Below are 123,333 nucleotides of genomic sequence, written 5' to 3'. Positions count from 1 at the left end.
TCGATTCTCTCTCGGCAAGATCAACCACTTCGGCACGTGGTCGATATGGAAAATTGATCGATCTCCGACATCAAGCGTCCCACCTGCCACAGGTCAAACAAACAAACAATTTTTCGAACTTCCATTGCATTCCGTTGCGTCTAGTAACTATTTTGAAAGCCGAAAGACCGATCGAACCAATCAATCCACGTTTAACAACAATAAACAGAACAAAAGAAGAAATGAAGCAAATCAAATCCGTGTTAATTAAGATCCTACGATATTTACACTGCGTTCCATTTAGTATTGCACAAGAGTGGCGATGCAACGTAGCGATTCATCGAGAACGGTATGTCGAGTGCAGGTGGCCGCCGACACCTCGCCTCCTTCTTTTACCTTCTCGACGTAAGCGTAAAAGTCGTTAGCGAGAATGCTGTTCATTTTGTACAACAATCGATGTATATTTCCTCGCGTAGAATAAATGGATGGTATCGCTAGCCGGCAAATGCGAACGAAACGAACGAGCGAAAAAACAAAAAAAAAAAAAAAAAAAAAAAAGAAACAACAACAAAAGAAAAATAAGAAAAAATAATGTTCCTTCGTGCTAGAACCTGCGTGCTTGCAAAAGGATGCCAACTGTTGAACTTGTCGCTCTGCCAAATTCACATGGCTCCACTCCGGCAAATCTTGCGTATTGCTATTAGTCGGATCGATCGCTGATCGTCGCTCGTCCAACCGTTCCTCTTCGCATCATCCGGCTTTGGCAACCGGCTGCTGGTGCTAGGAAAAATGTAAAAAGGCAGAGCGAGACTGAGAATGAATGACTGAGAGAGAAAGAGAGAGAGAGAGAGAGAGGGGCGAGAGAGACTCAGAAAGAAGTGAGACGAAAGTGTGAAGGGGCGTGAGTCGTGAGGAAGGAAGCGTGAAACAAGGAGGACGGGTGACTGAAACGATCGAGACAAAAGAGTCCAGCATGCATTCCAATCTAACTAACTGAGAATTAATCTAGAGAAAGAGAGAGAGAAAGAGCTAGTCCGCTATGAAGCTAGTTACCTATATTCCGCTGTCGCCGCGTCGTGCCGTAGAGAACGAACAATTTGTTATTACACTTAATGCTACTTAACGCGAGAAACACGAGATACGCGCACCGTCACGTTCACTTTTCGCAGCAAGAACGCCGAGTAAGCTGTGGTTTCGCAATCAGCCTGGGCTAAAGCTTACTAACTTAACGAAACACTTGTACGAATAATTAGCGATGACAGGTTCGTCGAGCATCCCCTGTTACGCTACATTTGTCATGGACAAATCTCCATCGCGTTTCCATTTGATATTCCTTGATAAAATTGCTCATGGTTACGCGACTAATCGGCGATAAGTTTAAAAGAGTTCCACAGTTTGTAAAAAGGAGCGTAGCTCGTGGGAGGAAAATTTGAAAGAAAACAGGGGATGGTCGAGTGATGATCGCATGGCATATGGCACGTATTATAGTTTAAAGAAGAAGAATATAGAAAGAAGAAGACCACTCGTAGATCGAGCAAATCACGTTTTCCAGTGGTATAGTTAGATATTACAATCGGCGCTAAACAAGGAAACTATCCGATACGCCGTGATAATTTTAGAAAATGAAAGATTAACGTTCGTTGTCAGCGACAGTTCCACTGACCTCAGCCAATTCGTGCGCTGAATTATTCCAACGATAACGCCGGATAGCAATTCGTTTCTGCGTTACACGCGCAATGTACGTCTATCCGTGTAGAATGAGAGGAAGGAACAAGTAAATAAGAATGATGTACACGTATATCTAAAATGTAAGTTGAACGGAGAAGGGAACGAATGCCGAACTAATTGAAGGAGAAATCTCGCTCGCGACTACATACGAGCGAACGAGAAATTGGTTTTTAACGAGAAAGTAATAAAGTAACGTTGCTACGTACGTTTACGAGCGTATACGTAAATACGTGGAGAGATGAACGGACGAAGAACAGACACAAATAGCAACACGAACAAACAGGAACACATACACACACACACGCACACACACGCAAAACATGTACACAGAATGGACACGAATGATACTTTGATTGAGCTATATTATAGTAGGCCACGCGAGAAGCGAAGAAAGCTGAACGGACAAGAAAGAAGGAAGAGAAAGAAAAGAGAAAAATAGACCATTGGAAACGAGGGCGGCAATGCGGTGGCGGCTGCCTCTGCCACTCTAATTGATCGGGATTCGTTTTATTAATTAATTAATTACTGAATTAATTAATTAATCGAAAACTCATTTATATAGTGTTGAGCACTGTTTTAGGTGCTTTTCATTTTTTGGCTGTGTGAAGCTTCAACTGAAGTAATTTAAAGGGGAGAGGAAGAAGAAGAAGAAAAAGAAAATGATGTAATTATCGTATTGGCTTTGCATAATCACACTCGACAATTTTTCTGACGCAAAGAAAATAAACTAAATAATGAATAACAATATTAATAATAATAGAAATAATAATAATAATAATAATAATAATAATAATAATAATAATAATAATAATAATAATAATAATAATAATGATAATGGTAATGATAAGGACTTCATAAGTAAAACCGTAAAATACTAGATATGAAAGCCGAATAAAAATATACCTATGCGCGCAGAGAGAGTTATTCAGCAAAGATGAAACCATGATTAATAATAATGAATAATAATAATAATAATAATAATAACAACAACAATAAATAAGAAGTAATGGAAAATAATAATAATAATAACAACAACAACAACAACAACAACATTAGTACTAATATGTAATAATAACGCTAATACTAATAATAGTAATAATTAATGTGTAATTGAATAACAAGTAATAATAACAATACTAATAATAATAATAAAAATAATAATAATCGATAAGTAATGAACGCTACATCTCCCTCGGTACGTTATACATATTATAATTCCGTATCTCCGTTTGTACGCATTTTAACAAATGAAAACAAGAATTACTACAGGATATATTTAAACGAGCAAAGAAAAAGATGTATAAATAACAAAATACTATACTCTTAACGGTACTAGTTCAGATAAACATCCTGCCGAGTTGCCCCGGGTTACGCTAAGAGCCACCTGGCCTGCATTAAAACAAAAAAAGAAAAAAAAAAAAAAAATAATACTACGTTTATAAGCGCTAAGAAAAGCTAAACCGATCGCCTTACAGAGTGGGACACGATAATAACAGACAACATAAGGAGGATATTTAAAAAAAAAAAAGTCGATTAAACGCGTAAATACTACCGTAAAGTCAGTACACAGCCGGCATACACGCGAACACGTACACACGCACACGTTCATACAGGATATAATATACACACACGTACACACGTACGAAACACAAACGCATATAAAAGTAACTCGTATACATACGCGGAAAGGGTATAATATGATAAAAAAGACAAAAAAGAAAAACCAAAAAAAAAAAAAAAAAAAAAAAAAACGAAGAGAAAGAAACACATAATAATCTATTTTTCGCCCGTGCAAAGTGATTCTATAACGTAAATTGTATTGTATCGTTAACGAGGAGGAAACGAAAGAAAGAATGGCTAATTTTTCTAACGAACATACCACAAGCCTCGACAGCAAAACGGTGTCTCTTTTTTTTTTCTTTTTTTTTTTCCTAATCGTCCTCCGCCGACGATAAGAGTTTTGTAAATCTAATCTACTATTTCTATACATTCAAGCGTTTTGTAAGGTGTCGCGCAATTGCAACTGCGAAAGGGTCAAAATACGATAGCACAGCAGAGACCGCGGTCGTCGGCCGATCTCCGCACGGACCTCGTGGCTCGCGTCGAGACCGAGTACATACCGAATCAAAAAGAAACGTGTTGTTGAAAGCTTGGCGACATTTCGTCGGCCGCGAACGCGAACTCAAAACACCACCTCTTCGCTTTCCCCCGCATCTAATCCGAATTTTTGTCCAGCGCGCGACAAGCGCGCCCACGCACACCCACGCGCCTCACACTCGCATCATTCTCGCACCGGAATTCGCTTCAACGAGCTGTCTGATTCGACTGCCACTTTTTACTCGCGAGTTGACAGTTTCTCCGCGAACGCGCTCGAGCGTCCAGCCGAACCGCATCCCGCTCGTTCATTCAAATCGCCAATCGACGATGCGCTTCCACGACGCATCCTCCTCTTTGTACAGTTTACAAATACACTTATTCGCGTTCACTTTTTCGCGTGTGGGAAGAAAGAGAAAGAAAAGGAAGGAGGAAAGAAAGAACGAGACATAGGCGTGGTTCAGCTCGACGATCGGATTTCAAATTGATTCCCGTCGATTAATCGCCGCGAACGAACGAAATGCCACGATTGTTCGATAGAGCGGCGGATGGCGCGAGATCGGCGGCCGATCGACGCGTTGCGACGCTTAACAATTTTCCTTTAGCTGCTTCTAAAGTGGGAAACAATGGCATAATCGAAACAGTGGACGACAGGAACGCGAGGAACCGGGAGGCGCGTTTACGCCAGAACGAACAAGATAGTGAGAATGGTTTGAGGTTCGTACGTGCTTAACGAGGCACGGAAACCGAGTTCCGTTCGCAAGCCGGGTACCAAGGCACTCAGGGCAACGATTAATATTGATCAACTTATTTGTACGATGATCTAGGCTATTTACGTTGTATGTCCATGATGCCGGAAAAGATATAAACGATGCATTTGTAGGCATTAAAAAAAAAAAGCAAAGTAAATAAATAAGGCGACGCGCGTCGCCTTCTCTAAACGAGATATAACATTTTGAATAAAAAAATAAGTATATAAATATATATATATGTGTGTATATGTATGTATATATATATATATACACAAATATAGAGATTACGGAGTACATAGGTGGAAATGGAAACTTATTTCCCCCGTGGCTGACTGCTGCGCGCGATTACGAAGCTAAAGCAGCATGATGTTCGGTTACTTTTCTACAAAGCAATTTTAATTTTAATTCGCGAAATTGCCTGTATCGTTGGAAATCTGGCGATGATATTTTCGTTCGAACGCAAACGAAACGCTTGGATCTCGTGACACGAGCTTTGCGTTATCGGTGAATCTTCTAAACCACGTACTTTCGATGCGACGCAATTTGTGTCTTGCAGCGTGTTCGCGTCCACTAGCCAGCCCTATCGTCGTTGCGTATACAAGTTTCTACCGTAGTAAATGGAAGCCCGTTTGTCACTGAAAGTAAAAATCACAATAATTGGTTTCTCTGGATAAAGCGACGAAGAAATGGGCCGGGGAAGCGAGAAGGTAATAGACGACGCGAACCGTGAAGAGGAGATAAAGGCGTGGTAAAAACGAGATGAGCAGACGCGAGGAGAGTCTTTTAGAAACGATCGAGATACCTACGAGTGCGACTCGTAAGCGAAGATTAATTATATCGGGTGCTCGAAACGAGAGAAGAAGAAGGAAAAGGCGATGATCACGCGTAATATTTTTAGAAACTCGCGCGAGATAGGAAGGGAAACGGCGTTACGGTAGTAGGAGGAAACGACAGGAGGGAAGATAGAAGAGAAATAGGCATTCAATGATAAACAGAATTTACTATCTATTTGTCGATTAAAATTCACCAGTCGAAAAGGGAAAAAAAAGCGGAAACAATATGAAGGAGAGAAAAAAATGATTACTACTTATCGATTAGCTATAAAACATTATTAAGGGCAGATATGTAGTACTCATATAGTCTATTTGTTAATGTTTCAGATATTTTATTAAATGTTGATATAATGTACTACGACATTCCTTGTTTGTGCCGGAATCCCCGCAATCTAGTATTTAAACGAAAAGTAAAAAAGCAAAAAAAAAAAAAAAGAAATGAAGAAGAAGAAGATGAACAGAGAAGAGAAAGAGATAGAAAGAGAGAGAGACGATACGTAAAAATGAAACTAAAACAGGAAGGCAAATACAAACGAATGCTCCACCCGTGTCAACCGATGTACTTAAACGTTACTCGAATATCGATCGATCGGTTAATCGTTCGTTAAGATGAAAGCAGAATGGAAGAATGCAAAGGAAAAAAAAAACATCATTGAAACTACGTATATAGACGTACGCATAATTATATTATACATCTCAATAGTTCCCTACACGATGCCTTCGTACAATCGAGTCGGCAATTCGCGTATACACGAGAGATGCAAAAATCGCGCCGATTTACGATAATGGAAGGATAGAAAAAAGAAGGTGAATAGGGAGGGGGGAGGGAGGATAGCGAGCGAACGAACTAATTTCCAAAAGAGCGGACAAGAAATATTTTATTACGTATATAATGTATACTAGCCATAACGCGCCCGTCAACGAGATCCCCTAACTACTTTTCTATTGGCATGCATTATCTTCGAAATCATCGAAACATTCCTTGAGAAAAATTGTAACACGCGACAACGTCCTTTATCCGTTCAATTTTTCACGCGATCGGTGCCAAAAGTTTAGCGGGTCGTCGAATATCGCACGTTGTTTAAACTTGATTCATCGGAAATTAAATTAAACTTTAAATCGTTACGGAATCGTTTGATTTCGATTTCTGTTCGAATCGCGCGTATACCTTTGCGTTACATCGATCTTGAACTAAATCTAATTTCGTTCATAACGTTTCTTATTTATTTAATTTTGAAATTGTAGTCTGCAGAAAAATGTGCAGTCATTTGTTGTTGCGATTTAAAATTAAGGAAATTCGCTATATTATGAACATCCGCTAAAACACCGACGAACTTTCCTATGCCTTACTCGATACACGTTGATATCGCTGAAGAAGTTCGTTGGATTGGCCGGTCGTGGAAACGCGATGCACAAAGTGAGACAAAGTTTCACGAGAAGTTTCGAGAGGAGAAGAAAATTGAACGGATGTACGCGTACGGAGCGTTTCTTTTCGCATGAGGAGTTGACTGGCGTTCGTAACGTTAAAATCGCGAACAAAGGCAGAGGGATGAAAGAAGAGAGAAAGGCGGAGAGAATGTGCGAGAGCGATGGAGTTGGAGAGAGCGTTGGAAAGATCATAGGAAGCTCGACAGAGGTACGAGAGATGTTTACGATAGAAAAATCTTGGTCCGTTGCGCAGCAAGAAGGCAACAGCGATTATGAATATATTTATAGGAACGCGAGACTTTCGTATATGTAGAATCGAAAGGTCACACAGCTGCGCTCACGAATAATTTTGTAACGTTTTATAAATAAATTGGCATATCGACTTTATCAATCGGAAACGAATGAAAGAGAGGAAACCTTCCCTCCGGAAATAAAAAGGAAGAAAAGTCGGAGAAGGAACGAAAGTGGGAGCGAATGCTAGCGAAAGGAAAAGGAAAAAAAGAAAGACGCGTAAATAAATTAATTATCACTTCTCCATCGATGAACGCTCTGCTGGTTTGGAGCTGTAGTCATATCGTTAGTGTATAAGTCTGTATGTGACGATGTTAATTATTGTAATATAAAGAAAAGAGCAAGATGAAAAAGAAAAAACCAAACCATTATTACTATGTAGGAGCATTTCAAATGAAAATTAATGGATGGTGTTTAAAGGAGAACAGAGAAACGGATAACGACGCTATTTGTCTGGTATTACCGGGCATGCCTCAAAATAGATTTTTTATAAATCGCAAAAATCTGTTTCCGACCTTTTTCATTGAATATTCTCATATTCGAGACTTGACTCTCTCCGTTTCTGTTTTTCGCAATGTGGACCGCATTTACTTGAGAAAACGAACGAACGAACGAAAGAGGGAGAGAAAGAGAGAGAGAGAGAGAGAGAGAGAGAGAAAGTGAGAGAAAGTAACAGAGAGAGAGAGAGAGAGAGAGAGAGAGAGAGAATGAACGAAACAGAAAGAGTGAAAGGCGGGGCGAATGAGAGAGAGAGAGAGAGAGAGAGAGAGAGAGAGAGAAAGAGAGAAAGAGAGCGTGATAAAATTGGTAATATATGAAAAAGAGAGCGTGAAAACAAATATGAGGAAAGATAAAGTGCATTAGTGCGATCAGAAGCAAAGATGAGGAAAAAATGAATACAGAAAGGAAATGAATGACAAACAGAATGTGTGTGAAAAATGATAAAACGAGAGAGAAGAAAGAAAACAAGAAAGAGATGAAGAAGCAATCGCACCTCGACCGAATTTAAACCTATAATTTCCTCTCACACCTTTGCGCAGTGTTTTGGGCCTTTCCGTCCAATACGCGATGTACCACTGTCATTATTTATTTAATTTTTGCAATCTACGTACAATAAAATTGTTGTTGCTGAAACGATAAGTGTAAATGTGTATACTGTACATTCAACCTTCGTTTTAAAGTCATCATTAAGATCTCACTGGACCAGGATTCCTGCCGTCCTGGCGTGTGTTGTAATTGTACATGTACATATACATGCGTATTTTTTAATATCAGACGGTAATTTACTCGATAATTAGGATCGCTTATTAGAGTATATATGTATGTATATATGCATACATACGTACGTACATAAGATATAAAATATATGTACACATATGCATCCGTACATGTGTGTATGTATATGTATACATATATGTACACATATATGAAAAAAAGAAAAATGAGAGCGGCATTCCCGACGCCGATGTCTGCGATGAACGATCTCCGAAAGGAATAAAGCACTTTCACGTAGTATCGTGTTTCTCTCACTGTTTCTCTCACTACCCTTGTATTCCTTAATCATTACAGAAATTGATTTCTTAAATGGTATCCGCAGAAATCCAGCTAACGACAAATTCTATTTTTACAAAGTATCGTCGGAAATTTCAACTTCTCGTTTAAAAGTTATAAACTACTCTAAAATCTTTGAACTTTGATACTCGTAACTATTACATTCTTCTTTCAATTACAATGTCTTCTTAATGCTTTGCGCCTTTTACGTTTTAAAGTTTTTATAATATTCGTGTAAATGAATCACATTTGATATCAAATAAAAGTATCGTAAGACAGACGAGATACATTAGTCAATGATCATACTCAGTAAAGCTTTGTATCGTTTCTACCGTTACCGATACAGTAGAAAATAATATTATGATGCCATCTATACTCAGAATTTAAACTATCTATGATTAATTCCTGTGAAATAAAATTCTGTTAGATTTCCTATATTTCTTATATTCGCCTACGATTATACCACAGATGAGGTATATATAGAATAAATGTGACCATTGACTTCCGTAGATGTGACTGGTAGACATGATCGATGGACGTAACCATTGGATGTGACATTGTGACATCATTGTCTACCTTGTCGGTTTGATGACATCACTAATTAAGGACAGAATAGACGTGACATTAAGTGGGACTTTGTATCTCAAATTCTGAAATACCAGTTTGGAAAAAATTTGAGTGTTTCCTACGCCCTCTGCAATTTGCTACAGCCAACACAGGAAATATCACAGATAACTTATTTTTAATTTCACAAGAAAATTTAGTTTCAATTTAAACCACTACCATAGACGAGATACAGAAATAGACATGATATTCAATGTTTCCTCGAGCCTCACGTTTTGGAGATCATCTGATCACCCATACCATTTTCGTATCGCAAGCGACTTTACCGATTCAGTATAGTGCTGGTTTGAATTAAAAATACATACTCTTGTACATATGAAATTATAAATAAAATATAGAATAGGATATCCTACAATCGCAATGGAGTATAGAATTCTATACTTCTACAATACTTCAAAAAGTATTACACACTATTAAAAAATAAAAGACTGTACACACATTACGTACACTACACATATGTATACGTTACACACTATCAAAATAATAATGGTTAAATGATTCGTTTAACTAGTTCCAAATTAAATTGTAACTTCATATATCTGAAACAAAAATGTGAATTTTTTAATCTTTTCTATTTTCATCTTCGTATTCTCAAATCAATTATTAATTACATATTATCAAGTGTAGGTACTGTGACTCATAAACTTGCAACACAATTTATCGATAACCTAAATAGACGAATTACGTCAAATGGAAAGAAGAAAAAACCAATAAAAGGAGTAAAAAAATCACCAAAATCTTGCTTCTGTGGATAAATACATATACAGTCTATATCAATCTGGTAGATCGGTCTTCCATATGGACCAGCAAGCGTAAACGAACGGAACAGCGAGTATGAGAGAATGTTTCTTTTTACCTAGCAACAAAACAATACTTCAACCTCCAGTAATAGTCATCCGTTCTATCATCCCTACAAATAACACTGTACCACTTACTACTGAGGAATCTGCCATTGACATTAAACATATGTAAGAAACTGTTAAATTTATCCTAAAAACTCTAGAATTTCAACGAAATATTCAGACACTTCCACCATATGTATAATGTACTTTTTTATATATATTTCATACAAAAATATTATACTCTATAAAAAGATAAACATTGCAGTAAATATAGTAAATATAGAACGATATTTACTAAATTTAATTGGATTTGGAATTTTATTGGAAATTGATATTTACTGATGTTGATATTATATCTATAATAATACTCGAGGATAGAATTTATAAGTTATATTTCCATCGCTATGTTGTGATGTCTTATCTTGACCCGAAATTGGTCAACGCTTAAATCTTTGATAGTCATTTATTCTCTTTTTTTAATTTTTATCTTCTTAATAAGAGTGCGATTCACTAACATTGATACATTTATTTAGTTGAACGTTTTTAAATTTATTTAGAACGTATATTTTGTGCATTAATTAATACAACATCATTATGACTTATCTAGCAAATTTTGGAATGATTTATGAAAAATTTCGGGCAGTAATCGCAAAAACAAGAAATCGTTAAGCCTATTTGCGAATGAACAAACTTGTAATCATTTCTTATTCTACGCAAAGTATAATCTTGTTTGTAAAATACTTTCGTTCGGTTATTCTATAGTTTCAGTTTTTATTCTCTTTGGCAATGCTTAAAATAAATTTGTCTTATTGTTAAATAAATATATGAAATTAACTGCTATTATTAAATTAATTAATTAACTGCTTTTAATAAAAATAATAACTAAAATGATACATTTGTTTTCATTAATATAATTATTAATATGAATCTTCTACATTAAAATGTGAAAATAAATTCTGAATATATATAGAACTCTAATAATCCTATACATGTATATATTATAAGTAACAATAAAAAAAAGAATATGTAATAATTTTCAATAGAAATACTTTCTAAAGAATAAATACTATTTTCGGATAAGATAAGACCATTTTTCTAATATTTTATCATTTTTTGATTGAATATAACAAACTTTCATTGACTGTATCTTATATTTCAAATTTTTCAAACAAGAACAGATTCATTTAATATTGAGCAAAGCTATTATACAATGAAAGATAACTCTTAGGCAACTCATAAATCACATAAGCCAATATTCATATACTTACCATTTTTCTCCATTTTTGTTAACTTCAATATCAGTATCATGGCACATTCATATGCATTATAACTTTAACAAATACTTTTACAAAGTTAAAGCAAACTTTAAACGAGAAACTTTTGTGTAATATTTAAAACGATACAGAGTTACATACATTATGTTTTACACAATTTAAGCTTAATAAACTTTTACAGTACGTTTTATCTTTATTTAATTGGGTTAGCAGCCTGTAATATGCACTTATTTTTGTTTAAATCGGAACAATTCAAGCCTACAAAAGATATATACACGTGGTTTCTCGCATGGAAACAGGATCTGCGCATGCGCGAGAAATCTTCAGAGGGGGCAAAGCCCTTCGTCTAATAAAACCGATAGACAGTAAGAATGGAAACATTATTTTGTAGTTCTCGTGTAACACATTTGTGCCAATTTCAATATTTTTACGTGGTGTCATGTTAATATAAAAGTAGAATTTTATGAAATATTGTATGTGACATTTATAATGCTACAAAGATCCAACCAAAAATTAATTTTTATGATATTTTACTTTAAAACATAAGAAAGTGATAGATTCGAATTCTATGTGATTTACATGAATGAGCACCGACAAGACTGATTATGAAACAAAATATATTACTATAATTTATGTAATTACTTCATTACTAAATACAAGGCAAGATTATTATTGAAATTAACAGTATTATTGTAAACAATTCTGTTATTTGCTACTAGTTTTGTAAGAGAGATTAAAGGACATAAGTGAAAGTAATTACAAGATTATACTAGCATGATCTATAAATAATGCAGAGGATATTTATAGAATTATGACTTATAATTGGGTCAATCATTAAGAAATTTAGAAAAGCCGAAAGATTAAAAAATTTGTAATACATTTTTGAGCAGAATCTTATTAATGAAATACATTAAAATAAATAGTGCAAGATCAAGATATAAGTTTATTTTATTTCTATATATACCAAAGTATTATTGCCAAGGTTTTTATATTATCTCATTTCACAATAACTTTAAAATACTGTGTATAATGCTGATGTTATATAATTTATTCATCTAATACGAATTATAAGTAAGAATTATTTAATAAAAAACAGATTATGAAATGATTGCTAAGTATGTTCTTTTAATATAAGTGAGTTTCAATGTGAATAAAAGTTTGTACATATGGGTTTTACAAAGATATTAAAACGTTTGCTATATGCAAATTTTGCATCGTGCAGTTCTAAAACATTAGGAATACTAGCACCATTAACAATCCCACCATTGCATATTGCATTTTTGTACTACTTTTGGCAAGAATATTCAAGAGACGTAGACAAACAGTATTGTTCTTGTTCATGTTGGGACACAGTATTTAAGGGTAAGTTAATCTTATTTATATATTTTATGTGACTAGTTATAGAACTATATTCAATTAGTTTTCAAAAGCTATTGATATATTATTGCAGGATCATATGAGTCTGGCATTGCCTCTTATAAACATATATATTTTAATGCCACATCGAATACATTAAAAATATGGATTACAATTGTAATTGGAGTTATTACTTTCTATGAAGTAGTGAAACATTTAACATGGTTAGCTTTTCATAATCGCCTTAGACTTTCTATGATGATCCTTTTTTTAACTGCTATTTTCTCACATTACTATACTTGGTGGGTTTATATGAATTATTGGAATGATGAGTTCTATTCGCAATGGTACCATCAATTGTTTTTCTCTGTCACTGAGCTGATTTCTACTTTCCTGGTTGTTCATCTGGCAGATAAAAAAAATCCAGTAACTCATAGAAAAGCATTTGGTATAGCTGCAATAGCTATTTTACATATTTTAGCAGGTGGTTGGGATCAATTTGTTGCCAATGTTTTCAGAGGAGAAGGACATGCGCATCAGGTAATAGTATTTAAGGAATCATGTATCATAATCATAATAACCATATGCAATTTACAACATAACATATTACAATCATTTGCATCAATTCATTTATATTTTCATTATGAATGAATATATATATATGTGTACAATATGCAATACATAATATGTATATACAAATTATAATGTTTAGTTAGTAATTTTTTATGTAATAGGTTGTACGTGATCTTGGATTTATGATCCCAGATATTCTTCATGTTGCTATTCCATTATGGACAGTTAAGTGGGAACATATATATAATCTTCCTGGTTCTGCCAAACGAGATCCTAGTATCAAAAGAGATCTAGCTTATATGTTGGGGATGATATGTATAGGATTATGCATTTGTGCCATATTGTAATTCAGTCATTATAATGCCTAAAAATAGTGTCTTAAAGATGAAATGATTGTTTAATTTAACTTATTTTCTTATACCAAGTTTTGAAAGATGTACATCTATAAATGAATATTAGTGAAAAAATATATATGTACGCATATACAGGAAGTGCAAAAGATTTGGGGAAAAACTTCAGGAGCATATAGTATTCATCAAAACAAGCAAAAAGGTCTTAATAAATGTAGGTCCAAAAACTATTATTATTATTATTATTATTATTTTTATTATTATTATTATTATTATTATTATTATTATTATTATTATTATTATTATTATTATTATTATTTATTAAACTATTGTTATTATTATTATTATTATTTTGGAGTTACGAGATATTTTTGTCAATAAGATATTAACTCTAAAGCATATGTTCAATATGCCACCTGTTTATTTACACATACAAACACACACACATTTGGGCACATCTTTTCCTAGCACATCAATTAGTGGCATTTTTCTTATCTCTTACATTGGTTTCTTATAAAACTGTATTATTATACACTAAACATCTCATAATTCCAAAACTAATGGTTTTTGGATCCATGTTTATTAAGACCTTTTTTACTTGTTTTGATGAGTACTGTATACATACTCCTAAAGTTTTCTCCAACTTTCTTGTACATCCTGTATTTATAAACCTTTATAATACTTTTTATGGTGCTGATAGTTTGGCTGGAAGAAAATTTGCTTACAATTAGTCAATTTAGTTTAATAGATTCCATTACAAAGTGGTTCTCATTATTGCTTAAACATTATTACATATTTGATGAGCTTTTATCTTTCTATATTCTGTTTCATTTTATATATTCTTAACATATTATATATGTATATGTATAGTTGAAAATGCCTACAAAGTACAAGTTGCTTACAATAGGAAGGCAATCCTTTCAGGTTGTTTGTGTCTTTTATGTTTGCAAAGTAATAAATTATTTATCTTATCTACTAAAACAAAATATATTTTAGGTATTAACAAAAAAGTAGTACATGTAAGTAGAGAAATTATGATTGATCACATATATCTTTTTAGCATTGAAATAAATATATTTGTAGTTATTCTTTTTCGATAATTAATAGTTAATTAGTGATATTGATTAACTATTAATCTTTGACATCAGTGGAATGTATATTGCAACGATAAGCGAACAACGATAGTTGTCTAAAGATGAAATTGTGCACATATTTTTGTCACAAAAATTGCTTTTTCTTGCTATATCGATAATAATTAATCAATTTAATAACGAATTATTTAGATCAGAATAAATTCCAAAGTAAATAGTAATATACATTACCATTCGAAAATTGCCTACTTTTTGATATTAACGAATGTGTTCTTAATTTAAATATATTAGTCATAATAGTTACAGAAGTTTAGTTTAGATACAAGGATAAGGTCACTTTCAAAATATTTATCAAAATATCTTTGTGATTATTGTTTATGTATATTGTGTATAACGGGTAATTACGAAATATTGTTATAGCTTTGCAGTGTTTTGCACATTTATTTAAATATCGTGATTAAATAAATGAGGAACATTCAAGATTATACATATAAATTATATCAGTGAAAGGAACATATCATACACAACGTTCGCGATACGTTTCTTAAAAATAAAAATAATTATAAAAGAAACAAGGAATGTATAATATAATTATTGGCAGTTTTGAAGAGCAGTGCTCTTGTTAAGGAACAAGGTCACAACAAAGTGCCTACATACAATGCGAATTATTTTCGTTAATATCTCATTGACTTAATGTTATTATAATATACGAATTGATTCGACAGGTGATAATAGATATTGTATAAGACTTTAAGAACCTTTTACGGATACCAATAATGAAGTAACTAATTTGAGAATTAGTTTATTTCAAAGTAAAAACTATCAATAGTTGGCACTATTCATTGTTTTACTCTATTAGAGAGAAGAAGAAATATTTCAGGATTATAGAAATATAATAACTTAATTTAGTCTAGTATCATCCTCTCTACTTGTATGTTCCATATTTCATATTTCAAAAACAAATTAATATTTGGATTACTTCAGAGACTTTTGTTTCATTTTATTTCTGTATAATGATAACATTGTACACAATAAACGTTTATTATCGTATTATCTAGAATTTAGTAGAACTCTTTTTGAATATATACAACTTTGACTTTGTTTCTGTAGTAATTGAAATATTCATTAGTTCATGGCTTTATACTAACTAACTAGAGTGATAACTGCTACACCGACAATTTTATATTTCTGCGTATATTATACAATTAAGGAAACAAATTGACTTTTTAATGTTTAAAAGTAACTCTTACTGAAAGTACTTACTGAAATTACCTGTTAATATTTATTTATTCTTGTCATATCAAACAATTGTGATCATATCTCGTAATATCATTGTTAATAATGCGGCCTATAATATAAAATTATATTTTTAATAGTTGCTAATTTATTGTATTAATTTTAAATGAGATTCTAATTTATTTTATTCTTGTGTACCTTTTGTAAAAATTAGATCGACCTAACATTTATATTGTATTCGAAACATATTAGGAATATTATGAACGAAATGTAATATCGTATTTGAAATTGTGGTTGATGGAACATGTATAAAGAAAATAAAATTTACACGAAAGTTTGTTGTATTTATATCGTTTTTTACTTCGATCTATGAAATAGTATTTTATTAAAACAAAGACATTATCATCGGTGTTGTTATTTATTATCACCTTTATCATCACCTTTTGTTATTCGTAATTTTCAGAATAAACATGATAACGTAATAACGGAAAGATTCAAAATACTTTTGACTTATATTTCAAATGACAAAGATGATTTCAACCGTAGAAGCATTTTACTCATATACATTTAAGTTCGTTTAAATTTATTAATTTAATATATATTATTAAAATTTAACTTTAAATGAAAAGGCATAAATAAGACTATAAAAAATATTATGATACGTTAATTATTTTCTACCAAAGTATTTTCTATAAAGACTAAAAACTAATAAAAGCATCTTAATAATTATAACATTGTTTCTTTAAACAAATTTTTAAATCCAAGGTGTATACCATTGGCATATTTTAATCAGTATAATTGGAGTTTCGTACAAGCTTTATAAATTGATATATTTAATTAATTAAAGACATATTTTTATACTGCAGGAAGATTTTATGTTCAAATCGATACCGTATTCTGAGGAACAGATTTATAACTTATTACATATTAGTTATTATGCCTTTCATTTTTAATTAGTAAATGTAACGTATGTAAAATGATGAACTCTATAATCATCGTCCCCTATTTAATAATATTTTGGCATCATTTTTGTGCAAAAAAGAGTTATGCCATAAACTAACATGAATTGTTTATTCCACTAATTACTTTCAGTAATGTGTAGAATTATCGAATTATAGATACATACATTAACGTTGAAAAGTATTTTGTAATTTTTAATTACAACGTTCGAACTGTAATGATTTTATTCTTTGTAATCGTCATAGCTACATATAGTAGAATATTCTGACACCTATTAATTTTTAAAAGCCAATACGCAATAATAAAATCAGTATCTACCTGTAATTTTCAAATCATATAGAATTACAATATTTTGGTACTTTGATTATTTTGATCAATTCTGATATTCATATTATTATCGTACTTTTATTTAACCCTATGTATACTACAGATGATAGTTTTACAGTACAGATTCATCTTTTTACCAGACTTCTTGCAGTATCCTATCTAATTAAATGAAATAATTAATATTACATTTTTTCAATAGGATTTAGATTAAACTAGAGGCATGAAGGTGCGTGTCAGCTTATAATTATTACAATTTACTATGTTACGGTGATTTTTTTAAATAGTTGTAACAAATTTCTGTTTTCTACGTATATTGGATCGCAATCTTACGTTACATTCAATCATTTCCTTGGTAGTTTAAATTTTAGATCGTTACATTTCCTACAAAACCATCGAGTGTCCTAATGTTTCCGAACAGGAATGTAGATATTATAGTTTCTTAAGTAAAAGTTCCTTACGGTAAGTGCTTAAGTTTCAATACTTTCGTTATTGCTATATTGTTAATTAATATTTATAATCTATAGGCTTCACTATAGCGTAGTCAGCCTCCATAGGAAATGTATATATAAAGTATTTCTCCTATAATTATTAATTTATCTAGGTTGTTAAGATTCACATATTGTTATAGATCGGTGAAAGTGCAGGGAGAAAAGATCTTTTTCAATCGTAGCGTAATATTGTACGCATTTTCCTTTGGGTCAAAGGTTGTCGCGCATGACCAACGTGAAGTTGCAATTGTGAGAGCAGCTTTAACCGCACGAAGAAAAGCGCAGGCTTCGAATCGATCCTCCACCCCCAAAGTATCCAAAGAACTACCGCCGGCCGACGACTCTCTTGTCAACTCAACAACAGTTCAGTTCAAAAGCAAACATGGCGCTTGATTTCGCAGCCACTTACAAGGTTCTGGTGCTAGGTGACTCGAACGTTGGGAAAACTTGCATCGTGCACCGTTATTGTGACGAACGTTACTACGATACTTATATATCAACGATAGGTGAGACGCATCGTCGAAATCCTCGCGTATTACGTTCGTGTTCGATATATGCTTCGACGGTTAAGAATTAATAAGCTGATGGATCGCTGTAAAACAAGCTGTTTACGATAGTTTTATGAAGCTATTGCGACTACCAATCGAATTGATAACACCGATGATAATGAAAATCCAGTGATTTCAAGTTAGAGGAAAGAACAGACCCCGTTGATGTTATATTTCGATCCTTCAGCTGTAGAGCTTGTTGACAAGTACATATTCTTACTTTCTAGACAATTTTGTTGCCGAAAAATCTATTTATGGTTACCTTTAGCAATATAATATGTTCCTACGTATAACGGTTCCATGGTGTTTTATTTCACATTCACATTCTATTTATATTTGCATAGATATTCAACATTCAAATTTAGATATTTATGTATTTATTTTCGCGTCTGCTTGCCTTTGCTTAAGGAAAGAAACGATAAGCGAAATAATTTTATTGGAAAAATTATCACGATAAAGCGATATTTTAGAAAATAACTGTTTAACGACATCAATCAGCTGATTGCAGGGAAACGAGTCTTCCCCAATAAGAATCTTTAATATATATATAATATGAATGAAGTTGTTTTATCACGTTTATTATAATGGGGTGAAATTTGTATGATTTATTAGAACATACAATATCAAATTAAAATTTTAAAATTGGTATCTTTTTTTTTGTCAATATTGCTAACGGGACATTTTCCTTATAGTTATGTAGATCATTTTTGTTATACGAATTTCATAAATAATGTTTGACTAATACATACTTAGTAAAGTAAAAGTCTGTTTTGTGGTTTTTAAGAATAATGAATCAACAGGTATCGATTTCAAGCAAAAAATAATTAACTTGGATGGAACGCCAATTAAACTTCAAATTTGGTGAGTTTCATATTTTTATTTATCCTATTTGTTATGTAAATATTATGTGAATTATATGAAAAGCGCGTATATTTATATTTTTCCGAAATATAAATATAACGTGTTTTCTATTAAAATCAATTGATAAAATTAATTCATCGATAAAAGTCAATGAATTTATGTGCTCCATTACATTATCGTGATATTTTTAATCCTTATAACATATAATATAAAGGTTAAATCTTTTATTATAAATGTATTACCCCTAGTCGTAAACATAGTATATAAATATAACTTTTAATTCTGTAAATATAAAATTATATATAAACATTAATATTATTAAGACCACTAATAATATAAAAGTGTTTGAATTATTGAAACAGCAGTAAAACAATGTAGTGCAAATTCGTATATCCCATTTTCTGCACATGTATGTACGTATATATATAATTTCATTTTGTTTCGAATTACGAAAGAATTTACACTGATATCATAATGAAATACGATATATATATCCATTCGAGAATTCTGCACACTTATATGTATTAAAACTGTTTAATTTTCTATTTTATTGTAATTTTATATTCTACAATAACACATATTAATAATTGATATTAATTGTAAGGGTAAGGGAAAAGAAAATCAAAGGATATTCTGTAAATAATATACAAGACTTTGCTTTGTTAATCTCCGTAAAATAGTATAGTTATGTTAAGTACGACAGTCGACTGTTAAGCAATACACACTCGTCTGTATCTCGAGAACGAAAGTTCTTCCGAAATGAAACAAAAAAGAAATGAAAGATGGAAAATGGAACAATTGATCAGCTACAAAATACCATATTTCCTTTTCAATATGATTGAAGGATCAAACGAACTTACCTGTTAGTGAAGTCCAATCGTAATTACATATCTGAAGAGTTTCGTTCAAAAAGATTACACGTCGTTCCGTTTCCGTTCTCTAGATGTCACAACATTGCCTAAACGAAAGTGACTCATTCTTGTTACATATATTACATAATAAGTTCGTTTGATCCTGTATGTCTCGTTCTCTAGATTATAGTTGTTCAAAAACAGTAACTTTAAGATATTTCTTTCTTTCTTTTTATTATCATTATTTATTTGATATGAGTTTTTTGCATTCCTCTTTGGTCATAGTCCTCATTTGAATATCACAGGTCTTACAAAAATAATTATATGTATATATATATATATATTTCTTCTTTGAGCTTCTCTTATCCTATTAAGCTTTCGAGATCGCCGTGTGGCGTGTCGAGTGCGCTGAGAAGATTTTTATATCAACTTCATCTTCCTCTCAGGCTTATCCAAAGAGGATAAAAGTTTGGATAAAGATTTGGATAAAGGTAGCAATTATTCTGTAAATGTTTGGTTTTCCCTAAATACTCGAATAAAGTAGACGCCACACATGGTTCTGACTTCTCTGCGAACATTGGAAGACTAAGTATTGGTTATTGAAACGATCTGATGCTGAGGATTTTATCAGTTCTAGAGACTGGAGTATTTTTTTCAGCAATCTGTCCGATTATATCCCCTATATTATTGACTTTGTGCTGCTTAACTATGGGCCGTGCATGATACTATTAGTATCGCTGTTTTCTACGCTAGTTTTTTCAACGTTAAGTCGTTTAATCAGTGCAGACTCTGCATATACTTCAATACGAGTGATGTATCCTTTGTAAAATTGTATTTCGACTAGATATCGTTTTTTCTTTTATCTATTTATTTTTAATTCACGAGTCTGTTGTCCTCTCTAATATTGTTTTGCGTAATTAGAGAGATCGGTGATCTGTGTGAATTCAGTATGCCGTATCGCCTCTTTCTCGTATCACATGTTTTGTCTTTGGTTTGAAGAGTTCTAGGTATTTTTCTTTTTACAGAATTTTTCCCACGGCCAGAATGACGCCTCGTATTGTCCCAACGAAGAGTTAGGTTAACATTGTTTTTATAGTTTGGTTCGGTATACCGTCGATTACGAAGGCTCGACCGATAATTCCCCTGCCATCGCGGTTACGTGAACCGCTTTCGAACATTTTACTGTTTTACACGGTCACAATAATAGTTTTGGATCGGATTCTTGAAAAGAATCAGATCTGCTATGAGAAGAGACTCGAAGGATACCACAAACGCTATCTTGTTTAATCTCTATCGTGGTTCTTAAAATTAGAGCAAATGGTGAAATTCACAAATCCTTCGTTGTATTGATGTAATGACACGATGAATGGCATGGCGATGAATTTCCATCGACGTAATGTTTTCCGCGGTTAAAAACTTCTCATCCTTGCGCGTTGATTGGATCTCGTTGATATCGTATCCATATTCAGTCTCGCTCTAAATGATACTGTGTCGAGTAAATTTATCGAGATATTTGGCATGTTTAATAAAGAATGTAGCTGCAAGATGAGTGCTCACACGGGGCTGTAACTCTTCTCGTTCTCGAGATACAGGGGAGCGTTTTTATCAGTGTTACTTATCAGTCGACTCTCGTTATTTACCTAACTATTATAGTATTTTGTGTCGATATGAAAGCATTCTTGTAGTGTAACATCGAAATTCGTATACGGAAATCTGTAAATTTAATAATCTCTAAATTGAAAATTTAATAATCTCTAAATTGAAAATTTAATAATCTCTAAATTGAAAATTTAATAATCTCTAAATTGAAAATTTAATAATCTCTAAATTGAAAATTTAATAATCTCTAAATTGAAAATTTAATAATCTCTAAATTGATAGATTGTTATGTTTTGTTATTATGCTTAAATAATATTAAATTATCTTTTATATACGTGTAAGGGTATTCTTCTCGAAAGAAATTTTATTAAATTATGTTGGACTATTTGCACGGTTTAAATTAAACTTTATAAATCGGAATTATACATATTTATTATTTTTATAAAAATGATATTAATTGGGTATTTTTAAATACCGACTGCTATAGCCATAACTTATCAACTATTATTTGTTATTGTTAATTAGCTTAAGTGACCCTACGTAAATTTTTCCATACCTGTGATTATCTTTTTCAAATATGTCATTTTCATTCAGAACGATAATAGATATTAAGGACCATCTTTTACGATCGACATTGCAAGTGGAAAAAGTAACGAACTCGACAGATCGTTATCACATTTTGATTTTCTACAATTTTTGAAAATTTCTTTAAGCAATATATTTGAAACTTCTATCTCGTACTACATATACACGCTAAAATATATACGTGAAAACATACACGTTAAAATGTATATCCGAGTTGGATATACATATATATAAATCAATCCAACTGCTAAATCTAGAGTAACATATCTAGAAATATATAGTCATTTTCAAGGACTGCAAGTTCAGGCAACCTGTAATTGATTGTAACACATTCACGGATACATCGAATACAGTACTCTATGGCATAACGTTAACACATTGTTGACCAGCTACTTTACTGACAAACTAACGCAATAATCGATGATTATGCTTTATCCCAAAATCAATGCATATCAGCGACAATTTTATTCAAAAAATTATGCGTGTCATCTGTTACCATCGTATTAAAATAAATTGATATACCAATAATAACAAGTTCCATTAACTTTATTTGTACACAATTTAATTATACTCATGTGGCCATACTCTGGCCGAGGCTGTGGAAGCGAATATTTTGCATTATAAATTTGCAAAGAGATGAACGATAATTTACATAATATGTGTTCGTACGATCTAATATTTTCTAACGTTTCCATACGACGATTACGTATAACCACCTTTACGTATGTTGGCATTGATTTTCACAAGATTTTATCAATGTAATCGCTTCTCATAATGTTTTACTTGCCTCGCGAACTTCATACCTATATTTTGCTACTTTTTACGTATTACTGTTTGCCATACTGCTCATCAATTTTCTATCGTTCATCGCTGCTTAACAATGTGTTAATAACAATGATAATCTACCGCAAAATATAAGCATTGCATACGCTAACTTATTATTATACGATTAATTGTTACTACACGATGTCTCTATCAATCACTATTATTAATATACTATCGACTTCTTAAGGGATACTGCTGGTCAAGAGCGATTTAGAGCGCTAACAACAGCTTATTATCGCGGTGCCATGGGTATCCTTCTGATGTATGACGTCACTAGCTTAGAAAGTTTCAATCATTTATCCTACTGGCTACGAAATATTCAAGAAGTAAGAATACGAGATAATATTTCGTTAATAATCCTGTTTGCTGGAATACAAAGTAAAAAAAGAAAAGATAAAAAAGAAAAAATAGAAAAGAAAAGAAAAGAATAGAAACCACACAGTTTTACTTGAATTTCGATAGACATTTGATAAAAATGGTGAAAACTCTTGAATGCTTTTTCTTTGCAGAACGCCTCGCCAGATGTAGTGAAGGTAGTTGCAGCAAACAAATGTGACGTTACCGCGCATAGAGCTGTTGATGCGGAAAGGGGGCAGAAAATAGCCGAGAATTTCGATATGCCTTTCTTCGAAGTGTCTTGTAAGGAAAATATAAACATCGAGGAAGCTTTCCTTACTTTAGCTAGAAGAATACGAGAGCAACGAGGACGTCGGGTATTGTTGTTCTTTTCAGATATATGCGTGCTTTTTGTCATATATATAAAATATATTCAATGTACGTAAGTTTCATCGTTTAATTGACGATGAGAGGATTGAACGTGTTCCGTTATCGACGATTCGTGGAACTTTGAAATGTCTGTCGTTTTACGTTATTTTAGTAGGATTCGTTACATAAAAAAAGGTAAAAAAGAGAGTGTGAAAATTATGCAATCGTTAGTTTCTTTGCCTAATCTTTTAAAATTCATACACAATCTCAGGACTATTTTATCTTGTTTACCTTTTTTTTTCTTAATTAAAATGTAAAAATTTTTATGATGCAAGTGATACCAAATAAGCGCATGTGGTCCTATTTATATCGTTTGAAATTATAATAAAGCTACGGAAACGGTAGAAAAATAAAGGAAAAAAACATGCGATAAAAACTAAATATCAATTCATTTACAAAAAACGAGCTGGGCACATTTGATGGGCTAGATAAATACGAATTAAATTCTCCCCTTAAATTTAATTTCTTCACATCGTACTACACGATGTACTGAAATTAAAAGTGAGTCGAATTTATTTTCCAAATTAGAGAAAAGTATAGTATACGTTTTATTATGATTGTGAGTCATAGCTTTTAAATACAGGAAACGCGATGATCCGAATGATAATAATTATCGTATCGTGGTAGGAATTCGCGTAAAATGCATCATACATGTACATATATATATATACGATTCGTTAATTTTTAATTGAAATAAAAGATATTTATGAACGAATTGTTGAATTTCAGGCTAGTTTGTTCGAAGCTTCCGAAAGGGAAGGAGCCAACAATATAGTTATGTCCGAAGAACGGTCTCACGTCTCGGTTTCGGTTTCCGTCCCTTCTGCTGAACCTTGGAGGTGCGCATGTTAGTTGCTATAATTATGGAGAATAATATCGAGACACGATATATTTCGAATATCGATAAATACGAAGTATCTGCTCCGGACAAGATTTTATCTTTTATGATTACGCACAAAAATAAAAGGAGGAGAAGTGCGTTATTTCAATATATGTAAGTGTAGGATAAACTCTGGTAAGTTCGTGATAACCTCAACATTTTTCTATTAGCTGTTAACATTCGCGTACGTTGTGGCCGAATCAAGGGCGTAACTGTCTACCAACTTAACCTATTAATAGCGTTTTTTGCAACTATTTCATTTTCTGTACAGTGTACATATTTATTTGAGCTTTATTGTCGTAACTAATAGCGTACATTACATAGGGAAAGATCGTTTGTTCCTTGATGTAGCGGTGCATTAAGAACGTGCTATCAACTAAAAGTAAGATTCATTTTACTGAAACTTATCGGTTTCGTGGTAATTAGAAAAGAAATAAAAACTTGGTTACTATTACGTTTCTAATATTTTAATTAGTTTCTAAAGCAGCAAATAAATGCTATATATATGTATAAACAAGTAGCATTAATTATATTAAAAGTTACACTAATATGCAATCCTTTTTTAGGACAAAGAAACACTCTGTTACCTCGTCACACTGGTTTCAGTCAATTGATCTTTAGCACGACATAAACTAGAACACTGACGCTATGTGTTAATTGTTTATTTTACTAAATTGAAATTTAATTAAATTTCGAACGAATTAAATTTTGTGCTAGCGGCGAGTGAAAAAATATCACGAACTAAGCAGAGCTTATTTTACTCACTATGAGATTTACAGCGATGTGAACGGATTTGTCGAGTAAAATTTTACGAAAGGCAGATGTCGCGAGCCTCGCAGAGGCAAGGCTAGAAGATGAGAAAGCAAGAGATAGAAAGAGATTTTTGTATCGAAGGCTAGATATTACATGTACGTCTACGGTGTAGCTAATGACTTGTCACTTGTCACAAATACTTCAAGCCATATTGCAAATATTATCGTGAATTTTGCACTATTCCTTTTCTAATGGTTTTAAAGCGCCGAACAAGTGATACAATTCGTTGAACGCATATATCGTTCGCGCTAATATTCGCGTTAATATACGATTGTACGTACTGCGTATTAACGAGTAGAGCAATGCAAATCGTATACATAACAAGAGCACAATTATATATGTACTATGCTAAGCGTTATTGTTATTACTGAAAAGAGAGAGAGACTCGTACTTTACATCAACTTATATATGCTCTGACGTTGTAAGAACTTTACGTGCCCTACTAAAAAGCCGATATGATTATTTCATTTTTGACAAATTATTGAAACAGCCACAAATTAACTTTGATATACACGTGCACGATAGAAGAACCCATTTGCAATGACAATGTTTCCAGCTGCAGTGAATAACGAACAGTTGTTCGCTGTTGTGAATCGTCAGGGCAACTTTGAAAATGGTTGATAATGAAATTCGCGTGTGACTGTTTAAATAAAAGACGAAATAACATTGTGACATCTATGGGTCGGTCACGATCATTTCTCACGGGAGGAAACGTAAGAAACACCCATCAAGCTTTTGTAATAATCAATAACGTTCATGTGAAATTAAAGAGGCTGAAGCACTTAATAAATTTGCGATAAAATATGTATGACGTTCGTTCATACTAACCAGTGAAACATACGGTGCAACTGTACAAGAAAAACGTTTTATAACATTTTAAACACAGTCCTATTATATTAAATATACTATGTTACAAATTGCTTCTTAGCAATAATTTTGCACAATTTTACTCGTAAGTTTTACTCAAACTAACTGCTGATCTTTTATGACATAATTGTAGTTTCAAAAGTTTCCAGAATTGTTTTTCTTCGTTCGTGCCACATTCAGTTGTGCGTTGTGCGGAAAATCGTGCGTGAAAACTTGTTATCGTCGTTGATTCTCTGATTTAACGATTGATTAACCCTCGGATGCCAAAGCACACGACACCACAGCCAGTCATTTTTCTCCCATACACATACGTACGTACATATATAGCTTCTGGCCCTCGTTTCTTTCGTTGTTTTATTGATAGCAAGATTATATATTTATATATTATTAAAGGTATTAATATTTAACATTATTTACATATACTTATATAAAATTAAATTATATAGTATTTGTAACGCAATTTTTTCAAGGAATTTCCTTACTAGATAAGAACAGGAAGACACAAATAACAGAGCGAATGTCATTCATAAATGTTTTGCATATTCATGAAAATTACGAAACTTACAAAACTATAAACCACGATATGCAACAACAATCGAGGACGCTATACAACTATCCAAACTATATCGAATAACGACAATTATAAATACGTATAATTGTTTGATTTCGTTCGCATTTCAAATCTGAAATGACTCGATCGCGATCGGCCGAGGGTTCAATCGAATTTATTTACAAATTACAAATAATACATTTGAAAGTCACATATATGCGCAACTATCGGATATTACAAGCTGCATGCAGTACATATGTATAATATGTACTTACGAACATTTGGATAAACTCGCTTAACGTTCACACAAGGCCTAAAGTAACAGATACCGATGTTATTGATACAGTATCTTCCTGTTGCTTCGAGCATTCGCACGATCTTATTCGCGTAAGACGTAAGACATACATAGATACTTTGTTTAAGCGTTTAATATCACAATCGCCACCATAAAACGGCACGCATACAAAAAAAATGTGGACATTGCCAACGCTATTAACCGAGGACCATTGCTTTTCCATTAATGAAGAGGCATGTGTGATTTGTAATTGCATCGAAATCGGACATACCGACATACAGACGTTCGATGTACTTAAGGATTTGATTTCAAGGAAAAAAGGTAGTCACTTTAAAATATATTAAGATTACGATCGAAAGGCTCATAACGATATCGGTTTACGATAAATAAATTGATGGAAATAAGTCATTTGTTTCTTTTTTTGTTTGTTGACAAAGCTAAACATTAATAACATATTCCAACAATGAAGTCGAACAGTTCAAAAGTTAAGAGATTTATGACAAAATATATGTTCCTCATTTTCCAGTTTGTCTATTTCCAGACAAGAAAAAATAATAGTCTTTAATGTTTCTTTAATACGTATCAATTTTTATATGACAAAATATGCGTTATATTACATAACCTTTATAAATGTATTTATAATTATACACCATAGAAGCATCATATTTAATTAAATCGCGGAATTGCGTACCTCGTGACAAGGACTTTTAACAACAGATTAATCTTCACTCGACACTGAGCATTTTTTATAATATCGCAATATATACCATTATCGTTGTAAGTTTCACTGCTAACTACTAGAATACGTTATTATTTAAAAGTTTGACAAGAGTCGTTTTTGTTAAGTCGCACAATTATTGCAAAAGGTGTGCCACTTTAAATCCTTTAAAAATTATTATCAATTATTATTTCTTGCATTTGTGAGACAATCTAAGATGAAAAATGCATCAGATGCATGTAACGTGCAACAATATATAAAAGTTAATATATTTAAAATGTATTATCTGTTATAATATCTATTAGGTGAAACAAATCTTTGTTTGGATTCCATTTGTTTGGTTGTATCCAGAAAATATGAATCTGCATAAATATATAAAATATTCACAAACTAATAATCACCTTATTCGTTTTAACGTAAAGTGTAAACATGGGAATTGTATTCGAAATACAATACCTTTCAACTATCTCCCTCAAAACTGTCTCTTTGAATCGCTGCTCTTTTACTGAAATTTCATATCACATTTTCTCGTGTCTCACCGCTGAATTGCCTTTTGATCTGAATCGTAAGAACAGTTGTATGTTATTAATTATTAACAACAGAATCAAATGTTTTTTCTCGAATGATTTGTGATGAAAGCTAAGATACGCTACTAAAATGCACTAAAATTTGAGAGGTTAGTTTTATTGGAAACAAATACAAATGTAATTTAGTTAATTAATAGTCAATTAATAACTTTAAAAAGTACGATGTACATATTATCGAGCATGAAAGGGGGTAAAGTTTGTCCGATCAAGTATTGATTTTTCGCATAGATTCTGCCCTTTACAATGTTCCGTAAGAAAAGATCTAGAAGCGTTAGGTTGCATCACGTTCGATCGATGTCGTTACGTTGAGGAATCTAAATACGGGAAAATATATTCGCAATATTCGTAAGCCGTCGTTTCTCTTTCTACTTACAAGATAACGTACCTCAAATGTTATTCCCATGTTTTGACTTCGCATCTATAAAGTGATTGACAAAATGCAAAATGTAAAGTACAGCTTTACTATGAAAACCGTGCCATTTATTTTCACGATTAATTAAAGAATGAATGCCCATTAGTTGAACATGCTTTTATTAACAGCATGTAAAGTTCACCTGTTTCTCAATTTTCTCAATTAATGCGACTTGATAATCACTATGAGAACAGCTGGCGGATTCGACTCGTAGAGTTAACAATGAAATAATGTACAGGAAGTAGAGAACGAAAAATACATGTGTACGTGTCATGTGTATGTATTGTAGCGCTTCGTTTGAACACGCGCAAGCAAAAATGCATTTTAGGTGGCGATTTTAATTGTTAAATTTATTCGCATAGGATCGTACAGATAACGAGAAGGATTAACACTGAATAACGTTAACACGATTTGTTCGAAATCGGCATTGTATTATTCTACGTGCAATAGCCAAGATATTCGTATGAACGATAGAATTATATAATATATATTTTAGAATAATGCATCAACTCATTGATATTTAATCGGTGTAGAAGCACGATAATAGCACGCGCAAGTATCGTATAATACTTCTATAGGTGCATAGATATACAGTCATTGTCTTGACTTAAGATCACTATATTCCCCGTTTATGCTGTTAAAAACAAAATAAAGCCTTCGTTACGCCTACAAGCAATTAGATATAAAAAAGAAGAAATGGAATAGAATATGTACACTCACGGAAACGAAGATTTGAAATCACGTGGAAACGAACGATGAAAACGATTAATGCGAAATTTAATAAATATTATGCCTTCAAAGCCCATGTACGATTATGGTTTGATATATTGTCAAATTCATCGTTAGATTTCCAAAGTTGCTAACAAATTTGCCGCGTATGTCGAAATCAATGTTTTTCATTGTACATACATACATACATACATGCATACATGCATACATACATACATACATACATACATACATACATACATACATACATACATACATACATACATACATACATGCATACATACATACATACATGCATACATACATGCATACATGCATACATACATACATACATACATACATACATACATGCATGCATACATACATACATACATACATGCATACATGCATACATACATACATACATACATACATACATACATGCTTACATATAAACAATAGAGAATGTAAAAGAATTCTTGTTGTAGATCGTTAAATTTGGTCATCGACCAATCAATCTTACACGTGTGCATGGTTTCTTCAGTTATGTAGAATATCGTTCTATTTTATTATTCTTGAAGAAGTCTGTTTTAATTAATCCAAAACATTGCCTTCTTTTCAAAACTTAATTCCTTATAAGCTACTCGTTGTTAACATTTCCTGTTCTACACCTCTTATAGTTCTTTTGTCGTATGTATAATATTGAAATTATAATACTCGCATTAATATTTGGAGTTACAATGGTATGCAAGTTCCTGAGATAGAATTTCCATTTTATATACCAAAAATAATATTTGAAACAATTTTAAGTAATATCATTTAACTATACAACAATGTTTGTTTGTTCTATTGCTTTTTTTTTCTTTTCTTGTACTTGCCATATGCCTATACAAGGTATATTAATTAAAATTCGTTTAGAAATCGCTTTTACGATATAGACTGAAAAATCTATTTGATTTGGAAACCTTTACCCGCGACTATATATTTTCATTGCTTTATAAAACAGAAATTGTTTAATTATCTCTCTCGTATTTGAAAGCGAGAGTATCATACATGTAATTGGTTTAAGCCCGATGCAGATAAATAATGCGATGTTATTACAATCTTATGGTGATGGGCGTGATACCGCGCTGTGCGCTTTGACAGATTTGTATTTTCGATAATGCAATACACACGAGTATATTATTGAGAAATATAAGGTGTTCCAAAAATTTCTCTCCTTCTTTATCTGCATGTAAATAATTTTTTAGTAAAATACAAAATCGCTGATTTCCATCCAAAGTTTGGTCAAAGTCAATATTTTACTTACGACAAATACACTCGCTTATATGTCCATATTTTGTTAGGAAATATATATTCCGAAAGAAAACCTTCCTCTCCGACTTCTTACAAAAATATCTTCCTTCTCAATTGGCCGAAATATTTGTTTAAGGAAGGAATAAAAACAAAAAAGACAATTTTTACTTGTCACATAAAAATTCTTCTTTCTAAGATAAACTTTCTTTTATTGATGTCCATTTTAAAATAGTAAACTTTTTTAGATACACTTATTTGATATTTACTATAAAGAAGTTTTCTTAAGATATCTAGGAACTAAAATAATAAAAAATAGAAGAACTGCTTTCAAAAAATATTTTGTCCATTCACCAAAAATATAATCAATGAGAACATTTATTACACGTTTCCTTTATCAGTACACACCTTATTATTAGCGATAAGAATATCTCGTATGTTTTGTTTGAACAGTTTGATCGATAATTTTGGTCTACGAATATATATATATATATATATATATATATGTACATTTATAATTTTTAAATTCATAGAAGCAACTGTGCAACTTAATATCTGATTCAATCATAAAATCGTATATATATACCCTTTATCTACGATTAAGAATTTCTTCAATACCTTTACCAAATATCGTTAATATTTCAGTTGAAATTAGCTTCTACGGTAAAGTTTAGCTTACGCGTCCAAGTTAAATTTGTTTTACCTATTGTATCAGATAACGTTACTATGTAACGTTTTATAAAATGACCTCGTTACATATGATTAAAACGTTAGATACATAGGAAACTTTGTATGCGCTCTGCGCATATCTGACTGATACGTGAGGATATTTATTGTCCAATGGTAACCGATTTATATGAATCAGTCGCTTAAAAATATACAGCAAGGTATATAACTTTCTAGACGAATGTTCTCTTTTAAACACATGTAAATACTCACGAGAAATGTGATAAGCATCGATAGATAACCTACATCTACAGAAAGTGAAATATCTAGATCAATGGTAAATACATATGAAGCAACGATCATAATTCAGTTAACAGCGTCTTTTATGAATTACCAACGTGTTCGTAAATCTTGAACATCTCTTGGAGTAATGGCCTACTCATTGATGGGCTTCACACATAGCGAAAATGAATCATAAATTGCTCGGCGCGTTCTTTGAGTCAGCGATAGGTTAGCATGCGCACCTTACACTACACATAAATTGCATCTTGAAGTTCACTTGAGCTTGGAGTCCAAGATGGCCGCGATGACAGATATATCGAACTGTTAACCGAATATGGGATACGCCTAAATTTTCAGTTTACATCGACACATCTCTTAGACACTATAATACAATGAATATAATAAATACGTGCAGTGATATGAAAGGTGGAGGATGCACGAAGAACAAATGACTTTTACGGACGTGCAGTTTGTCTTAACTCATACGTATGCTACGTTCTGTGTTCAGTCTGCTTTTTCACAACGAGTAATTTGTTCATTTGCAACAAGAACTCGTTACAAGGAGAACGACTAGAGATTTCACCCTTAACTGCCCACGTAAATAAATTAACCTATCAAACTTTTATTCGAGAAAAAGTGACTTAATTCAAGAGTTCGTATTCTGTCATTTATATGTCATTCGTGTGCTCTGTTTATCTACATCTACATGTAAATTTATATGTATCCTTGATGTTTTTAGTGTAAATTAGTTTGTATTTCTTGCAGATATAAGGTTGTGATATTTATGTGTTAAAATATTCAAGCTACTGTTAGAATAAAAAATATGGAGGCAATTGTAGAATATAACTATGAAGCACAAGAACCTGATGAATTAACTTTAAAGAAAGGAGATGTTATTACTGAAATTAAAGTTATGTTAGGTGGTTGGTGGGAAGGAACTTTAAGAGATAAACGGGGCATGTTTCCTGATAATTTTGTCAAGGTAACTTTTCATTCTTTTACTATTAATATATTTTCTATGTGGTGCTTGTACAATATTTGAAAGATAAGATTTATATACATTTCCAATGTAGAAGAAATATTGGTGTAAAATTTTTATATATTAATATAAATAATTATAATCAAATATAGGTATTGGAACCTTTATCAAGTGGAACGGTTGGAAGTACAGGAAGTGGAGGAAGCGAAGGAGCTGGTAGTGCTAAATCTGAAGATGTCTCCTTAAAAAACGGCGGATCTAAAAGACGATTTTGTAAAGTGCTTTTTAATTATGAACCATGTAATAAAGATGAACTAACTTTAGTACCCCAAGATTCTATAGAATTTTTGGGTGAAGTAGAAGAGGGATGGTGGAGAGGTAGACTTAAAGGCAGAGTTGGTGTTTTTCCATCAAATTTTGTTTCTCCTCCAGTTTATGAAGAATCTGATAAACACAAAGATCAAGAGAGCAGAAGGTTGTGTAAAGTACTTTTTCCTTATGAAGCTGCTAATATAGATGAATTGACATTAAACGAAGGAGATATAATAACTCTTCTATCCACAAATGCTTCAGATAAGGTATTGATTACTTAAATCGAGTGTTATTGGTTTCTTATGAATAAGTTTTGAAAACTATAATTTGAGAATTTTCATGTCATGAGTATGAAAAATAACTTCTAGGGATGGTGGATAGGAGAATTAAATGGCCAAGTAGGCTTATTTCCTGATAATTTTGTTGAAGTAATAAATGTCCCATCCGATCATCAAGATCATGAACAAAAACTTAAGGCATCTATGAAGTCCATTACAAAACATTCTCATCAAATAAAAAAGAATGGAAAAGTGCACACTAGAAAAAGTTTGGATGTAAAAGATCTACATGCAGGTATCTAATGTTTCATTCTAATTAGTTAACAAAAATCATATAAAATTTTAAACTATAAATAAAATCGTTTATTTTGCTATAAATTGTTGAAATTATTATACTTTTACCACAGATGTAACTAAGAAAACCATATCAACAGGAGCATCTTCTACGACATCAACTTCTCCAGGAATTGGAGGAAGTGGTGGAGAAAGGAAAAATATAAGTGGACATTCAATTACCTCGAATTTAAAACGTCTTGTAGCTGATGTTGGAACTAATAATGGTAATGGAAATACAAATATAGCTCTGGGTGAAGAATTAGATGGTGTAGAACGAGGAGAAGGTGCACCGCTTTCGCATTTAACAGCTTCTCGAGCTAAAGCACCCCATCGACGTCCACCTTCTTCACAACGTTTAAGACGCCACGTTACTGGACCACCAATTACCACAACCACTACGACACCTGTTAGTGCTCTTGGCTCTATTTTAGTTTTTAGTATATGTGTCGGTAATATCTAAAATGTTAGTACTTCTTAAAATATGTAATTTTCTACTCATAATAGGAAGATAATTTAGCAAACGGTAATGCAGACATTATATTAGAACAATTACGGGAAGAAGAACCTGAAGGTTTGGCTGCAAAAGCAAGAAGAAAAGCACCTTGGGTAATTCCATTTATATATTTTATTCATGTACATATGTATCTTCCATATTCATCTATATACAAATTTTGTAATAATAAATATAATAATTTTCCATGATTATACTCATATGAACATGTAATGTATTTTATGTTGACTATCATTTCTAGGTAGAGGAATTAAAATTGAACCAATTGGAAAGGAGAAAGATTGTGTCCGTGGATCGTATTGATAAATCCGAAGAAAAAAAAGAACGTCCCAGTTCACGGTAAAATTGCATTTTTCAATAAATGCTTATGATGGTACGAGTATTAAGTTTTTAATTTGTATATAATTTTCCGATTTTAATGTAGAGTATTAATGACGACAAATGTTGCTGATTGTATTAATAAATTGGAAGGGGAAAGTGAAGAATGTAGACTGAAGGATAAAGGTCAAAGCCAGAAATGTGACACATCTTCACATGTTGAACAAATCTCATCTACTCCTGGGACTCCTCCTGCTTATGTTCCATTTGCGCTTTACAATCAACTACTAGAAAGGGTGAGTATAGTAAGAGAGTTAGTTATTAAATATTTAAAGTTATTAAATATTTTCCATGTATGTTTAATTCGTATTAATTTGTAATATTTTGTTCCACAAATATATGTAATATTTGTAATTACTAATTAAATTGAAACTTACACGAAACAGGTTGTTGCCTTAGAAGAAAAACAAGCAATGTTACAACAAACAATGGGACAAATTTTGGAACAATTTGTACCTCCTGTCTCTTCAATCAACAGCCCTGATTAATCAACACAAATTCTACAGTATGTCTTTTCATATAAAATGCTGCTAAAATCTCAATTTCATTTTCCATTATAAATATCGTCGAACAGTAGTGTATACTTACTGTATAATTTTTAGAATTATTCATTCTAGTAGCGGCATTTTTAATTTGTTTCGCTAATGTGGTAACAGTATTTATTTAATTTGACTAAGTAAAATATTCCATATATCATTCCTTCCTTGAAGAAGCATTTTTTCAATTTACGTCAGTTTATCTTATTTCACTATAAGTATTTTATTTGTTACTTTCATATTATTTTTAATAACATCTCAAAGTTTCTAAAACATATGTAATATAAATTTTCCAAATCTTTCTATATCTATTAAAGGATTATTAGCTTCATTACTTAATTAAAGTAAAAATACAGCATATTTAGTAATGGATACCTGATATAGAGGATGAATCAATAAGAATTACCACCTGAAATAACTTGTTATCTACTGACTTTATTTAAAAAATGATTTAAACGAAATTTTTGTATTCGAGAAGATTTTGGTCAGATGAATATATTTCGATTTCTGATTTTCGATTTTAGAATGTTTTAAATGACACTGCATTTTTTATTAACATCCTGTTGTAATCTGTTTGAGAATTTGAATAATTGACCATCCATACAGAGCTTGTTGAGTTCGAGATGCAGTTACGTTTCATAAATTTTCGTTTCATTTGAGAAACTCAAAGTCACTTTAATATTTCAAAAAATCAAAATACATTCTCAAATACACCAAATTTTATTTCAAACACTTTTTGATAAAGTTAATAGATAACGAGTCAGGTGTATATAGAGATTTATTTTAAAACATTTAAAACATTTTAAAATTAATATGTATATCTTTCTAATATATTTCCTTAAACTGTATCTCAAAACTATAGGAGTATATTTGTACTTAAATTACTAAATCAGTAAAGACTATGCATTTTATATTTTCGTTAAAAAGCTGCCTCGCATTTATAACATAATACTAATTATTTTTAAGTCCATTAAATAATTCAAGTGCCAATATATTTAATTTTCCTTTGCATAATTTTATAACTCTACCATAAAAACGTTAATACTATTTAGTTTCCAGAAAAAATGCATTAACAAAGTATTAAATATACCTATTTAAAATGAAATAAGTTTAATATAACTTAAAATGGTGCTACATGATGAAATACTTGTGATACTTTATATCACGTATTATAATATGACTAAATGAGGCAGCAAACTATGAATAATAATTTTTATCCTAAATGAAATAGAGTGACAAGATACATTAAAGCTCACTTAAAAAAACAAATTATATTAATAACTTTGTTCCATATAATCACAAAACTGTTGAATATTTCAAATCTTTTTATTTTTTTAAATGAAGGAAATTTTAAGTATAGAATGAGATGGTTAAGGATACGTGTATGAAATAAATACAAGCAAAACAATATTTAATTTTTTACATCAGTATTATCTAAAAAGAAAAAATAGCAGGTTTATAATATTTCCTCCGATTATAATCACATTATTTCAGATTATACGTTAGCTATGTGCAAATATGTAAATACCCAGTATCGTAAATGAGTTGAAGAAAACAGTAAATTCCTATAATAATTTGCAAATGAACTACTAAATATACAAAAATTCTAGTCTAAAAGAAACAGATTGCAGTGATTAAAGGATTCAAGTGCCAGGGCCAATGAAACTAACACTGTCACTATAAATGTCGTTGTTAATAAGTATATCTTTCAAAAAGTAATGATTTCACTGTACTTCTCATTAGATTTATACTAATTTTTGTCTCTTTCTTTTTCACAAAATTGTTCTAAAATTTAATAGATATAAATTTCTTCTAAATATTTTAATTTAATGAAAACTTAATAAACATTATGTTTTAATTACAATATCTTTATAATCCTTTTATTTATATCTTCATTATATCTAGAACGTTAGTACTTTTATTGTCTGAAGATACTATTTTTATAGTTTTCTTTTATATAGTTTACAGCTAAACTACAAATTATATCATTACATTTTGAATGATATCCAATGTAATATATAAATTAGAGTATTAGTATTGTACAAAATTTTTACACATTTCAGCTGAATGTAGCTTATTTAAATGGGATGTAATTATAAATAAGTGGGATGAAATAGTTATAAAATATAGAATATTTCTTTTGCATATGAGAAGAAAGACACTAGAAGATGTTAAATTTTGGCAGCTTTAGATTTATATGTACTTTCTTTTGTTTGTTTATTTTTATATGAAATTTGTTTATTATCACGAACAATACTATTATTATTAGTATTATTATTATTATTATTATTATTATTATTATTATTATTACTATTACTATTATTATTATTATTATTATTATAGTTAATTGTCGTTAATTGTATACAGGATGCATATCTGTATTTGTTTACAGAATTTATATCAAGAACAATTTCATCTAGTAGAAGAATTTGTATAATTATGCCATGAGTAAAAAATTTTCTCTCAAAATGTTTGCATGTAAATCAGAAATTGCAAAATATTTACATGAATTATTACATGAACATTATAATTATCAGTGTGTTACAATTCATTGAAGAATTTTAGATTATGCTTACAATGCAATAGACCCTATCTGAAAATATCTTTCATATAGCGTCTATCCTTAACTACAATACAAAAGCACAAACTTGTTGCATAATAGGATTCAAAACATTGTTTTCATGTACGTATTTCTTAATAAATTGAGCTGACGTTTTACATTGATCATATTTAAATAAAATTGTTGTCATATGTTTCTCTGCAATATCTATTACTGTACATAAGGAGATAATGTATATTTTTATGTATTATATGGATATTGTGTTAAGTATATTTGATTTTTCACCCATTATGTCGAACAAGTGAAGTAAATGAATACAATGCAAAATAAATAACATTGAATTGGTAATTTGGATTTGGATCTGGAAATTTAATTTCAACAGTTATACAAGCCACGAGTAATTTTCAAACTAGTATTTTTATTGTATATTCGCTAGTTTTTATCTTGTTTTATATCTTTGTAAAAATATTTTTAAAAGGATATGGAAGAGTTATGTTACTTGTTATAATTTTACACAATCGATTTGATCTAAAAACAGCTTAGCATACTGACCACATTTCAGAAATGTTCAGTAATTGACTCCATACAAAAAATATCATTAATAAATCCTTTTATACTTTTATATATTATCACAACTGAAAGATTAATGTAAGATTTTTATGTAAAAAAACGTTTGAATTTTACAAAATGACAAGACTTCTATTCGCAAATCTAAATTTCATACATCATTGCAAATTAACGATATGTGACAATAATAGTCCTAAACGAAAGCAAGAAAATTTTCCAAGTTCGTGCATAATATTAATAATATTTTACTATTATCACACAATAGTTATTTTCAAGTCCATGATAAAATAAAGATTTGAATTATAGCTAAGTGAAATATATGTTCAAGTTACGAAATAATTACTTAAATACAATAACTTTGATAAAGAAAAACGTTGTCTTCCTTTAGTAACGAATATTATAGACTATATATAGGCTATTTACTACATTAATCGTCAAAGCAACGATCTTTCAAATGGACTAACACCTGTATGGTATTAACGTGCATTTTTTTATAAATGAAGCTGTAGATAGAAACTTACTTACATATAAAATATTTTTAAATATATGATGCATTACACGCATTAAAAATGAGTATTTCCATTATTAACATGCATATGTCGAAATGTTTTAGTCATTTATAGAATGCAAGGTAATTGTTTCAAATTAATTATGCATATATCATGTATCATGGAAGATAAATTTTGTTGGAATGACAAAGAAATCATGTACTTTTTCTTACTACTGTTATTATTATTATTATTACTATTATTATTATTATTACTATTATTATTATTATTACTATTATTATTATTATTATTATTATTATTATTATCATCATTATTGTCTACAATCTTTACTTTCTGTTTGAAGAATGTAAATGATAACTAGTAATTTGTGAAGCAAGAGATTAGAATGCATGTTGTATTTTGTTTCATTTTTTAAATTTGGATTGTCTAATAATTTTGATACGAGTATGGAAATGAGTAAGTAAAAATTATTTTATCTTGGCCGCTTAATGTACATGCATATGAAATAATATATATTAAATTATACATAAAATTGCAGATTAAATAATATATATTTTCTTCTATTATAAATACAATACCTATTAAATATTTATTGATGGAGAGTTTCAGCATACATATATTAAGATAATTTACTATTCGAATGAAATGTAGATATATATTATTTGAGTAACATGTTGGAACCCGATTTTTTTAATTTATTATTAATGCTTGTATTAAAGATTATTAAGCAATGAAACTTTGACATAATCAAATTGTTATTATTACGATATACACACACATACACACACACATGTATATATATTATTTTCGAACCCTATTAAAACCACAAATAAAGGATCGATACATCTTAATGGTTTTAAGTCTTAAGTAATCAGCTTAGAAAGCATGTGATAGATAATAAGTAAATAATTGAAATAAGCACAATTTTTAAAGGTTAAATCCTAGAATTGTATACGTGTATATAATCAACAAAGAGTGAGAATTATATTTTTTCTTTCGTATCGATCATTTTCAGAGCAATTCAAATGTAAATAATTTGTTAGGAAAAACTTTTTTCTGCTAGTAATGAATATCATACTTGTAATCACGTATTAAACTTATGTATATAATTAGTATTTGTGTTTTTAATGCATCAACTTATCCTTTTCATTTGATGTGTTTTTAACAACAAAATAGTACAACTCATTGCTTTCTCTTTTGTACATTTTATACTCACAGTTATATTAATATCGGAAGTTTTAAGTAACTTAATAATTAACATTTTATTTTCTGATCAAAAAATATTTATTTCGAATATTCTTTAATAAGTAGTACATTCGAATGTATGTATTAAAAGCATTTAGAGCATAATATATTATTTTATTTTAGCTTTTCACACATATATGTGTAGTTGAAACTGCTACCTATTAATATGTTTGCTTGTAAATTTCAAAGTTTCTAGCTATGCAAATATGAATAGATCGGTGAAATTTCACAGATAAAAGATAACACACTACCGCAAGGAACAACTTTCCAAAAAGGACCAAGTTGTAATTGAGGTGGTTGTACCAGAGTGACACATCCTTTTGAATGCGATGGTTGCCCCCTTCCCCATGCTCGATAATTAAAACATGAAAGTGGTTCGTCTAAAAATTGTATAATATTTTTATTAATCATACCGTATATAAGTTTTTCAGAACTTATAAAGAAGCGAGATATCACAGACTAGAATCCTTTTTAAACTAATTTTTTCTTAACCGTAAGCATCATTTTCTAATTCTAACCAATAATTCAAAAAAATATGAATTTACGTAAACGTTATGTGACAAAATTCTACCGTATACAAAGTTAAAATTAAATACCAAATTCGTTCATCCAAAATTTTCCATTCCTACGGTTACTGAGTCCGATAAAAGTAGGTGTGTTTGGCGAAATATATTTTGCAAGCCCGTTAGTACGTTCCTCGCTAATTATGTGAGCCAGCGATGCATTTATTTTTTGGCAAGCTGTTCGTGCTTGGCTGTAATTCAAGTTATCGCTCGAAAATACAAATATCCCTGTCCTAGGAACGCAGACCAGTGTGAAGCTAGATCCTACAATAAAAATAATTTGTATAAATTCCTATTACTTGCGACATGTCGATACTTTTATTCTTTATGTTTTTTTTTTTTTTACCAGTTGGTATGAAGCTGGGATACACGCTATAATATTTATAATTCTTATCCTTCACAAGCGTAGTAAAATTGTAAATCTCAGGACATTGAAGCGCTTGGCATATTTTCCTCGTTGTTTTACTTTTATTCTGAACGCCAATATTCAATTCTATGTGAACAGAAATAAAACTCTAGCACGCAGTTTTATATTATTACCGACAGACTGCTGATATTCATGCAAATTCACATTTTTATAAACGCAGCTGAAGGAAAATCTAAACAGTAATTTGTTTAATTCACCAAGAACAAATGTAACGACTATTATTTGAATACTTCATATATTTATACGTATTACGTGCATTCTGTGTATTTTTCGTTTGTATCCCGAAATTTTACATACGGTGACCGAGCAAACACCGGTATTAAATATTTAGCATAGATGAGATTTTCCAAAGAAATGCTGTATAAATCTGTCTAAAACGTGACTCTTCGTACGTGTGACACATCTTTTTATGACAAGTACGTGTATAACTTCCAGACTGAAATACATGCCGATTCAGTATCGTTAAGCATACATGCATACGATAAAAATTAAAGACACATAACAAACTGTTTTTGGCGAAACATAAGATACAACTTATGGTATAATTAATACCAGAATCGATTGTAGAATCGTTTTGCACCCGTTGCAAAAGCAAAAGAAAAAAACAAGAAAATAATCTAGAAACTATATAAAAATTGATATAGGAATTAGAATGAGAACGAAAATTTCGATTCATTGTAACAATTATTCGGATAATAAAAGTTCTACGTGAACATTTGAAGAAGCAGAATCGAAATCGTAATTGTTTTCAACCTTTGATAGAGTTATATTTTACGAAAGATTTCGTTTAATAAAGAATCGTACTTTTTCAGGAATTTACGCAAGACCCCACTTAGAATGTACTATTCCATGCCACAATACTTTTGTTTGTCACTGTAAATGCATAAACATACACAGTCGTCTAACTATTGATCACCGATTGAACACCGTGGAACATTACGATACGTTTCCAATCTGCGTCTTTCGTCTTACCATAGTCATCGTCTAAACCATAATTAAACGCCAAAGCCTTCTTCACCGAAGCGAACTTCCTGCACTCGTTCACATTTTCCACCGTTTTTCTTGAGAGTATTAACTGATTCGAACGGGCGTTAGATTTCATTAATTTGTAGTATGGCAACTGTCGTGAGTTAATTTCACAGTAATTATTGCATGTAATTAAATGTAATTCTAAACACGCTATCAAATATGTCAGAGTTACAATTAACTTTCTCATTTTTTAATTCACTGAAGAATCTTATTCGATTGAATGTTTACTTGAAAATGCATGATTTTTTTTGTACAACTGGGATACTCTTGGACAATCGGGAGACACAGACCGACGGACGAAGCAATTAACCTGTACGTCGACGCGATATGCACACAATAGAAACGGAATTTCGATTTACGCTGTCGACAGATTTCGAAGTTTTACTAGACTTTATGAAGATGATGAATTCGATTGAAAGGACGTCGACGTTCAACTAAAGGAAGGAAATGTTCTTTGGAGAATGGGCTTTCCATGATCGTGAAATAGAGTAATTTATTATTATTATTATTATTATTCGAAACAATCGATAAAATTACGAGCGATATTATAACAATCAAACGATGAGGTATTTTCTACGAAATATCGTGAATTATTTCGTTAACAGTTCTATTTTAACTCGTTATAGAATATATCGTCAACAAGAACAGGTACTCTTTGGTATCTAATACACGTATTCGACTGTTACTGTACGCCAAACTATCAAAACGTTGAATAAATCTTTCATAGACTTGTGCGAATCAAATATGTGTATAAATATAAATGGGTAAGAAACGTAAAATATATTTTATATTTTGATCGTAGACTTCCAAAGAATTATATCGAATGATTTTGACGGCTTTATAGAAGGATCTCTATGAGAGACTTCAGGATCTATTTCAACAAAGCATCTAACGCTTTGGAAACTTCGGCGAATATGTCATCCACACTGCCTTCAGCATTGATCTACATGAAACATTGAAGAAGGTTCCATTATTGCGTCTATTCGTTATCAGCATTTGTTTATATTGAGTTGTTGGAAAAATTCGTAGCATTTTTAACAGTCGATCTATTCTATTCTCTACATTTAATCTATTCTGCGTGTCATATATACCCGATGAGATTTCCGGAAGAATTACTTATTATACACAAGCGTATATCTTTGCGGAACATTGCTTGAACACAGTTACTACGTCTAATTGGACAGCAAATACGTCGATTAAAGATAAAAAGTTGGTATTGATCGAGAAAAAATACGTCGTTTGCCAACAACAACAAGAAAAAAAAAGAAAGAAAGATTTATAAAGAAGAACAAGAGAATCTCTCGAAGAAGTAAACGATCACGAAACTACTCGATAAATCCCTCGATGAAACTCGTCGAAGTGACGCACTTCGTATATCGTGTCATTCGTTTTCCATAATGATCCAATACTTTCAAATTTTATAAAAATTGATATTGGGTAAAAGACGATAGACACTAAAATTATCATAATTTAACGTAATCGGTTACGGAAGTATGTAGGAGAAAACTATTTGTGAAAATGCAAAACAGCGCGAATTCTGATGTCATGAAAGCTTACTATACATATACAATATGTACATATGTTCTTTCAAACTCCTTTTCACTACAAACTTTCCAAATAGCCCAATATGTTGAAAAGAATTAGAAAATGATCGCACGAATACTCACTCTTAGAACTTTGTCTTTGTAATGGTTAACGATTTCTCCATTTTTTACGTTAAATATCTGAATCCTCTTTTTGATCGTTTCAAGATTATCGTCAGCTCTTTGCGATACTGCTGCGCGCCCTAGTAGTCTCTTCTCTAATGTTTCGTTCGAGACATCGAAGAAAATGATTAAATCGACAGGACACACCTATATTCATGAAAACACTCGCGATTAGTCTTGTTCTCTCTGTTTGTCTGTCTCTCTCTCTCTCTCCCTTTTACGTTACCAATTCCCAACTTCCCTTCCATTTCATAGCGTATTTCATAACTTTTGGTTCATTACTTTATAACGCTTTAACACAGACAATATTACGTGTTTGCGTCAAATATACAGTGGACTCCCGTACAATACAAGTTCTTACAACGCGGATCCCTATAACGCGCCAAATACATATAACAAAGCAGGATAATAAATTCATTGAAAGGATCGAACCTGTATGAACGAGGCTGATTTAAAGTGAATATTTAATTCTAACAGAACGAAGACGTTGGAATATGACTTTGGACAATTCGGACAGTGACTAATAATCAAGATTGTACAAGTATTTTTCAATTTAAAAAAATGTTAAAAAGCATGATACATAAATTTATATAATTACATTTTTATTAAATTTCAACGAAATAAGAAATATTTTACAAACGTTAATAATATGTTTTGTTTTTAATCAACTTCGTATATATGCCATTTATTTTTAAAATTCCGTCCTATTTGATGGAACATAGAAGATAAAAGTTGGCACAGCGATAATCATTTCAAACATGTTACTTGCTAAGTTATACGCGTTATGTACGAGAAAACTTCCCGTACAGCACGATTTCCTGTAACGCCAATTCATATAGCACGTAACGTATTAACCGCATTATACGAGAGTCTACTGTACACTGTAGGTGAAAAAAAATACGTAAGTTCCATGGAAGTTTAGAAAAGTAAATAAATTTGTCTGCGTTATAACGTTAGCATGCGACATAGACTCGTTGGTGTTTCGAAACTTTGATAATCTTTCTATTGGGAATTGCTATTACTTATTGCTATAATTAGACTATGAATATTTACATTTATAAGAAATTTATTAGAGATGTACAGAATGTACGTAGTATCTATTATAAAAATACAGGATGTCTCATCTTTTTCCATAAAACGGTGCCGGTATATTGTACCAAGTATATCAAGTAAAAGACAGAACAAATCATACAAATCACACAAGTATTATGGATAATTACTCATAAGTTCTTTCTTTGAAACTTTCTTTTAACTTTTTTGTAACTTTCTTTGAAACTTGAAACTTTTTTGTAACTTTCTTTGAAAGGATTTTCATATTTTTAGGTTATGCACATTTCCTATAAAATATTCTTCTTTTTCTACTTTTCATTATTTATTTATACGTATAACAACATGAAACTGTGCTCAATCACTCATTGGATAAATCCAAGAATTGTATCGTATGTGGCACCTTTTTCTTTTAAATTGATCATAAATGATAAACAACTGGAAATATTCACTAAAAATACGTTAAAAAAAGTCCATAAATCTGTGGAGTAAATTAAAAAGACACGGTTTTAAACCAAACCGTATATATCGATGATCAATGTTTCCTCGTGAGATATCTTGCAGATATATACTATAAAACCATATACTTGAAACAGTATAAAACATTCGCTCATATAAACGTCAACGATTCTTTCTTATAAACATGCATAGTCTAGTTATACGTAATATGTAATATTTTTAATCGTCGTCGTGTTAATGCTTACTTTCTTTTCGAAAAGGAGACCTTGTTCTAATTCACGGGGATATCCGTCAATAAGAAATCCAGTGTTTGTAGCTTTTTCCTTCTTAGCCTTTTCCATCCGTTCTCTTATCAGATCCAGTACGATATCCTAGTAAAAAAAGAATAATATCTTTATACTTTTACGTCATGTAATCGTACTATGTATATTTTAATTACAGCGTTCTCGTTTGTCTATTGTTTATTATTTGTTTTATTTTTATTTTTTAATAGGTTATGAATTACGAAAGTAGCTTAGGAAAAAGACCAAATACAAAAAAGATCGCTGAAACTTTTATTAGCTATCATTTCTTAAAAAATAGACCCATTCGAATATAGTTAATAATCTTTTCTATGTTCTTTTCCATCGTTTTCGCTCATTATATGCGTCAAACGTACTCGTCCGATGTTAAAAGATACGCCATGTTTGAACAAAGTATGAAATAATGTAAAGACAATTCTACGTTGGACGATCTTTTTAAAGATCTTTTAAATGATTTACACAAAGTGTATACATACTTGCGATAAATATTTTCTAACTCGTACACACTACTTGTACATTTCAGATCCGTTCAAAATGTTTTCAAAATGGGAAATGAAACACATGACATACGTGTGTGTGTGCTATGTATATGTACTATGTATTCCTGTCTATGTACCTATGTATACGATAGCTATTCGAAAAATTTGAAAAGAAGTGTTTCGTAATATTTTCCAGGCTTACGTTCGTTCTTTTCAAGAACGAAACAACCAAATAGAATATAGTAATATAGAATGCAGTGTTTTTTCCTATAATCAATAACTTGGAAGATAATCGCATGTAAAATCGACTTTACGCGCGTCATTGAAATAATGATTTTTATGTTCGAAGGTTCAGGGGTATCCATCTTCCTTACCCAATCGACCTTAAATTTTGCACAGATTAGTGATTTTTATTAATGGAAACTGTTCCGGCAATCCGTGCGAAACGAACCGTGAAAAAAATATTTTTGCCTAAGAGTAAAAGAGTATATGTATGTACAAGCGTATAGTAGATTAGTGACGACCCTTAACCTAATCTCACCAGGCCTGCTTAAGTGACCGGTTTCAAAATTTCATTAAAAATTGTACATTCATCGTTATTTCTTTCGTTTGTTCAACTTTATATAAATTCTCATATTAACAAAAATCGAGGAATTGATTAATCAGATAATATAAGAATTTACATAAAGTTAGATGAACAAAAAATTCGTTATTCGTTGCCAAAAGTATTGCTATTGTAGCTAACATTTTCTTGCGCGTACTTGTACCGTGTCTAACTTGAAACCTCAAACCAACTGGCACGTTCGTCTCGAATACATCTCGGACCGTCCCTGGTCAATGGTCGTGTAAAAATACTAACGCGTAAACAGCACAAACATGAGACGGACACGGAACGGGTACCGTTGTGCGGAAATGGATCTTTAATAAGCTTGTGATTCATCTTCGGATAACGAAGAAACCATCGCCAGATAATATACAGAGTGTGGCCAAATAACATGTACAAGCGAGCACGAGGTAATTCCTTATAAAAAAATAAGCACAGAATATGGAATAAAATTTTTTCATTTAAGGTCTAGTTTTAGAGAAAATCGAATTTAAAAACTTGTCAAGTATACTTGAACATGGCTAATTACCGACTGGATATGAAAAAGTATGTACGAAATATAAAATAAAATATTTTCGTTCAAGGCTTTATTTTCAAGAAAATAAATTTCGAACATGTTTAGTTAGGAATCGATCTAGTACTTACACGCGTACGATGAATTTTCAAATTTATTTTTTCGGAAACAGAGCGTCTTGAGAAAAAACGTTTATTTTTACACGTAGAATGACCTTCTGTCGATTATACAGTTCTGTCTAGTCCGGAATTAGCTACATTCAAATATACTTGATAAATTTTCAAACTCGATTTTTTTGTAAACTAAGCCTTAAATGAAAAAATTTTATTCTATATCTTGTTCTTATTTTTTCATAAGGAATCGCCTCGTGCCCGCTTGTACGTATTATTCGGCCGCACCTTGTATATCTTGTCTATAACTTTATCGCTCTACGCTTGACGATTATTTTTGCAGAATTGTATTGCGTGGTTCGACATTTCTTAAAACTCATATAACGTACGATGACGTACGCGAATTTTAGTCATAGATACCAACTTCGACCGATAACAAAGTAAACAAAAATTCATAATTTTTTATGTATCGTTATATGTATCTGTAAGAAGAGTGTTCGTATTTATTATGTATGTACATATAAGTATAGTTTCTATTTAAGTAAAATAAAAACAAAAATAAAAATTACTCGAGTAATTATAACAATAATTGAATATTTTATAGTGAATAATAGATGATACATATATAATGTCGCTATTTGATTAAAGATCTATTATCGATAGATAGATAATGTAGAAACCGACAGAGTAAAATCTGGAAACAATCTGAAGATATTACATATGTATGTTACATATGTATCTATATGCTTATAGCATTAATACATCGTTAAACAACGTCTGCATTATTTATATACTTCAATAACTCTTTGTCATTTATTTGGTATCAGGTAGCTTCGTAAGTGTTTTCCTAAAAAAAACTAATCTCTCTTGACAATGAATTTCTTCATTTGAAATTTTTTCACCTAGCTTTTATTTTTTTAAAGCTTTTGAGATATTCAGTTTATTTATTATAAAAAAATGTTTTATCAAGATCAGAATATGAGTAAGATGAAATATATTTTTTATGAGTAATTAATATTTCCTATTTACTACTACTATTTACTATTATTCCCTATAATTAATTGCTCTATCTTTAACCAATGTATTTGATATCCAGCTACAAGCAGTATCTAGTATCGAGTAGAAGAATATTTAAATAACTCTATTTCCATTCCATTTTCTCTATTTCTCGATTTATGGAAGTAGTCAATAATGTGGGTTCTAAACGAGTCGTACAACGCGTAGGATATAACAGAACAAATCAACTGACAAAAACAATACGAATACTTTTCAAGCAACATGCAAATTATGGAATAATCCGACATCGTGTTTAAACATTACGAAACATTATTTACCGTTGGGACAAATAAACCTTGGGACATGGTTTCCTGTAGCGAAGCTCCTCTGGGACTACCACTGGCAACTTCCTCTCGCAGTAGATCACCGCTGCTTATATGAAAAAATCCATATTTTGCAATTATTCGTTCGCACTGTGTTCCTTTTCCACATCCTGGGCCACCGATTATCCAGACGGTCTTCATTCTCTCAAATTTTCCCGATGCTTCTCGTACAGTGGATATAAATTCTTGTTCAAGATATAACTTGCAAATGTCCGCTACTGCCGTCTGTTTTTCGTCCTAGCAAGAATGTACCTTTTGCCCATTAATTCAATTCCATCAGATTTTAAACATTATGATGGCGATTTTCTTGGTTAGTTTCCCTAAATGATCGATACGCGAATGTTCCACGGATGATTTCACGTTGCACCAATGTGAAATATTTCACAGATGAATTAGTACACGTACATATGTATTCAATAAAGTATTTGCTACCAAAAGAATTCGCATGTCATTGTATACGAAGATCACGAAAGAGGATCACACGACAAGCTCGTTTTTCTTGAATTTCCGATTTTAATATCGCTTCACGACGAATTTGACTATGACAACACGATCGTGAAAGTGAAAACAAGCCCAAAGGTGTAACGAAATGTTGGCAAGGTTATAATACATATAAAAAGGGATGGGATAAGTCAAGCCAGAGTGGATACACTGATAAAAGAAGGAAAGCAAGCGAAGGAGAAACGTAGAAGAAAACGATCCAGATACAGTGAAGGGTGTACATTATAAATTCATTAGAACAATGGGAAGAAAGAAAGGAAGGAATAGCACAGATAAGATATGAAAACACAGAAAGATGAAACGTGATAGCTGAAAGAAGATGTGACCTGTGCGGGAACAGATGCGCTGAGACATCTAGTACCAGATTGTAGAAAAACAGAGGGAGAAATTAGCATAGAGGACGACGCGGAAATTAGAGGAGGCGAAAAAAGGAAAGGTGAGGATAAAAGAATTTAGAATTCAGAATTTTAAGCGGAAAAGGTTAAAGATTCGCGAACCATGCAATATCATGTGAATTACGATTACACTACTAGCCATTTCAAAAGTTGATAACAACCTTTTTAACCTGTTAACTGCGAACTTTAGTATCAAAAATACCTTACGGGGTGCGCAGATAAAATCAAGCAATGACGAGTATACACGTCAAGCGCAATCAATTGGTTAAATACCTGGTTATCAGGGGATTAACAAAGATATCATATTCTAATTTTATCCAAGGTTTGGAAGCACGGTTTATATCTCTTTCTTACATCTCTTATTTATACTTATTACAATATATTTATATCTATTACGGCATTGATAGACTGCTTATAAGCAAGGTGTTTGCGTTTTTATGGATTATTATTATGAATTAGTATCCTTGCGATTAGCGAAAATCGTAAAAAGACTAGGAATGGAAAAAATTGTTACACTGCGTTTTACTGATCCATACAACAGACTGCGTCGATTCAATCTTTTTATATTCGCAATATTTTCCAAAAGACAAAGCTAATCTTTAACTTTTTGAATAACATTTAGCAATTACCCAAGACATACAAGTGCTTTTGGCAAGTATTAATATTATCTTTTATTATGATAGAAATATGACTAATACATATATATATTTCATAACCGCTTTAATTAGAACCATCGATATGCATACATACAGCATATTTAACTACAAGCATTACGACTCGATCCAATAGATCTGATAGATCTACTGTTAAAAGTAAATAATAATTTTCAGGCACAAGTGATTCGATTAGAAACTTACTTTTTCTAGAAAATTTAATGTAATTAATTTATACTAATACACTGATACCTATTGTATGCTTTCACTTAAGATAATAAAGCTGACTTTAAAATCTTTGAAACATTTCGAAATCTTTAAAAAAGACTCGCACAGTATCCAATGTTACTGGACATTAATTCATTCTGCCATGAGAAATTCTTTTCCACGTTCAACTTCGTTACGTTCGACATTCTGCGTATACATGTACACAAGTACGTATACTAAACAATGGGTTGTAAAAAATGATTTCATCGATTATATTAAAACGTTCTGAGAGGAAATATACTATTGCATTCTGTATGAAACAAATGGCATTCAAAGAGTTAAGAGGACATTGGTAAATAAATGAGTAAGATCTAAAAAAACACCTAAATAATATATATATATTTATTTATTTATTGTACCTTGTTATTTCGATTTCCTTGATCAATATATCTACTTTGCTTCTAATATTCTCTCTAACCGTGTATACTTCCCTTGAACTTTAAGGTAATTTTCATACCTGAACGTTTCATGATAGTAGGAGTGAACGTTATGCATTAGCTTCAGCCCAATGACCACATAAATTAACGTTCGTATATGTGATTGTGTTAAAAATACTTGCTAGCGCTAGATTAAACTCATTCCCAGTCTCGAGTGCACATTACGTACGAAAGTACACATTTTTTTCTTTTTTCATCCACATTACGTTGAATTATGAATTTTTACATTGCGTTAAAATAGTAAGGAAAGTCATTCGTAAAAATACGAATAAATATACAAGATATTTTTAAACAATTTAATATTTTTTATCAATTTTAATACTTTTTCGTTTTTTTAATACTCGAGACAATATTACTTTTTTTATAATTTATTTTAATAAATCTAGATGCATGTTCAGTAATTTATATAATTTTGAAAACACTTGAGAGAAATACAGTATTTATTTGTACAGCTGACTTTGTTTATCAGATTGCCTGTTATTCCATCTCGAAATGATGATAGCGCTCGAACGGTAAACATGATAAGTATTTCATATTTGCTCGTAATAAGGAGATTGAAACGAGATTGGCACGTCCTCTGCGAAAGTAAGCTAGCCAAAAATTGTAAAAATTCTACAATTTCTATTATTAAGAAATAAATCAAATTGCCATACTATTATCGTTCGCGCTACATGTATCAAACTTCTCTATAGTATATACTTTCAGGTAGTTTTTTTCTTACGCTTTCTAACGCAAAAAATGCTCAAAACAGACAAAATTTGTTTTACATAACGATATGAAACTAAAGTTTCGTCAATTTCATTGCTGTTTGTATCTATAACTTCATTCTTAGTTAAAATAAAACACAGATAATTTATTTATAACAGCTAGAATACAGCTTATTTATGTACTAGATACGATTATGTATTAAATTACGTATTACCTACCTACCGCACTTAAGTATAAATACGAGGACAAACGAAATATTTATTCATCTTAAAGAAAGAGTACATATATATATATGAGAGCAAATATGAAATTTGTAATAACTTAAAATTTTTAACTGATAGTGTACTTAAACGCACTGTTATATAAATTAACTCGATATTCATTGTGATAGCCACTTATTATTATCATTTTATTGTAACGCGTATTAAATAATTGAAATGATAACGGTAATGAAAGCAAAACGAAACAGTAAAAATGGCGCGACTACAGAGCTATGAAAGCGCCATGCAGTATTTTAACAAGACAGAAAGAAACTATCGAAATAAATACAGCGACAACACATGTAACTGCTTACTTACTACTCAAGATCCATCAGATTCAAAATTTCACTATTAACTACTCAAAGTTAAGAGAATACCTAATTAAAGCTTGCCCGTTAAAATTTTAAACATATCGATTTTTTATTGGCTCGTCGTCATCAGGTGGGAGTGATTTTAAGCATGTGCAGTGATGTAACGTCAGCATCTTACATTCAAGATGAATACAGTACAAGTACTGTGTTACACAGTTCATGTAACTCACATCCTTGACACCTTGAATTTCCTACCATCCTTAATATTAATATACGTAAATATCAATTTAAAAATGAGTAAAATTATTTTAGGGACGACAAGCGTGAAAAACTACAGCACACACACAATCATATATATAATGTAAAAATCACATTTAGAAGGATAAGCATATGGAATTATATTCGGGAGATGCGATACAAATTCTTTAAGTTTTAAATATTTATTTGCTTTTACCTCGACAATAAAATTATCTTGTTCCGAAACGTACACGAATATACGATTTCGTTGAATTACACTTAAAGTTAATAGTATCGCGCAACACAAGATATACACTTTTTAGAATTTTATCGTTAATTGCCGTCAGAATTGTCAGAAACTTGCGCGCCTCGCTTAAAAGCTCTAACACGACTAGATTAATTTCAGCGCTTACACTGGTCACTCAGGGCGCAGATTATGTAGGTGGTTGTATTGGCATTAGATGTACATATATATATAAAAGCATCCGGTCGAAACTTACAAAGCGAATGGTTACAATGTTTAAAAATAAATATGTGGTAAATGTTGGACCCCAGTTTCTATTCGTGTAATCGGACCACGAATTACACCCACGCCCTCCCAACCCCAACACTCCCCTTCGTACTGTTGACTAGTATCAGACTGTCAGCTGCTGACTCTAAATCCTGCGGTTTTCGTCTTTTGGATGAACGAGCGAAATTTTCTCTTTGTTTAAATCAACGCCATCTGTCGCTTGTTTTAAAAAAGCTTACTAAAAGCTAAATTGGTGGAATGGTAATATTTATTATTTTATATACATTACTATTAGGTAAAATAAAAGGCATACAATGATATAACATTAAAAGATTAAAGCAAGACTAAAAGCATTACATAAATGTTATTTATTTTAATCATAGTTATTGTAAAAAAAAATTACGCTTCCAAAGTAGCATGAAATTTTTGCTATTAAAACGTTAATACAAGAATACGTATATACGTATTACGCTGTACTCGAAAACAATAATTTTGTACAAATTTCGTTTAAACGATTTCGAATATTCGACCTTTTGTGATGAAGGTTATATAGTAAAATATTAAAAACTAACAAAAGTAAAAAGCCGAATTATCATCTACTTTTTTCATTACTTTATTATATTTTCTATCCATTATTAAAACATAAAATGTTACATAGTTAGGAATACAGTTAAAGTAATTGCATCAATATATACGTATTAAAATGTACACATGTACATACTCCAACTCATGTAATATATTTATTTTATATTTATATAATTATCTATTTCAAAAATTATAATTTAAATTATCTCAAACATTAACAGGTTTAAATTCGAGATTTTTATTGGTCAGCCACTTTTTATGAAGCTACTTCCGTTAAGTGTGAACGATACCTAACGCTTGTATCCTACTAGAATCATCTCGAATACTATTTACAGGTTATTGAAGTAACTTTGCTCAAGCACAGTGACTGAAATTTTAAGAAACTGAAAAGTTATAACGTGGGTTTATAAAAATGGTAAGCTGAATAAATTTTTTATTTAGATTACAGAAAACATAAAACTTTTACTAAAAAATATGAATTTAGATTTATATTACGAATTTTGTTATAAACCGCTATATGTCGAAAATTAATATTATTTTATGCCAGCAAAATACTGTTCTTTCTAATAATAATGGGGAATTCTATACAAATGAGTTATTAAGCCTAGAAAACTAGTAAAGCGAAATTACAGAAAAATGAGTATTGCATTATAGCTCTAACCTTATATGGAGATTAATTTCGGCTTACTCCCACAATGTGCATGTGGAAACAATCTAATTAATAGATGGTGGTATTTCTAAAGTTCCAATAAAAACTGATCAGTTTTATTTACTATAGATATTTAACGTGATAACAAAAGAAAAAAATATTGTTTCTTAATTCATTTGTCTTGCTGAAATCTGACAGACATCATTAGTTTTTTGCAGCCATAGTGTCATAAAAGCACATGTACATGTATTAAATACAAAATATTAAAAATGGGAAGATACATGAGAGTACATAATTATTGTTATTATAATAATCATTAACAATGAATATCTAATTCATTCATATATGTGTATTTTTTTGTAGCAACCTCAAATAATTTTACTTAAAGAAGGCACAGATGCATCACAAGGAAAACAACAGCTAATATCAAATATAAATGCATGCCAAATAGTAGTAGATGCTGTCAGAACTACTTTAGGTCCTCGAGGGATGGATAAACTTATTGTTGATCAAAATGGAAAAGCAACTATTTCCAACGATGGTGCAACCATTTTAAAACTACTGGAAATTGTTCATCCTGCAGCAAAGACCCTAGTTGATATTGCAAAGTCTCAAGATGCAGAGGTAAATAATATGTCATAAATATAAACTCTGTAAAAACTTAAAACGTGATGTAATCAAAATATAACATTACTAGTTAATATACAGAGAACAGTATGTTAAGAACTTATAGACTGGTAACGTCTTGAAGATATGTAGTTATCTCAATAGTGTTCAAACATTTTATTAAATTATATCCTATATTAAACTCGTAATTGTTTTATATATGCTTCAATTTTATCATTTATATTATAGGTAGGTGATGGTACTACGAGTGTAGTTTTATTAGCAGGAGAATTCTTGAAACAAATGAAACCGTTTATTGAAGAAGGAGTACATCCACGTATAATGATTAAAGCTCTTCGTCTTGCACTTCAAGTAGCAATTGAAAAAATAAATGCAGTAAGTGTAAAGATAGATAAGTCTGACCAAACAAAACTAGTGGAACTTTTAGAAGAGTGTGCAGCTACATCTATGAGTTCAAAATTAATTCATCAGCAAAAAGAGTTTTTCAGTCGTATGGTTGTAAAAGCTGTCATGATGCTTGATGAGATGTTACCTCTCAATATGATTGGTATTAAAAAGGTAAATTTATTTGAAAGCTAATTTACACAATATTGTAAAAAATGCTAAGTTACATTTGTTTATTATTACACATATTATATAGGTTTCCGGTGGAGCATTGGAAGATTCAGAATTGATTAAAGGTGTAGCTTTTAAGAAAACATTCTCTTATGCTGGATTTGAAATGCAACCTAAGAAATATCAAGATTGTAAAATCGCTCTATTAAATATAGAATTAGAACTTAAAGCAGAAAGAGACAATGCTGAAATACGTGTGGATAATGTTATGGAATATCAAAAAATAGTTGATGCTGAATGGCAAATTTTATATGACAAGCTTGACAAGATTCACAAGAGTGGAGCACAAGTAGTATTATCGAAATTACCAATCGGTGATGTCGCTACGCAATATTTCGCAGATCGGGACATGTTCTGCGCAGGTAGAGTTCCTGAAGAGGATTTAAAAAGGACAATGAAAGCATGTGGTGGAAGTATTCTGACAACTGTACATGGCATCAAAGAATCAGATCTTGGTAGATGTGAAATGTTTGAAGAAAGACAAATTGGAGGAGAAAGGTATTTTAAATGCAACAAATAATCGGACGTTAATAATTAATGATTATTATATCAAAATAATTATTTTTAGATTTAATTTCTTCTATGAAGGATCACGTGCTAAAACGTGTACATTTATACTTCGCGGAGGAGCAGAACAATTTTTAGAAGAAACGGAAAGATCTTTGCATGATGCTATCATGGTTGTTAGACGTTTGTTTAAAACAAATGCCTATGTAGCTGGTGGTGGAGCTATTGAGATGGAACTGTCGAAAACGTTACGAGATTATTCCCGTGTAATAGCAGGAAAAGAACAACTTTTAATTGGAGCAATAGCTCGTGCACTTGAGGTTATTCCAAGGTACGTTCAACTTTTATTTTATCATCTATAATTTTAATTTTTTAGAAAATAATAATTATATTAATTTCAGACAACTATGTGATAACGCTGGTTTTGATGCAACAAATATTTTGAACAAATTGCGACAGAAACAACATAAAGGCATGCATACGTATGGTGTTGATATCAACACCGAAGATATTGGTGATAATATGTTAGCTTATGTGTGGGAACCTGCTGTAGTAAAAATTAATGCCTTAACAGCTGCAACTGAAGCAGCATGTCTTATTTTATCTGTTGATGAAACTATAAAAAACCCCAAAAGTAGTCAGGATAATGGACCACATGCTCCAATGGGTCGTGGCATGGGAAGACCAATGTAATAATAAATCGCTTTATTAACTTAAAGAAAAAACATGTGCTAATGTATTGCAACAATTCGCTTATATCATTACAAATTATTCAACACAATTTTTACATACTTCTTTTCTATATTATAATATAAAATAAAATAAATTTCAATGTCTTGTTCCGGAAATAGTTAAATATTTTATCGCAAAAATATTTTATCACAATCAGAATAATATAGTAACATAATATTATGTTTATCATGTTTTACATATATACGTACAACCCACGTACAACCCGTAATACCCACTTTTCATTTATAAAATTGTAAATTATTGATTTAATTGCGAAATTTAATATTAAAAGGAAAAATTCTTTGTACGCTTCGCAAAAAATTAAAAGGACATGAAAATATCGTCATTACATTATTGACCTTATAAATGTTAACATCAACGGTAACGGTAGCTACTGCTTATTTGTTATTAAATTACGCCATCATCGTATCACGAAATTCGTAAATAGGTCTCGATTTAGTTTTAATGTAATATTTTACATTTGCTTACTATTTTTAATAAAAAGCATTTCCTGTTTCACAAGTTTAAGAGTGTTGAGATAAAAATATAATATTATTTTGTTCATTATCCTTACCTTACATTATCCTTAAAATACCTGTATTCTTAACTTAAATATTTAAATATTTTCACTGTAAACTTATTCTAGGGATAAAAATTTTCACTAAAAATTTTTATGAAGAGCATCACTGTTACTATAGTAGCAATTAAAATGACAATTATGTTAATATCAAAGTTTGTGTTTAATTACGAATCTTCCGAAGCGAAATTCGAGCTGTTATTTCGATAATTGGAGTTGTTGATAACTTGTAGATTTGTAGACAACTTCATTTGTGTAACCAGTTTATGACAGATTAATTTTGACTGTGTTCAAGTTCGAAGGAAATAGAATGAGTTACATGCTGTTTGTAAATAAAGCCTGGTGTAAATGATGTGATCGTTAATTATAAAAAACACATATTTTATATGAATTTGTTATGAGATATATGAAACATATACTTGAAAAAAGAAACTACCCGATTAATATGAACAAAATTTTGATTTAACAAAAAAGTATTGCTTATAACTTTTTGTTCAATTAGTATAGGGAAACGGTAAATATGAAAACGATAAATGTGAAAATCGAAAGATTTTGGAAACGTCGATTTTTGCGAAAAAAGTTGAAGTATACGTTAATTTGTGTATTCATAATTTCTATTATTTTCATTATTCGTCAGTTAGTTTACTTTAAAAAACTTAATCAAGCAACCGTAGGAAAATACATTAGTGGATCTGTACGAAAAACTAATTATATAGATGGTAAAATGAATTCAAGATGGAATGAACCATTGCATTCAAAATTACTTCGTGATAAGAAAGGTCGAACTGTATCGTTACGTGGAACGCGTGATCAAGATATTTCAAAATACTTGCCAAATGTACGGGAGAAATTTGTTTGTTTTACCTCAAAAGAGGAGATAGACTTTTTTAAAATTAATGATAACTACTGTGATTGTCCTTTGGATGGTAGTGATGAGCCTGGTACCAATGCGTGTAATAATGGTGTCTTTAATTGTGAACATTCATCCTTGCAATTTATAGGTATACTTAATAATTTAAATTTTATTATATAATATTTATTTTTCTATTAATGACATTATGATTATTTTTGAACAAGTCCCAATAAAAATACCATCTTATAAAGTTAATGATGGATATTGTGATTGTTGCGATGGATCTGATGAATGGGCTGAAGTTAAATTATCACACTTAAATAATGGTAACTATTTTTATTAAGGAAACTATATAAATTTAATTATTTAACAATAATTTGTTTCAGAATCTGGAAGTATAATTTACTATCGTACAAAATGTCCAAATAGATGCTAGGAAAATTCAAATTAATATCATAGAATATTTATTTTGTATGGATTATTATCTAAATTAATGTCTCTATATTATAGATAAAGTTTTACAGTGTATCAAAGTTATTTTCTAAAATTTTTTTGTAAAGTTTATATATTATTTGTAATATTATATAATATTAAAGGTATGTTACTTAAGTTATTGAAAAGATATATCAAAATTTAGTAAAAATTCTGTTTAAATGATGCATTAATAATATGTTACAAAATTTGTCATAAAATATATTTTATGTTCATATTAAGTTATCATATGAAAATAATATTTTGGCATTAACGTATGATGCTACATATATTATCAATATTTATTTTTATATTTATTATACATGCATAAATGTTGAATTGAAGAGCTAAATGCGATTTATAAAAAGAATTTGAATATAAATTATAATTAAAATTTTATATCATCTTGTTACAATTATGGATTTCCTTATTCATTTGCTATATGAACATACAATTTTTTAATTATACAGGGTGATACTAGGTGGGTGATACAACCGGGCTGGTGATGATTCTATACGAAAAAATAAGCTGGAAATATAGAATAAAACTTTTTCATGCGATGCTTTCTTTCCGAGAAAATTGGATTTACTCGAATATATTTAAACTTGACTAAGTACTGACTAGATATGAGCAAATCAGCAGGAGGTTATTCTGCACACGAAAATAAGTTAAAAATAATGTAAAATTAAATTTTTCAATTTAAAACCTTATTTTCAAGAAAATAAAGTTTAAACATGTTTGGTTAAGAACCTGGTCTTGTACAAGCGCAAAATACATTTTCAAATCTATTTTCTCTGAGACAAAGCTCTCTGCAGAAAGATTTGTTTTATATTTACGACTTATTTTCATATGCAGTTTAGCCTCTTGTCGATTATTTATTCCTCTTCAGTCTGGTACTAGCCAAGTTTAAGCATACTTGTCAAATCTTCAAACTTGATTTTCTCAAAAAGGGAGCGTCATAAAATTTATTCTACATTTTAAAAAAAAATTTATTCTACATTTTCGACTTTTCTTTTCACGTAGAGTCATCTTCTACCTGGTTGCACATTCCTCCAGCCTCTCCCTTACATGGTAATACAAAATTGATATTTTATACTTAATTCAAATAATTCTATCATATGCTCTACCATAAAAAGAATTTTTATGGAATGTGATACTGTACTTAAGAAGTTCATATATGTTCATATCACCTAATTAATGAAATAAAACATCAGAAATCATTATAGGCACTTTCCATTTAATGTTATCACTATAAATAACGTTACTGTATACATAATATTACTGTGTATAATTCTGAATAGCTTTAAGAACATTGAAATGATTTTGTAAACTTCTTGTCTTATCTGCGAAATGTAAAGTTCGTTTTATAGGAATTCCTAAATTTCGTAAAATATTACAGAAATGACTTTCTTCTTCACCAATCCATGGACGATCAGAATCTTGAACTTGATATGGCGTAACATGAACATTAACATCTATCCCTACAGTAATATATATCAACGTTTAAAGAAAGTTAACAAAGCATTTAATAAATATATTGTAAAGGCTTCAAGCTCAATAAATAGTATTACTTAATTTTGCAAAAGATTCTAATATGGATTTCTCCACAATCCATGTATCCTTAGAGCCTGCATGTGCACCATCCAACCACCACATGCTTTCAATGAGACGTATAAAGTTATTAATTTCAATATCAGGATCTAATTTAGTTTGGTAATAATGAAACTCATGGAGTAATTGATTTAAAACAATACAACCTTTGCTAAAGCCAACTAATGTTAGTTTTGCTTTCTCAATATTCAAGTGAGTGAGTTCCTAAACATCAAATATATTTGTATCAATTAAAAATTATAAGTTTACAGTTCATAATTTATAGTATGTATACCTTGTCTGTATTATATATATTAATTCTATTTACAGAAGATTTAAGTAATTCTTGTAAATGTTTTAAAGCATTATGCGTTGGACAAAATACTGGTATACCATATTCTTTTGATGGTACAAAGTTATCAAAATAACTTAACGTTTCTAATACCCTAAAACAATATTGCAGTTAATAATAATAAAAATCAAATATATCATTTTTAACATAGCTTATAAATATCACCTAGATGGTCGAATTAAAAACACATGTTTTGTAGGAAAGTTAATAGTAAGTATTTTGGCTGTATTTTCTAAACTCCATTCTATATACGTTTTGCTATCTGCATATTTCATATTTTCTTGAGTGTCCTATAATAAAAATGTGTTTATATAAATGTTTATACACTGTACTATATTATTGTTTAATAAAGCTATTTAATTTAGTTATGCAAAGCATTTTATGTACCTGAATATCACCTCCAAAATATAAAAGAATATCCTGACTTGATGGTAATATCGGACGTGAATAAATTATATCATCACATCGACCGGTAATTCCGGGAACATTTTTCCAAATCCAAATTTTAGATGACATAATGTTCTGAGATGATTTTATACAATAAGGTTAGAATAAAAGTATAATAAATTACATTATTATATTCATCCAATTTGTGAATATAACAAATTACATTATGATATTCTCCCAATTTGTGAATATAACAAATTACATTATCGCAAAATTATTTTATAATTCCTTCACAATTATACATACTTGTTTAATGCTAATGTCTACTACATACTAATACGAATATTAGTGCTAAAGAACGGCGGATTTATTTAATGGCTGCAATATTGTAGTTTTACTTGAATTTATATTTTTAACAATTTAGTACTTCAATGTAGCTGTTCCTGTTGAATAAAATTTCTGTTGCACATACGTAAGACGTGGAATATGATCAAATTTACTTAAGGATTCTATAAATTTTTGTAATGCCAAAGCATATGATCTTTGTGTTGCAATAACAAAACGATATGCATTTAAATTTTTATATAAAATGGAGTTAATATAATTATTTTGAGTATAAAACATATGTACACAAATTATGTACAATTTTAAAAGTACCATTTTGAATTTGAGTTTCGTCGCGAATAAAGTCCAACAATTATTACGTAAGATATAACAAAAATAGAGAACGTCGATTCCAAATTTTATTACGTTCACAGTAAATCTTAAATATTTTAATATTATTTAAATAATCAAAATTATTTGCCTTTAAATTGTATGACATAATCCAAATCCATACGTATCTTTTTCAGTTCTAAAAAGATATAAATCAAAGCTAGTCATGCACTGTGATTCAAACTTTACAACGGTGTGGGATCCTCTTCAAATATTTAATTATCATACACACTATAAGTACGCTGTTGTTATACTGAACAGTCCACTTTATTGGAAAGATAATACTTTACTTCAAATTTGGAAAAGAGGTATGTTTCCTGTTCTTAAAACTAGTTGAATAACAAATAAAGAAGATTATTTATTAAGATAAGAGGAGATTACATATATTTGGTAATCTTTGTTAAAAATAATTCATTCAAAAGTGTATGTTATTCAGCTCAGGTTAATGTTACTGTTGATGGTGGAACGTACAGATGGCTACACTATTTAGAAGAACAAGGTATTGATTTATTAAATGGAAATAATACTGACTATGTACCAAATTTAATTACTGGTGATATGGATAGTTGCTCTCCTTTAATTCTTGAAAAACTAAAAAGTATGGGCTCAATGATTATTAAAACACCTGATCAAGATCACACAGACTATACGAAAGCTTTGCTTCAATTGGGACAATATGCTAAAAAAGAAGATATAAAGGTAATGTAGAATATTTTATCTTGATTTTTTGAGTGAATTATACCCAATAATGAGACGATTACTGTTTGCAGTTAAATGGAATATACGTGTTTGCAGACACTTCAGGGAGATTTGATCATATCATGGGAAATATTAACACACTTTATAGAAGCGATAAGATTATTGAACATGTACAAGTAATTATTACTTATTTAATTGTAACTTATATTTATTTTAAGATATTTTCATTTATTAAATTTTATGTATTTTTTAGGTGATTCAAATTGCAAGCAATTCATTGACATGGGTTTTAAGACCGGGTCTTCATAGTATAATCATTCCTAAAATTTTGGTAGAAAACAATAGCTGGTGTGGACTGTTACCAGTTGGTGCACCTGTTAACTGTATAATAACAACTGGTTTGAAATGGAATTTAAGTATGTATTGACCAATTTAATGAAAGCGATATGTTTGAATTGGTTCAGTATTATAGAAAAAAAATGTGTTTCATCTCGTAGACAATGCAACATTACAATTTGGGGGTCTTGTGAGTTCTTCAAATACATATGACAATTGCTCTGAAGTAACTATAAATACAGATTCACCAGTGATATGGACTATGGGTATAGAACCACTTCAAAAGACTACAAGTAATTATGAAATATCACAAAGTACTTGATAGCATCCTGTGTTAATTGTTTTTCAATATTTTCTGTACATTTGAAAATATGTGTTATAGAATTAATAATATTTATAATACTATAATATCATAGTATGTACTTGAATATTTTCTAAAGTTGTTGTATATTCTATTCCAATTGATCAATTTCTTTATAATAGGCAGATTTCTCTGAATTTAAATTACAAAAATATTAAAGTATATATTTTTTTATTTGTTCAGCATAATTTATATTTATAAGCTTATAAGGTTTATGGAAAGTTGGATATTTTTTATATAAAGTTATAAAGGTTCAAGAATAATATTTAAAAATTTTGAAACTTTAGATCTTACTAAAAACGTTTTATTTTTTTATTATACGATTTTAAAAATATGTTATGCTTGTTGTTTAAATAACACGTAAAAGAAATGTATATACTAGATATATATATATTAGATTCTTTGTTAATAACTCAAGTGATACATTTGTTCTTTTCAATCATAATAATATATGATTGAAAAGTAGAAAATTTATAAGATAAAAAGTAAACTTTTTAAGTTTATAATTTAATGCTGGTACTTATTACCATGACAAAATTTGCAAAGGTAATTTATAATTTTAATAATTTTTATCTTAATATGTTATTGATATTAAACAGGTAAATATGTTTGATCACTTTTTAATTTATATGTACTTAATAAAAGCTAAAATTTCATTAAAATAATACACTCAAACTCTTTGGTATATTATTTAATTATCTAATAATAATCGGTATAAGTAATAGTGTACATATAAAAAAAGATGAAAATTCAAATTTACTACAATAGTTCCTCTTTCATTTGAAAATTCTATTTAAAAGCTGAATTTTTATATGACATAAAATAGAATTGTACTTAAGAAAATTATTTGTATAACTGTTATAAAAGATTATTTCAAAGCATTAAATAATTTGTAGTAATCTTCAACCCAGGTAAATTTTCGAAAAAGACAAAGAGAAGGAAAGTTTATATATAAAACCAAATTCCATTGACTACAAACTATGAAATCCAAAACTAGTATTTTCTATACTCCCTTAAGTTATTAGTAACAGTAAACTATATTTTTGGTTTAATACATAATGAAAATATATATTGATAATAATAAAATTGACATATTCTTTAAATGTTTCCTATATTTAATCTTAGTCTTTTCTTTCGAAGTTATATAATAATTAGGAATATACATATGTATATAATTTGTATATAATATGTATATTGTATATGATCTATGGTAATTAGACATTTGATCGATGATTAGTTAGTCAAAATAATATTAAGAAGTACCAATCAATTGAGTGTTTCTCAATTAAATCAAGCATATTAATAACTGCTACTATTTATGAATAGTCGTATGAAATAGATTTTTTAATTATGGATTTATGCACTCTTAATAACGATAATAATGTGGTGTAAAAAGAAAAATTGAAAAATTAATGTTATAAAGGTCGGAAAATTATTAACTGTTTGTGTATATGTATGTACGCACATGAACAAAAATGATAATTAGTTGTCTTTATTTTGTTTAAAAAATGACAAATTATACTATTGCACATATTAAGATGTAATTAAGTAAATAACGTCAATTCAAAATATGTATTTACTTATATTTATTGTATATAACACACCAATTATAGACTATGGATTTCGTAATTAAAAAATATCAATACATAAGAATCTCGAATTTTATCATTATCATTTTATAATTTTTAATCCTATACAAATTGGATAGAAAAGACACTTAATATGTATGACGTTTTGCATGTATCTAAACTGTCTATGATTTGAAAAAACGACGTGATTGGAATATTTTAAATATGGATAAGTATTTAATCACTGGAATAGTTAAAAATTTCAACTATGGCATGATTATTTTTCAGATACTTATATTCACAACCTTATGTGTATATTATATAATATCCTGTATATTACAGTTGATAGTCCAGTTTCATAGTTCCGTATAAAATTGTACATACGTATTTACTTTGGAAGAAAACAGTCTTTATATACAGTTAATTAATCACAAGAGCAATCGTAGGAGCCCTTCATTTCTGATATATAATCTCCTTATAAAAGTCTTGTTTCTTATTTCACATTGTTGAGCTCGATATTTACGATTTATTTGAGCATCATATGTATTTAATTTGAAACTCGTTACTTCAACTGATTTGCTCAATGAAATCCTCAATGAAGTCCTTGACCGAGTCAATGGTTTCCGCAGAATCAATCAATTTGTCCTTTTAGTAGTGTCACCGTTCTTCCGTTGCACTCATAACGCGTTGCATTTAATAGAAGGATGTACCACTACCAGTTTTAACAATAAGCTAGACGAAAACATGGTAACGATATAGAATTCCCTTCAAATTTTACATCTTCCATTTTTTTGTTTACCGAAAACCATCACAAATAATTTACTTTTCAGATATTTCAATTTAATGACACGTAATACATACTAAGAGCTGTAGTTAAAGAGTAACAAACAATTTTGCTTATTATTATCAACTTTACTGTAAATCTTTACACTGGGTATGTGTCTGCTTGCACGCGCATACGTGACAAATCTTTATATATATAAAACTGTCTAGAATTCGTCTATCATACTCAAAGATAACTGATAGTAACATGTATACTAGCAGTCATAGTTTATAATCTTCATTATTATTTAAAGTTATAATAATATAATAAAATTATATTACAACTGCCAATATAATAATAATAATAATATAAAAATGAGTTGTATAATTTGATTGTATCTACATACTTACATTGTAAAATCAGACACGCACGTGCAGACGCTATTAGTCGAACCGGGGGAAGCAAACCACTAAAATACGTACTTACGTGTGCACACAACACACATACATGTCACAACGATCAGCTGTAGCGATGTTTACATTTGTTGGCATCCTCGACGACGGTGTACCGCGTGGTGGGGTCGCGGCCACTGGCCAGTTTCTTGCGGTCTTTCGAACGGTTGGTATCGTTTTCGTCGTAGTTTTCTTGATCTAATTACTAATCATCGCTGTTAATCGTTCGCGTGTTTACGGTGAAAGTTTCACAAGGATATAAAGTGTGGCGTGGTGGATGTGTCAAATGTGTTATCATTGGTCTAATAATCGAAAGAAATCGGTAAGTTGTTGAGATCGTTTTTGAGATATCTGAAAATATTTGACGTAAAGTTCATCGTGTAACTAATTGTAAGTATATATATACATTTATTTCAAATGGTTCATTGATATTACATATTATACCATGCGTACTACACCATTACTGATTGAAATACGAAATATTATAAAGACGAGCAGCAAGGGTTCGTTAGTATACATATACATACATATATGCACATGCTCGAGTGTATTCTATCTATCGTTCGAATTATCGAATATACATATTGTGTGTTACGTAGTCGTAGTACTAGTGCAGTCGGTTTTTCGTTACGCGATATCGCGTGGCAGTGCTGCTGCTGTGCTGTTTCGCGGTTTTCGAAACACAAGATATGTGCATCGAACTCTTTACCGTTATCTCATCGCGTGCATTTTCGCATGGCTAACAATAATCGGCAATAACTCCTTGAAAGTACTTAATCTTCACGGATACCACTATGTGAGCGTTGTTTAATTAGACCTTGGTGATCTTCTATCCTAGGCTACGCGCATATTCTCCATCGATGGTAACTTTTCAATTAGCTTTCGGTCAAGGTGAACCGCGCTGCAAACAATTGTGTCGCTTCGATTCTTCCGTGACGTTTTGCGTGCTTTAACAAGAGTAGTGCCGTTTGGCCCGAGTACTGTGCCTTGCTACCAAAATGGTGTCAGACACCGAGTGTAAATAACCTTATGAACGTAAGAATAGACGTACGAGACGAATTGGGTTTATATATCTGTTGCGCCGAAGCCGAAGAAAGCGTTTTTGTGTGTATTAGACTCAGGGGAATAGTTGGTACGCGTTTTGGCAACCGTTCTTACTAGATTTCGCACAGATGTATCGAAAGAAATTTCTGACACGGTTACCTAGATTTTCGAAACGCCAATAATTAATTCATAATAGGTCGTAACGAAAATAATTCTGTTTTAAACATACGTTTGTTATTTAATTTTGAATTGTTATTTAAATTGTAAATTTGAATTTTTGCTGAATTACGAATGATTAAGTACTTTGTAGAAATTTTAGAAACTTTTAAACCTATTAGTGTGTTAATGTACTAACGCTTTAAAGAAATATTTATATATTCATTTTAGACGAATAATTAATATGCGTTGCGCAAGGTATCAGAGACGTAAATACGGGTTCATAAATTTCAATCTTTTAAGTTATTTTAAACGCAGGAGATAATTTTAACAAATCATTATCAAGAATTTGAACGTTACTGCGTCGCGTAGGCTTATGTTGGATATTTACGTTAAGAGATTATTAACATTCTTAGCTTTTTGAAAAATCATATCAATAAGAATGTGTTTTATATAACGTTCAAGTAAATTAAATTTTAATGTATGCGTTATATTATATGTAGGCATGGAAACGATTAATATATTATTTAAAATCATTCAGAAATTTCCATTATTTAGTACATTTTTAAGATATGACGTTATTTATACTAAATCTTGTACTTGTAGGTATATGTATATATTTAGGAAATATAATCAAAATGAGCGTGAATTAAAAAATATTAGATAATATAAATAGTTTCTTAATATTAATATTTAATTAATTATTCATAGATACCACTGAGTAAAAATAATATTATCAGAATATGATCTGCTACAATCAAATAACTCCATTACTTTCATATTATTTTAATAACTTCATTACTTAAAATATAATTCTTAAATAAACGAAATATGCTTCAGAATCAAATTCTAGGGCTGAAAGTGCATACACAGTTAAATAGTGATAAAAGTAAAATATTAGAGAAGTTCATATAGCGTGATTAAGAAGTTTTAACTCTTGTCGATGCCGATATAGACGATACAGTTAACCATGAACTGTAGTATATTTCTAAAATGAAACAAGAGTGAACAAAGGGCTAAAACATAGTTTATGCCTAACACTCTTATTTTATAGTTATACAGTACATATACATTACATATATATATAAAAGTTACGAGATACTTGGTAAAAGATTAATATACAACATGAATACTAACCTCGTTTCATATAGAAATTAAATGAAATCGAATAAAACATACAATGTTTTTGGGATATATATATAAATGAAATAAACTACACAGTTTTCTTTGTTCTTTTTTCTCTACTCTCGCCGTCGCATCGCTCTCTTCACACAGCTCTCTATTCGACTAATCTGTTCACATTTCGTACCCGCTCATGTTCGTAACTTATAACACATAGTGTCATCTTCTTCATGGCAACCTCTAATAACAAAATTCTCTAGGAGTATACTAAAATGATATTTTTCCAACAAGTCTCATAACAATGTTAATGAAATTTCACAATGTTTCGTCTAACGTACACGTAATATGTAAATTTGTAAAGGGTATCCTACAAGTGTCGGAATATTTTCACGAGGTTATGTACATGATATGTATATGCATGAGAATATTCTATTGCAGGTGTTGAAATACTTTTTGAGCCACTGTGTATTACTATCGAAGAGTCACGCGAGATGTTTCGTCGTGTGTAACCATTCGCGACAACGAACGAGAACATTGTACGACATGCAAATGAATTGCAGACGGTGTTTGCGTGTAGTTGAAGTACGAAATCTATGCGTGCAAAGTTAGAACGATCGTACGAATATTTGCGCGCGCACACGTTCGCGGCCAGCTGTGTGAGAACAAAACTTGGCGCCGTTGTCTTGCATCAGCGATGCTAAAGTAATAAGGCGGTCGTGAATGTCAACATCGTCTAGACAGGCGGTAGAATCTTTTGGCAGGTGGAAAGAGCGGAAAATCTAGGAGCGTCTGACTGCAGACGTTTTTACTAGTCGTATTCCCTTCTTCTCCCTCCTTCCTTTTTTAATTAGACATAGAGTCCGCTGTTAATTCACCACTGTCTGCGTCGCGTTGCGTCGCAGAAAACACTGAGATATAAATAAAGCGGATAATATCGATTTTTCCAGGCATAGGGGAATAAAACTGAAGGGTGACCGTCGCAGGAATTGCAATCGATACCATTATCGTGTCAATCATCTGTTCGGACGTTTTTACCTGTTAATAATCGCATAAGATTTTCACGCGAATTACATTTTCTGAACACTTACCATAGGAAACTGTCATAAATCATAAACATATTATATAAGTATAGTATAAGTATCCCAACAGCTGCTCATATTTGGCAATATGTAACTTAATTACGGAATTAAAAATTATGTATTGATAAATATGTAATGATTACGCTCTGTATTATTATTATTTTACTATTATGCCATGATGAAATTAGTTTTAAGTAAGTAATGGATATGTAATGACATTTGCGAGAATAAATTAAAAGATTCAATGACAGTGTATAATATGAGCTTAACATTAAAAATAACGTTTGATAATAAACTATTAAATATTCCGGCTTATTAATATAATGTAATGTAATGAATACTTTGGTAACATCTACCAAGTATCTTTTTTCAATGAATATTTTCTTTCAAATTACTTTATTCAAACTTTTATAGTATTGTATGTATTTTTAAAAGATTTCTATAGATTTTCAAATCCTTTCGCGAACCACTGTACATAATGTATGGGTGAATGAGAATAAGTCTCTCGTTGTCGATTAATCAAACTTCGTTCGATACTGCGGAACTCGATGGATGAAATCCTGTAATTTTCATGATAATCATAGACTTGGACAACTTTGATGTTGCGGATAAGATGAAACGAAGGAAACAGGTAAAATGTTTTCTGGAGAAAGTGAAGTTTGAATTGTAAAGAAAGAGCATATTTTAATAATTAGTGTTTCTTTTCGATACATGTACGTTCTGCAGGAATTTCATAAATTTTGATTATGAAGAGATCGAAACTGAAAAGGGAGACGTTTCGTTAAAAATATGATGTTTTAGTAAATACCGAATCATTTATCATTGTTTTAAATGTTGTTATATCACGAAAAAGTTACTTTTTCTTCCTCTTGAAGAATTTTTTTTATTCACAACGATTAATCTTCTTCTTTATTTAATTTAAATAGAACACAATTGTCATAATATGTATTCACAAATGTTTCGTATAAAACAGTTAATGATATTTCATAATGTTTCGTGTAACACACGTAACATATTCGTAAAATGTGTGTATCTACAAGTGCTGAAATACTTTCGCGAGATTGAGCAAGTAATAGATGATTTATAATAAAATACATAGAAATAGAAAACAGCGAGAAGCATTACCTTTGTACTATCAGCATATGTCTTAATTTTTATGTTTATCGTTGATAAGGTTAGGTTAGGGTTAGATTGGGTATTCATATGTATACATTTCTGAGTGTATAATTCTTAGTTTACGACAAATATTGCTGAAATGAATTTATCGATTTCAATTTATTCGTTTCATAAGAATCATAAAGATATTGTTTGAATGTTCGCTTCACGTTCAATATAGAATATTCCGTGCTACCTAAAATGCATCATCGGATGAACTTGATAATACCACGGGCGAGTAGATAACACGCGAGACACGACTTCCAGACTGAAGTTGGTTCGTTTGCGTAGTTAGTAGGTTCACCGTTCGACATTTCGATTTGAAATTACCGGAATCTGGACTATCGAATAAAAGCGGTCTTCAACTCGATTGCAAATAGTTAAAGACGGTCGTTGCATATTTTCCATACCTTGCATCAATAAGCAACACTTCTCGTCTTGTTTCCTGGTTTTCGTGAGACGATTGCTATGCACGAACGCCTTTATGCGAAGCATATTTTTTTAAATCCTTAATCGTTTCTCGCATAATACACTAGAGCACAAATGCAAATGCGATGGAGAAAAACGTTACATGATATCGATAGTTGGTCGCTTGAAATATCATTAATAATTAATGTATATCAATTTTATTATATAATCAACATACGTAGTGAAATTTTCTCAGTATCTCACGATATCTTAACTGTACTTTATGAAACCGAATACAACCAATTAAATGAATGTTATAAAGAGAAGTTAAGAATACGAAGTTGTGTAACAACTTTTTAACAGATAATTTCTTTTATGGAATTCACCTGTCCGGAATATGCTGTCAGTCACAAAATTCTATCTACCTCCTATAAGTATAAAATATTAATTGATAAGAACATCAACTCTACGAATTTTTTGGACACGTTAAGACATATGTATGTATATTGTTAAAATGATGAAATACAATTTATTCGCTTTCAGCTATATTAAGGGAATGGAAGTTAAAAGATATAAAATACAATATTGTAAAAATTACATACATTTGTGATACGTAGGTGAAATCTTAAAAACAATGGGCTTAATTAAATAATTATGTTAATATCTTATATTTTATGGGCTATTGAATTTTACTAGAGTGGCGGAAATCTAATAATTAAGCTGTAGATATTTATGTAAATTTATATTTTTATAAACACTACTGAAAAATAAAAACTAAGAGGTTAAGCGGTATTTTATCCATGTGATATATTATACGTGTACAGGATGTTCCGCATAAAGTGGACAAGCGACTAGCGGATGATCGATACATACAAAAATAAGCCCAAAATGTAGGATAACATTTTTCCATTTAAGGCTTTCTTACGGAATATGTTACGACAAAATAATGTTTTTTTATGCATTGTTTAACATTACTAATCCCCTTCACATTCACAAACGCAAGGTCTTACGAATTGATTTTTATGCAAATCATAGCAAAAGATATCTCGCGTTCTAATAAAAACGCACACACAAGTTATCTCGTCCAAAGCTTCGCATGAACATTGAAATATTTTCAGACAACGCAAGGTATTTCGTTGCGAATTTTATTCTACATTTTATTTTCATACGTAGAATCGCTACCTTGTCCGTTGACCATCATACGCTTGATACCCTATATGTATTTGTATATTTGTATATAATCTTTAGTTACGTATTACAGTAGCTGTACATAGTACAGTAGCACTCGGTAATATGTATGTACATATATATATATATGTTTTACAACTTAATATCGTATATGTAATTACAACTTATAAATTAGCTAACTGAACGCGTGCTCTTCGCATTGTACGCGGAAACTTGTTGCAACGGAAAACGTTCTTTTATTCCATCGTCTCGTACAATGTACACCGTACACGACCACCAGGTGGCGCCAATATATCACAATCTACGAATATTAACGATTACATATACAACAACGATAAGGGGTATTGCATTTTAGATATTTTATATAATCTTGCATGTTGTATTTAAATTTTAAACAATAGACAGTAAAAATAGATTACTTGAATATCTTTATACTATAGATACGTAGAATGTCAATAGGCAAAGACGTTGCTTTATCTTGCATGACATCGAATAAAAAATTAAGTTCTGATAAAAAAACTCGTTTCGTTCGCGTGCTCGTTACGTTTCGCTTTTCTTACTCTCATAAAATTTTATCCACACGCGATTCGGTCTATGTCATGGTTAATACTGTATCATTGGATTTCTTCAATAACTGTTTAGTGATTCTAGGTTTCTATGGATGGCTGCATTTGTGACGCACTAGACAATGTCAAGCATTAATCTGACAACGAGTTTGGTTTGGAATCTTTATTGAATCTGTATTATAATCTAGAATTTTCAAATTTGAATTACTGGCAATTCAGTACATAGCTGAATTCCGTAATTGAGATTTCCTACTAATAAACCAGTAAATTTTACGTAGTTTGATATACAGCTCTTCCCTCTTGGTTTTTATGTGTTCTTCCCATTACATTAACCTTCTGTTCAAATGCATTCCAAGGTACATACCGGACTCTACAAATGGCAAAAGTTGGCCATACAACACATATATACACTGGGACAGTTCCCTTCTCTTCTAGCAAAAGTGATATGCACAGAGTTTGTTTCATTGGCTTATATTTGCCACGTATTCAGTCAGCCTTGTGTATGTCTCTAATTCCTTTCTCAAACATTTTAGATGCTACCTTGGGATTAATTGAGAGTATCGCTATATCATTGGCGACCGTAGCTACCGTGATATTTCTTCGTATAGGTAAATCCGCGTGTACAACGTGTACAATATACAATATACAACATTGATCCAAATAACCTCGTGGCACTCCAGATATGATTGGATAGGATTTCGATAGCTTATGGTCATGTTCGTGGCATATGTAAAATCGTCTATTGCTTAAATGCGATTTCAAAAGTAAAAAGTACTAGAAAGCACTAGAATTATTTAAATTTTCTAAAGTAGACAGGGATGGCAGACTTTAAGACGGAAACTTGTACTTTCAGGACGACTATTCAACGGTACGTCTTTTCCTCTAGCGCGTTTGAGATTACATACGTTATAGACTCTATTGATTTGTTCAACCGGTAAGTGATTATTTTTAAAACCGAACATATGGACAATAAATCGTCAAATAAAATTACATTACGAAAAAGCTCGCATCAAAAAATCCAATCAATCGAACGACGTATTACTCAGATATTTATTGTTTAATAATATTAGGTTATCCGAAAAGTATCTTTCGTTTTATAAAGAAATAATAGATGTACAACATTTTTTGTTTTATATTATTTTATTGAATTATATATGATCAGAACATGTTCTATTGGAATAAAATGTTGTGTATTTATTATTTTCTTATAAAACGAAAGAAACCTAATATGTATAGATGGGTGCAGGTTGGAACAACCTAATATGTATAGATGGGTGCAGGTTGGAACAACCTAATATGTATAGATAACACCTGACGATCTTAAAAATGAAGATGTGTAGGCATAAGTATAACGATAAATCAAATACGAATAGCTGTGATGTGATAATGTTGCGTAATTCGGTAAATTGTATAAAATGTTATGTTATGATGACAAGTTAAACGGTTTCTAATAAATAAAAATATGTGCTTCTCTCAATAAAGAAAAAGATATAAAGGGGATTTCGCCGCTTCGTCAGTCATGGAAGCCTATATACACTCTGGAGGCTGAACTTTATATTTACATATATTCGGCTTGTCCAAAAGAACTGAAAAACGCAATATTGTCAAAAGATTGTGTCGTACTTAAGTATACGTCAGCATAAAGTGACTTTGAACTTACTCGGTATCTATATCTACACATAGTATGTGTATATAAAATGTGTGTGTGTTTTGAGCTAATCTTAAAAAGCGTTACTCATAATATCGAATAAAGTTTAATTGTGCGAAAGATTTTTTTCCTTATACTGCCCAAAATCGTTAAAGACATGTACATGCATGTATGTATCAGAACGATGCGTATGGAAGAATTGTTGAGCATGCGAAGTTTAGAAAAGGTCCGCGACACCATACTTGTATGTAGATGTTTTTAAAAGGTAGTCCACGATAAGCGTTTTTATGTATAGTTTCGTCGATTGTCCGATTTCGATGTGGCTTTTTTCATTGTTTTGAGCAGTTCTTTGGGAGCATATCTTTAAAGTATAAAGCACCAGAATATGACCATAGGCAAGGGGGTTGAGTAGGAGTCAAAAATACGAAACACAGTTTACGGATATTCGCAACGCAACACGCAACAGCGACCTTGTTAGCTGCGATCGTATTTTGTTTATAATCACTGCCACGATATATGTATATAACGAGGCAATACGATCCCTCCTCCGAGCAATGTCTTTCTCTTTTCGACGTGTGGCCGAAGTCAGAAGTCAGAAGCTTTACGATTCACGAGTCTCGACTTCGCTGTATGCGCCTGTGTGGTAATCGGTGTTGTTCGACGGACCGATAGAAATTCACGAAATAGTTAACCGTATTATTAAAAGAAAAAAGAAAAGATTATGTATATGTGTGAGGTCTTGGGCAAAGATCGGATATATCATCTAGTATCAGCATATTTCCAGAAGGAATTAAACAAATATTAACTACTAAATTGATAAAAGTTTGGGAATGAAGTTACATCAGAAATTACGAAAATTCTGATTTCGACGATACCAAAAAGATCGGAAAACATTAATACGATATTATGGTTATCTATATTTTTTTTATAAATTCTTGGATGGTATAACAAGTGTACGTAAATTTTTGTGGAATTTTATTTTCTATTCCTTTGTATAGCAACTTGTATTATTATTCTCTCGAAAACGAAACCTCGGATAAACAAACTTTATATTAAAATTTTCTACTCATTTCTTCACAGAAAATTATCTCCTTTCCGGTTGTATGAACAACAACTTTTACTTCACCCTATATTTTGCTATTTCTTTCGTTGGTATGTTATCGACTGTTTCTAGTACTTATCCATTTGTGATAATTTGTATAGCTTCAATCCTTACTATGATATATTATACAACATCGGAGCCAACTGAAAAGATTTCTTCTAAACAAAAATTTTTGTCGTCATAGAAAAACTCGATTGAATTAAAAACGACGTAGAGTCTAGAAAAAAAGTTAAAAATCGTCCATCGTAAATGTTTATACTTGAAAATTCAAGTGGTCTGCACAGTTTAGTTGCTCGTTGAACAGGCTTTTTCCTTGAAAACTCTGAAACTTTTAGCTGGTTTTGCACCATATAGAAAGAAAAGAGGCCAGACGTTGCGTTGTTTCCAAGTAGGTTGCAAGTTTATGGCACGTTGCTGTTTCGCACGTACACGTCAGATTAATGTACTCGCACACAATGGGGGATATCTAAATATACTCTGTGAAAATATTTTTTGGAGGCAGAACTCGGACACGCTGCATAAGAAGTATATTTTCCTTTACGTTTCGAGGGCTCCGCTAGATTTTTCCTCACTGAAGATAAAATTACACGCTTGCGTTGCCAGGAATGCGTGATTGATAATGATTGTTCCGTTCCTTCTTCTCTTACAAATTCTTACGCGTACGTAACTCTATTTATTGGCGTTATTTGGAGAATGATTGTAAAGCTGTATCTTTACCCATTGTACGTGTTACGAAGCAAATAATTACATAGCATATCAACTGATAATTAGCGTGTACAATATATATATATATATATATATTGTATTTAACAAGTTTTCGAATCGACGATATTTATAGAAATATTTGTAACTAGATGAAATTTTATTATTCGTTGTTTAACACAGTATATGTTCTTGATCGAGCTTTCGTTTCATCTGGAGAGACATCTGGAAAATTCTTCTTTTGAAAGTTGACCATTTGATTCTGGTACAGAGTATAAGCAGTATTTCAATAATATCTATAAAATTGCAGCGATAACTAGAGGAATAATATAATAAATTTTATTTTTTATTTTTTATTTATTCAAAATGAAAATAATTTTGTATCATGGCTACTTATACCAATATCAGTCAAAATGACTGGTACTTGGTAAACTGTAAAATAGTTCTATAATCTGTTTACTGAACCCGAATCAACCAGTTTCCTCGTTTTGTATAACTTCCCACACATTTGTAGGATTTTTACCGCGTATCATTCGATATGATGGTGTCAATTATCAGGAAAATTTCAGGTCGATCATGATGCTAACACTAGAACTACCACACCAGTCAAAGTGGCTGGTCTTAGAATTTCATAAATGTGCCAATCCTCATTTAGGGATCATGGTCCTAGATGGGTTAGTAATACCAAAAATGTACTGGATAACATGGAATTCCTTTCGTAAGAAAGTAATAAATCAATAAATATAAAAATATTCTATTGTTACGTATTTTTTAAAGACCAGTCACTTTGAGTGGTTTTGGTAGAAATATCCCTTTAATATTTTTTTTTTGTATCAAAGTCTATAACAAAAATTCAAAAAGTACCTTTTGTAGATATATGTCAGTTATATGTATATATATATATATTATATTATATATGTATATATGTGTATATGTATGTATGTATATATGTATGTATGTATTATATTATATATGTATATATTATATATGTATATTATATATATTATACATACTCAAACTACAAACGGTTGAATATAATATATATAATATATGTATAATTTTAATAATAAATTTAAAGAATTCTTCCTCTTCTGATGCCTGCCTCTCTTTTCTGCATCAATCGATCACGATGAAATTTTCGATCCATATATCAGTAACCTATATGTTTCTTCACTGGAGTCAATATAAGTAAAGTTTCTATAACATTCCTGAAAATGTAACACTGAAAGACGAACAAACCTTTTACGTAATCTGGTATTTAATATCATATCATTAATTGTAATTTAATATCCGAATAATGTATAAAATAGTTATAATACAAATATGCAAGGTAAAAAAAAACAAATAAAATTTACATAAAGTTCCAACGTGATTCATTATGAATAACATTTCTGTTCAAATACGTTAGCTAAAATAATATAATAATGGTAATTATTTACAAAGCGGACCACTTCATCGATTTCAATGATCCTGAAATATGTTGTCGAGGTCAACGTTCTGAATAACCTTCTCCTATGCATGCTACCGTCGGTCGGCCTTAGTTTCTGTGATATTGGCAGAAAGCTTCAGTTCAATTTACGTTACGATTTCATTTCGTTCTGGCATAGACGGACGCCTCACGGCTTTTATATAACTCAACCTAACGCATCTCCGACAAATCATTTTCAACTCACATGAGAAGAAAAAATCAATGGCTGAGATAATTATTTGGCCTTCTCGCGGCGCGTCCGTAACACGCAGATAACGCTACTGTGAAATAAGTTGAGATATTATTAAATAGTAAGACAGACACAATTCGTGTTAAACTTTATGCTATATTCTGTTATCTCGTATATATATCTTACATATTACGCTATTAGAAATTAGTAAATTTATTGTAAAAATATTAGTGTATAGATTGACGATAAAACTGCTATATTTTACGCCTGTGCTATATTATATAATAAGTCATATGTATAATTGATCGCTTGAGAGACGCTGGGTGTAAAATTTATTCCGAAAGCGTTTTGTTCCAATGTCCTCCTTGCATTGCAGTTACTTAATCAGGAGTCTGATGATGCAACAATATAATTTTGCTGTAGGATGTTTAATAGATTTTCTGACATTGAAGCGTTCGTACTTGTCAGTATTAGATCGTTAATGAATTTAAATGCAATGCTGACTAATTGCAGGTACATACATTGAAGTAGTTTTCCTTAAATACATCGTTACGTGTTATGTTTGAGAATTTCACATAATTTAAAATTCAAGGCCCTGATAATTAACTATTAGAGTAGGTTAAAGTAATTCCATTTGTTCACATGCCAATTAACAAAAATTAACATATCCGAGATTTGTATATTCTAGTTCTATGTGCGTATTTATGTGAACATATCATTTTTCGTGTTCCTATACAATTTCGGGTAATTAATTGAACCCGTTACACGTATCGCACATCTACATCCATTAAAAGTGTTACAAACCAAAATGATGCAATTTTGCGTTTGTTAGAAAGATATGAAAACAGTCGAAGAAGGGTTAAGAATGAAAAATTATAAAAAACGGTATTTGACTCGGTATTGTTTCCTACAGTCTATTTTCTTTTCCGCCAACGTCATGTGTTCGGTAAATAATTTTTTTCAAGCTTGCATATAGTTCACTCTCCTTGAAAAAACTTGTTTAAGTCGTGTCACTTCTGAGATACGACCACCACAGCGCGTGATTCTACGCTGTTAAATCGGTGCAGATCTGCTTAAAAACAATTGCCGCAAAATTAACCTCTATATTTACGGTTAAACTTTTTTTTACTTGCATCGCATTCTACTCGTTACGAGGACCGAACCTGACAAAGAAACCATAGGTCATAAGCAATAAGGTCGTGAGCGATTTTCTTGAAAAATGATGTTAAAATATCGTTTACGATATGTTTACATTTCATGTGATATTGACGAGGTAACAGGAAAATAATTCCTCGACGCGTGAGATAGGCCCTAAATACTTGGAATCGACTCGTTTGTAAAGGAGATTCATCTCTAAGATTATCGTATTGCTGGTAGCCGGAACCGTAAATCGTCGGTCGTCAGTCATCAGTGTTAGGTTCGCTTATAGCAGTTTTGAGTGGTGGTTGGTGGCTGGTACGGTAAGGACTAGCGGGGTTCTATAGTTTGTCTAATGAGACGAGGTAGTAAAGATAAGGAAACGCATTGGTTGCCACGATGAAACGCTACTTTATGTTTGCTTACGTTTACTTGTGTTTATGTTTAAACGCCTCTTCTCGTTGGACAGACTGTAGAGTCACGAATGTAATATAATTTCTCAGGGTGGCGACAAGAGGCCCAACGACGCTCTGTATTGTCCGAGGTTCGCGTGCACACGACTGTACGGGGCCAATGACACTCCCATGACACGCAAAGAGCGATAAGAGTTTTAGCTACAAGGACAGGCTGCTGAAGCTTTTGTCAATAAATCAGAAGTTCAGCGCTTAACCTTCGCGAGATCCAGATCACCTAACATCGATATACGTATTATCTAAGAAGCACCTAACTTTACGATATCGAATTATTACAGAATTAACTGGAGAAAAGGTTTCTCATGTTCATTCTTTCCATTATTTTCCATGCAAATAAAAATTTTACTAGTAGTATGTTATAGAATAATATAATAATTTTTATAATTAAATAATAATTAAATAATATAATAAATTTGTATTATTGTATATGTGAAATATCTTACATTTTACTTAGTTTTTAATAAGTTTTTAGAGAAAAGTGTTCAATGTATTTATTGTACAGAATATAGACTATCAATATTGTTATTGTCTTTATTATTACTATTATATACATGTATGTATAACAAGTATCGGAACGTAGTGACGTTACTTGTTACAACAAGTCGAAACAAAAACCATTGATCAAGATATAGTTAAATGATCCATTAATATACAAATAGAGCTATATACTATATTTGATTTATAATTTGCATATACGCAATAGTAAAGAGGCATATTAAATACTTTTTTGGGATTTTTTATGATTATTATTAGTGTTTCACAGATAATTTTTAAATCAGTAGTCGAATAAAGGAGTCTAGAAAATATACGTCTAATATCGTTCTATTTTTCGCTAACAAAGTTTTAAATATATAGATTTCTATCGTTCGTTTCTTTTTCGATTGATTATTTCTGTAATTATAAAATATCATATTGTCTTGCCAAGTAAATTTCGGCAATGTTAATTTGTTATATAATGGAATATTCTTAGCTATATCTCAAATACACCTATTATAAATCTATTTCGTATAGCATGTCGCAAATCTTTGCCATATTTACGACAAGCATTATGGCAGGCAGGCAGATACAGTGAGAATTGAAATGTAGTAGCGTAATTGCTATATTAATAGATACAATTTCCAATTTCTTAAGAAATCTACAGATCTTCTAGAAACCTTTTTTGCGAGAGAATAACCCAAGAAATATCTAAAATCCTACGAAACAAAATAATTGGCAGAATGCTGGGTATTCGAAATTGAAACTTTTTAAGTTCTTTAGTAAAAGATTTTCCTTAGCTTTGATTACTCTGTAATGCTAAAATACAGGCTTCTGTAACTTTATCTGTTAGAAGGTAAGAAAATGGTATAAAAAGATAAATTTTCCATTGTTAACCATTTAGCTGTTCTTGACGAGTATACTCGTTCTGAAGAAATGGCAATATTTTGTGTTACAACGAGTCTTGTCAGTATTAAAATCAAAAAATAAAACAGTCTTTTCGTTACAACTTAATTCTATATCATAACAGCAATATGCACTCTGCGTTTGACGAGTATACTCGTCATCGCTTACTTTCAACAAGCTTTCAAAGAGGTCGCAATAGCTAACTGATTCAACAAAGATTCATATAGAATTTCATAGAATTTTGGACAAACTATTAAATAATTTTAAATGCAAACTATCAAATTGTTACGATTGTTGTTATCAAAAAGTTACGATTAATACCGTTTCTCAATAATAATTAGATTAAAATACTAGAGCGAAGACGATGGAATTTCAAAGGAATGAGGATCGAGTGCGCATTTCCAGATTTTGCAGATACGATTTCACAAGAGTCTCGTAACTTGTCACACATTCCCTAACGTACATATGTGTGTTACACTCGGACAGATGGTCTGTACGATTATTGAAGTCACTCAGCTGTTGATTGTCGTCCAAGGTTCCTGCTACTTAAGCATTTCGTGCGAGTAGTCGGCGTAGGTTGTTCGCCAATAACTCGCTTGCTCAATTCAGCGTACGTGTCTCTTACAACTATTATTCCACTCGATTTTGAGAAGAACGTAACAACCTTCCAAAATCCTTTGATCGAACGAGACATATTTTTGTTTAACGATAGATAGCATTCGAAACAAAATGCACTCAGAAGCTGAGTACCAATAAAATATAAAATTACGGTGAGTCAATGTAAACTCACGAAAATAGTTAAAAGCAATAATGAGATAGAACATAGAAAACTTTTATCGGTACATATATTATATTTGTTATAGATTACAGGAAACTTTCTGAAATCTTATTAACTTATCTTATAAATCTTATAAATCTTATTATCACTTTAACGAGACACGAATATCGTAAATTATATTAGTAAAATTTGAAACTAATCTAAAATATATATATACCTAGAAACTATAAATCATTTATTGCAAACATAGATTCATATATAGTTAGTAAAAGATTAGTATACAGCGTGAATAGTTATCTTAAACATAAAAAATCCAGGCTTAAAAAGAATTATTCTAATTAAATTATATTACTAATTATAATTATATATAATTATATTAGTAAATTCAATTGTGTGTAAATTTAATATCGCATCAACTGCTTATGATTATTATCGATATCTTTAGTACTGTAGATTCTGTTTACCCGATTTGAGTGTTTGAGGCATTCTACTGCTTCGTTTGCATTACGTTTGGAGTGGCTTACAATCCCTTCGTGTCTATGTTGCCTCCTATTCCTTGGTAGGTAGTACATATATATATATATATCTTTTTCTGATTTCTGTATTTTCTGCAGTCGATAATTATACGTATGCTCGACTATAAGTGGAACGTGACAAGCTTCACGCGTTACTCTTGATTTCGTCGTATTTTGAGCCAAAAAATCTTCCTGATAAATTCTACCTCGACCGTAATATAAATTTAGATCCATAGCATATAGTTTTTGATCATTAATGCGTTAATGATTAAGTGATAGTTCATCGTGATGCCATTCACTTCCTTTAAATTTCATAAAATTGTAAAATCTAGACGGATCAAGTTAATCCATGAAATTTCCCCTCGTAACCGCAATGTTAACTTGCCATCGATCCGTGTACTTCAATTACATTCGTGTATCATCGATACACTTACTACTTATGAACAGCAGTGTAGTATGCGCATGCTATTACCAATTAAAACCGCAGACGAAGAACTGGTTTCGTGGCCCAGATTTGGCGTTTACTTACCTATTCCAATAGTTAGAGTTACGTTACACGATATTCTCGATGAGATGGATGGTATTCAACTTCGTTACGGACAATGTGTTCACGTATCGTTTGAATCGTGATAAAAATAACGATTTGCTGGAGAAAGAGAATCTTATTAGAGAAAACATTAGCAAGTTTCTTTTCGTATATGTCAAGTGTCAACCGATTGCTGTTTCCATTTTTTCGTTCCGTTCTTCTTAAATTACAATGAACTGTTGTTATTCTCGTGGGACATGTTATTTCTCGAAATAGCTCTAACATTGATTAATAAATAAAAGGAAAATAATTACACCTCTAAGCTTATTTACAAACTTGATTGAATATATTTAATTACTAATTTATATATTAATTTATTTATTTATTCGCTGGATAAATTGTTTACATTATCATTTCCTGATTAAATTGTTTATTAATGAAATTGTAAATAACTAGGGATGTTCCGGTGTAAGTAAATACGAGTACATATTCGATACTTTCATTTCCATATCAAATATTTTTAGTATTGATACTTTCGATTGCGATACCATGCCCACTTAGTATTGAAGGAAAAGGTACTCGTATCGAATGAAGCGAGTACCGATACGAAAGTATATAATCAACACGGTGAGCGTATCCTGGGTAAGTCGCATGTCTATGCACATTGCACAGCCTTAGACAAACAGCCAAGTCGTGTAAAGAATCCAGTATGTATGTGTATAAAGATGATCAATGGTGATATATGATACATTAGTGAATCAGTGAATCAGTGAATCAGTGAATCAATGAATATGATACATCGCAATGAAGAAAGTAAGATACCGTTGTACATGTAGATAGAGAGAAGAGCGACTCTGATTATAATATTCTTAATTCGCAGGCAAGTCTAAATAATTTAAGGTTATATTTTCGTCTTTATTGAGATATTGTTGCTAATAATGTTGTTATTGTTCGTTAATAAAATATTCGATACAAGCACCTACTACTTGTATCGATATTGAGTAGATATATCGATGCTTGTTATCGATACAATTAATAGCTGACACACCTATAATTAACATTTCGCGCGTATTTTACAATCGATAATTATATATGGTACTTGCAAATATATATATATATATATATATAAAATGAGCTTTAATATAATTTGAAGTAAAATATATATTAAATTATATTTTAAATGTCATTTTTGATTTTTCTAGTTTCCTAATCCTCTTGTTTCTAAGCCTCTTATGAAGTAAAGAGGCCCGCAAAAATTGCATCTCACGATATAATACGTGGATGCGGGTTTTATTTCATAATGGGCTTCAGCAACAGTACCCTCACTAAACGATCATTGAATACTTTGCTCCCCAAAGACAAGGATGGAACATTTGCTTTACGGCGATCTCATATAATGTAAGCTGGTAAATGTAGTTGCGAGAACAATGTGCCATCTAGCGGTCATCATAGGAAGTTTTGGACTTATATACTCTGATCTAATTGTAGGAAGTAGATTCATTTATTTTCTTTATTTTTTCTGTTTTACATTTATTTATGATTGCTTCGAATGATTTTTGTTAAACATTAAATGAATATCATAAAAAAGCTGCAGTTATTACATAGTAGACATACTATATAGATAGTAGGAAAAAGCTATCATCTATAAAGTGCGATGGTTCCTGAAAAAAAAACATTTAAACACCAAAGTGGCAATCAACGGTTGCACTTCACGCATGGCCATCTAATAAACTTGGAGATGAACATACACTCCTCGACAAGAAGATAACCCAGGTGTGTTATCTTTAATTTCTCAATGATACGTGCAAAGTTTTTCGTCTGTAACGTATAATATCAAAACATTATATACTCAGGATATGCGGTTCGTTGAAAATAATTAAAAATATTATGAGATTTAGTGTGTAACAAAAAAAGTTGTTTTATTTTAAGAACGAAATGATAAAACATGTACAATAAGAAAATAATAGTCAACATAAATTGTAACTAACAATAATTACTTATCAAACATATATACTTGTTTAACAATGGGTACATCCCCTTTATTTTTTATTACTTCTATTGTACGATTTGGTGTCGATTTATATAGTTTCTAGATATAATTTTGACTTAACGTATCCCATTCGCGTACAATTGCATTTTTTAATTCTTGTACGTGTTGATACTGCTTTCCATTTGCGTATACGCCGTGAACAAGTTCTGCCCAGCAATTTTCAATAATATTAAGCGTGCAGACAATGGCAAAATATTAATAATAATATTAATAATAATTAATAAATATTAATAAATATTTTTATTGAAATATGATTGTAACAATCTTGATGTGTGTACAGGTGCATTATCTGGTTGAAAGATTTAATCAGATCCAGAAATGCGTTCTGCATAATTATTTATTTGTTCTTTGATTAAATTTATTTATCGGACAATATTCATTCTCTCAACAATGAACTTGATACTTGTCTTGCCAAAATAACCGATGTCGGCTCAAACCATCACGCTGCCTCCTCCCATTTGTCGTCGAATTGCTGGCATTGTCTCTTTTCTTATGTCATGAAAATAATATTTTAACCCATCAGGACCATTCAAATTGAATATTTTTCGTCTGAAAACAGTACTATTCTCCATTTGTTTTTCCAATGCATTCTTTCTTTTGCAAAGCGTAAACGTTCTACTTTGTGTTTCGTTATTAACGTTATCTTTTTCAATTTTAGTCTCTTAATATCTTTGCAGGGTAGTAAAACTTGACGAACACTTGAAACACTTGCACTAACACTAGATTTTTCCATTATTTGCTTCGTTGTTAACTGCGAGTTGGAAGCTACACGCAAAATTGCTCGCTTATCACGATCGGATAACGATGACAGCCGACCAGTACTTTTCTTTTTGCCATAATCAACATTTTTTAAGAAATTGTGTATTTCTCTACGATTTCATCTTATTACTTTCGATATTTTTGCTACTGATAACTGTTGCTGTTTTAGTTCAAGAATTTGTCTTTTTTCAGACTCGTTTAATTTTTTTTCGCGCCCCACGTACTTACAAATTTATATAATATTGTACTGTAATCGTTACTCGTTGATAGATCATGAACTACTGAGCAATTTTTAAACATATTAACAGAGTGTGTTATCATTTCGGTCTTAGTATGGAATAGTTTTTCTTTGTTTCACACTAAACCTCATAATATTTTTAATTATTTTCATCGAACCGCATATCCTGAGCTCATAATGTTTTGATATTATACGTTACAGACGAAAAACTTTACATGCGCCATTGAAAAATTGAAGATTACACACCTGGGTTATCTTTTTGACGATGAATGTATGTAAACATGTGACGCATTCACCAGCAAACAATACGCGACTGTCGTATGTCTAGACATAGAAGAGGCCTACGATACGGATTAGAAAAACTAAAATTCAAGAAACATGCAGAAACACGGCTACGAAAGAAATATCTTCAATTTTATTGTTACCTTCCTATCTATTAGAACCTTTCTAGTTAGTAATATTTTTCTCCACAATGGTCTTAGAAAACGTATTCCTATTACTGGTCGCTATAAACGACGTATTGAACATCGTAACAAACCCGGTCAAAGCACTATTATTTGCCGATGATCTAACTGTAATATGTAAGAGGGGAAATCTCTGTACCATTCTGATACGAATACAATAAAACACTAGAAAAGTACTAGAAACCCTAGAAACGCTGGAAATGCAGGAATCACTCGCTTTAACACTAACCTTAAAAAGCCTGGTCAAATGACCGTTTTCAAAATTTAATTTAAAATTGTACATAAATTAAAATTGACAAAATCGTTATTTCTTTATGGAAATTTTTATATTAACAAAAATTGAAAAATCGATTAATCAGATAATATAAGAATATAACCTTAGCAGGTCTAGTCAAGTGTCCGGTTTCAAAATTTAATTGAAAATTGTACATTCATCGCTATTTCTTTCGTTCATCCAACTTTATGTAAATTCCTATGTTAATCAACAAATTATTATAATCAACAAAAATTGAGAAATTGATTAAGGTAGTATAAGATTTAACATAATGTTGGATGAACAAGAGAAATAAAATTGAATGTACAATTCTAAATTAAATTTTGAAACCGGTCATTTGACCGAGCCTGATAAGGTTAATATTAATAAAAAGAAATAATTATCTTCAGCAACAATCGATAATCTGCAAGCATAGAATCAATTCTTCACGACAACGACAAGCACTCTAAAGGAAATAGTCTCCATCAAGCTATTAGGACCAATTTTTTACTCTCAACTAATGTGGGAATCTCGTATTAATAAACTGAAAAACGACAACAATCAAAGACTTGATATACTTGAAACAATAGCGGCAAACATTTGGCTCTGTGCCCAATAGACTGAGAATAACAGTGTCTTCCGTTCCAGTCCAATCAGCGAAGGCATCAGAACTATCGCTATAGATCAGAAGAAAATACGTAATTATCAAATTAGCCTGAGATCAGAGCAGATCAGAATCGTCTCCATTCTGCAAAATCCTGTGTTCCACAACATCTTTAAATGGAACAATTGCGAACTTGTACAACGCAAAAGAAAAGAACTCTATCATTTTATCGCAGCATAAACAACCGAGTAAACTCGATATGGAAACCTAATCGACAACGAGGAGATAAATTCGCAGTATCCATTCGTGGTCTATTCCGAAAATTGAAATCAATACCGCACTACTCAAGCATAGTCACAGAAAGAAAGCCGACCCAGCAGTTTTACATAGTTTGAACAGCTAGATAAAACAGCCGCAAATCACACGCATGTATATGTCATATGTGTAATATCAGGCTTTAAACGATTCTGGATATGCGGTCGTCAGCGATCAACAGTCGAAAAGAGCGGACTCTGTCAAAAAGAATCTATCCTTGTTTTGCCAACTTAACGCGTTAAAACATGAAAACACGTTGAGGTCACTGCTATCCGATCACTACCGGCCAAAACAAAAATTTCGTTATTTCCCGTGACTGTAGAAATGTCACGACATCGATCGAGAACCAGTGGAAAAATGAGTCCATCGTGCAAAAATGTCAAACATCCTGTGCCAAATCAATTGAAAGAAACAACTCGATTATAGTGGTTTGGGTCAATCCTCCCACATCTGGCATCGCTGAGAACAAAAGAGCGGACAAAGCAGTCAAAGTAACAACAGCCACCGCGATTCACCAACTGCCGACCACTGCAGCAACAGCCTGTCCCCAGAAACTATACGCTTTTTAACTAAAAATAGAGACAATAAAAGGCAATTGGAATAAAATTGATGACAATCTTCGTCCAAACCACGACAAACAATAATAAAAAACGTTAATAGAAAACGTTTTAAAAGAAGATCATTTCTTGTATTCCAGTAAGATGAGATGATCGAAAATCGTAATAACTCGCAGGAAATTCACTAGGCAATATCTCCTCGACGAAGAAAAAGCGCCAATCTACGAACTGTGCAAAGTTCACCTGACCGTGGCAGTGAAGCACGCATCATCATCGTTGATCGCAGAAGATGCATCTTGAATAGACAAAAATAAAATAGAAGGTATGAGTCTCACCTTGAAAGGCAATTTAAAGGACAATGATCCGACCCAAAACCTACTACGCTGTCAAAGTGTAAAACCAAACTGTACGGCAAACTGTCAATTTTAGCCCTTGGTTGTTAATAAACCATACAAACGGTTTGATGCGACGTTATCTAATTGAAAAAAACAAAAAGAGGATATAAGTCAACGAATAAGATTCAATTCGATAATACTCTCACCTGTATCGATGAATTTCCTTTATAGCGAAATGAAAATTATTGTATACTTAATACTTACATATTAATAATCTACAATACTATCGATACATACGTTTACTGACATATATTAAGCTATTGTATATTTAAACAAAGTATAATAATACGTAGTATAAAGTCTACAAGTATACAAATTATACAATAGTACTTTAACTAAATTATTGTATACTTAATACTTACATATTAAACATCTACGATACTATCGACACATACATCTACTAACATATATCAAACTTAACTTATTGTAAGGGAAAATCTCGCGATTTTTATATTTACGCTTATTCGTTGTTGTGAAAATAAGCACAACGTGAGTACTTGAAAGTTTCTCGAGTGAAAGATAAAAACGAATGGAATTCCGTTGATAAGCCTTAGTCTGAAATTACGTTTACTTAGGAAATGTCCTTTGCTAGATTTTGTAGTGCAAGGATCATACAATCACTTGATACACGTATTAAACAATCACCGGACAAGGAAACATTGATTTAAAGTGTGTGCAATATGTCTAAAAGAAGATATCCGTTATCATATTTCTTATCTCGTGGCAGTAGACGTACCATTGTCTCGACAAATAAGAAAGCAGCAAATTGCGAAATGGCAATTTTATTCAACTTTAATCGCACGATTTAATTGCGCGCTTCTTTTACAATTGGTCGAATTCCCTTGCTTTTCGAAAATATTCTCTCGAAATTAATGAGTTTGTGACGATTTGTTAACAGGTGTTATCTTATCTGTACGTATACATGTAGGTATATCTGAAGATTAACGAAGATTCGTATCCAGTTCGTTACCGACATTCTACGATTACTTTTAATGCAGCTGTTATATGACAACGTTCAGAGTCATTATCTTAAAATACGACCCAGGAATGAGAAAATGGGCTGCAACGAGATTACTGTTTAAACTTTGGCTTGGTGTTTTTCACGTAGAAACGAGGTCTCCAAATGCGTCCGTAGGATCGGACAGAATTCAAGTTGAAAGAAAGAATGGAAAAACGATCAATTACGAATAAAAAATAGCAATTTTTCTAGAAATCCTCTCGCTATCAGTTTCTTGTTGCAGTGATTTCAACGAGCGTAAGGCGAAACCGTTGAATGGAAATTTTCATAATCATAGAATTAATACCGAATGAAAGGAAATTCAGTGAAATCGATTTTAATCGAATCATAAACAAAGGCCACAAGCAGAAAGCATAATTAGTCACATTTTCAATCTTTCGTATAGTAGAGGAAGAATTTCGAAATTTGATACGTTATCGAGAAATTTCATGTGTAAACATTCGTTCGTTTGATTTTACCATTAAATATGTGCCTTTGGTAGCTGTTTGATCGTTTAACGAATATTGATATAACATTTGTTATGCAGACTACTACAAATTAAGATAAACTAATAGAACTACTCAGGATCAATAGTATTCATCCCTTAGAGAATATCACGGATTTGTCAGTTATTTACCTAACGCCAACTTAACCTCAACCTAACCTCAATTTTCGCTGTTTAACTCGAGCCTTTTGGTTTTCTTTTTTTGCAAAAGAAGGAAAGAATTAAAACTTTGGCGCGTTCCTAGCAAGACGGTAAAAAGCACATTAATTTCTCGCGCTTGCCCGATAAAATAAAGCTTTTAGAAAATAAAACACTGCGGTGGAGTAGTGAAAATCGGAGAAGTGACTGGTAAAGCGCATAATCGTTATAAATGATATCGAATTTGTTATATCAGAGAAATTGGAAATCGTAGCGACGAGTGGAAGCTCGACTTCTTCGATTAGCAGAGATTAAATTAATACAAGAAAAAGTAGGTTCTATTTAGGTCTAGCAATTAAGAGAACAGAGAACGGTCGCAATAGACAAACAACTTAACGTTAATTTATTACGAACTTCTTTCTCCTTCCTGTTCCGTGCCTCCTTATTCGAATCACCGTGATATTTGTCGAAATGTTGCGGCCAAATCGCGTTGATTCGTAGACGAGTGGATCATCCTCGTGACTTTGATTATGTTTTAAAATTCTATGTGTGCGTTGCGTTGCGTCGAGTTGCTGTAATCTTCCTCACATCCGTGCGCATTGCGCATCTCTTCCTGCGTTTACGATTCTCCGCCGATCAAATGTAATTTCATTGTGCCCCGTTTCATCGTGTAGTTGTACTTGTGGAGTGCAGTTGCAGTTACGAGTTACGATATTATCCCAACTTGCACGAGATACCGACCTATATCTCTACGGTTTAGGCTACGTGTATTTATGTAAATTCGTATCTTTATCAATCTGATCACGATAAATAATCGTCGAACGAAACGTTTTTTTAAAAGGACAATGCCACACGGTTTCCTAGCAAAACCGTTTCATTTGCCATTTCTATTTTGCCGATAAGTTCCGCGAATCACCTGAATTTATTGAATATTTCATAATCATGTTAATCCCTTTATCGGATACAATAATCTGATACGATTGTATTTCAGTCGCGCCTTATCTAGAGTAGAATAGTAGAGCAAATCATTTCACAAATACTGAATTTTATTAAATTTCATGTATAATACCTGGTCTATACTATATTACACTTTACTAATCTTCTTTATAATATTTGAATAACGTTATTCGTGCTAGTACCTAACAACCTGCGATTTATCATTTTTCAAGACTTACTTTATACATGATTCTTTGTAACATGAGACTGTTATTATAGTTGAGACACGAAAGCTTCCACGTAATACACTAAACTTTCAACATTCGGCTGTCTTTTATTATCCATAATATTGTAATAATATCTGTATTAACATTTTTATTATATTAACGTTTGACTCGTAACCGATCGATAGTTACCTTTTGCAAATAATTCGAACGTGATCATACTATCTTCGTAACCACGAAAACGATCTCGAAATTCGAGATCGATTTCAGGGCGCTGGTGAATCGGAACAGACGTCGTCGACGAACGAGCCTGTGGTACCTGACACGGCGAATTGATTTGAATAAATGTATCTTTACGGTGTACGATTATGTACAATGAACGGACTCATCACGAGGTCTGTTCCTTTATCGTGCCACCCCACCACATATGAAACACACGGAGGTGGGACATTGGGTCGAGTGTTGAATTAGATTCAGTAAAGTGAGTCGGTGAGTGCGCGCTAGTCGGTCCGGTATTGTGTGGAATCAAGTCAAATCGTTGGATCGCTCTTTTGTTATGTAATTCACTCTCTCCTCTCTCCCTCCCTCACTCTCTCTCCCTATTTCTTTCTCTCTCTCCTTCTTCTGTTTCTTCCTTTCGCGTTTTATCTTTCTCCGGTCGTGTGGCTGTTTCGATCCATTGCATTCGTAGAAAACGCTATACATCGCTGTATTCGTCGAATCTGTTTTTTTGAATACCTGCGCCACATTATTCGGCGGGTGAGTAAACGCGATAGTCGCAACCAGCTTCGTATTTCATTTCTTTCGTCCTTTGTTCGAGTTACGTTTTACTTTTACCGCGGCCAATTTGATTAACGTTTAAACCAGTTAGCGTGTTATAACGTACACCACGCGTACTCTGTGCTTGACGAGTATACTCGTCATCGTTCACTTTTCCCGCCATATTTTAAAAATAGAAAACTTATCAAAGTTTTCGAGGAGATCTCAACAGCTAACTGGTTAATCGTAACGCTTAAAGAAATTCCTTATCGTACGAAGACGACAGAGAAAAAATGCGATAGGTCCATTAATGTTCGTCTTCCGACTTTTATTTTACGTCGCTCGCCTAAAAACTACTGGTATTCTCGTATCAAACGGTTGAAAAATGGAAACGTTTCTGCAGATGTAAATCTACCAAAAATACTTTTTGAAAATTTGTCATTTTGTCAAGAGATAACTAAGATCAAATATTAATTGTCAGGTACGTTGCTTTCAGTTGATGTCAAATGTTATTAGTCTGCACAACGAACGTCAATAATATTTTTTTAAGTGACCAGCAGAGCAACGAAAAAACCTATTCAATGGGAAAATCATCGAACGAAAGAATAGTGTTGACACGAGTAACTGTTATTCCGATGGTTAAATCGTGACAAGTATATCGAATTTAAAAATCGCTGTCACTTGTGTACATATGTTCCCCAATTTGTGACTTTCATACGACAGTCAGAGGTTTCGTAAGATGATTGACATTGAGTAAAAAAGTTACGTCGAAGTTGTTTGATCGGACAAAGGAAGAATAGCAAGCAATTGCTCCCAAGTCTCGATACGATAATCTTCTTTTATACGTACACTGTCGCGCAAAAGTATCCGCACACTTGACTATTATCAAGACAAGATGTATTTTAATTGGAAAACTACGGACAAAATTTATCTGCAATGATTTCATTCCTTACAATTTATTATCGCAATTACGTGTAATACATCTAACGGAAATATCGCAACGCGATATTTAAATTGCTTTTCGAAAGGCGATATACAAAAATAAAACTGGTGATTTCAATCGTAAACCTCGTAAAACTATTTTATCACTCGACAAAGTATTTATTTTAAACCGATGAGAAACCGACTCGAGATGTTAATGGAAGATCTGTTGTTTCGAGAGATAGAAAGTAATTAATATGGAAAATAGTGTTCTCGTTGGCTACATGGGATTTATAGATAGGCGATCGACCGTAGGAGAAACCTACTACCTACGTGCAGCGTGTAATTATTAATTTGCCATTAGTTTACGCAGTTTGAAAAAGGTCGAATTATAAATTAGCTTTAAGAAGGATGTTTCGAAAGCGCGGAGAAATTACGTGCTTGGACATACGATAATATTGTTAATGCAAGCAGCGATACTCAAATGCTAAATGTCAGCTGCTTGCACTAATTACTAATTCGTCATGCCATAACAGCAGGGTATGTATCATAAACGAGAATACGCGTAACAGGGTGGAATCAATGTTACAAGAAGCGATTATCGTTCAATGAAAATTGACCTGTTCCATAAAAACTTTTGTCCGTAATGTTGGTAACTTCGTTATGTAAGCAGATACAATTCTTCCAACTTGCACGATTCTACAATTATGGATACGCTCATAGAAATTATGTAACGTGATGGATATTCTGTTCAAAAAATATGTTTGAGATATATCGAACAGAAATGAAAAATGCTAAAGTATTCGTTTGCTTTAGCATGCGTAGGTATAGTAGGAGTTCTTTTTCAACTTGGTCAAATTCATGTATATTGTAATGGAAAATGACAAATGGATCATGATGTTTGGACACTTATGTATATATTTGTCTCTAGCACGAAAAATGAATCGAAAAACGTATAGTGGCTCGTAAAACAACGTACGAACTATGCTTTTAGGTACCATTGAAAATTTCTATGTACGTACATGTACGCAGGCGCAATTTTTGCCTTTGGTTAGTACTCGCGGCTGATTTACGAGGCATGAAATGTGTTAACGAATAAAGACGCACGGTCCTTTCACGAATAATTTCGTGCGTATATGCAGGTACTTATACTTTGAACCGATCTCGAACACGAATATTCCCCTCTTTCTCTGCTTCGTGACGTCGGCTGAACAGGGAACATTTACATTCTGTAAGATTGCGAGTGGCAATTCGAACTAAACAAACGATACAGCCACGTCTTTAGTAATGGAATATTTCGAGCTGAATCGTCTCGATTAGCAGTGGTTAATTACTGCCTCAGGTAGGATAAGTGTGGAATCTACGTCTGTTTTCCTCTTTCCGCCTGTCCCACCGCGTAATAGTTTCCGCTAAATTGGTTCTCGTTCTCCATGAGAATATCATTGCGCGTGTTCCACGAATCCACGTTGTTCGTTCAATTTTCGTTTAATTGGCTCGCTACGTTATGTTACGGTCGATGCTTGCGCTATGTGTCGCAAGATCGAGTTTCGGGTATTTGTTCGTAAACCAGCGACGATCGATTCATCGTGTCGTTCGATCGGAAAACATCTTGTTCGCGCGTATCATTGAAGTGATCGAAAAGGAAGATTAATCGCTTTTCCTCATGGAAAAAAAAAGATTAAATGGATTCACGTATAAATATCAATCCATAGCGTGTCAGGTTTTCTTCCTCCGTACATCGAATGTATACATTGTACGTATTCTCTTTTTATTGACATCTGTATTTTTCGTCCATATTTTTTATTTTCACATCTGCTATACACGGTGAAACGAAAGAAACAGGGATTTCCGGGTTCCTGGGTTGCGATGAAAGTGAAACGAACGCAAACGACGAAAAAGAAGTTCTCTTTCGCTTCGGTGGAATCGTACATATCGCTGTGCAAGCAACGGACTATTCGTCTCGATAGAAAATATCAGTGAAACACGTAGATAGAGCAAACAAAGGAACAGCAACCGCAACCGCAATCTCAACAGTGTCAACGGAAACAAACAATTCTTCCTAACCTCCAAACTATTAATTTTTCGAGCAACGTTTATTGACACAATTTTGGCAATTTTTACCGTAGAAGCGACGAACCGTCTTCTCGCCTCGCTTTTTATACGAATGGTTCCATCTTATTTCTCACTGTACGAGAATATTCGTCGGGACGAATATCTCGCGGGCGGAGTCGTGTCGTAACCGTTCCGTATCTGAACGGTTAATGTAAATGCAATAACATTACAAATGCAATAAAAAATGCAATAACACGCTTTATGTCATATCAAATGATAATACACATAAGACGAACGTAAAAATTTTCTATGGTAGTGTGACACGTTCCCTTCTCAAAAGTTCTTCGCCCCTTTCTTCTGTAATCTAAGTCTATGCGGAGAAACGAGAGTAGAAATCAGAAATTAACTAACGAAAACGAGACGACGAGACCATCAAATGTAACAGGAATTGTTAACGGATTTTTGGTTTCTTAGATAACTAGCAATGTTAACGCTTAAGAATCCAAACCCTGCTGCTTTCCCACAGTTTATAGGAAACGTACGCTCGTTCTGCTAATTGCCAATTGACTAACTGACGCTCAAACACGTTTTCGCACGCAATGATCGCGTTTGAGCCCCGCTTTGCACACTCCGCCCTCGATCAGTTTATGGTTGTTCGCCGCGTTACCAAAGTTTCAATTAGCTTTAAATCAAACGGCTCTCCTTTAACTTTTCGTCGTGTGTTAACGTTTCGCGAGTCTTTCGTCGTCTCTAGCTTATCTTTATCGTACGTCGGTAAACAAGGATTTAATATTTTCCCTATCAAACACCGCATTTCGTTTAATGAAATTAACCACTAACGCTCTCGTTGCTTCTTCTATTATTTCTCCCTCGGTTCTTGTCTTTCGTTCTATCTGTTGTTTTTAAACAACTTATGCGATCGACGTTATCGGGTCAGATAGATCCTATCAAAAACTTCATCGATTCAGAAACTCCATTGTTTTCGCGTAAATTCATATCTCGGATGATTTGCGATTACGCAACGTCCACAAGGCGAAACGATGAAAATCGACAAAATTTATCCCTGTATTTGATCGTATCAATATTTTCCGAAGATAGCGGAAACTCGGTCGCGATTCTTATACGATAGCCAGACTTTGAAATGATAATTATTTAAAATAAATAAGTCAGCTGTGTACGTGCCATTTTTTTTCAACTTATTTCGCCTAACAGCATAACAATTACTTGGTATCGTTAGACATCTGTCCATTAGATGTAAGAGAACGATTATTCAACAACCGAAGACTACGGATTTGCACATGGCATATATATTATCGTACGACCGTTTACCTACAAGCGTTTAGTTTTCGAGGTGTACGCGTACTTTGTACCATCTGTGTGTTCTTGATTGCGTGCTTATCTAATTGTAAGTGGAGCACGGTCGACGGTGTTTATCTTTTTTTTTATTCTATATAATTGTTGCCATCATTGTTGTCTTCTTTTTTCTTCTTCGCTTTATCACGAGATCGCAGCAGCTGTAAGCTACGAAAACTCGAAAGAAAGAACCAAAGTCGAGTGTTTTTCCTATTATCTCGAACAAATACCGATACGATCCAGATATTCGAAACAATTGCTCGGATATGCACGTAGCAGATACGTTTTATCGCGCACGGTCGATTAATGCCGCACGCTGTTCTGCCTACGTATGGTGCATATACATACATTTATTTATACATTTTTCAATTTCACCAGACTCGCTTAACTACAGAGCTATGTGAGAACGTGTCAACGTTCACGGAAATTTCGCTAGATATACGGAAGGGAGCGTAACATATGCAAATAACAGATGTTATTAAATAGGAAATATGAAGAATGTCGGTAGTACAGTTTCTGCTACTTTTTTTTATGCCTGATGCGATTACTAATTACCAATTACTTTGGGCACGTTAGGTGAATCGTTTGACAATTTACAAGTAGTGGTAGTATTTTATATTGCGATTTCGATGATTTTCAGATATGTGACAAAGCTTTATCGTTTGACATTTTGAACAACTCTATCCTATACCTTACTTATTATTATTATTATTATTATTAGTTAGCTTGGTTGGTAGTCAACAGTAATATTAACCCTCATGGGTTTAGGTCATGAGAGTACGTAAATAAATACAAGTGACGACGCGTATACTCGTCAAACGCAGCGAAGAAAATTTCTTCCTCGTCGTGTATGCTCGCCAAACGCAGTTAACTGGTTAATTCGGTCGTTCTGTCGGTCAGTATTGTTTATATCGACATCGATAAGCTCATGTTACTATATCGCCGGATTAATATTACTGCTGAGCCAATTTGCAGTCAGCTTGAAAAATTTAGCAGGAAGGAGGCTGAGCAATGGGATACTTTTGTATATACAAAAGAATCATATGTACATATGTAACTCGAAAACTACGTTACTTGGAAACGTTGCAATTCTCCGAGTTTCGAGCTATTTTCACAGATGTTTTTGTTCGACCGAGAGAAGTGATAAAAGGAATTGCGCTATCAAGGTGTAGACTTTATAGTTTAAGGCTGAGCATATGTGCATACGGATGCAGTACATTTGTATGTACTTAAGAAACGTTCTACTTATCTTTGTGTTAATTTCTATTTCGGTATCTCGGTATCTCGGTTCCTCCATATAAGAACGAACTGGCGAAGACTTGCAAGCCTGTGCATACGTGCACGTATTACGTGTATGTGTACGTGTGACGAAATTTCCTATTCCATGAAGCTACGTATCTGTATCGTTCGACTTAATAACTTGTACGTATCAGTTTGTCGAAAGGCATTTTTATCTTCCAATGAAATGGATTATGTTCGTATCTGTACAGGGTGTTCAGTTGCAGGCGTCAGGAAATTTAAGGGGTGATGCTTAAAGCCGAAATAACACGAAAATCAAGAATGAAAAGATCGCGTTTTCGGTGTTGTTTTTTAGTTATCGACGATTAAAGTTCGGCTAAAATACCCCTGCACGCGAGCAAACCTCCTTACATGAACGAAAAATGGCCAGTCTAGACAGCGGGGCGCGCAGTGATCCTCAATTCGAACGACACCTAGCAGAACACCCTGTATAGTATACGTATACATATGTATTAGAATCGTTTATAATTATTAGAACATTTGTTGGTTTCATACGGAACGCGACGTTATTAGTTTTATGTGTCGAGGAGACGATTAATCGATCAAAATTTCATATACTTGCAAGATCGCGATCTAATGTACAGTGTGGCTTGTGAAAGTGTCGTATATGTGAATCGTATGAAACATATTGAGATTTGAGTGAGCACTGTAACGCGAGACCAACGACGATCATGATTACATTGGGAAAATTTGAGATAAATCTGAAAATCTATATGGAGGCAACATTTAGTGTAAACGTACGTACGTGTGTAGATTTCGTAGAATATCAGTCGTATCGAGCTACAAGTTGACTTAACTTTCAGATAAAAAAACTTTCTTTCTACTCGATTGATCTCTGCGACAAAGGTATTTAATTAAACTCGGTCAATTGTCCACTACGCTGCATTAATAAACCTTCATATTCAGTGGGACCATTTCTAACGCTTATTATACGTATCGTCGTGCTAGGTCTTAATCGTTTCAAACTCGATCATTCTTTACCTATGCTTCTCAATTCCACCACAGTCTTTTCCATTCTTTCTCGCTCGTATTAGTTCATTTGGAAAAAAACACGTTTACGATAGAGACAACTTGACAAAAAAAATAAAAAGCTACAGAGAGTCGATAAATCTTATCTAAGAAATCGAAGGTAGGATAAATGAGACACTCAAAGAAATCTAAGCAAAATCTGAATCTGTATTGTAGAAGCATCTAATCTAATCTATCCTAATCTGTGGCATGCGCGCAGCTAAATAACAAGATATAATGAAATAATAATCAATATAATAGTAGTAAGACGAATGATGAAAATGTTGATCAAAGAATGTGAAGAGATACGCGTACATACAGGAGGAGAATTAATTTTGTTCTATCAAATTTACGAGATTATCGTTACGATGCTGAATTCTAGAGTCTAACGTTTCAAACGCAATAACGGGCGATTCTTAATCAGGTAGCTGTTTTTGACGAGTATACTCGTCGTGCGTAAAAGGTAGTTACAATTTGCTGTTTAAATTTCAATTCAGTAATTGCAATAAACTGCAGTAATAAAATTCAAAAATAAAACGGTCATTTCATTTATCATCCATCAACGGCCACATTATCTGCGTTTAACGAGTATATTCGTCATTGTTTACTTCTTACGATACATTTTAGGTATATACTTTTCAAAGTTTTCAAAGAGATCGCCACAGTTAACTCGTTAATAATTTATAACGCGTAACTCGTAAAATTTCGCTAATGATATTACTTCAATTGTGATCGAGACGACCTTAGTTTGGCTTTGCATTCTCAGACACTTGAGCGTTTTCAGATTACGTTTAAATGTTTCAAGTATGTGTGGAATATATGAAAAATATACCTATCTATTATTATCTTACTAATCTGCTCGAATCTAATTCAAATTCGTTGTTTAATTTTACAGTTTCCTAAATTATCGCTACTCGATAGAGTTGGGTGAATGTCTGGAAAAGTAATATCTAATGTATCTAAATATTTGAGCATGAATCTGCCTATCTACGTCGAATATACTATATTGATACATACATACATACATACATATATTTGTACTGTAATTTAATGATCGTTTAAAAATGCATGCACCTTTTAGATAAACGTTCCATCAAAGAATCCGTATTTATTATTTTTCGTTATTGTAATAAAATTAATATTGCGCTCGAGATCTCGAAAACTCAGTATATGTATATTTATCGGATGGATCGTTTCTCCTTAATCGTTCAACTAATCGTCTATAACATATACAAATTATCTCGTAAATCGAATTTGTAAGTATTACGTATATACCATTGTTTTTATCATTCGCCGATAAGATCACGTTTCGTTGCTAAGTTCCATAGAACATTTTATCGCCTTAGCTACATAATAACCAAGATAATAAACTCGATTGTCATTACTGTTTTGTAAACCTGCAGGTTAGAATTCTATACCTGCTTAAGTTTAACTTAACTCACTTAGTTATACTTGATTTAAATAATATTGCGAGTCTAGAATACGGACGTATCTGAAACTCTTTGAAATTTTGCGAATTAATCAAATATCGGTTAAGTAAATCGGCAAATATCAGTTACGAACGTACTTGACATAAACTTACGATGTTCCGTTGTAACGTTTGACTTGCGATAAACGACTTCCTATCTTCGTCTCCAATGAGATCATATTTGACTTACTATGTCGAACGAAGTTTAGAAGGAAACGCTATGAATGAAGCTTAAAAGTTCAATTTTCTCGTCATATATATCGAATATATGTATATTCACACGTACATATACAGTGGCTTACAATAGATGCTATTTGGGTACTCGTAGAAAATCTCTGCGAATATTTTATGTACCCATGAGAGAAAAAATTTTTTCAAATTTCATTAGTACTCAACACCAACAACAGCAACGACGACGACGACGACGACGATGATGATAAAATTGTTACATATAAATAATACGTATTAACGACATGTGTCGTTAATATTATCAAGTATTATAACTAATAAATATGATAAGATTTATGATGGAATTCTTATTCATACGTATGTATACGAGCTCAAATTTAAAGTTACAAGGAATGTTAAACACTCGCTCTATACCATGAATGTAATACGGTCTGTTATAACGAGCCCTGTCGGCAATAAAATTAAACAAACGGTCATTCCGTCACAACTTAATTCTATATTATAACAGCCACACATACTTGTTGCTTGACGAGTATACTCGTCATTGTTTACTTACTTTTTGTGGCACATTTTGGGTACACGCTTTTCAAAGTTTTCAAAGAGGTCGCAACAGCTAACTGGTATATCGTTTGATTAAATTGATAATTAGTTAAACGAACATAGGAAAAACTAATATTTTATTACATTAAGAATTACGATGGCACCTGCAGGAGAATTAGGCGGAAAATAAAATAAAATGAAATAATGGAAAATAAATGTATCAGTTTGGTAAGATTTACTAGAACAGAAACAGATATACTCGTAACGAGTTATCGTGTAGAATTATCTAAGGTTGAGTCGCGGAATACACCTGTGTTTAGTAGTAATTTAGCAAGATTAATTACATTACGTGGAAACGTTGTTGTAACTTCGAATCATGTGAAAAAGATTACAATCACCTTGAACTTAACACGTTGCCTTGCTTTTCTTGTCTTATTTCTTATACATGTACAAGTATAGATTATATGTGTGTATATCGCAATTTATTCTTCGACAATCTCTTTCCGTGATCCCATCCGTGATCGTTATCGAAGAAACACGTTATCGAAATATAATATACGACGGTTTTTAAATTCGATCGAAAAGGGATACGTTTATCTCGTATAGTCTTTATGTTTCTAATCTAATACAATACATATTTATCATATTTTTTTCGGTATTTTACTCACGTAAATGTTTATCATTTATATATATCGATATTTATATGAGAGTCTAAATAATATAAATAATTAAATCTATCTTACAATATACACTATCGTATGCATATGAGGTTGTTGTAAAGATATTTCTACCACCACCTGTGCTTGTATCTCAGCACGTACGAACATAAACATCTGTTTGCAATTAAATACGAAGGAGAAAATTCGATCGATAATAAGTTAACAACTTTCGGGATACGTGAATACGTAGAACGGAAATCGACACAAGAAAAAAGCGATAGCAATCTTTAAGCTTAATTCCGTTACACAACTTAATGTTGAAGAAATATCGATAAACAAAGATGTAATCACGCTGTCGCTGTTATTGAGACGAAGAAATTTAAAAAATCACACTATTATATGACAACGGTGGTTATGAAAATTAGTAAACCTTAAAACTGAACGAATTCTTATTATGCGATTCTTAGTATCGTTATACATATGTATATATTATACGTGTGTATACAAAGTATACGATATAATTATCGCCACGATGTTTCCCAAACTTTCGATAATCTATATAAAAAAGATGCTTTGGAATAAAAGTTAATCGGTTCCCAGAAACTGCCGACCGAACGTACAAAGTGTCCAAAAGATTATTTCCGATAAAGAGTCAAGGTCGCGTTGCATTTCTTATACGACACTGTATATCGGAAATTGCAACACAGCACTTTCAGGTCTATTAGTTTTACCTTTTCCTTGGCTTTCGTACGCTTTATTTTATGAAATCGAAATAATTTTCAAATTAAGTATTTCTGGCTAAAGTAGCAGTCTGGTCCTTTTGTGGAGAAGTTAGAAATAGAAAATCAAAAAGAAGCTCATCGATCGACGTTACGTATCGACAAAAATTGACAAATTTATTTCAAAGAGCGAAGATCAGCTAAAAATCTTGAAAATGGCGTCGCTTCGAGAATAACTACAAAAACACCATTTGGGATCGTGTAATAGTCAAAACTATGTAATTTTACCGAACGAAATCCTATCATCTATCGTCACAGAGCTGTAGCTCGTCCTGTTTACGTGAGACACTCTGTATATATAGCCATTGGTATAACCTAACGTAAGATAATCGTTCTTCCTACCTTTTATATTTTTAGAAAAATAGAAATCTTCTTTTTATTATTGCAGGACAAAACATAACTGGCTGTTGGGATGGGTGCATTATTCAGGAGCGAGCAGATGGCCCTCTGCCAGTTGTTTATTCAACCAGAGGCGGCCTATCTTTCCGTTTCCGAACTCGGGGAAACGGGCACGGTGCAGTTTCGTGATGTAAGTTTAATTATCGGCGTAATTTTTCTTTAAATTCTTTTATATCGTAGGTAGAAGCGTTACACGGCTACATACCGGGACGAGGTTATAAAGTAAAGCGAAATTCGAGATACTGAGATATAAGCTCGTCTTTACACGCAGACAAATACGCAGGCAAATAAATATTTATTTTTAAATATACCACGGAAGAAGAATTTGTTCCGAGCTAGCATTCTAACCTTGAACGAGCCCCTAAGTACTTGGAGTGACTCGCCAAAGTATTTCCACTCTCGCAGAAATCTTTTACGAAATATGCGATATTACGCGTGATAACATGTTTCGTATGAATGAAATATACTTGATCTCTGATGGATTACGTTCAGTAAAGAAATCTGAAAATTATACACGTGTATATAAAAATTGCGAGATAGGTAGATACAATATATATATAGGTTGTATTTATAGGTAACACATAGGTTAGTACAAGTACACCTACACACTTGTTTTAATATTCGAACAGCATTCAGAACGGAATTTTTGTAAAGTTTTCTAAAATTTTTTGAAATTCGACTAAACAACTGCTGTTTTTTGTCGTTGACGTGTAATACGAGCAACCTCATGTGTTTGCAATATATAGGATGTCTAGCAAAACGTGGTTTTAACTAGTGTTCGATCTTACGACCTTGCTGTATCGCTCCACCTCCTATGCCCCCTATACGTTACATCTCGTTTAACCAATTAACTGCGTTTGACGAGTATACACGTCGAACGAAAGCTTTATTTCGCTGCGTTTGACAAGTATACTCGTCGTCTGTACTTATTTACGCACTCCATGACTTAACCCTACGAGAGATTTCTAAAACTAAATTCGTGAGTTAACTGGTTAATGATTTCTTCGAAACTTAGCTTAACCGTGTGCACGTAATATCTGATCTGGAAGTGTCGTACGAACGTAACGCAATGGTGGCTGACAGTTGGTATTGTTTTATGCGTCCCGAGTCGGTAAACGACCTTTCATCGATGTCTTTGATGTCTTTACATTGCGTTCCTTTTCCATTGACAGTCACTCGCTCGAGAATACTTGCAGTTCGAACTTAAAATAAAACGAACCTTCGTACGTGCAATGAGCATAGGGATCGAGCGAACGGCGCGATTAGACAGCGCGTTCAAAATTAACGATCTTCTTGCTTACTCTCTTCGCTCTTAATTCGTTCGCAGCTCAACGGCGATGTGAATTATTTTCAACGAAAATTCGTCAACGAAGTGCGTCGATGCGACGAGATGGAACGGAAACTTCGGTACATCGAAGCTGAAGTAAGGAAGGACGGAGTACCGATTGCTGATAACCTCACTCAACTACCACGGGCACCGAATCCTCGTATGATCATAGATCTCGAGGTAAGATTTCTATTTCCTTCCTAACGATAACGTCTTAATTAATTTCCTCGCGATTATCCTCTCTCTCTCTCTCTCTCCCTCCCCCCTCCCTCCCCCCTCCCTCCCCCTCCCTCCCCCCTCTCTCCCTCTCTCTCTCTCCCCCTCCCCCTCCCTCCCCCCTCTCTCTCTTAGCTTCGTATCGTATTCGATCTTTCAATCGTTCGTATCGATTTTATATATTGGAAAACAATTCCATTAGCATCGTAGCGAAACATTATCGGTATGATAATATCGGCAAAAATTTCTAACCAATCTAAAATATCGACAAAAATAGAATAGATAGGTAGATAGAAAAAAATATATGTGTCGCGAACACACGCATACAGAGGGCAAGGGGCCGAAAGAATTAGCTAACAGCTAGTGGAAATACGGTTTCGTGAAGTTACATTCATTAAATTGTTTAAATCGTTTGTTTTTGACACAAATATGTTCATATTAATTTCAATTATTTTTACTAAATAATTTGTATATTACAAGAATGTATTATAAATATATGAAACGACTGTTTTACTTTTTAATTTTATTACCGATAGTCATATCACCGTCATAATACAAAATATTACTATTTCTTCATGACGAGTATACTCGTCGAAAATAGCTAACTGATTACTTTGATGTCGTAGAAAAACGTAGATTAGACTGAACTACAGATCGGTAGCTGTGACGTTAATATCTATGTCCTGTAAAAAGTTGAAAGTACGCGTGCGTGTATTTTTTGTATTCGATAGAGGACATGCGAGAAACCGCGACGATAAACGAATAATTATTTCTCCGATCGTTTGTTCGTCCTTGACTCTTCGTTTCATCCATCGTATTGGAACGACAGAACGAAAGGGTAAAGAATAAAGGTATTTTATTTGGTTGCAGGCCCATCTCGAGGAAACGGAGAACGACATTTTAGAGCTGAGCCAAAACGCGGTGAACCTGAAGAGTAACTACCTCGAGTTGACGGAATTGCGACACGTGCTCGAGAAGACTCAAATATTTTTCACGGAGGTAGCTAAAGTAGTTCACAGCAGCTTTTGCTCATAGCGTCCTCCTCCTTCGTGTAATCGATGTTACCATTCTGTAGAAGAATCAAGATTCGTATCTTCTTCTATATCAACAGGAAGAGGCCAATGACTCGATCACCAGGACGCTAATTAACGAGGAACCACAGAATCCAAGCGCGTCAAGTCGGGGACGTCTCGAGTATGTTTTTCAATTTAATAACAAATTCCTATGCATCTATGGAAAATTGCGATATTTATTGCCATTATTTTCCATAAATAAAGTTCACGGGAAAACACGCAAAACTGCACAGAACGTAATGTAACATTTCAAAAGTAAAGTAAATCTCTACTTAGCTTCTATCTTTTTAGTCGCCTTTGGACAATACGTAGTACAAATTTGCGTGAATATCCACAGTCCACGTACATCTGCTCTATTTCGGAGATATTTAAAAAACAAACTCTCTTCAGCGTCCTTCTTTTTATGACAGCTTCCTTTATATAGAACGGTAATCGAAGATTATGTACGAACAACGTGACGCGAGTCGTGATTCGTTGGTTTTCGACTTTTGAAACTTACTAATTCGTACTTAAACTGAGAATTTTAGTACCAATTACACAGGTTCGTACGTTATAACACACATATATATAGGCTGTTCAGCTACAGGTGCAGAAAATTTAAGGGATGATTCTTGCAGTAAAAATAAGATGAGAATCAAGAATAAAGAAATTCCGTTATCGACTTTATTTATAGTTATTGACAATTAAAGATCAGACAAAATACCCCTGCACGCGAGCAACCCACCTTGCACAAGCGAAACGAGGTCAGCCTAGGCAGCGGGGCGCACAGTGCTCCTGTGTATTATATTTGAGAAAGGGGGAATAAATTCAAACAAAATTTTTCTCTCGATTTCACTTTCACATTAAAATTAGAGAATATTTCAAAAATATGAAACGTCGCAACATTAGTGGTTAGACCCACTTTTAAGGTGTTTAAGTAGTTTTGAAACCCAACGCTTACGCTTGTAAGTGTAACCTGCTGAGCCTAATCTTGTGAAATTTGATATTTTCGATATATTCAGGCCAATGAGAAAAACTTACGTTTAATGTGTGAAAGTGAAATGAAAAGGAAAATCTTATTCGCATTTGCTTGGCAAACACCCATACCAATGGAAAATTCTAAAATTTTCAAATCGCTTTCCTGTAAATTACGTCTCTTGCTCGTCGACTATAAGTTGTATTATAAATACAAACGACGTTGTTTTAAATTGTTTAGTTCTAGACAACTTTGGGAAAGTACTTTTGTCTGCAAATTAAAAATCATGCAGCCTAATAAACGCTGTGATAATGAGTGATTTCATTGCCGAAACGATACTTGCGACGATAATTCGTCTCGACAAATAGCGTTCATAATCATATCGTTTAACGATAAAAAGGAGGACGAAAGAAATGTTACGAGTAGTAGCCAGTTTATCGGTTTATGCATCAGATTACAGATTTCTTCCGTGACAAGCCACGATAAAAATTATTACAGTTCCCTTCCTTCAGTTTTATGATATTTCGGATTATTCGACAAACATTTAATATCCTTTTAAATATTTGAATGCTAATCGTTTCGATGTCCTATGAAAATCTTTTTTCGTTCGTTTCGAGCAATCTGAAAATGCCGGATTTTTCGATAAAAGGGGAAGAAATTTGGAAAGAGAAGGTAAGTTGCTCGATCCATCCGCAAAGGATAATACGTGATAGAAGAAAATAATATGTAGATATTGTAGAACTCGACGATTTTTCATGCTCTTCTTAAGAAATACGAACTGATTACGCGATGCATTTATATATATCGCGAAAGCGTTCACAAAACCATTATGTCCATATCGTATGTGTTATGACAAAATATTTTGCATTTCATTTCCATTGTAACGTCTGTCACAACGATTATCATGACGGCTATCATCATCATCGTCGTATTGGTAAAATTTGAAACTTCATTTGAAAATGTACAGAGAAATTACAACAAGATATTTATTGCAAACATGTGTCTAGTAAAAAGTTAGTATATCACATGAATAAACATATAATCTTAAGCATATATGTGATATACATAGACAAGTGTTAAATATGGTTCCATTGAATATCGAGGTTTTATCATATTTCTACTAAATAATTGAAACGTAATTTTTATATATCTATATTTTCGGACTTGTTTCAAATTTTTACAGTATGGTGATAGTCGAGTTTCATAACAATGATATTTGATACTAATAACATTTAAGAGAATTGTTCGTATAACTCATAATATGTATGTTCGTTCGTAAGAGATGTTTACATGTGCGTGAATAATCTCGTAAGCCTGCCGTGTAATCTCTAAAAAGAAATTAGATCTTAAAGACATTAAATTATACATTGAAATGTAGACGTAACGTATATATCGGCAAAGGAAAAATATTTTATTTCCACAGAACAAAAAAGGTATAAATGTAGAGATGAAAATTAATAATCAATAACATTATATATATGTATATGGTCGTTGTTACACCAACTCGAACGTAATTCTTCTTTCGAAACTTACGTCATTTTCGCGATAATGCCTTTTGCTAATGCCTCTAACAGTAGGTACGATTCATATTCGCTGTCCTATGTTCTAAGTGCTGCATTATAAAATTAGTTTGAAGAGAATCTTATACTTTCATTCAAATTGTCTAACTTTATACCTTTTGCAATTTTCTTTACTTTTTATTTTTTTTTATTTTTTTTTTTTTTGCTCAATTCCATTATAGATCAGAATTAATTAGAATGCTCAAAACGTTGCTTTTAAAACGACGTTCTCTTTCGTATATTTTATTTTCTATAGATACCGTACTTTATTTGTTATATTTGTTACATTCGTCACATTCGTTACACTATGTGTCATTGTATTATAAATTACACTTTAATTCAATTATAACTTCTCGACATTACTATGTTAGCCTTATATTTTATTCGATGAAATTTTTCTTTTATAGGTTCGTTGCTGGAGTAATAAGCCGAGAACGAATACCAGCTTTCGAGAGAATGTTGTGGCGAATATCCCGTGGAAATGTATTTTTACGTCAAGCTGAGCTCGATAAGCCATTGGAAGATCCAGCTACTGTTAGTTCGCTTCTTATCTCTTCTTCTTCTTCTCTTCTGCTTCTTCTTCTTCTTTCCTTCTCTTTTCTTAAAACCTTCGTCTAACTTCTCTTGATCTAATTTACAGAGATATAAAAATGACCCATTACTTGCATAGACTTTACGAATAGAATTGATTCGTTTATCGCGATATTAATTCTATTCTCTTAATGTATTTTTATTGTGTCTATATTCATCGTTCTCACTTACGTATATTTATCGCTAAAATCACGTACGCAAGGATCCGAAGGATTTGGTAAGATATTCTAATTTTTCTATTTTTTACGTTGATGCTAGTATTGTCATTAGGTATTATTCTTTCGTAAATCATTACGTAGAAGCTCTTTCTCTTCTTTGTACGTAATGTGCGTGTAACCAAAGAGAAGATGTTTGTTTTATTCAATTAAAAAAAAAAAAAGAAAAAGAAAAAGAAGGTAGGTACGTTGTTGAATTTATTAAGCTAAATACATGCCAACTGGTCCATCCATGAAACAAGTAGAAGATTTTCTTTAGTTTTAGTCGCTTCAAAGTTGATTCACTTTCAAGGAATTTCACATTTTCCTATAATAATCAATCGTAAAATCTTAAGTTGTTAGATTCCTTCTCGTATCGATGAACTTAATATTTTGCTATCGTTTGTAATTCTTTTTATTTGTAAATATCGATAGTCACAACAATGTAGAAAATACACGTAATATCAATCGATTGGTTTGTCGTTTGAATCGTTCGATCGTTCAATCGTTCTCTCAGTATCTTAGGTATCGTAATTGATATCGCTTTTATGGCGTGCTTGGAAAAAGTGAGATACAAATTTACATTTAACTTTCTTGGGATTTAACTTCAGATTAATCATTTTATTAACAAACTGACTATTCTTCTACCGTTATCATTGCTTTCCTTTTATTTTTATTCTTTTCCCATATACCATCATTCTATATGCTGCGCTACCATTTAATTTTAATATCTGCTCACCGTCTTTATCTCTGTTATTAATTATGAAAAATTACTTTTTACAGGACGCCTTATTTTGTTCTCAATAACTTGATCTCTGTCTTTGGTCGTTTCGGTAAAAATGAAAAGAAAAGTCAGATAATCGTGACAGAAGTAGTAACTCTTATCACGATGGATGATCGTAAAATACAAATACCTAACGATTCGGAAATAATAATTTAGTTTTTCGCTGATCTATTTACGCGATAGACCTTCAAGCTCGATCAATTTCATTCGAATTAAAAAAATCACAACTCCTGCACGCTCTGTTTAATTTTGCACAAATTTATCTAAGTTGCTTATACACTTTGTATCATTTATCTATCTTTTTTTATAAGACTTTAAGCATGAATGCCCAATGTTATAGCACCGATTGTTATTTAAATGTATAAATAATACAAAGAGACGAATTTTTAAGTAATTAATTTGCCCTTGTAGAAGATGCGTACGTCAGGTTGTGACAAAAGTTCCTTTCATTTTGTAAGGAAATAATCGATGTAGTAATAGATTGAAACGGATCGTACGTAATTCGGTAAAATAATATAAAACAAACAAATTTTGTGCATTTATGATTTCCTTTTGGGACATTTGGGACAACCTAATATTATACGAATGTCGCTCGTGATTTTTGCCTTCCCGTAACATACATATAGATGTTATTACGATTAAATCGTGAAAAGGGAGAAATTGTCACGTATGAAAATAATTTAATTTCATCGAAATGCCCACGCGTATGCGGTGGTAAACAACATCGTTAAAATTGAAATCTGATTAGTAAGGGGAATTAATTAACTGTTTGGGCGTCGGTGGTTTATTCGACGTCAAGCGGTTAATAATTTATTGCAACTAGCAATTTCATTCTACGAATATTTTTCAAATAATTGACGATCAAAGAAGATATTTATTTGCTGTGCGATATCGTAACGTTAGTTTATTCTAAATCGCTATTACGGTAGATATATTTAGATACATTCATTAATATTGTCGATATCGCTGATACAATCTTGTTTGATTTATGTACGTAAGTTTTGCGGATTGTTTTAGGGTAATCAAATTTATAAAACGGTGTTCGTCGCGTTTTTCCAAGGAGAGCAGCTGAAGAGCCGCATCAGGAAAGTTTGCAGTGGTTTTCATGCGTCTTTGTACCCATGTCCGCACAGCCACGCGGATCGCGAGGATATGGTGAAAGGCGTTCGAACGCGACTGGAAGACTTGAACTTGGTGAGTTTTGTACATATGTACGTATACGGTACACGCGACATCGTTAACCATTTAGCTGTTGCAACCCCTTAGAAAACTTTGAAAACTATGTACCTGAAGTGTGTCGCAAAAGGTAAGTGATGACGAGCATACTCGTCAAACACAAAGTACATGTGGCTGATATAATATGGAATTAAGTTGTAACGAAACGACTGTTTTATTTTTTAATTTTATTACCGACAGGGCTCTTCATAACACAAAATATTGCCATTTCTTCATGACGAGTATACTCGTCAAACACAAAGTACGTGTGGATGTTGTAATATGGAATTAGGTTGTAACGAAACGACTGTTTTATTTCTTAATTTTATTACCGACAGGGCTCTTCATAACACAAAGTATTGCCATTTCTTCATGACGAGTATACTCGTCAAACACAAAGTACGTGTGGCTGATGTAATATGGAATTAAGTTGTAACGAAACGATTGTTTTATTTCTTAGTTTTATTACCGACAGGGCTCTTCATAACACAAAGTATTGCCAGTTCTTCATGACGAGTATACTCGTCAAACACAAAGTACGTGTGGCTGATGTAATATGGAATTAAGTTGTAACGAAACGACTGTTTTATTTTTCAATTTTATTACCGACAGGGCTCTTCATAACACAAAATATTGCCATTTCTTCATGACGAGTATACTCGTCAAACACAAAGTACGTGTGGCTGATGTAATATGGAATTAAGTTGTAACGAAACGATTGTTTTATTTCTTAGTTTTATTACCGATAGGGCTCTTCATAACACAAAGTATTGCCATTTCTTCATGACGAGTATACTCGTCAGGAACAGCTAGCTGGTTAACGCGGATTACGTAATTCGCTATCAAAGTAACTACCTAGTAGTAAATTGATTTCCCTTTGCTTTTAAACGTTTTTTCGTTTCAAGATTCGATTCGTCGAAGTATCCAGGTATTTCCAGCTTCTGTTACGAGTATTACAATACGTACGAAAAATATTAGTCTAATTAATAACTGCTAAAATGGACCTATATCGTAGGAGATTAACGAAAAATGTATAATTCTATGCCTTGAAATACTTTCGCGTAAAAATGTAAAAAGTAAGGAAGTTATTTACACTTTTCTCCAGGCTTTTTGTAAGATATTTTTCGAAAACATATTTTTCGTTAATGTTACGTATATCTCATAAATATTAATAATTTTCAGTACGAACAAAATCGAGTTTACGCGCGTTTGAATAACTGTCGGTTCGTTTCTGATGAAAATGTACGACGAATATATGAAAACCCGGAATTCGCTGGTTATATTATATGGAATGGATCGTCGAATCTTTTATCGTTGATATCTTCGTTTCTTTTTCGTTTCATTCAGGTATTAAATCAAACGCAAGATCATCGTCAACGCGTGTTACATAACGTTGCCAAGGAGTTACCCAATTGGACGATTATGGTTCGAAAGATGAAGGCCATTTATCATACGATGAATCTGTTCAACGTGGACGTAACGAAAAAGTGCCTTATAGGAGAATGTTGGGTACCTGTTGCGGACCTCACCATTGTCCGAGACTGTCTCACGGAAGGATCGGTTGGTTTCTTCAAATTATATTACGTATACAAGTTTTACGATACGTTTCAAGAACGAAACAATTCGAATAGGAGTAACACTTCTAGTACAGTTCTATACTATATTTCTCATTAATTTCGTTAGCACGTGTTAGCACAGCTTTTAAAAATCAATTTTCTCTTGCTATCGTACACATACATCGTTCTATACATCGTTGGGTCGAATAATAAGGAAATGACAATGAAATATTGTTATTTAGAGTATTTGATAACGACGATAAACTTTCTCGTAAATTATGTCTCGTAAATTATGTCCGGATACCTTCGAGACGCGATATATCTTGTGTCCTTCCTTCAACATCGTTTCGATTTTCTTCGAATTTTCATGTTTTTCAATATTCGAAGAAATTCTATAATATTCAAATATTCTTCTTTCACGACTCGTAATATTTTGCTGGCTCGTTCAACTGAAAATATGCTTTCCCATTTATACTATAATCAAATTATATTATAATATCATATATCAAGTTATGATATATATATATATATATTATATATTACAATAATATAATAAAAATCGCGTTGAAATTTGACTTTCTTCAGCGTCTCTGTGGTAGTACGATACCATCGTTCCTCAATGTTATCTACACAAACGAAGATCCTCCGACGTTTAACAGGACCAACAAGTTCACCAGAGGTTTTCAAAATTTGATCGACGCTTACGGCGTGGCATCGTATCGCGAAGCTAATCCAGCTCTTTATACGATTATCACTTTCCCTTTCCTATTTAGCGTCATGTTCGGCGATTGTGGACACGGTAAATAAACGTTTTACGTTTCGGCACTGACTACGGTCAAGAGTGATACACGGTGTCCTAATAAAACAATGATACAGTTGGCAGTTGGTAGATGGCGCGATTGTACGTGAAAAAATAAGTCGAAGGTTCAGGCTGTCTTACATGATGATCATGCATGAGAAAATAAGTCGAAAATATACGATAAATTGTTTTCATTCGAGGGGCTTCGTTTCCGAGAAAATCGATTTTGAATTTCCACCGAGTACGCACGCACTTGATTATGTCGTGGTCGGATCTCTATACGAACCATTGTTTGCTTCATCCGTATATGTAGAAACGTACGTACTAAATCAGAGGTTTATTTCTAAAAGACAACTATTAAAAGCAAGGATCATTTTGGCGTTCGAAGAACTGGAAGATTGGAAAATATGTTTTGGAAAGCGTGCACGAAAATTGAATACGCAGAATATTTCAAGAGCCAGTGTTGTCAACAGCTTTTGCACCGATAAAGCAGATCTTAAGAATTACTAAATAAACATACGGCGTATGGTTTGTATCGTATTAGATGAAAAGCGTAGAAAATATAGAGCTTTCTCGTTTAACGCGTCGTTTTTCGAGAATATCATGGCAATTGGCGAAGAACAAGAAGATCGTGACTCGCGCGTGTTTAGTTGAGAATCGACGTATCTGCTCGTTCGATATTATCGTCCAAATGTCATTTTCTTGCAAACGAAGCGTTACACGTACGTCGATCGAACGTTTTTCTCTATCTTCGGCTTATTTTTACGTACGTGGCAGAATCGATCGAAACGATTGCTTCGACTCGAACGACTTCAAATCTGACCACTCTATCGATTTTATTTCTATGTAAATCCAGTTGGCACGGTGAGCGTAGCTTGAACGTGCAGCTTTCGTCTGAACGTCGAACGTAAGTTCGATCGCGTGCACCTTCTACGTTGCACGTTTCTAATCGGATTCGAAATTGAAATAAAGATGAACATCGTAAAAAGTAGGAAATTTTAAACTGGTTTTATATAGTCACGAAACGCACCGTGTATTTCTTATAACGTACGAATGTGTAGATAGGAATATGGAAAGCGACGACCTTTTCCTTTTTCTTCTTTTTTTTTAGGTTTAATTTTGAGCCTGTTCGCTGTATATATGATCGCGTTGGAGAAGAAGTTTATGGCGCAAAAGTCAGCGTCCGAAATTTGGAATATATTTTTCGCCGGACGTTATATTATCCTTCTTATGGGTTTGTTTTCCATTTACACTGGCATCATCTACAATGACGTGTTCTCAAAGTCATTTAACATATTCGGGTCTAGTTGGCAAATATCGTACGAAGATACAATCGAGGAAGATGATGTGATTGAGTTGAATCCAGCTACCAGTAATTACGCGCAAGTGCCTTATCCATTGGGTATGGATCCTGTTTGGGTATTAGCCGAGAACAAGATAATATTTTTGAATTCGTACAAAATGAAGCTGTCGATCATCTTCGGTGTCGTGCACATGATCTTCGGCGTGTTCATGAGTATCCCTAATATTATGTAAGTTGATACAGCGACGGTTCCGGTTACGATTTCGATTTCAACGTATCGTTGCTTTTTATTTATTTTTCTTTCCTTTTTTTCTTCTTTTTTCGTTCAAGCGAATCTTCTTTATATCTTTTATTTAGCGTATTTACCTATAAGTACGGAAATATCTAACGAACACAGAGATAGATAGAGAAGAACAAAAGAAATAATTCGATCGATCGCTACATCGAGTTGGAAATAATTTCTTTCGAAGATTTTATCGTAGCTCTTAGAAAAGGAAGCTCCTATTTACGATAGTCGGAAATTATTTCAAATCAATATCTACGTACGTATATTTGCAGTAATGTAGGGCACACTGATGGGAATACGAAACGATCATTTTGCTTTTCAGCTTATGGAAAGTCTCGGAATAGTTCGAAAGAGGCGACGGAAAATAAATATAACTTTAACAGGGAATTTTACGTGAAACGCGCTTCATATATACATGTACGTGTATATACGTGTACACATATGTATAAGTGTTAAAATGCTATGCACCTCGTAAAAGCAGAAGTCGTAAAAGTAACTCGGAGAACTGGAAATCTCGAAATCGGATAGCAATTGGACCAGTGTTATTTCAAAGGAAAATAAATTGTGAAATTTTAATTAGTTTATCCAATTGCTTTCCTAATAATCACGCGCATTCATGTACTACGATAGATAGGTATAGGTTTCTGTTTTTCACTTCCACAAAAAGCGTCAGCCTTTCGCTTTTCCTTACTTTAACGAATCTATAAAAGAGCTACGTTTAAATAACATTTTCTGTCTTTTTCTTTTTTTTTTTTTTTTTGTTACTTACACGTACGAGTATATTCGTCAAATATTCCAATAAAGTTTGGAGAAAACAGAAACGAAACCATGTAGATATTACACATAGCTGAAAATCGAGGTGGTCCATACGTGCTAGATATTGTTCCTTAATCTGTATTTATAGGTATATATATATATATATAGACATAAGATGTTTCGATTATCTTGGATTAAAATCGCTTAACATACGGTAATCACAAATATATTATGCGAGTTATAGGGAACATTTTGAAATTTCATTGAAAATCATGGATGATTCGAATCGGTCGATATACGCGCCAAAGAGAATAATCGAATAATCAAACTTTTTTTTTATAAAATACATAACAGGTTTGCTGGAAGTATAAAGGAAACATTACCACTAAATATCGTTTATATTACTTTTTACTGAAATTTTGAGTCTTTATAGTAAATGGTAATTGTTTATTTCCAGCTTGATTTTATACACGACGAGTATATACGTCAACCGCATCGAGATGCATTTAGATTGGCCCGTGTATACGCATTGAACGCACTGGACTGGTTCTTCGGTGACTGGTTCGAAAGTATCGTAAAGTATAAGAAACGTAGGACAAGTATGTCAAGTAGCGGCGGGTTCTTACCGGTTCGTTAAAACCTGAACGCGTCGCGTCGTGTCGGTGGATTTCCGAAAAGAATATCGACGCTACCCCGCTGTGAGATGTAGGACTTGGGACTATAGTAACAAGTATCACGGCACACCCCCATCGCGGTTTACCCGGCGTCGCGACGCCGCGCAGCATCGTGACAGCCATCTGCCATTGGCCTGCCCTTCTCCCGGGCTGTGACCAACCAAATCCAAAACCGACACAAACGTGACACGAACAGGCGTTTTGTCAGAAATTAAATATCTACTTAGAAGAAACTATAGCTAAGCGATATGTATACGTAGGAAAAGATTATCCCGGATATCGAGCTTGACGATCATTTTGTATTTCAAGGTCATTGAAATCGACCATCTTCGATTAACAATAATTCTATCTACGTATGTTAAGCAATGCAAGATAAACGAACCAGCCTGTGTAATAAATTTTACATAGAAACGAAATTTTACAGTATTTTTGTACGTTATACGCTATGGTAACTAGTAAGTAGTTTTCACGTTCACGAATTACCTTATTAATTATATATGTTTCTACGTTTCCCCAACAGGCATTTCAAGAGATACTCGAGCTTATTCCTAGAATTCTTGCCACAGTTACTTTTCCTTGTTTTATTATTTTTCTATCTGGTAGTTTTGATGTTCGTTAAGTGGGTTTTATATAATCCGGCTTCAACAGGTAACGTATTATACCGTATCATACTTGTTATCGTTGCTATCTGATTTTCCATTCAATCGTGAAATTAATCAGATCCTGCTATGTATCTTCTTTTTTTTTTTACAGATCATAGATACAGTCCTTCGTGCGCACCATCGGTTTTGATTACGTTTATTAATATGATACTGCAGGGTCACGCTACCGTGCCACTTGGTTGTTCGGAGTTCATGTTCCCGGGTCAGTCTATTCTTCAGAATGTTTGCGTGATACTCGCTCTGTTATGTGTGCCTGTGATGCTTCTTGGCAAGCCTCTTCTCTTCTTATTCCAGAAGAAGAGACGAGAAGCGAGAGTCTTGGTGAGCAAATATAATTCTCGTACTGTTACGATACGTTGGAATTACCTAATTACCTACGGACGATCGGCAGAACGAATCGGTTTTTCCTTCCACCGTTTCTTCAGAAACTGGATTGACGAATTAACCAGTTAACTGCGGAATTTAGTTTTAGAAATCTCTCACGGCGCTGGGTCATTGAGTACGCAAATAAATACAAGCGACGGCGAGTATACTCGTCAAACGCTGCGAGATAAAGCTTTTGTCTGACGAGTATACTCGTCAAATGCTGCGAGTATACTTGTCAAACGCAGCGAAACAAAGCTTTCGTTCGACGTGTATACTCGTCAAACACAGTTGACTGGTTAAGGAGAAAGAACGCGTAATCGAATTACAGCGTAATAGGTGACTTGGTTAACCGTTTTTACATTAGCTGCTGGATTAAATGGATATTTATAAAGTGCTATATCGAAATCGCTTTGTATAAAAGCTGCTAATATTTTTCAACCTTGTGCATACATCCGTATGCTTGTACTCATACATATACATATACATACGTGTACTTTTCTTATAAATAATTTGGCAAAAAAGTAATGATAAAGATAAATAAATGGTATCTTTAAGACTGTACAATTTTCACTCTTTTTATATAAAATTTTCACCTGCGATCACTTTTCAATTTCAGAGCAATGGGACTCCATCTCAAGACATCGAATTGCAAACCGAAGGTTTACAAAATAATGTGGCTATTAGTCAAGCCACCGATGCTCACGAATCGGAAACATTCGGTGAAGTGATGATACACCAGGTTATTCATACTATAGAATATGTTCTCTCAACGATATCTCACACTGCCTCTTATCTACGTTTATGGGCTTTGTCGTTGGCCCATGGACAACTTTCCGAAGTGTTGTGGAATATGGTGTTACGCATAGGTTTGGGTGCTACCGAGGATAACTATGTAAAAAGCGTTATATTGTTTTTGACATTCGCTGTATGGGCCGCATTCACCGTCGCCATCCTTGTGATGATGGAAGGGCTATCGGCTTTCCTGCATACCCTTCGGCTTCATTGGTACGTAGAAACCAACCAAGAAACCAGAAAACAATGAATCGATAACCGTTGATTAACGTTCCTAAGTATTCCGGCTTTTTAGTCTCTGTCTAACAACGATACGCGAGTTATAGTAGTAGAATGTATAGAAAGACGAAAAAATAACGATAAAATGCAATATCTGTATCGTCATCTTACTAACTTCGAAACGCGATTCGTCCTTTGTCTTTTCATCCATTTTAGTCGTTTCGAATAACTATCGCTCGAATTAATCGGAATAGGAACTAATTGATAGTAGGAGCCAGAGGAATGGGGGTCAGGCAACTGCAACTCTGCTAGCTGAGTAATGATTTAACCAGCTAGCTGAGTATCGCCACTTGTATTTACCTTTCTCATTCTTTTGAGCAACGTAAATGTCTCGAACATATATAATATATTTTCTCAATCATTCGTGCACTTACGGTAGAAAACTTTTACTAATGTACCGCGCGTCCTAGTGAAATCTCAGAATGTTTTGTACTAGCATTAAGTATATGCAGGACGATAATACCAATAATAATAATAATAATAGTAATAATTTTCTTTTTTCAGGGTAGAGTTTATGAGCAAATTCTACGATGGCCAGGGTTATCCCTTTCAGCCATTCTGTTTCAAAACTATCTTAGATGCGGAAGAATCCGAAGACTAATATCGGACCACTGCTGTGATCCTCGGCAATAACAATTATAATTAGACATACATATCCATCGTGTTAAACGGAAAGACTTGTTTTTATTTTATGTATATAACCAGTTCAGCAGTATCGAATGAAATACAGCGGAAAGATGTGTCTGTTTTAGGAAATTTCTATCAGTATGTTTGAGAGCATTCTCAGATTAACCGATTGATCGCGATTTAAACGATACATCAATCGTCGTAGGAACAACGTTTAATCCAAGATAGATAGCCCGTATCGTTTCTTATTTAATCGTAAACAAATTGGACAACAGTATTGCGACATGTCTAACGTCATTTACCATTTACCGATTCTTTTTGGAAGCTTACATCGTGTATCGAACGTACGTATATACCTAAATATATAGTATATAGTATACGTATATAGTATATATGTACCATGTAGGTACTCGGTGTACGTTGGAAAACCAATTTCGAGAAATGTATATCAAAGATACGATAAATTATGCTGTAAATTCTGATAGAACGAAACCTGAAGAGATAACGGAAGAATTTCAATGGATCGGTAGGTACCGATTAATAAAACGCAAAAATTAATCGAATTAATTTGAGGGAATTTTTTGGAATATTCCGCTAAACAGAGGAATATCTATATTGTGCTTTCTCTTCGTAAATTCTTTAAACAGTCTAATAACATCGAACACGTAAATTCGTCGCTAGAAACTGAAGACAGTCGTTGGATGAAACAGATTTCTTAGGTCGAGTAACATGTAATTTCATTCGTGTTTTTGTTAGATCACAGCACGTTAAGTATTAGCTGTTACGTTTCGTATACGATCCATCTATACTTGTATAATTAAGAAATAATTTATTTGTCTTATTTCTTCGTAAATATGTATCCTTCGTGAAAAATTGAAAATACCTGTACTTGTACGTAGTAGGTGCCGTGACGTTCTTTAAATAATTTTTACAGCATACTACTAAATAGGACATATACGGTGGCGAAAGTTTATCGATCGACCTTATTCACGAATCTATCAATCAGTCCCAGTATTTTTAAAAAAGAGAAATATATCGTCAAGTTTTCCTACTAAAAATATTTGTTCTATTTTCTTATTAATGCGATAGAAACTAGTCGAAGAAAATCGTAGACGAGATAAAGAGGGTAATTTTTCTAAATTCTACACCAAGGTAATAATACACGATTATTCGGAAGAGAAATTCGTCTTGGATCAACTAAGCATATCGTTGATCGGTAAATCGGTACACGTCTCGTTCATTCCATTGTTCATTGTCAAAATATGACGAAACGGTAAAAGTATCGCGTAACGTAATACAATATCCAGCATACTATCTATATTCGCATAATATTATTATGCTAGGAGTATATATAAGCGGAGAGAAAAGTTGAAATCTGAGAAGGATGGCGGGAATGTACATTCTATATTACTAGAGTACAAATTGTTGAGAGTGATTGCGAGAAGTATTGACCCTGCAACTAATAAGAAATGCCGATCGTTAGAGATACATCCAATATATTGTAGGTATTAATATCCAATGTATCCAATATAACGTGGAAAAAGAAGAAAAAAAGCGATGCAAATATATATTTTACCAATATTACGATCTTACATTCATTTCCTTTCTGCGCATTCTCTTTTATTTTCCTGCGCGCAAAGTAAATGCTACTCGTATTTGTTTATCGTAGCTTGCGTGTAGCCACTTTTCACGAATGTATTACGCGTGTCGCACGAAATATACGGAAATTTTGTTTGAAAACTGGGAATGTAAGTTTGTCAGAAGATGCAAACTTACTATTACCTTTCGCAAAGATGACAAATATTTAAACAGTCGATTACTCGTCATAATAATATTCATGATACTATTAATAATAATATTCATCTATGTGTTTGCCGTCGATATGTATTTTGTAATTTCTATACACGATATTCATGGGTTCTTCAATTTTTCACTTTTTGCCCATATAATCGAGATAGTCGTCTGTGAATAGTTCGATTCTATCGTAGTCCCGCAGGTTTTTATATCTCGATCTTGTTTCAGGACAATGTTAAAGGAACGATAACTATTCTTCCTATATTTTGTTCTTTCTATAAGATATTTGCCCCGTGTGCAACACCGCCTAGGCATCAAGCATTTAAATTTAAATACTGTCGATGAATCAACGCAGCTTTCACCATCATAGATAGTTAGGCGTACAATTTGGAAAACGTATTTTTCATCGATGTAAAAATTCCCAGTTTCAGCATCGTACGATAATTGACCTATACTTGACGCCAAACGCTTAGATTTGGACCGATTAAACGATTTCTTTTTACAAAACTAGCATTTTATTATTATTACTTACAATTAACTCCAGTTCTTCGATTATGATCACGGAAATATCAATTCGCGTAAGTATCGGCGGTTTAGTGATCGATCAATTGAATTTTCTCGAAGGAAGAAACACTACAGTGGCAACACACTTAAATAGTATGGATTTTAATTCAAGAAATTCAAAAACTCGATGTCTGTAACGACGGGTATCATTTTCATTTGCTTGTCAGTTTAAGGACTTTTCAGCAACTTCAGTTCTAATTTAGACGCGCTTTCGATAGACGTTAAGAAAAATATTCAAAGAAATGTCACTCCTTCTGATTGTTACTTGCAAAATTATTAATTTCGTTAAACTATGTAACACTGCTTTCCTACAACTTGTTTCGATAAAACTAAACGAACCATTCGCTGTTAACTTGAAACTTTACACGACGATTCTGTTAACAAAAGGAAATACAGAAAGCTGAAATTACGTATTGAACACATTTGTATTACGTGATTAATATTTCGGGCGTTTCTTTATTTCGAAAATTCCGCAATTCCGAAAAGAAATTGATATCGCGGGCCCTTATAATCGATAGAAGCGACGAGTACTAATGTTCCAGCTAAAGAACAGTTTTAACAATTCCAGGAGAAAATAAGTAAATTTTGTGCGTAAACCGTCGCGTATTAAAAATACTCTCGTCTTCGTATTTTATTAACTCGAGTTATTTAAATAAGTTGTTACGAGCTGTTTTTTATTACATTAGCACATAATATACACTCGGTTTTGGTAGTAAATTTCGCGAGAATCTCAGATACGCGACAGTTTAGTTATTTGTTACATAAAAAAGTAAGGCGGTAACGTTTTTGTATAGAAAAAAAGATAATAGATAGATATAAGAAGATTGTAGGAAGAAAACGTAGAATTTTCAACCTTTTTTTACATTAAATTTAGTACGTTGTTTGGTTTAAAAATGTAGCGTCTTGTCGTCGATCAATCTCGTGCTACCAAAGCTTTCATATTTAGTTTTGGTGCTATGTATTCAAATATTCAAATATTCAAATACCGAAGATATCGGAGTATCGTTTGCCTCGCCAATGAACACGTTTGGTTTGCAGAAAATTTGCTCCACTTACGAATTATTAGCGAAAGATGTAAAGTCTTCGATTAAGTCGTGTTAAAATCCTTTTGCTTGGTCGTATAGAAGGTAACATGGAAATTAGACAAAATGCAAACGACGAAACTGTACCTCCTACTTATCATGTTGTTCTCCTTTCTAATTAAATCTCTTTCCTTTTTCTTGCAAATTGATATGTGCAAAAGGAACGTGCCGTTAAATGCGACATTAAAAATTGAAATTAGGTATTACAAGCGATATTCGAATTTGTATTTTGTTCTTTACACGTTCTAACGTTTCTATCGACTGTGCTGTTCGACGCACGTAGATATAATCGTTTTAACTATGCAAAATATACAAATCTTGGACGTTTAAAAAATTCCATTACTGCGTATACTTTCCAATGTTTAAAGCTAAGTTTCAAAGATTGTCGTCTACTTTATACGTACTACGTATGTATTTCGATTCGACGAATGGCTTAAAATTCGTAAAATCGATAAAAGCCACTGATTTGATAAGAAGGTCCTAGAAACGTTCAGTCTTGCCAGTTCAAGTTTGTTAACGGATGCGCAACAAATACCTAGGTGTAAAATATTTGTAATATACATGTTAAACGTTTACGTTTACTTTCGAACAACAAATATGGAAGAAACTTACGAAGGCGCTGATATGCAGTTCTTTGCAATAGATTTACCGCGCACGCTTCGCACCCTAATAGACGTAGGTTGTACGTAATACACGCGTCCCTCAATTTACGCGCCAATCTTTTCACGCGGCGAACTATAATTTACGCGGTAATTTTTATGCGCGATTTTAACACGTTCGCGCCTTACGCACTTAATGCGATATCCTATAAAAAATGTTAACTACTGTTAAACAAAACAGTAAAAAAAAAGTAATGGACGGTATGAACGAAACGTTGTGAACGTTATGTTTGTACGTTACATGTTCGAATAATACAAAACCGTTATCGATATGTTGGATGTAATATTGGAAAGTTCGTTCCGATTTTTAAGCAATTTAATAAAATAATAAATTTTCTTTAGCACCAGTATCCATCCGGGAAATTGTTTTCAAGCATTTCACGCTAAAAAAACGTTACTAAAAGTATCTTTAAATATGCTCGTTGATCTTTAATTAAATACTACGCTGGTTAAATGCTGCTCGGGAGGTCCGTACCGATTTTTTAAGGAATTTGGTGGAAATAAAATACCGTACTGAATAGTTTTTCGATTGGAAAACCTGAAAGGTTCCGGAAGGATGGAAGGTGGAAGAAAATCGCACCTATATAAATCGATAAACGTATATCGAATCGAAATGTAAATCGGGAAGAACTTTCCGCATGATCTTTTGAATCTTTTCAAAATACGCGGTAAAAATACGCGGCAATTCAAACTGTACGCTTGTCAGAGCGTACCGTCCTCGATGTGTTAATTCAAGCGGCCGGAGAATATATTTTCCCACAAGTTTCAAAAGCAACAAGTGTATACAAACAGTAACTTATTCGACGATGTTGAAACGCTGTATGAAATAAGAATGAAAGCTCGTTACGTTGCGCTAGTCGTCGCATGTGTACATATTTTTTTTTTCGTAACT

The 123,333-nt window shown here is 32.3% G+C and overlaps 9 protein-coding genes, 3 long non-coding RNA genes and 1 other non-coding gene across 29 annotated transcripts; 6 read left to right on the top strand and 7 right to left on the bottom strand.

Moving 5' to 3' along the window:
• Positions 1-11,594: 11,594 nt before the first annotated feature.
• On the top strand, positions 11,595-16,346 carry LOC126921020 (uncharacterized). The gene is made up of 3 exons (XM_050732162.1): positions 11,595-12,758; positions 12,847-13,292; positions 13,487-16,346. Exons 1-3 carry the CDS (start codon positions 12,563-12,565, stop codon positions 13,670-13,672), a joined length of 828 nt encoding a protein of 275 aa, XP_050588119.1. The 5' UTR covers positions 11,595-12,562; the 3' UTR covers positions 13,673-16,346.
• A 1,732-nt stretch (positions 16,347-18,078) lies between these two features.
• LOC126928788 (ras-related protein Rab-8A-like) lies at positions 18,079-27,620 on the top strand. The gene is made up of 5 exons (XM_050744563.1): positions 18,079-18,283; positions 19,126-19,186; positions 23,234-23,372; positions 23,556-23,759; positions 24,541-27,620. Exons 1-5 carry the CDS (start codon positions 18,160-18,162, stop codon positions 24,661-24,663), a joined length of 651 nt encoding a protein of 216 aa, XP_050600520.1. The 5' UTR covers positions 18,079-18,159; the 3' UTR covers positions 24,664-27,620.
• Positions 26,892-28,492, bottom strand: LOC126928829 (uncharacterized). Its single transcript, XR_007716949.1, has 2 exons — positions 28,391-28,492; positions 26,892-28,296 (listed from the first exon to the last, which is right to left on the bottom strand). It is a non-coding gene; the product is annotated as an uncharacterized LOC126928829 (long non-coding RNA).
• Positions 27,389-40,468, top strand: LOC126928261 (SH3 domain-containing kinase-binding protein 1-like). Of its 7 annotated transcripts, none has more exons than XM_050744104.1 (10): positions 27,389-27,537; positions 32,648-32,864; positions 33,014-33,439; positions 33,542-33,746; positions 33,859-34,193; positions 34,292-34,393; positions 34,540-34,637; positions 34,723-34,912; positions 35,063-35,181; positions 40,326-40,468. In XM_050744104.1, exons 2-9 carry the CDS (start codon positions 32,706-32,708, stop codon positions 35,162-35,164), a joined length of 1,617 nt encoding a protein of 538 aa, XP_050600061.1. In that variant the 5' UTR covers positions 27,389-27,537; positions 32,648-32,705; the 3' UTR covers positions 35,165-35,181; positions 40,326-40,468. The 7 variants fall into 7 exon arrangements, with proteins under 7 accessions (XP_050600061.1, XP_050600091.1, XP_050600231.1 ...); XM_050744134.1 differs by lacking the exon at positions 40,326-40,468 and adding an exon at positions 37,605-38,120; XM_050744274.1 differs by lacking the exon at positions 40,326-40,468 and having other exon boundaries at positions 33,886-34,193; positions 35,063-36,816.
• LOC126928784 (uncharacterized) lies at positions 40,109-42,443 on the bottom strand. Its single transcript, XM_050744549.1, has 4 exons — positions 42,056-42,443; positions 41,003-41,149; positions 40,690-40,920; positions 40,109-40,473 (listed from the first exon to the last, which is right to left on the bottom strand). The coding sequence occupies exons 1-4, from the start codon at positions 42,297-42,299 to the stop codon at positions 40,286-40,288; spliced, it is 810 nt and encodes a 269-aa protein (XP_050600506.1). The 5' UTR covers positions 42,300-42,443; the 3' UTR covers positions 40,109-40,285.
• A 142-nt stretch (positions 42,444-42,585) lies between these two features.
• On the bottom strand, positions 42,586-53,104 carry LOC126928798 (adenylate kinase isoenzyme 1). Of its 5 annotated transcripts, none has more exons than XM_050744641.1 (5): positions 52,982-53,104; positions 48,668-48,949; positions 45,570-45,695; positions 43,780-43,965; positions 42,586-43,055 (listed from the first exon to the last, which is right to left on the bottom strand). In XM_050744641.1, the coding sequence occupies exons 2-5, from the start codon at positions 48,851-48,853 to the stop codon at positions 42,984-42,986; spliced, it is 570 nt and encodes a 189-aa protein (XP_050600598.1). In that variant the 5' UTR covers positions 48,854-48,949; positions 52,982-53,104; the 3' UTR covers positions 42,586-42,983. The 5 variants fall into 5 exon arrangements, with proteins under 5 accessions (XP_050600598.1, XP_050600569.1, XP_050600559.1 ...); XM_050744612.1 differs by lacking the exon at positions 52,982-53,104 and adding an exon at positions 52,699-52,959 and having other exon boundaries at positions 48,668-48,964; XM_050744602.1 differs by lacking the exon at positions 52,982-53,104 and adding an exon at positions 52,699-52,959.
• A 721-nt stretch (positions 53,105-53,825) lies between these two features.
• Positions 53,826-57,235, top strand: LOC126928177 (T-complex protein 1 subunit eta). The gene is made up of 6 exons (XM_050744035.1): positions 53,826-53,992; positions 54,590-54,850; positions 55,082-55,411; positions 55,494-55,966; positions 56,037-56,306; positions 56,377-57,235. Exons 1-6 carry the CDS (start codon positions 53,990-53,992, stop codon positions 56,666-56,668), a joined length of 1,629 nt encoding a protein of 542 aa, XP_050599992.1. The 5' UTR covers positions 53,826-53,989; the 3' UTR covers positions 56,669-57,235.
• Positions 57,236-57,392: 157 nt separating this feature from the next.
• LOC126928693 (thiamin pyrophosphokinase 1-like) lies at positions 57,393-66,153 on the top strand. Of its 2 annotated transcripts, XM_050744341.1 has the most exons (7): positions 57,393-58,285; positions 58,362-58,463; positions 61,789-61,959; positions 62,088-62,350; positions 62,422-62,526; positions 62,604-62,766; positions 62,848-66,153. In XM_050744341.1, the coding sequence occupies exons 1-7, from the start codon at positions 57,805-57,807 to the stop codon at positions 63,006-63,008; spliced, it is 1,446 nt and encodes a 481-aa protein (XP_050600298.1). In that variant the 5' UTR covers positions 57,393-57,804; the 3' UTR covers positions 63,009-66,153. The 2 variants fall into 2 exon arrangements, with proteins under 2 accessions (XP_050600298.1, XP_050600307.1); XM_050744350.1 differs by lacking the exons at positions 57,393-58,285; positions 58,362-58,463 and adding an exon at positions 61,504-61,641.
• LOC126928774 (mitochondrial protein C2orf69 homolog) lies at positions 59,826-61,891 on the bottom strand. 4 transcript variants are annotated; one of them, XM_050744505.1, is made up of 6 exons: positions 61,743-61,891; positions 60,938-61,072; positions 60,716-60,840; positions 60,494-60,644; positions 60,180-60,423; positions 59,826-60,089 (listed from the first exon to the last, which is right to left on the bottom strand). In XM_050744505.1, the coding sequence occupies exons 1-6, from the start codon at positions 61,758-61,760 to the stop codon at positions 59,887-59,889; spliced, it is 876 nt and encodes a 291-aa protein (XP_050600462.1). In that variant the 5' UTR covers positions 61,761-61,891; the 3' UTR covers positions 59,826-59,886. The 4 variants fall into 4 exon arrangements, with proteins under 4 accessions (XP_050600462.1, XP_050600472.1, XP_050600482.1 ...); XM_050744515.1 differs by lacking the exon at positions 61,743-61,891 and adding an exon at positions 61,595-61,613; XM_050744525.1 differs by lacking the exon at positions 61,743-61,891 and adding an exon at positions 61,244-61,380.
• On the bottom strand, positions 64,893-68,978 carry LOC126928840 (uncharacterized). Its single transcript, XR_007716952.1, has 2 exons — positions 68,168-68,978; positions 64,893-67,033 (listed from the first exon to the last, which is right to left on the bottom strand). It is a non-coding gene; the product is annotated as an uncharacterized LOC126928840 (long non-coding RNA).
• LOC126927175 (V-type proton ATPase 116 kDa subunit a 1) lies at positions 66,003-119,923 on the top strand. Of its 3 annotated transcripts, none has more exons than XM_050743523.1 (14): positions 66,003-66,152; positions 102,318-102,458; positions 103,656-103,835; positions 104,742-104,870; positions 104,947-105,065; positions 107,866-107,992; positions 110,045-110,221; positions 111,590-111,802; positions 112,384-112,597; positions 113,709-114,129; positions 116,137-116,264; positions 116,370-116,599; positions 117,261-117,649; positions 118,220-119,923. In XM_050743523.1, the coding sequence occupies exons 2-14, from the start codon at positions 102,342-102,344 to the stop codon at positions 118,314-118,316; spliced, it is 2,541 nt and encodes an 846-aa protein (XP_050599480.1). In that variant the 5' UTR covers positions 66,003-66,152; positions 102,318-102,341; the 3' UTR covers positions 118,317-119,923. The 3 variants fall into 3 exon arrangements, with proteins under 3 accessions (XP_050599480.1, XP_050599450.1, XP_050599488.1); XM_050743493.1 differs by lacking the exon at positions 66,003-66,152 and adding an exon at positions 91,356-91,661; XM_050743531.1 differs by lacking the exon at positions 66,003-66,152 and adding an exon at positions 91,357-91,661 and having other exon boundaries at positions 104,983-105,065.
• On the bottom strand, positions 83,713-83,836 carry LOC126922934 (U4atac minor spliceosomal RNA). Its single transcript, XR_007713002.1, has one exon. It is a non-coding gene; the product is annotated as a U4atac minor spliceosomal RNA (small nuclear RNA).
• On the bottom strand, positions 111,883-112,481 carry LOC126928835 (uncharacterized). The gene is made up of 2 exons (XR_007716951.1): positions 112,342-112,481; positions 111,883-112,247 (listed from the first exon to the last, which is right to left on the bottom strand). It is a non-coding gene; the product is annotated as an uncharacterized LOC126928835 (long non-coding RNA).
• Positions 119,924-123,333: the final 3,410 nt, after the last annotated feature.

Source organism: Bombus affinis, chromosome 1, assembly GCF_024516045.1.
Source record: "Bombus affinis isolate iyBomAffi1 chromosome 1, iyBomAffi1.2, whole genome shotgun sequence".
Taxonomy (NCBI): Eukaryota; Metazoa; Arthropoda; class Insecta; order Hymenoptera; family Apidae; genus Bombus; species Bombus affinis.
Note: the sequence above shows the minus strand (reverse complement) of the source record. Positions and strands in the feature narration are given on the sequence as shown.

Bases quoted from the DNA above. Each gene is read 5' to 3' on its own strand.
- LOC126921020 (XM_050732162.1), top strand. From the start codon at position 12,563: ATGGGTTTTACAAAGATATTAAAACGTTTGCTATATGCAAATTTTGCA. The intron at 12,759-12,846 runs GTAAGTTAATCT...ATATTATTGCAG, and splicing joins TTGGGACACAGTATTTAAGG to GATCATATGAGTCTGGCATT. The intron at 13,293-13,486 runs GTAATAGTATTT...TTTATGTAATAG, and splicing joins GAGAAGGACATGCGCATCAG to GTTGTACGTGATCTTGGATT.
- LOC126928788 (XM_050744563.1), top strand. From the start codon at position 18,160: ATGGCGCTTGATTTCGCAGCCACTTACAAGGTTCTGGTGCTAGGTGAC. The intron at 18,284-19,125 runs GTGAGACGCATC...ATGAATCAACAG, and splicing joins TACTTATATATCAACGATAG to GTATCGATTTCAAGCAAAAA. The intron at 19,187-23,233 runs GTGAGTTTCATA...CGACTTCTTAAG, and splicing joins CCAATTAAACTTCAAATTTG to GGATACTGCTGGTCAAGAGC.
- LOC126928261 (XM_050744104.1), top strand. From the start codon at position 32,706: ATGGAGGCAATTGTAGAATATAACTATGAAGCACAAGAACCTGATGAA. The intron at 34,194-34,291 runs GTTAGTGCTCTT...TACTCATAATAG, and splicing joins CCACAACCACTACGACACCT to GAAGATAATTTAGCAAACGG. The intron at 34,638-34,722 runs GTAAAATTGCAT...ATTTTAATGTAG, and splicing joins AAAGAACGTCCCAGTTCACG to AGTATTAATGACGACAAATG.
- LOC126928784 (XM_050744549.1), bottom strand. From the start codon at position 42,299: ATGAGAAAGTTAATTGTAACTCTGACATATTTGATAGCGTGTTTAGAA. The intron at 41,150-42,055 runs GTAAGACGAAAG...CTGTTCACATAG, and splicing joins TGGTTTAGACGATGACTATG to AATTGAATATTGGCGTTCAG. The intron at 40,474-40,689 runs GTATTTAATTTT...TACAATTTTTAG, and splicing joins ATTTTGGATGAACGAATTTG to ACGAACCACTTTCATGTTTT.
- LOC126928798 (XM_050744641.1), bottom strand. From the start codon at position 48,853: ATGAAGACCGTCTGGATAATCGGTGGCCCAGGATGTGGAAAAGGAACA. The intron at 45,696-48,667 runs GTAAATAATGTT...TTTTTTTACTAG, and splicing joins AAGGTTTATTTGTCCCAACG to GATATCGTACTGGATCTGAT. The intron at 43,966-45,569 runs GTAAGCATTAAC...TCATGAATATAG, and splicing joins GTCTCCTTTTCGAAAAGAAA to GTGTGTCCTGTCGATTTAAT.
- LOC126928177 (XM_050744035.1), top strand. The intron at 54,851-55,081 runs GTAAATAATATG...TTTATATTATAG, and splicing joins CAAAGTCTCAAGATGCAGAG to GTAGGTGATGGTACTACGAG. The intron at 56,307-56,376 runs GTACGTTCAACT...TATTAATTTCAG, and splicing joins GCACTTGAGGTTATTCCAAG to ACAACTATGTGATAACGCTG.
- LOC126928693 (XM_050744341.1), top strand. From the start codon at position 57,805: ATGAAAACGATAAATGTGAAAATCGAAAGATTTTGGAAACGTCGATTT. The intron at 58,464-61,788 runs GTAACTATTTTT...TATCTTTTTCAG, and splicing joins ATTATCACACTTAAATAATG to TTCTAAAAAGATATAAATCA. The intron at 62,527-62,603 runs GTAATTATTACT...TGTATTTTTTAG, and splicing joins AGATTATTGAACATGTACAA to GTGATTCAAATTGCAAGCAA.
- LOC126928774 (XM_050744505.1), bottom strand. The intron at 60,841-60,937 runs GTACATAAAATG...TTTTTATTATAG, and splicing joins ATTTTGGAGGTGATATTCAG to GACACTCAAGAAAATATGAA. The intron at 60,424-60,493 runs GTATACATACTA...TTTGATGTTTAG, and splicing joins ATATATATAATACAGACAAG to GAACTCACTCACTTGAATAT.
- LOC126927175 (XM_050743523.1), top strand. From the start codon at position 102,342: ATGGGTGCATTATTCAGGAGCGAGCAGATGGCCCTCTGCCAGTTGTTT. The intron at 105,066-107,865 runs GTATGTTTTTCA...TTTCTTTTATAG, and splicing joins TCAAGTCGGGGACGTCTCGA to GTTCGTTGCTGGAGTAATAA. The intron at 117,650-118,219 runs GTACGTAGAAAC...TTCTTTTTTCAG, and splicing joins CATACCCTTCGGCTTCATTG to GGTAGAGTTTATGAGCAAAT.